Here is a 144179-nt window from a genome sequence, read left to right on the forward strand (position 1 = left end):
CCAAACCAGAGCAATCCAACCGAATCCAAATCCTATCAATATCACATGAACGTCATATAAACACCTTTTATAAACGCATTTTTCGGAAGGCGTTAAACCCCGTGCTTTTTTTATACCGCATAAAAAAATAATAACAAGCGAATCAGTTGAGAAAATCTTGAGGTGAGTTATGAACAGACGGTCGGCAGATATTTTCGGTGAAAACTTAATTGTGTTGCGTTTCTTTGTGCCCCTGAAACCAGATCATCGATGCTGTGCTCTTTTGTCGTTTTTAGATGGACGGGAGATTACAATCAAGGACTATAGAGTTTCTTTTTTTAAACGTATTCATTTCAACTGGTTTTGTTGCGAACTGATGTAGTTATGTGTTTTTTTATAATCATTTTGTGTCGTTCTATTTCCTAGTTGATATTATCGTACTTGAATTATTTAAATAACTGCTTCTTTTTCATTGGACATTTTTATGTTGAATTTTTTAAAATTAATTACATCTTACTTTTGACATGATACAGGTACAATCTTAATTTACAAATAAATTTATTACTACTGTTCTGTTGTATTTGCATTAATGCACAAGCAAGGCGAGTACGGGATTAATACAACGTGGGGTATAAGTTCCGTTACTATTGACGCAATTTCCGCTGGGTGGCAATACTGGAACGATTATTTTCAATAAATACTGTCACTATTTTTGCTCTTTCTTTTATCTAGTAAAAAGTTTTGGGGAAGTTTGGTTGGTTATGAACACTTTTCTTAATTTCCAGTTAGTATATTATTGGAACTTTTCAACATGACAATGGCAAAGCGAAAATGTATCGGAAGTTCTTTTTATGAACCTGTCTGTGATTGTGTGTGTGAACTCACATACTAATGGTATCACCGTTCAATCGTTACTCGTTCAACAACGAGTAAGTAAGTAATTATGTATATAAAATAATGTAATATTTTAAATTATATTATAATTTTCAAGGGAAAATATTTAAGATTAATTGTTGAATGTTAAGAATAAAGTAAAAAGTATAAAAACAATTTAATATAATTGCTCTTAATGTAGAAAATACTAAAATACTATTACAAGGATAAAATAAGTACTAAGCAATATACTAAAACAAGAAAACATTATATTTTTTATATATGTAGAATTTTTATTATATACTCATGTAATACCTAGTGATTTAAAAACTTTCTCTAATAATAACATTATTTTATATCTAGCCTAGATAATCCATAATTCAAAGTAACACGTATACGAGTATTAGCTATGGGGTTAGGTTTTTGAGGATATAAAAACTATTTAAACCTATTAATCTATTTACAATATTATTTTAACTACTACCAAATGATTACTTTGAAGTCGATGCCGAACTTAAACAATAAAAAAATAATAATATAATTTTGTGACATATACAGAAAATTTAATTATCAACAAAGCAAATCTAAATTAATATAACTATTGGGGTTCGGCACCGATTTCAAAGTGATTAGTTGAAGTTAAAATCTATTTACACATAGATGATACATATGATTTTAATTTCCCTAACATGATGCGTGTATAAATTTGACAGCTGTTGGATCATCAGTTTGTGAATTATAGCATTTTGAGTGAAACTTTTGTTATTGTGAAAAAATGGATAAAAAGGAATTTCGCGTGTTGATAAAATATAGCTTTTTGAAGAAAAAAAACACAGTTTAAGCAAAAAATTGGCTTGATATTGAGTTTCCGGACACTTCCCCAGGAAAATTAACTACCAAGGATTGGTATGCTAAGTTTAGACGTGATGAAATGAGCACCGAAGACGGTGAACGCAGTGGATGCCCAGAAGAGGTTGTTACCCACGAAAACATTAAAAAATTCACAAAATGATTTTGAATGACTGTAAATTGAAACTGAGTGAAATAGCAGATACTTTAAGGATATCAACTGAATGTATACATCATATCATTAACGACTAATTGGGTATGAGAAAGCTCTGTGCAAAGTGGGTGCCGCGCGAGCTCACTTTCGACCAAAAACAACGACGAGTTGAGAATTCGGAGCAGTGTTTGAAAATGATTAAGCGTAACAAACCCGATTTTTTACGTCGATATATGACAATGGATCAAACATGGCTCCATCATTTCACTCCGAAGTCCAATAGACAGTCATCCGAGCGCACTGCACACGATGAACCCGCTCCAAAACGTGGGAAAACGCAATAGTCGGCTGGCAAGGTTATAGCGCCTTTATTTTGTGATGCTCATGGAATAATTTTTATTGACTACCTTGAAAAAGGAAGGACCATCAACAGCGACAATTACATAACGTTATTGGACCGTTTGAAGGACAAAATTGCCGAAAAACGGCCGCATTTTAAAAAAAAGAATGTGCTGCTTCACCAAGACAATGCACCATGTTAAAAATCCATGAATTGGGATTTGAATTGCTTCCTCATCCACCGCATTCTCCGGATCTGGCCTCCAGCGACTATTTCCTCTTCTCAAATCTCAAAAGTATGCTCGCTGGGAAGAAATTTTCATCGAATGAAGAGGTGATCGACGAAATTGAGGTCTAGTTTGAAGCAAAGGACAAATCGTACTACAAAAATGGTATCGAAAAGTTGGAGGGTCGTTATAATCAGTGTGTGACCCTTGAAGGGAATTATGTTGAATAAAAACAAACTAATTTTGCTAAAAAAATGTGTTTTACTATGGTAGGCCGGGAACTTTTCAATTAACCTGTTAGTTATTACAACGATTATTGTGTACATATTTCATTTTAAAATGTTTTTTTTTTGTGTTAAAAATCTAAGTTTGATTATTTTTTAATTTTTAGTGAATTCCTGAGTTATTTTTTGAAGTCGGTTCAATTTCTTTGTAAAAAAAAATTACAATGCATTTCTTATTTGTTTCTATTTCTATGTTAAAGTGACACTAATTGGCACGGTAACTTGTACTATTTCATCATTTTTGTGTTGCCGAATAGTGTCTATGAATGTATGTTGATGTAGAATTTTCTGCGAATGATCATTTTAATCAATTAAAAGGTTATAGATTAGGGTTATATTATAAAATACATTGATATACCAAATATATAGAAAATCTGCGTCTATTCAAATGCAAATGTATTTATTTCAAAGAAACTAATGACTTGTAAGAAATAAATGTTTCGATGTTCTTTTTACGATAGCTTATTATCATTATACCTGATAATTTATTATTATAATCGTTCTATATACACGTCAGACAAAAAGGAAAGCATATCAGACTCAAAATAACTCTAATAGTTAGTCGACAGATATTCCCAACGTGACTTAGGATCAAAGAGTTTATCAGGTTGGTCTATCAGCCAATTATAAAGCTTATTTCGACTTATGGGGTGCAAATATGGGGTTGCACTAAGCCATTAAAACAACTAGCAATTCAGCGATGCCTAAACAAAGTTTTTAGAATAATTACCAATACTTATCCCTATGTTACTAACGAAGAACTCTATAATGTCCTCGAAATCAGTTATGATTGAAAATGAAAAACATGAAATAAAATTATTAAATCACAATGTGGAAGCAATAGAGCAACCAAGTAGAAGTACAATTTCTACTAATTTTTCATTGAAGGATTTGTAAAACTTTTGTACAAGTTGAATTTTATAATTTTTTCATTTAGCATTCATCTTTGTTAATATTTTTAACTGATTTGATATTTTTAACCGACTTTAAAAAATTATGAGGTTCTCTGTTCGAATAAAAAAGAATATATATACATATACATACATACATACATATATATATATATATATATATATATATATATATATATATATATATATATTCCTTTTTTACTCTAATATTATATATATAATTCTTTTTTTATTCGAAAGAGTGCCCTTGCAAGGTGGTCCCATTCGAACTAAGTTAGGGCTAGATTAGGGAAATTGAGGGAAAACCTCAAATTTCAAAGATACGTACAATGTTTTCATATATTTTTTATCTAAAATAATCAGATTTTTGTGTGTAATGCTATTGCTGAACTCATGTGATGAAAAGTAGAAAGTAGTTCCAAATGCCATTCTGTAAATGCCATTCAGTTTGCTTTTTAGGTACTAACCATATCATTTGAGAAATGAACTGTTGCTATGGCGTAATAGTTAGAGCGTTAAGCTCACACGCGGAGGTAGCGGGTTCGATTCCAAATAGAGCAGCAACTTTCTTTTCTCTAGTTTCTCCCTTTTTTCAATCATTGTTTCTTCATATTTTTATTCATATATATAAATTAAAAATATATAAATATATAAATATATAAATATTTTATTCATATTTATTCATATTTTTTCTCATACTATTACTTGGGCTATCCATTGTAATACTTAATAAAACAAATGCGTAATTTATTGTGTAAAATCTACACTAAAAAGAGAAAAATAAAATATTTTTATAAAAAAAAAATCGAACCGACTTCAAAAAATAAATAATTAACTCACTAAAATGTAAAATATAATCAAACTTAGACTTTCAGCATAAAAACAACCGTTTTAAAATAAAATATGTACGTAATAATCGTTGTAATAACTAAATAAAAATCAGTTGGAAGTCGGTGCCGAGCCTTCAAACAATACAAGAATTATAATATAATTTTATGTCATTAACACAAAATTAAAAAGGAATAAAACAAATATAATTTAATATAACTATTTGGGCACGGTACCGACTTCAAACTGATTTTTATTTAGTTATTACAAGGATTATTACGTACATATTTTGTTTTAAAACGTTTAAGTTTTAAGTTTGATAATTTTTTACATTTTAATGAGTTCCTTATTTGTATTTTGAGGTCTGTTAAATTTTTTTTGTAAAAATATTTTATTTAATTTTAGGTCGGTTTTGACAAGATTCTATCAAAACTATATATTGGGCTACATAATTTATGGTTTATTTTTTATTTTTTAAAATAAATGATTTGTACTAATCGATCGTTAAAGGTCACTGTCTATTTTACGATATGGAATAACGAGCTTTTTAGCGTTTTGTAAGAGTTTAAAGGATGTTTTCTCCGTAAATCTTTATCGTCGTTAATATCCAATTTTTCGCATGTGCTACTGAGACGAATGGTTAGCAGTGGCTAATAATGGCAGCACCAGTACCACCTCTCGTGCGGGACAAGGCTCGCACTGACCCCAATAAAACCATTAACGACGAAATTAGACACACAAAGCCTGAGACGAAAAAGACATCATCGTAAATTACTGTTACAAAGCGGTCAAATAATAAATGCCTTTATGGCCAGCTACATTACCAGAATTTGTGTAAATTGTTGACGTTTTTTGGCCAAGGAATGGTTTCGATTTTTCACGCTGTCGGTTTCCGAATCCCCGTTTTGCGCTGAAAGAGACTGTGGAACGGTACGACCTCGAAATAACACAGCGGAATCCGGTGTAAACCGTATAACATTTTCAATGTGTTCTAGTGGAGAATATAAACGGCTAACTGATTATAAAGAGTTAATTTATAAGTTGCCATGTTGTACAAAACTGTAATTTTTATTCATATGTCAGTAAAATTCTTGTCTGTTGTTTATAGAATTTGTTTGTAATACTTGAATTTCCAGATACTTTTGATTCAGCTCTTATTCGAAATTAGTATTTTCAAAAATTGTATTTGTTTAAGTGTAATGTGTAAAGTGTGTTAAGTGTGAGATATGTGGTTTTTCGTCGAGACGGGATTGAGACTTTTTCCACACTCAGCTGGTAGGCGCGGATGTCTCTCTGATTGTGGAAGATTATGGCGTGGGTTTTTTGGGGGTTGATTTGCAACCTCCATAAACTTTGGCATTAAATTTAATTGGAAGTTTTCTCTGAACGGCATCTACAGAACGAGGACTGGCAAAGAAAGCTGACAGCTGAATTCTGACATAAAGAGATTGAATAATACTGGGGCTAATGGGCAACCTCGGGGAACTCCTGCTTTGACTGATTTAGGACTGGAGAGTGTATTAACGATCTTTACTTGAAATGACCGTCCCGACAAAAAGGAACGCAGTAACATGATCGAACGCCATAGTTAGGTATAAAAAGACCGCGCAGGACTTGTGCTTTTCTTCTCTGAACTTGTGTTGTTCGTCTGGTATGATATGGTTCTGCTCAGTAAACCGGTTTAGTGCAAACAGTATCGCTTTTTCAGCAATCTTGGACATTGAACTAAGCAGGCTGATGGGCCTGTAGTCTGAAGGCGAAGAATCTGCTCCCTTTTTCGGAATCACGACTGTGTGTGCATGTTTCCAAATTTTTGGGAAATGTTGCAGCCGCATAATGGAATTTATGATGTAGGTTAATTGCGAGAGCTACTCGTGCTAGCTTTTTGAGTCGAAATACTGAAATTTCATCAAGCTTGGGTCTGTTACGGCAATTGCAAGCAAGGTTCACGCATTATTTAATCTAGGAGAACCATCTTCATTGACACCGAAGCGGAATATTCATACCTGCATGTGTATACTATATATAACTGCATTTTATATGAAAGTGTATTGCCATGAAAAGTGTAAACTGTCACTACAAATGTCTGCCGATGTCAACTGAACAATTTGAGCGACATGGTGTTGCAAAAAAAAAGAGCAGCGATAGCGAGTAGCCGACTTAAAGTTATTCTCTTGCATAACAACGCTGGGCCATACGTGGCCAAGAGTTGTAAAGGATATGCTGTTGCAGCTCGAATGAAAGGTTCTGCTGCACTCTCCGTACAGATATAACGTTTTCTGATTCCCACTTGTTTAGATCGATGCATGATGGCTGGCACGCAGTTTGGAAATATTAAATAACAGAGATTAAATATAGATTGATGATTGAATCTTTGATTAGTTGCAGAAAATGGTGAAAAATATTGTGAAAAATATATGTTGTATCCTATCCTAATCTTGTAAGGTATCCTTATTGTCAATTCATACGATTATAACACTAATTTCCAATTGTATTAATAAATATTTTCGAACTCTGATGCAAATTTCACTATATTTCTCCGTTTATCGAATGCATCTTAGCTGGTGGCCTAGCATATCGTTTCTGTTCCAGCCTTCTAGACGATATAATAACTATTTTAATATTATAAGTTGGTGGATTTAAACAGTATTTATGATGTTGCAGTGTGCTTTCAAAAAATATTTTTGTAAACTGTCAAAATATTATATATTACGATATATAAATGTTAAAAGATTCTCCATTTCCATTATTTATATTATTTAATAGATTATTATTTAATAGTGTTAGTTTTAGCGTAAACCTTATAAATCTAAACTTATTCTTCTAACGTTGTAGTAAATGTAAATATTAACGTTGAAAACTATCGACTGACAACGAATATCAACTGTTTAGTAATTGGTTACTTTTTAAAATCGACTGATTCCGTTGTTATTTTCGGTTAGAGTGATTTGACTATTTTTTACTATCGACTGTTTCAGTCGTGTACTTTTAGTTATTTTTTTTCGGATTTACTAGTTTCATTCGACTGTTTTTTTAATGTTCTGGCTGTGGCGTCTTAGCTGTGACTTTGAAAATAATGGGCCGAAGTTATGCTTACATATATTTATATATAAAATATGGTTCTATGAATAACAATATATTGTACATTAATATAGCAGCATTTTGGAACACTAATTTTCAAGATTATTTATTAAAATAAGAAGGTAAATAGAACAACATTTTGATTGATAATTTGTTTTATTAATCTCTTAGAATTCAACAATCCGTGGGCAATAAGCATTATTATATGATTTCCATTATAAAATATAACTGTACAGACATGTAAAAGATCGCTTCAGTAAGTGACCTGCTGTAGAAACTTATAATCCAAATCTTACTCTAGATACTATTCTAACTAATTCTAAAGAGTATTCTAACTTATTCTAGAGATTATTATATCTCACTCTATGTGTCTATTAATCAGCTCGTATGGTAGTTTACGTTTGAGCCTACACACTTCAATGTCATCGCACATATTCAACTATTTGGCGAATGCATTGGGAGGCGTTAACACTTCAAATCACACTCGTTATGGGTTCTAAGGGGATATCGCGCTGAATTATTTTGTTGGAGACTTAATATGGGGCATTGATGATGACTCGTAACACTTTATTATAGAACCTCTGAAGGATATCTTTGTTAGATTTGCTAGTAGTACCCACAGTTCAATATTATAGGTCCAAATTGGCCAAGTATTGACTTATACAGCAAAACATTTTTTCTTATCAAAGGATAATTTAAATTTACGCCCTATCAGCCAATATATTTGGTTTAGTTTAAGCCCAAGCTATTTGCGTTTTGTTACTAGATTGATAAATAGAAAAATAATTTTGACTGTATTTATCTTGGTTACTAATAAGTCTTTTTCGATTTTCTAAATCTCTTGATGTTTGTTCAAGCCTTTTTAATGTTAGAACTTCTTGCATGCAAGTTACAAAGAATAATAGTCTTAGAATATTCCTTATTAACTATAAATAAAAATATTATTGTATTTAGAAAGGGTGCGATGATATTATATTTAGTAATCGTTACTATTATTTTATTTACTAATATTCCTCTTTACAATCGAACCAGATATATGAATTATAAAAGAAAACCATTTAGAAATAAACTGTTATTTTGAAGTTATTAAATTACAGCCATTTTCTCTTTCCTTTTCTTTCCCAAAGACAGTTCGAAATGGAATATTTACATCACCGTAATACTTATGAAATTAGTAGCGGTTGAAAAAAAAATATAGAAAGAAAATGTTGAAATCAAATAGAAATAAGCCAATTACTTTTCTAATATTACGTCAATATTACTTTCCGCATATCCGTTTTTTACAGTGCCAATTGCCAATTTAAAATTTATTAAAATGAACTGATCTGTACAGCGCAGAAGATCAAATAATTATCTCCGCCCTTTCTCCCTCAAAATTAGTAGAGAAAGCAATTTGTAAATTTCCGTCTGTTATCACGATAACAGAAAAGCAGACAAAACCTGAATTTGGCTGAAAGAGTAATTGTTATTTTCAGTCGCTATTTTTTTGACTATCGACTATTTCGACTATTTTGCGACTATCGACTGTTTCGACTATTTTTAGTCGATAATTCCGAACGCTAGTAAATATCAACATTCCTTATTCAAGACTCTCTTATTTCAAGATTTACATCTTTGTTGTGCTGTTTATAACACTATTTATCAAATTTAACTAATTAGTGGGTAGTGTTTGAACACTAAGTGAAAATTTTGGCAAAATTACACTATCTTCCCCTGTACGAGGATACCGTGGTTGAAACGGGACGACGTTATTCGGAAAAGTCTGTTTTTTTGTCGGGAAGCCAATTTAAATTTGGCCTTTGGCCTTCAATTTGGCCAGAGCCGAGTATTTTGGTTCTCGATGGGAGATCGGGGGCGGTCGCCAGCTAGATACACATGTTCGAAAGCTATTAGTTATTAATTTAACACGCAACGCAGAATCGAGGATGATCGTCGAGAATATTAATCAGACCGAAAAGCGTTACTTCCTACGAACCTTTCGTTTTTGTTTCGGATCTTGTTTATTTTGACATTATATATTGATGCCTTGGCAACCCGTTTTTTTGCGGTTTGTATTTTTAATTTATGATGCATATTTAACATTGTGGAATATTTGTATTTATGGGTTTTACATTCGAATCAAACTAGGTCAATATCTTTTTTATTTATATACTATAACTTATACCTACAGGCATCAGAATATTTAATGTGATTTATAAGGTATGTGGAAAAATAATTTAGATTTTTAAACTTTTATGGGTATATTTTATCTGTTTATATATATGTTTGGAGTCTAAAAAAGTTTTTTCAATGTCTTTTTTATTACAATTGCTTACATTACTTTTTTTCACACTAGTATAGGTAATGTTCTAGGAGCGTTTTTTTGTAGTGGTATCCGCCGAGGGTCTAATCCACTTAATTAACATCTGTATATCTAGTTCTTGTTTCCTTCGATGCTACAATTCATTTTCACAAATAATAAAAATAATACTTAAAAGCCACATAATCAATATATGTCGGAGTAACTCTCCAAGAGTAAGAGAAAAAGTGTAATATATATATATATATATATATATATATATATATATATATATATATAATTTTATATTCATATATACATATATACATATATAATGGATGTCAAATATACAATTTTTAACATTCCAATCGTCAGTGTCACTAAATAACTATAGAATTTAACAGTTGTTTACATTTATACTTCACATTTTCACCAATAGATATCTCGGACTAAATACATGGAATTTACTATTATATTATTAATATTATTTTGTTAATATTATGTGTTAATAGTATTTAGAATTATATCCAACAATAACATCAAAAATTATTTCTAATAACTGTTTATAATTATTTCCTGTTTTAGCACTAGTTGAATAATGAATAATAATAATAATGATGGCTTTTTGAATCATCCTGTATATATAATCCAATTCAACCGGCAATCTGTGTAAAGCAATATCGAGTATTATGCTTGAAGAATTTATCTGAAATAGATATTAAAATATAGTCCTTTAATATATTAAAGTTTATTTAAATTTTATTTAATAAATTACTAGACAATAACCTATTATTATAAATCAATTCGATTTAATGTTAAAAATGTTCAAGCGGTTCCATGGTGTAATGGTTAGCACTCTGGACTTTGAATCCAGCGATCCGAGTTCAAATCTCGGTGGAACCTACGAAATATTTTTAGTTTTCAATAAAAACACCTGTAGCACCTACCTGGTTCATCCTAAGCCTTACTGCGAAGGTTCCATGGTGTAATGGTTAGCACTCTGGACTCTGAATCCAGCGATCCGAGTTCAAATCTCGGTGGAACCTGATGAATTTTTTAATAATTTTTTACAGTAAATTAAATTAAATAATAAAATATTTTAGATATTACTAATAGTTTTATTTATTTTTTAACTGCCTTTAGCAACGTACACTTAAAAGGTATGTTTTTCAAAGCCATATGAATGTTATTAATTTTTAACACTACATATTTTGTAAAAGTGAAATACATTTACTGAGAATGATTTTTCGTACTGTAATCACTACATAACCTATATATACCTTTAATTAATATTTTTGTTCAAAGCTACTACTGAGATAGGTGGGATTTTTTTGGGTCTACTCATGGAGTTTGAAAAATTAATTCTTGAACAAATATGTTTAAAAAATACATTAATACAAAATAAAATAATACATTTTGAAGATTAACGAGTTAAGACTGATTTTATAGATAAGATAGTATTTCATGATTGTTTTATTATATTCTTGATAGACCTTTAAGCTGTCTCTTTAACTCCTTGATTTTACTATAATAAGAGCACAGCAGTAATTCTGGTATATATCATACAATTTAACTTGCATCAATATATATATATATATATATATATATATATATATATATATATATATATATATATATATATATATATATATATATATATATATATATATATATATAATACTAGCGGCCCGCTCCGACTTTGCACGGGCATAAAATATATATGCCTATGTCACTCAATGAAAACATGATTAAAACCGATCCAGTATTTTTGGTTCATTCATTACTGCCCTTGGCCTGCACGCATTAAATTTGGAGTAAAACAATTCCTCTTCCCCTATACTTACTATGAAGATTTCCTGCTATCTTTGGAATATCCAAATTCATACAATTTTTATTACATTACACATTTTTAAACGCAAATTTTAAATTTGTAATATCTCCGAAAATATTTGTTTAATTTACATGCTGTAAGGAACCATATTGATCTATATTAATTAAACACTGTATTTAAGGTACTTAATTCGATAAGGATTAATGCCGTATTGCTTAAAATAGCTTCGTAAATAAGCCATTTTCTCACGTAAAAAGTAAACAATAAAAATGGTTAATGTGGGTTATCCCTAAAAGATAAACATATACCATCGCGGACTTTTTTGTAGACCTTTTTATGGTGTACAATACTGTAGTACATTAATTTGATCTAACTCGTAGGGTTAGGCAGCGTTTTTGCTAACTGCTAAATAAGCCTAAAAAAATAGGTTAATTTACGACATCACGTTAGAAACCTTTAAAATTAGCAATGTTGCCTTAGTATATTATGCATGTATTATACATACAAACCTTCCTCTTGAATCACTCTATCTATTGAAAAAAACCGCTTCAAAATCCGTTGCGTAGTTTTAAAGATTTAAGCGCACATAGGGATATAGGGATAGAAAAGGCGACTTTGTTTTATACTATGTAGTGATAACATATAGCCATAAGTAACATATAACATATAGTTATTTTTCTCTTTTTAGAAAATGACGGAGTTATTTTATTTAATATTAAAATGGGTAGGCCAAGTAAAGGTGCAACCCGTTTGAAGAAAAATAGGAATAAAGAAACAATGATTGAAAATAAGGAGCGCTGCAGGCTCCGGGGTCCGCTACTTAGCCTAGATGATTTGATGTCTGTTTGAACAACAACAAAAAGTTGTCCTCGTCGGGAATCGAACCCGCAATCTCCGTTTGGGAGCTAAACGCTTTCACCATTACACCATAGAAACAGTTGTCTACAATGTTTCTACGGGGTCTTATATGCAATAGTTCATGCTTAAAAAGCAAACTGAATGGCTTTTGCACTGAACGACTTCCGATTTTCCGTCACATCCACTCAGCAATAACATTATACCCAAATATCCGATTATTTTAGATAAAAAAATATGTGAAAACTTTGTACGTGCCTTTAAAATTTTAGCGTTTCCCTCGATTTCCCCCCTTTCCCCCACAGATCCTGATTTGGTTCCAATGGGACCACCTCGGAAGTGCACTATTTCGATTAAATAATATGTTTTGAAAATCGGCCCATAATTGATGGAGAATCGGGGAACATACATTAAAAAAATATATACAGCCGAACATAGAACCTCTTTCTTTTTCGAAGTCGGTTAAACATACCTACATTTGTAGGAAATGTAAATGTAACGTCAGCGCCGAGCAATTATCTTCAATGTTTAATACATTACACGTTCTGAGTACACTTTCATAATGGTAACCGCTAGATTTAATCAGTATTTAGCATTTTCAGTGTCGCAAAGACCGTAAAGATTTGACAACCAACAAAAATTGTGATCCTTTGTGACAACGAAACTTTTGATGACACTTGTGTAATGGTTAGCACTCTGGACTTTGAATCCAGCGATCCGAGTTCAAATCTCAGTGGAACCTACGAAATATTTTTAGTTTTCAATAAAAACACCTGTAGCACCTACCATGGTGTTCCATGGTGTAATGGTTAGCACTCTGGACTCTGAATCCAGCGATCCGAGTTCAAATGATGATGACACTTTGTGTGAGAAAACAAAATTGTAATTTTTACCATATTCTTAGCAGTTAGCTTTTTTTGTAAATATTTTAAGTCTCCTTTTTACCAACGAAAGTTTATCTGGATTTGACATACTGTTTCATCAAAGATCACTTTCCTTGTCGGATTTTACACTCTTGCCTACGACAATCACAAATATTAAACACAAACATAAATTTACGACCATGTCCCAGCAGGATTCGAACTCGCGACTAACGAAACACTAGTTATTATTAGCTAGAAATTTAGCGACAGTAACCACTTGCAATTCATTTATATCTATACGACATTACCTGATTAATACTAGAGAAATCATTAAAAATTTTACTTCATGTTTCAATAAAAGAAGTTACTGAATAAAAGTCACAAATATTTACCCATAGACTTCTAGCATTTATTCTTCTTTACATAAGTAATAAATAAACCTAGTAAATACGCATGATATTAAGTTATTGGAATATCAACGGAACTTGATCCCTATATGCTATTCATTATTCAATAAAAGTGAAGATTTTCGAAAAAAAAAACATCGAATATCGCACACATCTGCTCTTCAAATATCACGGCATTTCCGAAATTGCGCGTATAAAATTACACATTCGGCTGATTCTCAATCCTAATCTGATTTTGACAGAGGGTAATATGCAGAGATTGACAGCTCCCGGAATCAGGTATAACCAGGAAACGCTGGCCGATCTATTTTGCCGATTGCATGGTAATCTGGGTTTTAAATAATACCGGAACGTCTTGATTTTGATGTTTGAATGCGTCCCCCACCTACGATCTAATTTGCCTTTGTTGTTCGGCTTCTTTCGACGTTTTTCTGAACATTTTTTTTTCGCTTCGATGTTTACCTGAATAATTTCGGTTACCATTTCGGTATTTTTCCTCAGTCTTATTGTTTGTTGTTGTTTTCGTAGGCGTGGAGAATATACTGGTCAAATTGTACGGATATTTTGGGATATTTTCAGAATAAAAAATATTTCTTTGAATACATATAAGCATTTACTAGTATTAAATTATATATATATATATATATATATATATATATATATATATATATCCCTGAAGATCTGATCTTACTCAACCTGATCTCTGGCATGACTGGAATGGTTATTCCTTGTCGAATTTTCCACTGTTGCCCATAAAGACATTCACAATTACTATCAGAAACATAAGATACATCCATGCCCCGGTAGTATTCGAAGACGCGACAATCGCAACAGTACGAGGATCATCCTGTCGCTTTGATCATTGCCCCAAATCAAGCTGGCTCTTGATATTGTTTCGATAAAAACAGTACAGCGAAAGCTTCACAAGATATCCACCTTAATAACCGAAGCCAACACTAAATTAGCAGGTTTATGTATGGAGAACCCCAAAGAAAAGCTACATTTCTACATTACTAACTAACATATAGTCTAACCAAAGTTTTTTTCTAAATTCGTTTTAGAATCAGACAATATTTTCCTCAAATGAGACAATACTGTCTCATAAGTTGGGACGTGTAACCGAAATAGCGTGTCAAAGCCGTCCGGTTGTCAAACGTATGCAAAATTCTTCAAAACAAAACTGATAAGAAGTTATAAACCGGCAAACGGTATGTTAATGCTTTCCTTCTTTTGATAAGTTTCAAATCGCTGCTTATTATTACTCTGATTAAAAATTTCGAAGCCTCGCAGCACAGATGCGTCTCTAATCAGTTACTTTGAACAGGAACGAGATAATGGAAGCCCCCTCTTGACAGTAAAATTCGTCAGAGGTAAGCATTTTCACTGTTAAATATTAATTTTCTGCGGTTTTTATTGAAAATATTTTAGGGTGTTGCAGCTGCACTGAATATTAGTATGAACACGGTCACTGAAATATCTCAAAAACTGAAAAATACGATCTTGAATTCACCGACAAAAAACCGCCCTTATACGAAGCGGGGGACAAATAGAGATCAGCTTGGTGTTAGCTCTATCAGATACTAATTATATGAAATGTATGAAAACAGTAAATAGTTGTTCAATACAAACATAGTTTCATACAATTATTTCAAATGAAACTGTTAATCTGGAAAGTATCGAGGAGGTCAAATGGAACTTCCGGATAATAATTTTAAAAGAATAAAATTTTAAAAGCATATAATAAAATGGGACCAATATATTCAACGGTCAGTCATGGTAAGATGATAATAAAAATAGTGTTATGACAACAAAAATTGATAGAAAATGGTAAATGTTAGAATAACTATTGATTAGGTTTTATTAGTCATAACATTTATTAATAATTCTTTGCAGATATATTGTATTTCATGCTGGAAATAGGAATGATTAATAGCCCCTTCGTTTTGGATAAACTCGAACATACACATTGAAGAAGAAATTGATAAATGATAGAATTGTAAAAAAATGTTAGGTAGATTGTAAATTAAGAGCTTACTTATTCACTTGAATGAAACTTTCTGAATATGGTATGATTCACTGCTGCCAATTTCTAAAATAGGGCGATGAGTATGGAAACAAGTAAAGGTGAGCATATAATTAATATAAGCTAACAGTAGGAAATCTTACTGTAGAGTGTAAAAGACTTGTTTGAACAGATACGTGTGTAATTGTTCAGAATATACATGAACATTTAATTAAAATGTGTCAGGAGAGAAAGAAAAATAACTGTTTTGATTGTTAACAGTGAGTAAATCTAGTTTTATCAAGAAACATGTATACAGGTATTAACAAAGAAAACGAAGGAGAAATACAGTGATATAAAATTGTATTTATAAGTAAAGACTATACCGAAGAACACAAGAACTAAGCGTAAAAGGTAAATATGCTTTCTAGTGAAAGTAAAATGTATTACTTGGATATACAATTGTTAATTAGGTGAATGAACTTTAACTTATAGGTGGTATGTAGAGTAGATTCCCATCTCCACCATTACTTACGCAATTGGCGAATATTTTGAACAAGAATGAAAAGACATTTAATTGGAAACTATTCAGATACTCTACGAGGCTATTCCTCGTAGAACTACAGCTGGTTTAAAATCAAATGCTGTGATGCTGTGACTGGATTTTCATGGGATGCTAAGATTGCTGTATCGTCTGCATATGTTGCCACAGTAGTTATTTTTGTGGTGGGCAGATCAGCCGTATACAGAAGATACAGTACTGGACCCAGTACACTACCTTGCGGAACTCCTGAATATATGGGATTTAATTCGGTATGTTCATCGCCTTGATTTACAATAAAATGTCTGTCAGTGAGATACGATTTTAGTAGCTGATAGTCCGGATGAGGGAGAAGCTTCTTTAGTTTAACCTGCAAGCCCGTATGCCATACTTTGTCAAAAGCCTGAGATATGTCTAGGAAAGCAGCCGAACAATATCTTTTGGCATTTAGGTCAGCGTTTATTTGGTTTACAAGTCTATGCACTTGTTCTATAGTCCCATGCTTATTGCGAAAGCCAAACTGATGTTCTGGAATAATTTTTCTTTTTTCTATTATATAGTTTAGTTTTTTTTATGTATAATTTCTCGAAAACTTTCGAGATTATTGGTAATAAACTTATAGGTCGGTAGGAGGTCACATCTTCTGGTATTTTTCCTGGTTTAAGTATCATTAATATTTTAGCTACTTTCCAGATATTAGGGAAGTAATTAATTCGTAGCATAGCATTAAATATATATGTTAATAGTTTTATAGCCTTTTCTGATAGTTCTTTTAAAATTTTGCCAGTAATTAAGTCATAACCAGGAGCTTTTTTAATATTAATCTCTCTCATTATTATATGTTTAACTTTTTTGACCGTTAATTTCTCGTGCGGTAAATCCATTTGAAATAGCGAATCTAGAAAGCTAGTAATTTTATTTTCGTCATCTTTATGTAGCTGAGACTGGAAAGGTTTAAAAACATTTTTTAAGTGTTTTGAGAAAATGTCGGCCTTCTCTTTATTGCTTCTCGCCCAATTATTTTCGCTTGTTTTAATAGGTGGGTTATGCTGCTGGGATCTCCTAAGCTTTTTTGTTACTTTCCACAACGAATAGTCTGTAGCCTCAATTGATGTCAAGTTTTCTAGGTATTCTTGAATGCCTTGGTTTTGTTCAATTTGGATTAGATCTCTCAGCTCTTTTATGGCCCTATTAAATTTTCTTTTATTCTCTTCAGTCCTTTGCTGTTGCCAATTTCGTCGTAACTTTCTTTTTTATTTCTAGAACATATTGAACTACTAATAATACTAGGTTTTTTTCATATAATTTTATATTGTATTCATATTTTATATTTTATTTTTATATTGTTATTGGAATGGTGATTATTGTGTTGAACAAAGTTTATTTTAAAAAAATCTGAAATGTTTTTAAACGTTAAACTGTGCTCATATTTGTTATTTCTACTAATAGATGTTATTAAATTTGATATGTTGAATTGTTAATAAACTTTCTTTGTAACCGAAAACAGTTTAATTTCCTACATTATCTTCACCAATCTCCACCTGAACAATTTTAATTAAGCTCCTAAAACGAATTTCTATCTTAAATATCATACGACACATAGATAAGGTCCAATTTCAGTTCACCCTCTCCATCCACTTGTCTCTGGCACGGTCTATTAATTTGGCGAATAACTCTCCGTTCCGAAAGGGGCTATCGTAAGACATAGATTGCACTTCGTTTACGAAGGGACAACCCGGACTCCTTCCCCTCGCACGCCCTCATCGACGACATTCGCTTCTGGATAGCCTAAGGTGTCGATTAAGAAGGTCCGCGAGGGCCCTTATCTGCTAATAATACACGCTGGGGCCAACTTATAGCTTTGTTAAGCCTAATGAGACGTGTTATGGGGTTCTGGATTAAGGAAGTTTGATCTGGTGTCGAGGAAGTATAATTTTTTTTGTTCCCTGTTGCTCCGTCTTCTTACTCTCGCTTTGTTCATCTCTATTTAGCCATCGATGGTTGTTCCGATATGGACTAGTAGTTTAATGTGTATATTAAAGACGTAATTTAACAGAAATGAGATAGTTGAATGGTATTATGAATTAAATTAATTCGAAAATAATAGAATTAAATATCGCTAATATGCTACATGGCTAAATATAATCACATAAATATTGATTTATAATAATATACTATACACATATTAGTTAAAATACATTTATTTTAAGAAACACGATGTTGTTGAACAAATGCTGACGATACAGTGGTTTTAACATCACATGAGGATCCAATATCAGCCACCAGGAACTTCCAACTTCATCTTAACAAAGTCGAATTGTGGTTGAAAACGTGGCGTATAAAAGCAAGTGAGACAAAATCTACCCATGTGACATTCACCTTTTGTAGAAGAACATGTCCCTCAGTAAAGTTGAATAATCATGTACTTCCGCAAGCAGACAACGTTAAATACTTGGGAATGCATTTTGATCGACGTTTGACATGGAAAAACATATAGTGACAAAACACAAACAGCTTGGGGTTAAACTAAACTAAATATACTGGCTAGGACGTAAATCTAAATTATCATTAGATAACAAGATTTTGCTGTATTTGGCCCATTTGGACCTGCGGTATTGAATTGTGGGGTACTACTAGCAAATCTAACATAGATATCCTTCAGAAGTTTCAGAATAAAGTGTTGTGAGTCAGCGTCGATGCGCCATATTACGTGTCTAACAAACTGATTCAGCGCGATATCCCCATAAAACCCGTAACGAATGTGATTGGGACTGTTAGTGCGAAGTACTCTGAAAGACTATTAGGCATCCCAATGCACTTGCGATTTAACAGTTAAATGTGCGCGATAACAGTGTAGTGCGTAGGCTCATACGCAAACTACCATACGAACTGGTTAATAGATACATAGAGTGACATTTAATAATCTCTGTAATGAGCTAGTATAGTTTTTAGAATAATTAGGATAGACTTTAAAATAAGTTAGAGTAGTATTTAGAATAAGATTTAGATTATAAGTTTGTACAGCAGATCACTTACTGAAGCGATCTTCTACATGTCAGGATGGTTATGTTATATAACTGAAATCATATAATAATACTTATTGCCCACGGGCAGATTGTTGACGTTTTAGGAGATTAATTAAAAAAAAACATTTTAAAGACTTGAAGTGAGTGAGTATTCGAGATACACTAACCATGAAATGTGGTAGAATATTGAAGAACATTCTGTAAAAATACTGTCAGTGTAATAATCAAGCTCTTACACCAACATACTAAGAAAATTCATTAATGCGGATAATAACTTTAAAGAGTAGGTAGTAATAGCACAATCGTCATTTAGCAACTGTAATAATGACATTAATGAAATCAAATGTTCTATATTTGTTCAGACAAATCAAAATTGTTACGTTAACAAACCTATTGAAAAAAAAAATATTTCATGATAATTTGAAGATACATATGCAAATTTTTTTGACGAGGATATTAAAATATCCATTCCACATAGTTCTACATACAATATTATTAGGGACTCATATACGCAATATACAAAACAAATGAGGCCCAACCTCAAATGTTATGAACAGTGTTATTTGATTCAACACAAAAAATGGTTTAAGTTATATACATTTGATGATGCAGCTCTTTATTGTATTGATTGATTTTGCAAAATCTGTGCTTAGCTTCTTTTACTTTACTTGACTTCTGTCACCAAATATGGTTCATACATTGTCAGTACATTAGTATTGTTCAAAATGTTTGAAATTTCTATAACACATACCAAGATGTAATCTTGGGGTTTTTTAGCGACGTATAATTACATTAGGGGCCCTGACACCATCGATCCATCATAACATAACTATTTAGCGCACAAAATTATTAAAATAATGTATACATAGGACCTCTAACCCTATAAACCGCAGTTTTTGTCATAAAGGAGTATTTCAAAAATAGTCATCTAGCCTATTACTCAAGTTTACAAATTCTGGTCAATTTTTGGACCCGAGCAGATGAGAACGATTCCTAACATTATTTGATGCCCTGATGTCAGATTTTCAATCCGTCTGTCAAGATTACTTCTAGATTCAGAGTTCGCGTATGGTGGCAGCATTGGACTGTCAACTGACGACGTTGTAATAAACATAAATTAGGTCTTGTTTTTGTTGTTGTTCTGCGGAATGTGTGAAAATAGAGAGACAATATTGCAAAGCCGATTCAAATTGATTTTTATATTTGTGGATGTTATAACAGGTTAATTGAAAAGTTCCTGGCCTGACATATAGATGGCACTTCTAGAATTTAATTCATATAGTTTTTAGTTAGCTCTAAGCCTCAAAAGATACTTGTATAAATTTGATAGCTGACCGATCATTTGTTTGTGAATTGTAACATTTTGAGTGAAGCAACTTTTGTTATTGTAAAGAAAATGGATAAAAAGGAATTTCGCGTGTTGATAAAATATTGTTTTCAGAAGGGAAAAATACATTTGAAGCAAAAAACTTGACTTGATGGCGAGTTTCCGGATACTGCCCCAACAAAATTAACCAAGGATTGGTATGCAAAGTTTAGACGTGGTGAAATGAGCACCGAAGACGGTGAACGCAGTGGACTCCCAAAAGAGGGTGTTACTAACGAAAACATGTAAAAAATCCACAAAATGATTTCGAATGACCCTAATTAAAACTGAATTCAATAGCAGACACTATAAATATACCAACTGAACGTGTGAATCATATCATTCACGAATATTTGGATATGAGAAAGCTGGGTGCAAAGTGGGTGCCGCGCAAGCTCACTTTTGGCCAAAAACAACAACGAGTTGATGATTCGGAACAGTGTTTGAAGATGATCAAGTTATTGCATAGATATGTGACAAAGGATGTAACATGGCTCCATCATTTCACTCCGAAGTCCAATCGACAGTCATCCGAGTGGACTGCACACGATGAACTCGCTCCAAAGCGCGAGAAAACGCAACAGTTGGCTGGCAAGGTTATGGCGTCTGTATTTTGGGATACTTATGGAATAATTTTCATTGACTACCTTGAAAAAGGAAGGACCATCAACAGCGACTATTACATAGGGTTATTGGAATGTTTGAAGGACGAAATCGCCGAAAAACGGCCGCATTTGAAGAAAAAGAAAGTGCTGCTTCACCAAGACAATGCACCGTATCAAAAATCCATGAATTGGGTTTCGAATTGCTTCTTCATCCACCTTGTTCTCTAGGTCTGCTCCCCAGCAACTATTTCCTGTTCTCGGACCTCAAAAAAATGCTCGCTGGTAAGAGATTTTCGATCACCATTATCGATCACCTCTTCAGTCGACGAAACTGAGGCCTATTTTGAAGCATAGGACAAATCATAGTACAAAAATGACATCGAAAAGTTGAAGGGTCGCTATAAACAGTGTATCATCCTTGAAGGGAATTATATTGAATAAAAAAAGTAATTTTGCCATAAAAATGTGTTTTACTATGGTAGGCCTTCGAGTACTTTGGTTTTGCTGTAAGCACTGACAAGCCATGGATACAGAAATTGTTTTGTAACGCGTCCAGAGCAAAGCTGTCTAAGCAAATACTTGATAGTCGAAAAATAATTACTGACGCAAAATTTATAAAATGCTTAAGGCTTGATGAAGCAGCAGCATGGGCATCGCTCTAAAGGGTTGCTCGTAACTTTCACGATAACCACATATCACTGCCGATCACATTGCCGATGTATCGAGCTCGAATGTATTTCAAAATACATATTCTGTATTCTCACTTCTTGATATTTACCTACATAACTTGGGTGGCATAAGCGATGAGCAAGAAGAGCAGCTATACCAAGATATATTGAAAATCGAAAGGCGATACCAAAGATTTTTGGGACGCAAGATAAGCGATTATTGTTGAACCCTAATGCGTGAAGTGGATCCCAAGCAGTGTAAAAAGCTCAATTCTAGTTGTGCTTATTCTGATTTAAATTCTTTAATTCAATAAATGGCCGTTAATAGTCAAAAATAATAAAATAATGAATTTATTGAAGATTTCGAAATCTAGAACCAATTAAAAAAACAAGCTGCTGGTTTATCTTTAGTATTCCAATATACCTTATAAACAGCTTTTGATTGCTCATGTCCAAAACCGTATATACTTGTGTTATTAATAATAATAGAATAATAAAATATAGAAATAATAGGAAAATATAGAATAAAACCACTGTGAACTCATTTTGAAAGGTTTAATATATAGAATACAGCAATTAAAAGTATGAGTAAGAATAATCAATCTTGATCCTAGAAAAAATGCCTATCAGTACAGTGTATCTATTGATAAGCAATAGAAATCTATATCAGTCGTTACTAAACTAAACTGTCAAACGATTGACTGAACTAGACCAATGAAACCTTTGACAATGTCGTTTTGTCTTTTGCTCTTTTCCGTCCGGGACACGCCAAGACCTCATTAATATTTCCTCAAATCGTAAGTTTATCAATGGCCTGATCTTATCTGAAAGTGGACCGAACTTGTGGCTTTTTGCGACCAGAAAATGAGACGCATATATCACCGCCACCGGTTACAAACTCTGTCCGATGACGTGTCTGCAGATGGCGACAGATAATGGCCGTCTACAATGCCGACTGATCGGTAGGAAACTATTGTCAATCGTTATCTGTCGACCGGTGATTATTAGAGCTATTTGTTAGAACCGACTGAAAATGTTTAGCGAAATTCCATTGACGGTATTTTTTGGCTTAGTATTATTTTAGTTTCGTTCTCCTTAATCGGCTTAATTTACAAATTAATTTATACTACTGTTCTGTTATACTTACATAAATACACAAGCAAGTGTGTGGTTTGTGGTTTGTGTGGTTTGGTTCGCTTCACTATTCTGATTTCCTGCGTGTTGTCCAGTAGGTGTATTGCTTCCACTTCGCTGCGATTTAATAAACTTATTTCATGTTTTAAGGCGAAATCTTGGATCACTTGGTATATCTATTTGATTTCGAGGTTATCGTGCAATTATTCGTTGGTTATGTAGCGATAAGCATTGGTAATTAATAGTAGAACATATTTAGACCCCATTTGTCCAAATTGGCTTTATGATTGACTGATAAACTTTGATTTTAGATCAAGCTAAGAGTGTTGACTAACCACTACAATGGCTTGAGTTTGACTTTTAATGATCGGTACTCATTAAATTTGTTAAAAAACACTGTAGGTCGAAATTTAATATTTTTGAAACCGAAAAGTTTAATTAATACTAGTATGAAACATTGAAAAATATATTTGAGTGATTGAGTTATAAAATTAAGTTATTACAAACACATAGATACAATTTTTTCTTTAAAACAAAATCGAAAATCCCTTTAGATGAGAAGATAATAAAGCGATAGATAATAGAGGATATAGTAAAAGCAAGATATAAAATAAATAAAATATAATATTTATTTGAGTGTACATGAACTAAAATATATTTGTTCATAGAATATTATTAGGAGATTGCTTTATCAGTGATATCTGTTACACAAAATAATATTTTGCTAATTAGTGTTATCAAGTTCAGTGTAAAATGTATAATATTCAGTGTATAATTTCACACTCACCTGATTTTTGACACGGTATCGCTTCGTTGTCAGAGATTTGGGAAAAAGTTGTAGATAATGATGGAAAATATTTTATTTAATATATATCGGACCAATTTCTCTCAATAAATGGTTTTTAATGTTGTAATATGAACAGACTGCATGCAGTCATCTAAAATATTTTACATTATGGCATTTCCTATTGTGGAAATCTCATTAAGATTAATATTTGTCTTTATATTAGTTTTATTATTTTTTCATTGATTTCATTAGTTTTTCCTAGGTTTATTAAAGTTCCATTGAAAATTCCAGTAAAACCAATGATGGAAGTTACTATACATTTTAGCAATTTGAACACCAGTAGGTGCTGAAAAGTAACCATGATAGTAGATTTATTTTGTATAAAATCAAGAATGCTATGCTATTTACATACATGCCAAATAACAAGTGAGTTCTCCTCTGACCAATATTGTCTATAAAAGGGCTAGTACTTATTGACGATTCAAGATCACATAATATTAGCCTTATTTGAGATTAAATTTATGAAATCTACAAAACCAGTGAGTAGTTTATTTCATATAAATATTATTTGACACAATTAATTCATGTTAATTTCTTAGTCAGGGAAGTATCTATAGAAAACTTAGGGATATGCAACTGTTTGAGGCAAGTCATCCCGTTATACACTGTTAGGAAAAATAAGGTTTAAGTAATGTAAATATAACTCTCGAAGAGGTTTATTGGAACTTTAATAAAATGATTTTAAAAGAATATGATTTTAAAACCGTATAATAAATTGAAAGAAATTTCAATTTATGTATCTATATAAGATATGCATATTTTGAACAGTGGGCCACTTTTAGTAAATCGTTAACAGAGCGTATAAAGACAACAAAAGCTGATTACAAAACGTAGAAGTTAGATTAATATAGGTTAGACATTGTTTATAATGCTTTTTAATAGTTCATTGCAGATATGTGTTCAAGGTGGAAACAGGCATGGTTTTTTTCCTGGAGCTGAGTTAGTATTTGGTCACACGTTAAATGTAATCTAACTGTTTGTGTTTGTTTTTGGAAAAAAGCTTGAAAGATACACTGTAGAAACACATCACACATCAGATAGATAGAAAAATAAATTAATAGATGTTGGAATCGTGTTCGATAGATTAGAAATTAACAATAAGGTAATTAACTTGGATAGTGAATCGATAGTTAAAGAGACTGAATGAAACTTTATGTTGTGGACTTTTGGTCTAATGTTGGTTATTACCAAGACAGAGTGATAAGATCAGAAACAACTAAAGATTAGTACATAATTAATATAGGAAAATTGTAGAAAATCATATTGTGTGAAATATTTATGTGTATAGATATTAAAAATGGAGGAGATAATTAATACTAACTGTTTTGTAGATATGGCAAATTCATTGTTGATATTCACTGACGGTTATATTCTTCTGCGCATAGTGAATGTTACACGGGTAGATTTTGTTTTATTTGCTTTAATACGCCCTATCTTCAGCTATAATTGTATTTCATCGAGGTATGTTTGGAACAAAATATAAAAATAAATAAAGTGATGTTTACTATTAAACTGTAAGGAATCTTAATAATGAGCTCTAATAGACGCATTTATATTGTCTGAGATATTTAAACGCATTTCAATTAGTGCATTTCCCATAAAAGCCACTTAAATCACGCCGGTTTAAAAATATTACCTCGACAATAGCAAGACGTCCCACCGCACCGATAATAATTCGTAGCCGTTCACCAGCAGCATCATTCAATTGACGCCTTTTCGGCAGTATTTATAGAACATCTGAGGACGCTTTTAGCCTAATGACAATTCCTATGAAGATGTTAAGTAGAACATTTGTCACGTCAAAAAGGCAGCGGGTGGCACACGTTGCTCCTGATCACCTACGGAGCGGGTGAACTGTACAGCGGTCAACTCTGAGGATGCTCCTTTCCATGAAAACGTTCTAGTTTGGTTTCATTTTTTCGTCTGCCATTGATCGGTGACAACGGAAGTACAAGACAAATAGTTATTGTAGTTAAAAGTTCATTATTTAGAGTTTATATCTCATTCTATATCTCAAACATAAAATTTAAAGAAATTTAAACATTATTTAACAATAAAAATGATTATGAAACGTTAAATATAGTGTGAATTACTTTTGAAAGATTTAAAGTAGTTTCTTGTATATGCTATATTGTATAGAACACTTTTGTAAGAATACAATTTTTTACAGCTCACAAAATGTTATATTTTCAACTATTAAAATATGGTTTGTTATTTTAATTAATTAAATATTACATTAGATATGCTTATGTTATATTGCAGATATGTTCCGTTGTACTTGTATCAATATACATGGTACGGCATAAATACAACGTGAGGCAAAAGTTCCGCTACCATTTTGATTGCCTATAACTTTGCTGAAAGAAAAGATAATTCAGTTTGGTTTTCATAAATATTGTATTTGGTCTTTGCATTTTTTTTCGCTATGACTGAAAGATTATATCTGCTAAATGGTGACCGCGATTGCTATGCAACTTTCGGCCCTTCTTAATCCATTTTCATGACATCCTGCAACTTCTAGTGCTGAATTTTTTCGATTACGTGACGAATATTATCTTTAAGATGCTGAATAGTTTGGGGCTTGTTCACATAAACTTTTGATTTTAAAAAACCGTATAAGAAAAAGTCTGGTGTTGTTAAATCCGTAGATTTGGCTGGCCATGCTAAATCGCCACTTCGCGAAATTAGTCTTCGTGGAAAAACGTTATTCAATAAATTGTGACCCCCATCTTGCTGAAACCACATGTCCGCTAGTCCTTGCTCTTCCATTTCAGGCACAAGAAAATTTCAAATCATGTCCTGGTACGGTTCGGCAGTAACAGTAACTGCAACACCTTGGTAATTTTCAAAAAAATAGGGACCAATGATGTTTTCAGCATGTGGTTACAGTTATACATACAGTTATTTTAGTGGATGCAATGATGTTTCATAAATTAATTGAGGATTCTGTGTTCCGCAAAACCGACTGTTCTGTTTATTGACGTGTCTACTGAACAGAAAGAGGGCTTCATCGCGCAAGTTCGCGTGGTTTGATTCGGTTCAGTTCTCTGATTGCCTGCGTGTTTTCCATTAGCTGTATTGCTTCCATGTTGCTATGATTAAGTAACTTAATTTTTTTGTTTTAAGTCGAAATCTTGAATCACATCGTAAATACAATTGATTTCGAGGTTCTTCGTTGGTTACGTCAATTTTTTTATAACATCTTTATTAAATACGCTTAGTACAACATTAATTAAAAATTAATTTATTACTACTTTTCATTTGTACTTGGATTAATTCACAAGCAAGACGAATACGAGAAAATACATCAATATGTATTCCTCAATTATAAAATTATAATAACTTATATAGTTTAGTTTTAACTATAGTTCACACTAAAGGTATACACTTATATAAGTTCGTATGGTTTGGATCGCTTCAATCTCCTGACATCCTGCGCGCTGTCCAGCAATTATATTCCACGTTAGTATGATTTAGTAATTTTTTTTCGTGTTTCAAGGCGAAACGTCAATAATGCACGAATGTCTTTCAATTGAGGTTAAGTTGGGAGTATCTTCCGCCTAACCAGTACAGTTGCCTGATTTTGAATCTGATATACCCTGATTTTTGTCTAACAGGATGTTAAAATATTATTTCTGAGAATTTTCTCTCCAGTCTTGATATTTAGGCTTCAGTATGCAGATTATCGGTTGGAAACGGTACTGTGGTAGGGAACCTAAACGATGGGTTACATGAATTTGTGTTGAATTTCGGTATACTATTGCAATAAAGCAGAGTTAGTCGGAAGATTCTCTCAACTTTAACTAAAAGTAAAGAGATTGTTATATCAGTTTTCGATTTATGGAGTTGCATTAAAATAGCATACCAACTAGTAACTACACCAATGCTGCTAAGACAATGTTCTACGATTTATTACCTATGCTTTTCGCTATACGTTTATAGCGATGAAGAATTGCACGATGTCCTTGAAATCTAATTGATTTATCAAGTTATTATAGATTTCGCCTTAAAACTTCGGTTTGAAGAAATTGAAGCAAAACCAACTATCCAACTATCGTCCAATCAGCCTTCTGAACTCATTTTTGAAGAAATGAAGAGTATAATCATCTCTCCATACTCTATACATCAAAGGATTAGCGAAATAAACTGCACTCTTTATGACAAATATATTATGGAGGCTATTCTCTTGGACCTCATCAGGACCCCTGACAAATTGTGGTAAAATAACTTAATTTTCAAGGCATCTGATAGAATATGAAGGAAGTTTGATATATCCAGTGATCTTGTATGTTAAACTTGATACATTCATACTTGGAAAAACGATGACTACAGGTTAATAAATATTTTTTACGATTTTTAACCTCTGGTTTAGTATTTTGAAGAATTTTGCATACGTTTGACAACCGGACGAATTCGGCAGGCTAGTTCGGTTACACATTTGAACTTATCACACAACATTGGGTCTCTTTTTGACTAGAATAAAATGAGAAGGAAAATTTTGTCTGATTCTACAACGAATTTACAAAATGCGACAGCAGTTCATAGTAACTATACTATAGTTTTAAGTCACTGTAGGGTTGTAGGATTACAATTTGTAAATTAATCGGCAACAACTATTAATAAATAAAAAAGCTAGCAATAAAAATAACAAAGAAATATAAAATCCAATGATCTCTTTCCTTTGGAGCCTTTTTTGAAAGAATAAAAAATTAAATATGAAGAAATAACGTATAAATTCAAACAGGAAATTATTAATGATGTCACATTACTCCCTTGAAAGTTTTAACAGTTTTAGCAGTTAAACATTTTTAAAAGGAGATCTCATCTGAAACACAAACCAATAAATCGTTTTCCTTGTCGAATACGTATAACAAATAGTTTTGGTTTATTTAGTGTGACATTTCGAAGTATACATACTTAAAAAAAAGAACCCCACTACCATAATCAATTAATAACGATGTCACACTCGGGAACCGTCAAAAATAAATACCACCCTATGCCATGCCGCTAACACTTCGTTTTTTTTTTCGCCTCCTTCCTCGTAACTCCCAATAAGTCGAAAATGAAGCTCAAAGACTGACACGCGAGCGTTTCGTGACAATTGATTCGTAATTAGCGAAATCGTAAACCGTTCTTTTAGACTGTCGTTTTTTTGTGTGTTCGGAATGGTTTTTGATGAATGAAACGTCTGCATCACGTGCCGTACTGATTTAGTAGGTCGTCCACTGGGTCGCATCTATATTTTATCGAGCAAAAATTAATTGAAATTAACACGGAAATTGTGTAACATTTAAAAATATGAAAGAATGTTTGACAATCACTTTCAAAAATTGGATTTTTGGTCGAAATTTGATAGAAAATAGTTCAACGATTCTTCAAGAACCTGGAGAGCAACTCATATTACTACAATATCTTATCGAGGAATGACTCAAAATCAATTCGAATTAGAAATCTCTTTATTAAATTGAATAAAGTAGGAAAATTGGATAAAGCTTTTATTGAAGACAGTGACAATTGAACTTCTCTAAACGTACGTAAATGCTGGTACTACTTGTACTGTCATCAAAAAAAGAAAACCTCTTGAAACAATATACAAGACAAGGAAGAATTTAGAAGAATCTTACAAGACAATATACAGAGGGACTAATAAAAGAATCAAATAAGTAGAATAACATAGGCAATAGAATAGAAATCACTCGATCAAGAATCTCGAATCGAAGTTGTTAATAACATAGAAGTCGTGCTTTAGAGATTTCAACAAAAAATATTCAAAACATACGAAAGTCACGTACATGTAGAAAAAAACGTGCCTGGAAATCTACCTCATGGTAGGTATGGAGAAAAGTTCAAATTAAATATAAATATAATAAAGATGTAAATACAACGCAATAACTTGCTTTGTTTTTGGTAATAGTTGTTTTATTTTATAAAAAATGTATCTTTTGTATATTTTAAACTCTCCTTTTACCAACGAGGTTTTATCTGGGGTTATAGAGTGGATCTACTGTTTAACGTAGGCTCTGAACCACGGTCCTCGGCATTAAGCCTACCGTCTGGAGCTCGGTTACTAACATGACTCGGATCATATTCCTTGTCCGATCTTGCAGGCAAATTGTGATTGTCCATTTTAAACAATTACAAACATAAATTTACGACCATGCCCCAGCGGGATTCGAACTCGCGACTATCTCAACAGTATGTGAACCATCCTGTCGCCTTTACCACTGCGCCAATCAAGCTCGCAAAACATGCATTAGATATAAACACTATGTCAAAATAAATGATACTATTTCAAATCTTTGTTTTAAAATTTTATTTATATGATTTGTGTGTCTAATTGCATATTGCTTAGATTACTATTTCTTTGTTTACTTTATTCGATTTATTGCTATAAAATTTGTTAAATGATATTATAGTTCGATATTTCTACATTATTTATCTGCTCTAGCTAATTATATAAACCGAAATTATTTGTATTTGGCTAATTTACATAAATACATCTTATGTTTACATTATCCTGTAATTGTTTTTAAACATCTAGCTTTTGTTTCAATTAATGTCGGTAGATATATGCAGTAATAGTTTCATTCGGTTTTGGCTTGCTGACATCACCATATGCACAGCTCTCTAGCTATGAATATTCTGCTTCAGTGACCCTGGAATAAACCTAACCCTGTGTTATTTTGCTTTTAGCAGTATTGCACGGTCTATCTATAACAAAATTCTAAACCAAATAAAATAATTAAACAAAAATACTGGTATCAAATATAATTTATTTTAACATTATAGTAAATCTAATGCAGTTATTATGGAAGGACTTAAATTTCCATTTGTATTTCATTATATGTATTGATTATATTGAACTCTTTTCCATACCACCTATGAGTTAGAGTTCTAGACGCGTTTGTAGTTGTATACCTTGGAGGCCTAATCCACTTAATTAACAATTGCATATCCAAGTAATATATTTAACTTTCATTAGAGAGCATATTTAACTTTTACGCTTAGTTCTTGTGTCCTTCGGTACAGTGTTTCCTTGTAAAGACATTTTGATATCACTGTATTTCTCTTTCGCTTGTTCTGTTAATACCTGTATACATATTTCTTGATAAAACTAGATTTAATCACTGCATTCTCCTTAATGCATTTGCCATATCTGCACAGTTTACATATCTGTAACAGTTACAATTCTGTCTTTCCAGACACATTTTAATCAAATGCTCATGTATATTCTGAACAGTTACACACATATTTCTGCACAAAAATGTTTTACACTCCAAAATTACATTTCCTACAGTTATCATGTTTTAGTTATATACTCACCTTTACTTTTTTCCACTCTCATCACCCCATGTTAGAAATTGGCAGCATTTAATTTTCATTCAAGTGAATAACTAAGCTGTTAATTTTCAATTTATCTAACATTTTTTCACAATTCCATCTTTTCTCAATTTCTTCTTCAATGCGTTTGATCGAGTTCATTCAAACCGAAGGTGTTATTAAACATTCCTGTTTTCCGCATGATGTACAATATATCTGCAACGAATTATTAATAAATGTTATGACTAATAAAACCTAGTCAATTGTTGTTCCAACGTTTACCTTTGTCTATCAACTTTTGTTGTCATAACACTATTTTTATTAGTCATAACACTATTTTATATCTTGCCAGGAGTGACTATTGAGTATATTTGTCGCATTCCGAAATATCCATGTCTCCATCTAAATACATAAATTAAAATAATATCTCTTCCTTCATTTCATTATATTCTTTTAAAAATTGTATTATTTTAAAATCAATATCCGGAAGTTTCGTTAGACCTCTTTGGTACTTTTTAGATTAACAGTTTGCTCTGAAATAATTGTTTTAAATTATGTTTGTATTCAAACACTACTTACTGTTTTTTTATATTTCATATATTTAACCACTGATAGAGCTAACATCATATATTTTTTTTGAGATATTTTAGTGACCATATCCATACTAATATTCAGTGCAGTTGTATCACGCTAAAAGCATTATTAATAAAAATCGCAGCAAATTAATATTTAACAGTAGAAATGCTTACCTTTCTAACGAATTTTACTGTCAAGAGGGGGCCTCCATAATCTCATTCCTCTTCAAAGTAACTGGTTGGAGATGCAATTTTAATCTGGCTTCAACAGTTTCAACAAAAGTAATAATAAGCAGCGATTTTAAATTTATCAAAACAAGCAAAGCATTAAAATAACGTTTGTCGGTATATAACCTCTTATCACTATTCTTTTGAAGATACGTTCGTACTTATTAGACAGCATTGTGTCTCTTTTTAACTAGTACAAAATGAAAAGAAAAATATTGTCGTATTTACAAATTGCGGAAGGCATTAGATTAGAAATCTTGATGACGAATGTACAAAATAACTTTAAATAGACTATAGCTTTTGTATGATTTCAGTAAATTCGTGTAGTAGCCGTTTTCAGCTTCATCTTTAGGGTCCGTTAAATATTGTAATTCACTGTCTTCGAACTGGTCTTCTAGACCGCTTTTGTCAGAGACATCAAAGTCTCTTTCGAATCTTAGAAACCAAAAACCCATAATAGGGGTGATGGAGTAGCATCATAATTCTCTAAAATTATTAGATGGGCTTTGGCAGCAGATTTTTTGGATGCAGAAGGTATGATTGTGAAACTAAATAATTCAATTTTAGTAACAGGTAAACTGTTATTTTATATAGAGAAATGTCAAAATTATCAAATTTATTAGTAAATTATGTTTTTAATAGTTGTTACATTGATGCTTCGTAATCGCACCAAGAGGTATAAGATATTTTATATTGTAATTGTATAAAAAGGTAAAGAATTAATAAGACAAATAAGTTGGTGGTTGTATGGCAGGAGCATTGTTATTTTGGCCCACTGTCAAGTATTACAAAAGACACGTAACTAGCTAAAATTCGCTGGAAGTGAGACCATTTTGGCTTTTTAATGACCGACAGTTGGCTTCAGACAATAAGACAAAACCCAGTATGGTCCGTGTCCACTGTTACTTTTTTTGTGTTGTTTCTTTTGCCTTTATTGGTCAGATTCACATTGGTCAAGCTGCAAACTTGATTTTTGCGAAATTTAAAGTTAAAAATTACATTTTGCGTTGAAAATGTATTTACGAAATATTATTTTAAAATTTACTGGGTTGAAAATACAATCATTAAATAACTATATAAATAATAGTTTTTTATCTTTAGATTATATTTCTATTATATTACTTTATTTCTACATTTGTATTTCCCATTTACATTTTACTCTATGGTTATTACATGACCATTTATTATCAAACTTTGATAGAAATGAAGTTTTAAAAATAACTAAAATGATTGTATATGAGGTATATACGTGTTTAATATCTTGACCGTTGAGGAAGGTGCATCAGTTTTTGAGTTCTTATGGCAATGTTGTGTATCTTTTGTAGTTTCTACAGTTCTTTTTCCATATTACCCATTATAGAGGAACAATATTCAAATTGTTATGATTGTTTTATACACCAGACGTCTTGTGTATACTATTATATTAAATACTCCTGCTAAGAATTTCTTTGCTTTCTTTCTTTTGTTTTCTTTTTTTGTGCAACAAATCATCTATTGCACCATTTAATTTGTATTTTAATTTGTTCAGTATTGTTTCTAATATTATCTGTGTTTGTTGTTTTCATGACAACAAAAATATTATTTTTAAGTTGTTGGTTTGGATATGTAATTTTTATCTACTTTAGATTATACTCTGTAATTATTAGTTGATAATCGTTCTTATTTACAATATGGCTTTATAGTGTATTATCAAGTTTTGTGTGACTTGGTATTTCAATTGGCGAAGAAGGAGCCTCAGAAAAAAAGCATAACGTATCAACAACCTGGAATGTCATGGTGACAGCGTTTTCGGCAGTAACCTTCGATAAGGCGTTGTATCATGGTCTAACATTCAAGGCATTAAAACTTGTTATTCCTAGTGATCTTGTAAACCTGATGGACTCATATTTAAAAAACCAGTCATTCCAGTTCAAAGTCGATGGTCTTTCAACATCTCAACATCTCAAAATTTTTATCCAACGAGGAAGTAATATATTATTTTACGTCATACATGTATTTAATTATTATATATTGTTGTAAATATCATAAAGTAAATATTTCTGGATCATCATCAATATTTAGGACATTTTAAAAACTCTTATCGATACAGTTGAAAGTTGATTTCACATCTTTCATTGAATATTGATTTTTTTGTTTAATAAAATATATAGTAAAAACCCAAGAATTTTAACGCGGTGTATTGGATGCTACTCTATTTTATAGAAGTGTGTCGTACGATTACAAACAAATGTACAAATATAAATATAGGAAATTCAACGAACACATATTTTCGCTGCAAGACAAACAAAACAGAGAAAATCCGTGTGACAAGAACAACACTGTTTATTTTGGTTAGATCTCTAAGAAAATAGGTAGATACTGAAATAAGGGTATGTCCTATGGGTGGTCGACGGCAAATCAAAACGAACCCACACAAATTGGTCTGATTCGTATTTTCTTTGCACTATTTCATTTGGCCACATGACAAAACAACAGCCGGTTTATCACCGGAAGTTACGCCGAAACGGAAACTTCCTCCTTTACGTTCTTCCTTTCTTTTTCCACACATCATCTCATTTGCTTTTTATAAATATTTTATTCAAGGTCTGACTATTGTTATAGTAAATAAAGGTAACGTTCAGCCAAAAGCTTAATTTAAATATAAATTTTATAAACTATGTTTTGAAGTATTTATTAACTATTTTCAGTAATTAGGATGTATTTTTCTAAAACTACTTTTTTATAATTTAATGATTCTATTAGGGGATTTTTTATTATCTTCAGTGGTCTAACAATACGCCCATTGGGCAAAAAGTAATTCTCATGATAATAATTATTATAAACGTGATATGTAGAAAATCACTTCAGTAAGAATCTTTTGTGTAATACCTTGTGTAAAATACCTTAAAATATATACGTATGCTCAATAATCAGATCGAATGGTAGTTAACATTTTAGTCTGTACTTTGGCTGTTACCACGCACATTTAGGTGATTGACATTTAGGTCATCCGGGTGCAGTGAAACTCTTTGAAGTACTTAACATTCTAAGTATTAGTACGTAGCATCTATACTACATTACACATTGTGTACAAGAATATGTTTTTCTTTGATTATTAATATTTCTGGTCTCATAACAGAATTTTTTAAATTAATCTCTTAGAACGTCAACAATCTGTCCATGAGCAATAAGTATTATTATATGACTTCCGTTATACAATATAACTCTCCAGACATGTAGAAGATCGCTTAAGTAAGTGATCTGGTGTACAATTTATAATCTAAATCTTCTTCTAGATACCATTCTAACTTATTTTAAAGTCCATCCTAACTTATTATAAATACTATTCTAGCTCATTATAGAGATTTTTAAATCTCACTCTATGTGTCTATTATACAGTTTGTATTGTAGTTTGCGTTTCAGCCTATGCACTACACGGCCATTGCACACATTTACCTGCTTGACGAGTGCAATTGGATGCACCAATAGTCATTCAGAGTACATCGCACTAGCACTTTGAATCACACTTGTTATGGGTTCTGGAGGATAGCTATGTTACTTTACTATTTTGTAGATTCTAGATTTACTAATTGTACCCCACAGTTCAATAGCATAGATCCAAATGGGCCTAAGTATTGGCTTATATAGCAAAACCTGTGAGCCAATAAATATGGTTTAGTTTAAACCAAAGTGTTTTGTCATAATATGTTTTATTCCATGTCGAACGTTGATCAAAACGCATTCTCAGATATTTAACGTTGTCTGCTTGTGGAAGTTCATGATTATTCATTTTTACTGAGGGACAAGTACTTCTACAAAGGGTTAATGTCATATGGGTAGATTTTGTCTCATCTTCTTTGATGCGCCACGTTTTCAACCACAATTCGACTTTGTTAAGATGAAGTTGGAGGTTTCTTGTGGCTGATATTGGATCCAAGTGAAGTTGCAACAGTAGTGTTTGTTGAGGTCGGTAGGTCGGCTGTATACAACAGATATAACAATAGGCCAAGAACACGGTGTTGATCAGTGTATTCGTCACCCTGTTTGACAATAAAATGTCTGTCTGTGAGGTACGATTTCAGCACCTGAAAGTGCGTATGGGGCAAAGCCTTTTTCATTTTAACATGCAGTCCAGTGTGCCACACCTTGTCGAAAGCCTGAAATATATCGAGAAATACAGCGAAGCAATATTTTTTATCGTTTTAGTATTTGTAATTTGGTTGACTAAGTATTTGTTCTATTGTTGCGTGTTTATTACGGAAGCCAAATTGAGGGTCTGGAATAATATCTCTCTTTTCTGCGATTATTTTGAGTCTCTTAATATATAGTTTTTCAAAAAGTTTTGAAATCACTGGTAACAGGCTTATAGGACGATAAGAGGAGAGGTCTTCGGTTTTTTTCCAAGGTTTAAGAATTATAATGGTTTGAGCCAATTCCAAGTGCTAGGAAAGTAATTAAGTCTTAGCATGGCATTAAACATGAATGTTATTAATTTGATGAACTTTTCTGAGACCTCTTTTAAGATTCTTCCAGTAATTTTGTTAAAACCAGGAGCTTTTGCATCATTAATTTCTTTAACTATTGTCTGTTTTACTTCCTTGTCGGTAAATATCTCATGTGGCAGATCCATTTGAAATGAAGCGTTAAGAAAGTCAACTATGTTATTTTCTTCTGTTGCGAATATTTCAGACGGGTACGGATTAAATACTGTTTTTAAGTGTTTAGAGAAATGCTCCGCTTTTTCTTTAGCATTCCTAGCCCAGGTATTGTTGTCAATTTTAATGGGTGGATTATGTTGTTGAGGTTTTTAATCTTTTTTGTTCCTTTCCAGAGAGCTCTTTCAGCTCTTTTGTTACCTTGTTAAATTTTCTTTTGTTCTGTCTTCTGTTGTGATTTGTTACCAGATTTTTCGCAGTTTCCTCTTTTTAGCAATTTTTATAACAGAAAATGACAATTTGAGTTTTAGATTTATATGAATAAATAATACGTTTTTAATTTTTAATATACGGACAATATAAGATACTTTTAGTCACGTCAATTTGTAATTTCTAATGAAAAAATGATTTTGATACAATATTGATTATAATTAATACATTACAATTATATGACCAAGTTGGAATTAAAGGATAAAGCTTGTGGGGTAAATAAAAATGAAATTTTTGTACTGAATTGAAAGTGAATATCGAGAAATATGTCAATACCACAGAATGTGATTTCTAATACAAATACTCATTACATTACTAATGTAGATGTATATTAGTAATGCCAACCTCTTAAATTTTAGTGACTGACCAAGTTGGTGCCCATTCCAGGCGACTGGCGGGAATCAAGAGTCAGATTTTACACTTTGACCTATTAATAATTTTAAGTACAATCACAAATTTAAAGTACACTCTTGTCTTAGTAGGATCTGAACTCTCAATATCGATGCGGTGAACATTTAGGTTGTTTGTATATTTATTGCTGAACTGTTCAGTGTTGAGCTCAGTTCATCTAACCTGGAGTAAATGACAATAAAGCAAGACTTAATTTGACGTATGAGATTCCGCGGACACGTCGTCAAAATATTAATTTAATAATTAATAATTTTTCAGCACCAAACGCCTATGGAAGCCGGGATTACTACTGTAACATGTAGCGCCCGCTGAAATATCAGAAATACAAACCTTTTGTCTTTAACTAAACATTTATTCGTCAAATTTTTTAAAATTCTTTTATTATACTTATAGGCCTTTATAGATCACACATCTCTTGCTCAATAGGCAAGTTACGCAAATTGGTTAGGATTAAAGTAGTCATTGTTGATCTTAAATAATTTTTGATCAATTTAAATTTTCAGAAAACTTCTCTTATAGTTGGCATTGCTTATGTTAATTTTGAATAATATTCGGAGCATTATTATTTTCTTGGGTAATGTATCTTCCTGCTTGAATTTAGAAATACATTTTAATAATTCCCGAGAGTTTGCGATAGATCATTTATATTATTGAATCGTATATAATTTCGTCCAATAACTCCTGCAATACTACAATATTCAAAAGTTTTGAGCATACTAGAATTTTGTTTGCCTTGAACGCTTTAATCACCATATTTGAATTATTGAAACCACGTTTTATTTGTACTGAATGGTTGGAGAATGTTCACTGTGAGTCTTTATCAGTAAACGATGACTTATTTCAGCGTTTTTTTCTTCTCATGAAACAAGAATCGTAATACATGCGGCAAATTAATTTTTTCGTACACAAAAATCGACATTATAAATTATAAATGTACAAAGCTTTTATATTGGAAAAATATAACTTGTGTAGTTTGAGGTTAATGTCAGTAGAATCAAATGACATATATATCAAATCATAACATTTGCCTACTTATGGTTAGTGAAATCTGTTAGAGAAATCAGAGAGAGAGTGACTACGATATATTTTTGTAAGTCAAGTTTTTAATTCAAAACTCGTGAGAAGCTAATGTAAAAGTCAATGGAACCATAATGTCAGTCTTTTAACATGAATACGTAGAGTAATATATAGAGTGTTAACTTAATACGTTTAATTTCAGAATTGTTTTACTATTACAGGAATCTGCAAAGAAAATATTTTATTACGAAAATATTTCATTGGTTGAGGACTTCATACGCATCACGTGATCAACCTCTGACGTCACATTCTACTAACCAAGTAAATTTGAAATAAAACCTAAATGTAATTTTTTAAAACAATTTATTAAAATATAATTCTATATAAATACAAATAGTTAAATGTGAATATAAAAAAGGCTGGAATATAATTGAATACACAAAAACATATGTCCTGAAATATATAATCAAAATTGTATATAGTGTTTTTTCCCTTTTTCATATCTCTTTAGTGTTATCAATTTAAAAAAGATGTATTGAAGTTACTATCTCTTTCTTCCCTCATACTGAAAGCAGAGCGGTACAGATGAAAGTATGTGTCTGTTAATATATTACTTGCTTGTTCAAGACAAAAATGTATTGAGGCAAGTTATAATTATTTTTACAATGTTATTGTGAAAATTGTGGAATGGATAATTAAAACGGTTAAATTGTATGATATACGTCAGAATGGAGAAAACATACCAAAAAGTAATACTTTAAAGAACAACACCAAAAATTATTGCTGTGCTCTTATTATGGTAAAATCAAGGAGTTAAAAAGACGGCTTAAGGATCTATTAACAAAATAATGAAACAATTATGAGATAATCTCTTGTCACTAAAATAAAGCTCATCTTGGTCTACAAATTGTACTATTCTATTTTATATTAATGTATTTTTTAAAATCCTTGAAAAGGTTATCTCGGTTACTTAAGACTCCTTAATCTTAAGCCAGAATATTAATTATGATTATCTTAACCAATATAAATTTGTTTCAAGTAAATGAAACTCTTCAAAATAATTAAGTTTTTAATTGATGGCACTTTACAAACAACTTTTTACAGGGTAACAAACACTTTTCGTGTAGTATATTCGCATTTACCTTCAATATAATTTTGCTATCGCCCAGTGTGGGTAATATTTTCTGTTGTATTCCTGTAAATAGCCATATATATGAATACAAATTCTCTATATACATAATTACATACCAGGTAAAAATAATCTAGGTCACTTAAGTTGTTTCTTCGAAGGAAAACGACGTTTGGTTTTTATATTTCCGTACATACACTGGATACACAACACTTTTGAGAACCATAGTAACACCATATTTACCATAGTAACAAACAATCGGGTTATAGAAATTACCCAATCAAATGCTTGGAATGTATGGAAAAGTTAACCAATCAGAAAAGTGGTCTTAGAGTCAACATTAGTTGGATCACGCAAAACATTTCCTCGGTTAAGCCTATTTAAGTAAAACCTCTATATAAACTCTACGTATGAACAGCTTCACAAAATAACACATTACTGAAATAATATTCCATGTTGACAGTTGCATGTCTCATGTTTCATTGTAGTTGTGGCTACGTCGAGCTTTGTACAGAGTGACCTTAAGAACCGAAAAAAATGTAATCTCTGAAATCATAACATCTAAAACTAATCTTTAGATTTTAGTTAATGACGACGATGCTCGAAGTATACTTTTTAAAATTACCTTCATTTTTCCCAATAGATCGAAGTAAACGTACTGTATAATGTTTATTTTCAATTGGCCCGATCCTTTGGCATCATTTTTATGACATTCCGGTCAGAAAACTCTCCGGCTTATCGTGCCGCCGTCTCCCCCCGCCCCTCTCATTCTCTCTCACACACACAGCCCCGTCTCCCAAAAGTGACATTAAAGTTTCGGCCGGCGATGCTTATCCTCGATTTTATTTTGATTCTTATTTTATTCGGTGGAAAGAATACGATACGGGACGGCAGTAAAGGGGCCAAGGAAACGGCGGAATGTTCATGATATGGCCGCCATTAAATGACCATCAGGACCTAATCGTGTTATACGGTATTGTAGTTTTATTACGGCGACGGATGTCGAGAATGTTAACCTTGGTGGGGTCGGGGGTGGGCCGCAGGAACGGTCAGTGCGGTGATGGTAGCGGGGCGATAGGCTAATGGGGGAGTTAAGTTCGCTACGCGTGCTAGGGATGTAAATTGGTTATTTCTGTTTGGATTTTACTACCGACTTTGCTCCTTTTAGTTTTTAAATTTCGTTTTGTACTTCACGGAGTTGGAAGCTGGAGTTAAACCAGGAATAACTAAACAATTAATTTAAGCAAAGAAAATGGGAATTAAGGCTTTTTCTAAAACTAGCTCATCACCGAATAATTTTTATTACTTATCACTCCAGATTTGCTTAGTACAATCTTAATTTACAAATTAATTTGCTATTATTGTTTTGTTTATTGTTTGCTATTATTGTACGTATACATCTTGGAGTTGGAAGGAACTACGAATAACTAAGCAAGGGGTCTAAACAAGGAATATATGAATCAATACTCTATTAAAAAGAAGCTAGTCACCGAATTATTTTTATTCCATATTACCCTAGATATGCTTTATATAATCTTAATTTACAAATTAATTTGCTATTATTGTTTTGTTGTACTTGCATAAATACAAGGCGATGAGGGATAAATACATCAGTATGTATTTCCTAAATTAAAATTAATTTAGACTACTTGAACCAAAATTAAAAGTTACTCTAATACACTATACAAGTTCGTAGGATTTGGTTCGCTTCAATCTTCTGCTTTTCTACGAGTTATCCAGTATTTGTATTGTTACCAAATCTGTTTCTTTCAGTTTTTGAAATTTGGTTTTGAACTTCTTGGAGTTGGAAGGAACTACGAATAACTAAGCAAGGAGTCTAAACAAGGAATATATGAATCAATGCTCTATTAAAAATAGGCTAGTCACCGAATTCTTTTTATTCCATATTACTCTAGATATGCTTTATATAATCTTAATTTACAAATTAATTTGCTATTATTGTTTTGTTGTACCTGCATCAATACACAAGCAAGCCCATTGAGGGATAAATATATCAGTAAGTCTTTTCCAAATTAAAATTAACTTAGACTACTTGAACCAAAATTAAAAGTTACTCTAATACACTATACAAGTTCGTAGGATTTGGTTCGCCTCAATCTTCTGCTTTTCTACGAGTTATCCAGTATTTGTATTGCTACTGAATCTGTTCCTTTCAGTTTTTTAAATTTGGTTTTGAACTTCTTGGAGTTGGAAGGAACTACGAATAACTAAGCAAGGAGTCTAAACAAGGAATATATGAATCAATGCTCTATTAAAAAGAAGCTAGTCACCGAACTCTTTTTATTCCATATTATTCTAGATATGCTTTATATAATCTTAATTTACAAATTAATTTGCTATTATTGTTTTGTTGTACCTACATCAATACACAAGCACGGCGATTGAGGGATAAATATATCAATATATATTTTCCAAATTAAAATTAACTTAGACTACTTGAATCAAAATTAACAGTTAAGCTAATACACTATACAAGTTCGTAGAATTTGGTTCGCTTCAATCTTCTGCTTTTCTACGAGTTATCCAGTATTTGTATTGTTACTGAATCTGTTCCTTTCAGTTTTTGAAATTTGGTTTTGAACTTCTTGGAGTTGGATGGAACTACGAATAACTAAGCAAGGAGTCTAAACAAGGAATATATGAATCAATGCTCTATTAAAAAGCAGCTAGTCACCGAATTCTTTTTATTCCATATTACTCTAGATATGCTTTATATAATCTTAATTTACAAATTAATTGATTGATATTACCACCTATACCGGAAAGCCATTACTTTTAATTATTTTACTATTAGATTTGACACGATGAGCAGGCTCTAACGTTAAAAACATGTCTTACGTGGTTTCGAAAGTGGTGATTCCGATGTGCAAGACATTTATACCCAAAAATTTGTTTGGTATACCCAAAAAGTTTGAAGATGTGAACCTGCAAGAGTTATTGTATGAAGACCTAAACCAAACTCAAAAACAATTGGCAGAAGCGTTTAATGTGGCCCAAGAAACGACTTACGGGCAATGGGGAAGCTCCAAAATATGGGAGGATGGGTGCAAGATCAACTGAATGACAGCAAATCAAAAATCGAAATAATCGCCTGTGAAATTCTGCTTCAAAGATATGATCGGAAGTAATTTCTGTATAGTGACGAGTGATGAAAAGTGGATTTAGTTTGGAGTGCAAACAATAATAGTTATTACCTGATGAAACCTGCCGATCGACTTTAGGACCAAATCGTTTAGATAACCAGATAATGCTCTGTGTTTGGTGGAACCAGAGTGGCGTAGTGTTTTACTAGCTGTTTAAAACTAATAAAACAGTTAGTAATGATCGCTACTGACAACAAATGATCAATTTAAACCACGTATTGATCAAAAAACGTTTAGATTAAACTCGAAGATACGGGAAAGCGGTTTTACGGCACATTTCTCATAACACAAAAACTGGTCAAGGAAGTTTCTGGGTCTACGCATGGAGTCAGAAGGATTAATACTTTAACGAGTATGTTAAAAAATACATTAATACAAAATGAAATAATACAACTTGTAGACCAATAAGATGAGACTGATATTATAGACAAGATCGTATCCTATGATTGTTTTATAATATTGTTAATAAATTTCTAAGATATCTCTTTAACTCCTAGATTTTACCATAATAAGAACACAGCAGTTGTGATATATATCATACATTTTAGTGTTTTGTCGCTGTTCTTTAAAATATTACTTTTTGGTATGTCTCCTCCATTCTGACTTATCACACAATATAACCGTTTTAATTATCGGAAACACAGTTTTCGTAATAAAAATTTAAAAATAATTATAACTCAATACATTTTGTGTCGAATAAGTAAATAAAATATTAACAGACACATACTTAGTATAATTTCGGTAATAGTAGTAGTTCAATTATATATATATATATATATTAAACTAAAATTATATATATATATATATATATATATATATATATATATATATATATATATATATATATAATTTTAGTTTAATATTTTATAATATTTGTATTTATGTAGAATTTTATTTTAATCAATTTTTCTGACAAATTACATTTGAATTTTATTTCAAATTAAATTTTTTAGTAGAAAGAGACGTCAGGAGTTATCAACCAATGAAATGCAGTGAATTGGCGTTCTCAGCGCCTTCCTGCTAAGACCATTCAAAATAATTCTGAATCCATATGTCTTAATTAAGTCAACACTCTATATTTATATACTACTCTATATTATTCACTTCGATTCCGTTCATATTCATTTCGCCCTTCGCTTTGCTGATCAGTTTGACTTGCTCGTACTCATCTTGGACTTGCAGCATTGCGAGTTTTGCGAGCTAAGGTAGCACTTCTAATTGCTATTTGATGCAAATTAACTCCATTAATGTTTCGGTATAGCCATATACCATGGATAAAACTGTATAAACTTTCACATTAAATGGACTGTGCGCTAAATTAATAAATACAATTTTTGATCGATATGTCGATCGATACACCTGTTATACGAGATTTCTCAAACCGTCAGTGTCAAAGATCCAAACGCGTGAAGCTGTCTCATATTTTCCAATATTCCTGTTTTTTTTTATAAGAATTAAATTAGTAAAGTCGTTTTGAAGTTATGGCATTACCAAAGGGAAATAGAGATTCGTTTTAATATATATAGGTTTGTATAAGTTATAATGCTCTGAATTAAATGGACTGGGTAATACGAGTTAGATCACTATACAATAAATCACAATGATTAATAGTAATTTGGAATGATTTTCTTGATTTTTATTTTTTAGTCAAAAAACCCAGATGGTCGCACAGTTTATTCCAATCGTCCACAATACTGCTCCCCACCCCACTTAATTCCTCCGATTTTCAATCAGGACCGAGCTGTTCCAATCATAAACAAATTTCGAGCCGCCAAACGGCCACCCTTACGTCTCGTTCGTGCGCCCACCCCCCAATACCTCGTCACCGGCCACCCCCCACCCCTTTCCGCCGCGTCTCGTCACCGTCGTGTCGTCCAAAACATTTGTAGCAGCCGGACTAATCCGGATTCCGGAATCCGGTCACGGGTCGTAATTTGGCGATGAAGCGGCAAGGGAAATTGCCAGCGCGTCGTTTCCGCGACTTAATGAGAGGCATCGCCTTAGGGCCCCCAGGTCCGGATCGCACCTGACCCCCGCAGTGGCGAAGGAAAGGGCGGCCCTTATCAAACTGTTTAAGGCGACACAATGGAAACGAGGGGAGGCCGGCGGGATGGCAACTGGGGTCGAATTAGGAGCGGCTAATAGAGAGATTAGAGCTGACCGAAGGCTGTCCAGGATCTGGACGTATTTATGGGTCTGAATTATTTGTCGAAAGAAGGTAGACGTAACAGTTGGTGAGGATATATTTCGTGGATACTTGGTTGAATAGTTTCAATTTGAAATTATAACTTTTAGTCCGTTCAAAATAACTGTGAAATTACGTGATTATAACAGTTTGTAAATTCGCCTTAAAATCAGATTGCATTTTTCCATCTCATTTTATTCTAGGTAAAAATATATACTGATAGATGATAATTACAGCTTATAAACAGGCGAAGGTTGATATAGAACTTTGCTTGTTTTGATACATTTGAAATCGCTGCTCAATATTTTCGATTACTCTTATAGTAGTGCCAAAGCTACTAAATAATCAATGTCAGAAACAGATTGCGTCTCTAACCAGTTACTCCGAAGAGGAACGATATAATAGGGGTGTCTTTTGCCAGTAAAATAGCTTAGAGAGCCTATTTGTAGATCTTGTTGACCGCTACTTATACATACTCTATAGCCTTAGATAGAGATCTTTTGTCAGTATAATTGCGTCAGAAGACGTCTCTTCTTATCGTCCTATAAACCTGTTACCTGTGATTTCTAAACCTTTCGAAAAACTAAACATTAAGGGCTATCTATTTGGCTTCCGTAATAAACACGGAATAACAGAACAAATACATAGATTAGTCATCCAAATTAACAAAAACTTAAACAATAAAATATATTGCTTCCCTGAATTTCTCGATATTTCTCAGGTCTTCGACAAGGTGTGGCATACAGGACTGCATGTAAAAAGCTTTTGCCCCATATGCAATTTTAACTGCTGAAATCATACCTTACAGACAGATATTTCATTGCCAAACAAGGTGACGAATACACTGACCTACACCCAGTATATTTAGGTATTCCGCAGGGCAGTGTTCTTGGCCCATTGTTATATCTTATGTATACAGCTCACCTGCCGACCTCTAGAAATACTAATGCAACATATGCTGAGGATCCAATATTAGCCACAAGAAACCTCCAACTTCATCTTAACAATGTCGAATTGTGGTTGAAAACGTGATGTATCAAAGCAAATGAGACAAAATCTACCCATGTGATATTCACCCTTGATAGAAGGACATGTCCCTCAGTAAAATTGAGTAAAATTGAATAATCATTAACTTCCGCAGGTGGACAAAGTTAAATATCTGGGAATAAATTTTGATCGATGTTTGACATTGAAAAAGCATAAAAACATGTATAAGTCAATACTTAGGCCCATTTTTGAACTTAGGGTATTGAACTGTGGTGTACAACTAGCAAATATAACATAGATATCCTCCAGAAGTTTCAGAATAGAGGTCGATGGCCCATATTCAACAAACTGATTCAGCGCGATATCCATACCCTTAGAACCCATAACGAGTGTGAATCGAGGTGTGAGTACGAAGTACTCTGAAATACTATTAATGCATCCCAATGCAATCGTCAAACAGTTAAATGTGCGCGATAACAGTGTAGTGCATAGGCTCAAACGCAAACTACCATACGAACTAACACATAGTGAGATGTCCAGAATAAGTTAGAATAGCATGTAGAATAAGATTTAGATTATAAGTTGTACAGCATATCACATACTGAAATGGTTTTATACATGTCCGCATGGTTATATTATATAACTGAAATCATATAATAATACTTATTGCCCATGGGCAGATTGTTGACGTTCTAGGAGATTAATAAGAAAAATAACTGTATCGTCAGCAAATGTTCCAAGTTTTGTTTCTATTGTTGTCGGGATATCAGCAGTATAAAGCAGATATAAAAATGGTCCCAAGACACTACCTGGTGAAACTCCAGCCAAAATAGGTTCATGGATTGAGAATGCCCCTTCATGCGAGACTAAATTTTCTTTCAAAAAGATATGATTCCAGCAGTCCACAGTAATTCCAAATGCCACTCCCGGTCAAAATCTTGTGAGACATCTAGGAATATTGACAGGGCAGCATTTGTTTCTTCGAATTTTCAACAACCCCTGTTACACTGTGCACTGTGTACTTGGTCGATTGTCGAATGGCGTTTTCAAAATCCAAACTGGAAATCTGGTATTTCGATAAATGGTTTAAAGCGTTTTAACAGCAGTTTCTCAAATAATTTTGATATCGCAAGAATCACCAGTAATATCCAACTTGTTCTGCCGGTCTGTCAAGTTTTTGAGCGTAATTATTCGAACAACCTTAAGACATTCCGGAATGTTGTTCAGTCTCAAACAGGCAGTGAATATATATGTCAACATGATTATTGCTTTTAGTGGCAACTCTTAATAATCCAGGTAAAATATCATCAGTTCCAGGAGCCTCTTTGTTGGCAACTTCCATTGGAGAAATCAAGTTTACAGCTATGTTGGGCTGATAAACAGGATTTATATCTATTGTAGGTTCTATATTGTTCAGTTGAAATACGTTAGCTAAATGTTTTCCGAATAATGCATCGTTCCGTCGTTGCATCTTTTAATTCACCGAGTTGCTTTCACCACCGTAAATGGTTTCCAAAGTTGTTAAAGCGAGACGTTATTGTTAGATTGTCGATCGATATCAGTCGATGGTAACATTTTCATCGTACAGGTTCCCACACGAACCTTACATTCGACAGTATAATTGCTCCTTCGATCATTCTTATTATGACATATTTAATCCAACCCACAATTTCGATCTGGACGGTACCGAAGAAAAAAAAAACAGTATAAAAAAGAACCTAACTGACAATCTATTAGGGAAGTTTGTATGTCACAGGAAGCCTTAAATCCGCATTAAAGGCCCATTTGGGGACGACCGAAAGTCTCCGATCAAATGGCCATTTGTTCGCGGTTCTCCATGGTCGGGACCAGACGAGTACTCGGTCCAATTGCATAATGCGACCGGAAACCGAAGGTGGCTAAATAAAAGTGACGCTGAATAGGGTTTTGTGAACGCTAACGTGCGTAGAATTTATTAGTTTTTATTAATAAACGAGATGAATGAAGTCCGGCACGCAGAGGGATTGGGCCCTCTAAATTGGGATACAGATGGGGCGAGACAAATCGTTGCAAAGGTGTTTCTATTATGTTACTGATGAAATTAACAGTCTAACTAATTCTGTCAATATATATTAACAATAACGGATGTTTTCGCTGTTAATTTTTGCTCAAAATATAACATTATTTCTTGATATTTTTCATATATTTCAGAAAATTCTGATTTTTGTTAAAATACGTATATCTTTCATTATATATGCTTAGTACAAACTTATTTTAGAAATTATTATATTTATTACTATGGATATGTTTTACTGGCATCAATACGTAAGCAAGACAATTTTGGAGTTTCGTGTGGTTTTGCTGTCTAGTAACAGATCAATTGAAAAGTCCCCGGCCTGACACATAGATGGCGCTACTAGAATTAAATCCATATGTTTTTTAGTTAGACCTAACCCTCAAAAGATGCATGTATAAATTTGACAGCTGTCGGATCATCAGTTTGAGTGAAGCATTTTGAGTGAAGCAACTTTTGTTATTGTGAAAAAAATGGATAAAAAGGAATTTCGCGTGTTGATAAAATATAGTTTTTGGAAGGGAAAAAATACAATTGAAGTAAAAATTTGACTTAATGCCAAGGTTCCGGACACTGCCCCAGGAAAATCAACCATCAAGAATAGGTATGCTAAGTTTAGACGTGGTGAAATAAGAACGGAAGACGGTGAACGCAGTGGACGCCCAAAAGAGATTGTTACCGACGAAAACTTTTTAAAAATTTACAAAAATCCTCAAATAAACCCGAGATTTTGCATCGATATGTGACAATGGATGGAACATGGCTCTATCATTTCACTCCGAAGTCCAATCGATAGTCGTCCAAGTGGACTCTACACGATGAACTCGGTCCAAAGCGTGGGAAAATGCAACAGTCTGCTGGGAAGGTTCTGGCGTCGGTATTTTGGGATGCGCACGGAATAATTTTCATTGACTAGCTTGAAAAAGGAAGGACCATCAACAACGACTATAACATAGCGTTGGACAATTTCAAGAAAAAGAAAGTGCTGCTTCACCAAAACAATGCATCGTGTCACAAGTCAGTGAAAATCATGGCAAAAATCCATGAATTGGGCTTCGAATTGCTTCCTCATCCTCCGTATTCTCCAGATCCGATCCCCAAGCGACAATTTCCTGTTCTCAGATCTCAAAGGAATGCTCGCTGGGAAGATATTTTCGTCGAATGAAGAGGTGGTCGCCGAAACTGAGGCCTATTTTGAAACAAAGGACAAATCGTACTACAAAAATGATATCGAAAAGTTTGAGGGTCGCTATAATCAGTGTATCACCCTTGAAGTGGATTATGTTGAGTAAAAAAACTAATTTTGCCAAAAAAATGTGTTTTACTATGATAGGCCGGGGTCTTTTCAAGTGATCTGTTACTTGATTAGTGTTTACCTTAAAAGGACATTTATTGGACACTTTTCAAATACAAGTTATAGCCAAATGTTTGAACTGCATCGATCTGAACAGGTGCTATGTCTGCTGAGTGTGCTGGATGCAACAGAACTTTCAATCTGAACAGCATTAGTGCATCCTACATAACTGTAACAACATGGCTGAGGTCTTTATATACATACTTCTTTATATATTATGATAAGACTTTATAGCCATGGATATTCTGGTTTGTTGTCTGGATCTGGATGTCGTTGTACTAATCCATGATATTTTGTGCTTGAGACTCTCATATTAGGTCTACATTTCGTCGCCAGTCACACTACAAAATAGAAAACTCTTCTTGTGTTACTGACAAGCAATGAAACTGTGATGTTGAAATGATTCGAAATGGCAATTTATAGAATTGGTTTTTCCATTACATCTGGAAACAATATGGAAATAACTGTTAAGCTGAGCGAAAGCTTTTGGAGAAATTTCGCTGAGATTTATTCCAATAGATCTTGAAATGTATTACCTTTGTCACAAAAAATCACCACTTTCAAATTATTGAAATTAAAACAGACCATTGAATACAATGAAGCAGCATCACCATGCGTTTCTAAGAGAGTTTGATGGGCTTCAGTAGTAGATTTCTAAAAATAAAACAATAATAAAAGGAAAAATTGTTGAAAAGGCAATTTTGACCATTCCGCTATTCTCTATACATTGAACAACTTAATAATACTGAATGAGAAACTGCTATTTTATGTAGAGAAATGTAAAAGCCCTCAAATGTAACAATTATGATTTTTTAATTGTTATTTACATCGATATGTATCTCTTGAGGCTACCTACGAATCAACCTATTTTTGGTATGTTCATAGGAAGTAATGTGCTGCTCAGCCAGGTCATGACTTATATGTCGAAACAAGTCGTAATAAGAAGGAGTAAAGACTGGAGAATATGGCGGGTCGGGTAGCACTTCTCATTTTAACGTTTTCACCGGTTTTGCAACATGTGGTCGAGCGTTGTCATGCTGCAGGTTAATACTGTTTTGTCTTTGCTCGGATTCTGACTATTTCTTGCGCAGAGCTTGGCCCAAACATCAATTCGTAGTCAATATCGATCCCCATTGTTACTATTACATTAAGTTTCAGTAGCTCATAATATGTCACATGGACCTAATTCCACCAAATACAGAGTATTAGCTTGGAGTCATTAATATTCGGCTTTGCCACTGTTGTTGATAGATGACCAGATGGTTACCATACTTTTTTTCGTATTGTATTATTGTAATCTATCTATGTTTCATCACCAGTAACACTACGACGCAAACACATTTTTCTATTTTGCCGTTGAAGTAGTATATCACCAACTGAACGTTGAAGCAACATGACATGTTATAAGTACGTAATATCCAAGCTTTTGGTCCATTCCCAGGCTCTTCAAGTGATTATAAGTTGCTTCTTGGATCATTGTCGAGTGATGGATGCCTTTAAATCCTCGCTTTAGAAAAATAATTTCTATGATGGACCAGAACGAACTTTGCCTTCGGTGGTAAAACCACTACTTTTAAAACGCAGAAATCAGTATTCACATGAAATTGAATGAAAATCACTGGTGCATGGTTGTCGTAAGCTTCAGACAGTATTCGATGCAAACCTGATTTATTCGGTACAAACTCAGATATTTTCAACGCATTGAACTTTTTTTTGTTTACACTGCTAGGAAGTAATATATATGGAAATGTGAGGTTTCAACATGAAGTTAGTTACAAATGTACCCGATGTGATTTAATACATATAGTCCATTCAAAGTTATTTTGTACAAACGTCATCTAAATTTGTGACGTCAAAACGTCGCAATGTTGCCGCGTCAACTCTGAACTTTAGTTCAGTTTGGTTTTGACATATAACAAAATTCTAATCAAAATAAAATAATTGAACAAAAATGTTATCAAATATAATTTAACATTATAGTACATCTAAAAGCCACGGTTAATTATACAACCAAAATAGTTTATAGGTTAGAATTATAACCTCTTATCATTATTTCTTTCAAGAATTTTGCGTGCATGTGACAACCAGACGACTTTGACAAGCTCATTTGTTAACGAGTTCGAACTAATCAGACAGCGTTGTGTCTCTTTTTAACTAGAATAAAATGAGAAAGGAAATATTGTCTGATTGGAAAACGAATTTAGAAATTGTGGCAGGAAATAACTTAAACATGACATATGATGAGATATATACAAAAATACTTTGAATAGACTATAGTAACATCATCTATTGTAAATGTTTTAAAGTTAATGTATATTCCAATAACAAAATTTATTTCTTAACATCATCATGTACGTCAATGAACTTTGGATCTAAGCACGACAGTTCATATGCTCCAGATATTCCGATTTCTCGATGATCGTAACCTACTAAAATATTTAAGTGGATGCTATCAAAACCTGTTACGTAAGCAAACCAAACGGGGAATTACGGGGGCGAAAATGGAACTAAGCCGTCTTGTTTGCGCCTTGTCAAAATTCCCGAAAAGATTAAATTAATAAACTTTTCGAGCATGATTAAATTTGGCTGCATAATTTAGACGCCAACTTCATCGTTAATGCCCTTAAAATTCTGCGGTCGTCTTCCTTTTAATTGAATGTAGTGAAGAATGCATCATTGCCAAGTTGTTGAAATAACGCTGTGACTACAGATATTTTATAAATTTACTGAAAATAACTACCAAAATATAAAGAAAATCAGGTAATAATTATAAAGATAATTACTTGAATAATACTTACTATTAAAATTCTTGTATTTTTAATGTTGTTATGTTAGAAGAATAGATATGTTTACGGATCATCTTTTGGGTTGGTTTCAGCATATTTTTATATATTTTAAAAAAATTTTAAAATCTAGTGGGATCCACCGGTCTACACACATTATATTAATGGTTCGATTATTTTGAGTTTGTACCCTGTTTTAATGTTATTCAAGGTTTGCAGTGCCTTGATGTTAACATGAGGATGGAGTGTCTCCTCATATCACCTTACTACACTCTTGATTATATATACTACTATTGTATGTAGATGATCACTTCAGTAAATCTATTGTTATGTTTATATATGTCTATTAGTAAGATTGAATAGTAGTAAATGTTTTAGACTATGCACTTCGCTGTTATCACTCATATTTGAGTTGATTGACAAGTCCACTGGGGCGTCGTGACACTCTTTCGAAGTACATAAGGATAACACTGAATTATACTTATTCTGGGTTCTAAAAAGACGTCAAAATCTCATTAGAAACATAGTACATAACATCAACTATAGAACTCCACATTTTGCTTTAGATATGGAATAAGTCAACTCATTCAAATAGCTGGGAGTACAGTTTGATGGTGATGGAATCTAGGAAAAGGAAGTCGATGCTAGAATTCCAAAAGCTATGAATTATGAATTCATGAATAAAAAACTGTGAAAATTATCAAAAATGAAATATATACCAACATTAACGTTCAACTGTGATACATGGGTAATATTAAAACTAAGAAAAATAAAGTCGAAGAAACGGAAATGAAATATCTGAGAAGTGTGAGAATAGTGCTAAGGATGGATAGAAAAAAAAAGTTGAAATAAAAAAAAACTTAACATGGAACGAAAAAAAGGTAAACAATGAAGAAAATGTTCCATATAAGGAACATGTTACTTGTTTAGCTACCAATTTGCTTTTAAACAGCCTTTTCAAAATTATAAGCGTTTTTACCAACTGTGATAAAATCATTGCCTCTAAAGTAGTGCTTTACAACTTATTTTTGACGTTGAATTTTAAAAAATTATATAGCTATGGTTTATATTTTATTGTGGATATTCATTTCTCTGATGTATGTATGTTAGTCAATTTATTTAAATAATTATCTAATAATAATTAATAATTAATTATTAAACATTTCTTATTATTATAATATACTAGCGACCCGGCCCGGCTTCGCACGGGTGCAATGCTGATACTAAATTAAATACACTACAGAAAAAATATGAACGTTGTATATAAAAACATAGCGGCCCGCTCCGACTTTGCACGGGCATAAAATATATATGCCTATGTCACTCAATGAAAACATGATTAAAATCGATCCAGTATTTTTGGTTCATTCATTACTGCCCTTGGCCTGCACGCATTAAATTTGGAGTAAAACAATTCCTCTTCCCCTATACTTACTATGAAGATTTCCTGCTATCTTTGGAATATCTAAATTCATACAATTTTTATTACATTACACATTTTTAAACGCAAATTTTAAATTTGTAATATCTCCGAAAATATTTGTTTAATTTACATGCTGTAAGGAACCATATTGATCTATATTAATTGCACACGCAATTTTCTCACGTAAAAAGTAAACAATAAAAATGATTAATGTAGGTTATCCCTAAAAGATAAACATATACCATCGCGGACTTTTTTGTAGACCTTTTTATGGTGTACAATACTGTAGTACATTAATTTGATCTAACTCGTAGGGTTAGGCAGCGTTTTTGCTAATTGCTAAATAAGCCTAAAAAATAGGTTAATTTACGACATCACGTTAGAAACCTCTAAAATTAGCAATGTTGCCTTAGTATATTATGCATGTATTATACATATAAACCTTCCTCTTGAATCACTCTATCTACTGAAAAAAACCGCATCAAAATCCGTTGCGTAGTTTTAAAGATTTAAGCGCACATAGGGATATAGGGACAGAAAAGGCGACTTTGTTTTATACTATGTAGTGATGATACATGACACGTAGACAGTCACTTCATGAAGTGGTCTCCAATGTAAATTCTTATCTATTTTAAAAACTTTTTTATAAACGGCTGCCCACCTTATTATCATGTCGCGCATTTAGCTAATCAGCGTGCACTAACATTGTTTTAAGTTACTTAACACAAACAATTACACTCGTTATGGGTTCTAGAGGGATATCGCGTTGTATCTTTATTAGATACATAGTATGGATCATGCTAGCTGTAACTCATAGTTGGATTTCATATGACTAAATAGTCTTCAATGTCGATTCGTATAGCCAACTTATATGTTATCTTATAACAGCTTGGATTTTTTTCCATATATAGTTTAAGTCCAATTTGTGTTCGTTTAATTGGTATGTGCTTTTTCCAGGTTAAGCATCGATCTAGATACATAACAAGATATTTAGCATTCTCAGCTTGGGCAGTTGACAATTATCGATGTTCACTGATGGGTATGTTTTGCTATGCACGGTGTTACATGGGCAGGTTTTATTTCATTTGCATTAATACGCTATATCTTTAGCCACAGTTTTATTTTATCACAGCGTATTTGGAGGTTTTTTAATGCAGTTACTAGATATTCATGAGTAGCTACGATGGCTAAGATAGTCATTTTTGTGGCCGATAGATAGGCTGTAGATAGAAGATGCAGTATCGGACCCAGTACACGGCCTTGCGGAACTTCTGAATATATTGGATGTAATTCAGCGAGTTAATGGCCTTGTTTTATAGTGGAGTAAGTCTATCTATATATATATAGCTAAGATTTTAGTAAGTGAAATATGGATGAGGGAGGAATTTATTTAATTTTACCTGCAACCCTGTGAGCCATACTTTATCAAAAGCCTGATATATGTCCATTAATGCAGCCGAATAACAACTTTATCATTGGAAATTTATCTCTGGATAATATAAAATCTATTTTAACAAAAACAAAAATTTCTAAAAATATTCCAAATTTTAATTTTTATCTGCAAATGATAAATACAAACTTAAATATAAGATAAATAATATATAGTTGATATACAAATAATCAGTGACTTCAGATAAACGAGTACATTTGACAATACCGATGGCTAATGAAAAATCCGGAAAGAACGCGTTGAAAACGGAAGAAAAACGGCCTCGCTCAAGCCCGCCGTCTCTCGTCTCCGAGCAGCTAATTTGTAAAACAGCCGTCCTCATCCACTTATAAAGCCCGATTTATTGCCGACCGAGGCTTCGGAAGGTGCCGTCGGAGACATAACAAGCGAAAGAATAGCTTAAAAGATAATTGGGGGGACTAAAGAGGTGAGAGAGTCGCTATCAATTATAATCTTGCGCCGGGTTAAGACAGCACGAAGATGTAGCCTTAACATCGACTAAATCGTTACGTAAGGCCTTTTATTCTCGATACGAAAGTATTTCTTTTGATGCATGAGAACTTGGACATATGAGTTATAATATCAAATTTATAAAGCATTTATTAATATGGAATGTTATTTTCACATATCCTCAAACATTGACAATGATTCATATGACAACTCAGCTATCATCTATTATCAGGGGTGTGCAACCCCAATGGTAAGTAGTGGGGCAAATTTTTGCTTAGTTCAATCATTAGAGGCGCTGACAACGTGAATTTGATTGTATAGTTTAAAATAGTTATGTAGAAACCTGTAAGGAAAATACCTTGCTTTGATTGGTCTGCCATTTCGCCTGATTATTTTGTGACGTCACATTTATTGGACAATAGTATTTATATGACAATCAAATTTAATTTTTAAAATTAATTTATTAAAATAAAATTCTATACAAATATACATAAGTGTAAATAATATAAATATATATAAACAAAAAGCAAAAAAAAACAATTATGAACTCTATTCTAGGCAAAATCAAAATATCTATAATTCTTCTATAATGCCTTGCCATATTTGTTTAGTGCCATCAATTTTATGGGATCTATTAGAGTTCTAACTTATCTTGATATATTGAAGGTAAACTTTAAATACTTCCCTGTTGATATTGCATTAACTTCATTAAACCAAAAATACAATCACACTTCGTAATAACTTTTAAATTTGGTCTTGAAAATCATTATGGCTTGGACAGTTGAAACACTAAAAATTGATGTGTTTAAAGATATTTAAATTTTAGGGTATTTAATCTGTGGAACTACTTAATATAACTCCTTTTCAGAAGTTTTGTTAAATAGCCTAAAATAAGACTAAAATACAATATTAGACTCTTGTTTTCCTCAGAGCAAAGTTCTCTGGAACTGAAAATATAGACTCAACTGGTGATTTAACAACCTCAAGTGGTACTAGATCTCTCGTTAAAAAAGAATATAAGTTATCTAACATGTTCATCTTCTTCACAATTTTCTCCGGGAGAATGATGTGAAAGAATTGAAGTGATGATGAGCCCTTTTAAAGATTTCTCGAACATACTAGATGAAGGATGCTGTTTCTACCTTCATGACCTCTAATAGATACAAAAAAAATCTTTAAGCAATCTTAAAGTTAAGATTTGTTAAACAAATGTAGTTATTTGTAAATTTAGACACAATAGATTTCTTTAAGGTAATAAATCCCCTAAAAGTAGCAATTAAATTTTTAATTGATGGCACCGTAACAAATATTTTCTTAACAAGGCAATCAAATTTAAATATACAATAGCTCTACTATAAAATTATTGAACACTGATTGCTCTCAAAAAATTAAAGTATTAGAAATATTTTTGGGATATTTTACAATTAAAACTAGTAATTATTATTACTAATTATCCAGTTGTCTTAATTATCACCTTTTTGTAAGACTTCTTTATGTAGAGACATCACACTGACAGCATACGAACAACAGGGTAGATTAATTGAATTTTATAACCACTAATATCTTCATAAGTAGGTTTTGATTTTCTGTAAGCAAACAATATATAAACAGACATGTAGTAGATAGATAATTTTATATGTACCTGATAAAAACAATGTTGGATATGTATTTACCATAATATTTGTTCGTGAAGGAAGGGTCATTCTAAATTTTTCACTAAAACGTCCGTGACAGACACCATGACGTTGATATATTTTCATTGTGGTTTATCCAGATAACTTACTATTATTTACTTGATTAACCCAATTTTTGGTAAGGAGCGAGATCATTCTTTAGGAAACGATGTCTAATTTCCGTAGTAGATTTTTACCCCGGTACACTACATCTTTTACTACACTGACGCATTGTCATCAATTTTTATATTATCACTCCATAATAATTAAAGTAAAACAGAAAATATGCACAACGTCAATCGAAGATTTCTTGATCTAAACAAAAACCAAAACCTTCAAACAACAAACTTAAAAACGGACGCCCATAGAAAATGCTGACTTCACACAATTTGATCGACCAATCACGTTCCATGTATAGTGGCGGCACTAGGAATTTAAACTAGCCAATCACAATTTGCGATCGCAGCGCTACCGTTGATTGAACTAAACAAAACATTTCCCCAAGGTCGCCTATACGTGAAATTTCTATTTTTTCTATGTCTAGTATTCATTCATATGAAATAACAGCATAATTATATAATTTTATTAACAGTTTTTTTGTTATTAATTGATAATTACTTACATATTTTTCATTTTATTTAATATGTGGGCGACATCTTCTCAACGTACTTTAAAATATCTTTAATTAATTTCCCTCTGGGATATATAAAGAAGCTTCCTAAATTGTCATTTCAAGTTGATTTACGATGTAAAAAATTCACCGTCAAAGAAGTTCAGCAAATAATAACCAGAGGGAATAATTGTAAAAAACTTCTGATATGATCTAATAACCGTAACAATATTACAGGAACTATCAGAGAAGGGTGTAAATTTATTCACATTAATTTTCAATGCTAATTTGGTCATATGGAATGCGAATATGGGGAACCGCCAATATATGCCGTCTAATATATACATAATACAATGGTTCCCAAATCAAGTGTTGCCATCGTTGATGTTCCGTACTACTTTCAAATGAAGTGATACAACGCGATATGCCTCTAGAACCAATAACGTGTGTAATTCAATATATTTGTGTGAAGTACCTCGAAAGAGTGTCAGTGCTTCCCAATGTACTCGCTAATCAGTTAAATATGCGAAGATACAGTGAAGTGCGTAAACTAAAACGTCTAACACCGTCCAATTTTATTACTGGACTTACATAGACTTTGGAATAAGACTTAATTAGTCTAGTATAATTAAAATAAATAGTAATATTAAAATAGTATTTTGTAAAGGAGATCACTTAATGAAGTGATTTTCTACATGCCATGTGTATTATAAACATAACAAAAAGTTATTGCCCTATGGGCAGATTGTGGAAAAATGTCAGTGTTATATTACAATTTAATTATTTTCATAGCTTCTAGAAAGTAGCTGAAATAACAGTGATTCTCAAACCAGGGAAAACACCAGAAGATCTCACCTTCTACGGGCCTATAAGTTTATTGCCGATAATCTCGAAATTTTTTGAGAAACTGTACATAAAGAGGCCAACTTTTATAATAGAAAAAATTAAGATTATTCGAGAACACTCATTGGGGTTTTTCAATAAGCATGGGACAATAAAACAAGTGAATAGACTTGTAAACAAAATAAATATGGACTTAAACGCTAAAAGATAATGTTCAGCTGCATTTCTAGATATATCTCTGACAGTTGATAAAGTATCTTCTCCCTCATCCGGATTATGAGCTACTCAAATCTTAACTCACAGATCGTCATTTTAGTGTAAAACAAGACGATGAAGATAGTGTATTGAGTCCTGTATTATATCTTCTGTACAAACCCGATATACTTACAGCACAAATAATTACCATACGCAGACGACACAGCAGTTTTAGCCTCTCATGAAGACATGGCGTATTAAAGCCAACGAACAATATAAATATAACAAATACTTATTATTCTCTGGGCATATTGTGGAAGTAATTAAAGTAATTAAAAAAACTGATATGCTTTGAAGTTTTATGACTTAAATATTAGTTTAAAACATTGAATTCTATATGAAAACTGTTTTCCTAGACTATCTATTAATTTATTCATAATATATGAGAATTCTCATGCAGTATAGTTTATTCTTATGATAAGCTGTAGTTGCTTATTGTTTTGTTGTATTGTTGCTTGCTGTTTATTTTGCTTTATACCCGTTTTACTTGCGCATTATTCCACTGGTTCCCAAGGTTTGGGTCTTATAAGGCGATATCTTTTGAGAATGAGATTTCTGCCCAGCATTTTGCTAGCACACAGTAATTTTCACCAATTCCACTTACATTTTTGCTGTTATAGATGAGGTAGGGCAGTTTCTCTTTAAAAAAAACGGACAACTTACACGCTAAACTTAATTAGTTATATAAATTTAAACATATTTTTCATTTTAGCAGTACTTGGCAGTCCTTTTTGCATATCTCACTTACCAATATACGTAAAATTCCTCAGTGCTTTCATATTTTTTATTTAACATTAATAAACTTTTGTCTCTTAGCAATCCGCAAAATTAGTGTTACTGCTGCTGATTTTTTTTGTGAAGAAAAAAATTATTATATAAACTAATCCATGAATAATATAAACATAAAATTAACAAAAAAATACCACCAAACCATTACTCTCACAAATAATAGACCGTGGGCATTAGGCACTATAATGACATGCAGGAATACAGGAAATTTGGACATATTTGAGAATGCGTAAGAATATGGAATCGGTGAAGATTACTGTATGCTCATTTTGCTTCCGTGTTGTCAACAACTGTGTGTAAAAACAAATGTATCAAAATAATCGCAAAAAGAACGTAAGCCGGTTTATAACACCTAACTATTATTAATATTTTAAATAATTTTATAGACATGTGGCAAAGGTGTCCACCAAATGTTTGTACAAATACAAATAGAATTTTATAGACCGATTTAGTTACATGTTCGGACGCGTCAAACTTCATTCTGTCTTTTTCTAACTAGAGAAATTTTAATTAGTAAAATTAGAAGGAAGAATCCATTTCGAATTTAACACGAACTTTACGTTTTTACAAACTGAATTTGGCAACACATTCGACGACATTGATGACGTCCATTGGCTGTTTTATTGGAAGAACTATATATATCAATAACATATTTCTGAAGGTCGTTTGATATCAATAAGTAACTTAATTTATTTAGAATGAGATGTCAAAATCTCCCCATAATGAAAATCCCCAGTCTACAGGAGACTCCCTGTAGATTGGGGAATTTCCCACAAATTGGCAACACTGGATGTGTTGTCCATCTAGTAACGGAAACATGCCTGGTTGTCAAACGTAACCTGGTCTTGTATTATCCGATGTGGGGAATCTTGAGTCCCGATTCAGTCTTCAATGCATATGTACCAAGGTGTATTCACTGCCTTGTATTGTTCCGATATATATGAATTTTTTTTGTGTTGCTGTGCCTTAGATAACCTCACAATTTTATACAGTAAAATACTTGGTTTTAGTGTTTAACTGTAAATCATAATCTTATTACCAAAGAATATATGTTAATATAAATGTCTATATTTTAATTTCATATTATGTCATAAAAAATTGGGTGCTTAGAAATAAATAAATATTTTTCATTGTCCCGAAAGCTCTTGAGGAATTGAAACTCTTATTCGAGAACATTTAGACGTAGAGAAGCATGTCGTTAGTTTCAGCACTGATAAATAATATCACTAACATAGTTTTCCAGTTCTAAAGCTAAGCCAATCAAATATATCATATAATTTGAATTATATAAAATTCTTGTACTGAAAACCAATAATTATATTTGTAATGAGAGATACATTATTAATTTTCAAAATATATTGTAGGCTACAAACTTTTTCCAATATAGCATGTAATTAAATAACTAGACAAGAAAAAAATGTTGATGAAATTGTTGAAATAAAATTTATTCATTTGATTTAATTATGTAATGGATCAAAATTTATCATGCAGCTAATGTATTTTGTACATATAGGAAAGAAGCAAGACCGACTTTTTTATATATAAAAACAAATTAATATAATTGTATAGATATGAACATGTCGCTATATAAGTGCTATATTATTATATGGTCAATTTGAAATTAAGTATATTAATATTGTTTTAATAAAAGCAATCTGTTCTTCCACTAGCACCACAACCAAAACGTTATATATCGGTTCCATGGTGTAATGGTTAGCACTCTGGACTCTGAATCCAGCGATCCGAGTTCAAATCTCGGTGGAACCTACTAACTTTTTTTTTTAATTCTTAAATTAGTGATCGTTATGATATTAGTCAGTTGTTTGTTTTGAAACAGATTTTAGTGAAAATGAACTAAATTCTATTATATTATTGAAAGTGTAAAATTAATAAATATTATTTTTTATGTACAATTAGAAATAATTAATTTATTGTTATCAAGTATTAATATAATTTAAAATTATAATATAAATATATTTATAAAATATGACAAATTTATATAACAGGTTATCAAATAAATACATTTGTAAACAACAGGTTCCATGGTGTAATGGTTAGCACTCTGGACTTTGAATCCAGCGATCCGAGTTCAAATCTCGGTGGAACCTTCTTTTTTTTAATTTCTCCCATACATGATACAGTGAATATGTATTAATGAAGTCAATATAAAAATTAATTTATTAGTATTAATAATTTATGTAAACCTTCTAATATATTTATTTGCCACAAATATTCTTATATAAATTAAAAAATTTTATATAAATTTATTATATAAATTATAAATTAAAATATATTATTTGGCGTTAATGTCAATTATGCTAGATATAAAAAAGTTTAAAGTACATTAAGTTAGAACAATTTTGAAATGCATGTTTGACAAGTTATTCCAAAATAAGATAAGAGAAGAAAATGAGAAGAATTTTTTTATAGTTTTGTGTTTGTAGCGAGTAACACTAATTATCAATAACAAGAAATTATGGGCATCATAATGTTCAATGAGGATATGAAGAGGAAATTTCTGGCATAGAAAGGAAGAAACAGATTTAAGATCATAAAAATGACTTCATTATATTATTAATATAAAATGTCGCAACTTTAAATACTTATTCCAACTATTCTCGAATTTATGACCTTATTTATATAGTATTATGTTGCTTTCAAAGAATATTTTAGACAATTTGAACAAGATGATTTTTAAACAGATATAAACAAAACATAAATCTTGAACATCACTGAAAATTAAGAAAATTTGAAATTAGTGGATTTATAAACATGAATTTGTTTTCATGACCACATACGACACGTTCTTTCTATATTAATCGGCTTAGTGAAAAGTTTGCCTCCCTTTTTGAGGAAAATGGTGACACTGGAGGCGTCAAATTTGCACGGTTAAAGTTTTTTGGCTTAAAATTTTGATATAATATGAGCTACAAATAAGTAATAAATTGCAAAAAAACGAGAATTATTACGCTCAAATCAAGCAACCAGGAATAGCCGTCAGGTCGGTGACACATTTTTTATTAATCTTTGTGAGTCCACAATCTGCCCTATTGGCAATAAGTATTTCTTATGTCTATATTATATATACAAGGCATGTAGAAAATCACTTCATTAAGCAATCTTCTGTACAAAAAATATTATCTTAATTAATTAGTCTTATTCTAAAGCTTATTCTAAAGTCTACATATGTCCAGTAATCAGATCAGTTGGTTTTAAACGTTTTAGTCTACGCTCTTCACTATCACGTCGCATATTTAGCTGATTAGCGAGTACATTGTGATGCACTGACACTCTTTCGAAGTACTTCACACAAACACGTTGAATTACACTCGTTATAGGTTCTAGAGGAATATCGCGTTGTATCACTTTATTTGAAATATAGTACGGAGCATTAACAATGGCACGCAACACCTTATTTTGGAACCGTTGAATGATTGATATATTAGATTTGCTAGCGGTACCCCATAGTTGGATTCCATATGTCCAAATGGGGTTGAGTATAGACTCATACAACAATACCTTGTTATCTAATGATAACTTGGATTTGCGCCCGATGAGCCAATACATTTGGTATAATTTTAGTCCCAGTTGTTTCCGTTTAGAGAGTATGTGCTTCTTCCAGGTTAAGCGTTGATCTAAGTGCATACCAATATATTTAACATGCTCTGCTTGAGGGAGTTGACGATGATTGATATTCACTGGTGGATATGTTATTCTATGCAGGGTAAACGTTATATGCGTGGATTTTGTTTCATTGGCTTTAATGCGCCATGTCTTCAACCATAATTGTATTTGCTCCATGTGGGTTTGTAGGCTTATTGATGCTGTGACTGGATCTTCATGGGATGCTAGGATTACTGTATCGTCTGCATATGTTGCCACAGTAGTTATTTTTGTTGTGGGCAGATCAGCCGTATACAGAAGATACACTGCTGGACCCAGTACACTACCTTGCGGAACTCCTGAATATATGGGATTTAATTCGGTATGTTCATCGTCTTGATTTACAATAAAATGTCTGTCAGTGAGATACGATTTTAGTAACTGATGACAGAGTGAGGGTGACACAAAATAAATAAACAAATATTTTGTTTTCATTGACAAAATCATAAGTTTTATATTAGGAAGAATATTTAGACGTAAAGTGAATGTATTAAAACAATATTAGACGAGTTTATTTAATTTTTAGCAGTGTTGTTTAAGATTATGTGTTACTTTCGATTATTCCCGTATAGTTGGGACTAGTTTACAAAAATTGTTTAATTTTACATTTCTTGTAAAGAGAACAAGTCAATGTGTCTACTTTATCGGAAGGTATATACAGCTGTAAAAAAATCCAACATATGCGAAAATATCATGCTAACATAGATGCAACAAAATTCTGCTCCTTACATCATCTGTCTTCTTTATTTACAAAGTATTTAGATTTTTGCAAGCAGCTTTTGATTTAATTTGATATCTGGTAAAATAAACAATTATAAAAAAGCTTCGTACAATTTTCGTTCTTCATTTGTTGGCCAGTTTTTATTATTTTAATATACCTAGTATATTAAAAAAACAAAAAAAAAATATGTGATAATCTTTATTTTGGAAATAAAAGGAATTTTTCTTCTAAATCCAACGATATATAATGTTCGCAAAGATTTGATGACCTATATTTATCTCCAGAGATTTTTACTTGTGTATGTATCACGGTACATATTACAAAAAAGAGCTTTTTTTACTCCTCTAAGGTCAAACCAATATAATCTAAGTTTTGAAAAGTCAATAGTTCAATAATTGTAGATACATTTCCTTAATATACATTTTATATATACATCTTCTTATATATATATATATATATATATATATATATATATATATATATATATATATATATATATATATATATATATATATATATATTCTCTGTTTTAATATATAGTTTTAACATGTATTACATTCATTAATTACTCCATATTTATGTTTGTAACATAAAAGTTAAAGAAAAAACATGTATAAATATACATACTTATGTATATTTGAAGCTCAAGAGTTATTATGATTTTGTAATTATTTACTATACTTTTTTAAAATTATTCGGTGGTATAATAATTTAAACTTATCGGTGCTTTGTTTAAATCTAATTTAAAAAACGTTGACTCTTAATAATAATTTTAATATGCAGGCATACATTTAATATTATATATCAAATATATTTCTAATTTTATAGTGAACATATTGTCACATCTGCTTAGTAACTTACCATATTTAATGTTTCTCTTTACTCTGTTATGTGATATACATGATTAACTTAATCAATCTTGGTCGAATTTCGATCACTAGGTGGTCACTATATACTAGTCTACTTTATAATTCATAACTAATATTCACAATAATCGGTTTTTTAACTTTTGGTTATTAGCTGTATTCAGACGCCATATGATATCAACAAGTGTTTTGGCGTGAATCTAAATCTTAAAATAGAAAAATGCGTTTTCCTCATGATAACATTTATTTTATGTAGAAATATATTAAAAAATAGTAAATACATGGAAATATTCTTGAGTAGTTTTTGGCTCTACAGTAAATATTGCTCGACAAGGTGTTTCGGAATACTTACAGATGGAAATAAAAGAACTGTTAAAAGTTGCGTAATTAGGAATGAATGTTTATAGACATTTTATAAAGTATATTGAGAAAAAAAAATCCAAAATGGTAAAATATTTGGTAATGTTTATTTTGGCAAAAAAATGGCATCGTTCCTCGAAACCCAATAGTAAAGTGGTTCATAATTTTCGCAAAAATTTGCAGGCTGCAATATTTTAGAAAATACGGTAGTATTAATAAAAAAATTCGCAGATTAGTTCTGGCCGATATTTCTCTTTGGAATACCTGAATATGAATCACGGTACACATAACCAAACAAAGAGAGAAGCCAGCGAGTCATAAAAATCTGAATTATCTTAACGGTAAGCTACCAGCAAGATTAAGAACATATTTAACCCTTGTTATTATTCCACCAAATATTTTAGTATACTTTCTATTGGTCGTCCTTTTGTTCTTCTAAGCTCAAACCAATATAAACACGAAATTTTTATTATCAACTATTTCGGTTTTTTTTGCCAGTTCTTTGTCCGGCATTTTTTACTGTCGCTGGCACAAACCGTAAAAAACTACCGAACGTCAAAGAATAACAAAAAAAGTACGTTTTTTAAATACCCTTTAAAGTAATAAACCAATAAAGTCAATACTTTTTTCGCCATCCTTTCCTGATTTAAGGGTTACATTTTTAAGGGGTTAATTGAAGCCTTTCTTCTACAGGCGGTTTTCTTCTAACCGGGTACCGACTAAAAACAGACTCAGGTAGATGGTTAAAAAATGAGAAAAACTGTAAAAAGTCCCTCGGGTCGGTATTAAAAATGACCGAAATTAGGTTATAGTTGAGGTTTGTTAATATTTTTTATCATCCCAAAATAGAGTAGTGGGTATTGGGTAGTAAAAAGGTTGGGTTTATTCAGTCTTCAGTAGGTCAAGTAGAGTTTCACTTTTTTCCCAACAGATGGCTGTAAACATTAATAATTTCTTATATATATAATATATTCTTATATATTCTTGATAGAGATGCTATATATATATATATATATATATATATATATATATATATATATATATATATTAATATGTATTTATATTAATATATATATATGCCCGTAATGCTATAAAAATTATTGTTAAAATTATTAGATAATATAAAATGAGAGTTAAAATAGGTATTACGTTTCTATACGTAATATAGAATATAGGAGATTCTAATAGTCTAATATTCTAATATTCTAAGATACTAATATATAATTAGAATCTAAGAATATTAGAATCTCCTAATAGGAAAAATATGTGTGACCTAAAGAAAGACCTAAAGAAAGTGACCTGTTAATTAAATTATATCAATTACTAAGTAAATAAAATTGATCGAACCATCCAGAAATCTTATAAAATTCAATTATTTCTAAAATAAATGAAATAAATAAAATTCGGTGTCTAGTATAAAAATTAACACATCTTTAATTATTACTAAAAGAGTATAGCTACGAAATCAAATTGGAATATTCGTGACATAATTTGATATCTAACACTTACAAATGTGAGTGAAAATGCGACTATGCTAAAAATAACAACAAAAAATATTAGAGCCGGCTTGGTGGCGCAGTGGTAAAGCCAAGAGGACGGTCCTCCTACTGTTGGGATAGCCGCGGGTTCGAATCCTGCTGGGGCATGGTCGTAAATTTATGTTTGTGATTGTTTAATATTTGTGATTGTCCTAGGCAAGAGTGTAAAATCCGACAAGGTAAATGATCGCAGTCACGCCAGTAACCAGGCTGGGTAAGACCGGATGTCTTCTGGGATGATTTCTAAGTTGGTCACTCGCCAGTCGGTAGACATAATGCCGAGAACAGTGGTTCGGAGCCCACGTTAAATAGTAGGTTAAAATTCTTACAATTATTTATCTCCAATAGAAGTTTAATATACAAATTATATAGAAATTCAACACTATTAAAGTATATCAAAATAAGATGTAAGGACGATTAGAATGCCCCATAGTATGTCGGTATTAACCAAATACGCTACATCGAAAGACGGGGGTACCATTTGTATTTAAATTCTCAAAATCATTGACCGGGAAGATAATAAAAGGAACTATCATCAATAATATGTTAATTTATCCATTCCGATCATGTTAACCAAGGTTTTGAAGATATAAGATATATGATCTTAATGTAGTAAAGTCTTAGCTTTACATATTAATTATAAATCAAATACTAAAATAATTATACATAATGTTGTACTAATTCAGAATTTTATTACAACCAAAGTAATAAATTTAAACAATAATTATCTGTCTAATAAAACATTTGGCTTGTTATTTTTCATAATTATTAAACAATAAATTTTATATTAAATTTTGAGGATTGTGAGAATACTAAACACGAATAGTAAAGATAAATTTATGCGAATTTTGTTGGGAAAATACGGGTTCTTGGAATATAATTAAAATTGGCCAGTAAAATCAACATTTTTTCTATTGCGGTTTACTTTCTTAATATCCTTTTTACCGGTTTATAAATTTATTTGTTGGCATTTAATGACGACAACCATTGTTACCTTTTAATTATACTTTGAAATTTAGTAAGTTGTTTGGGCTCTCTTAATAGCCTTCTGAAACTGAACTATGTGTATAATTTATTGCAGTATTGTTATTGTTATTGATCTCTGGCATTTTTCATAACTTTATTGACCAAGTTATATTAGTTCAATGAGAAAATTAACGTTCTTGTGTCTATTTCACAATTAAGTTATAAAATAGTAATTATAAAATAGATCATAATTTTTAGGCATAAGTTACCTACGCTATAAATGGAAATAGCTTTCTTTTTGTTGCATAATCTGGAATATCGTTGCTATTTTTATTAGAGTAGGTCATATTTGCCCGTTTCAGTTAGTGTCAGTCAGTTTATTTAATTTTACAGTATTTCCCAATTCATAATTTAATTAGACTGTTTAAGGTATCCTTAAAAGTAATTCTTTTACATTATACTAGTTTGCTATTACTGCAGCAGTCCATAATAATTCTATTTGTATTACTGATATATTACATTTTAGATTATAATCAGCACTTAACTAATAACAAATAATAACTAATAGTAACTAATAATAATAAATAGTAACTAATAATAACTAATAGTAACTAATAATAACTAATAATAACTAATAATAACTAATAATAACTAATAATAACTAATAATAACTAATAATAACTAATAATAACTAATAATAACTCATGATAACTAATAATAACTCATAATAACTAATAATAACTCATGATAACTAATAATAACTAATAATATCTAACAATAACTAATAATAACTAATAATATCTAATAATAACTAATAATAACTAATAATAACTAATAATAACTAATAATAACTAATAATAACTAATAATAACTAATAATAACTAATAATAACTAATAATAACTAATAATAACTAATAATAAATAATATTAATAATAACAAATAATATCAACTAATAACCAATAATCTCGCTCTATTTATATTTCAATTTAACTGTTGAATATGGCTGATGTATTGATGTGTTAAGGACGTAAGTTAAGTAATGCGACATTGTTATTATTATTCACTTATGCAATATTTTGGCTTTTCTTTATGGGTCCTATTTTTATAATATGAAACGTTACTTGGGGTTAATTTGACACGCATATATTTCGGTAATATTTTTATTTATCTTTCAGTGGTTTTTTTTCATTGATGTGTATTTTAATAACCAAATAATGAAAAAATCATTACATAGATAAAATGGTAAACCGGCCGAATAAGTTGGATCTTATATGCCTATTTCGCTGCTACCTGCGATATCAAAATTATACAATGCCGGCTTGGTTGGCGCAGGGGTAAAGGCGACAGGACAATCCTCCTGCAGATGCTATAGTCGTAGGTTCAAATCCTGCTAAATTAGGGTCCTAAACTAGGGACATGGTCGTAAATTTATGTTTGTGATTGTTTAACATTTGCGATTGTGCTTAGGCAAGAGTGCATAATCGGGCAAGGAAAATGATCCAAGTAACGCCAGTAACCAGGCTGGACAAGACTGGATATCTTCTAAGATGATTTCTAAGTTGGTCAATAATATTTCACAGTCGGTAGGCCTAATGCCGAGGACCGTGATTCGAAGTCCACATAAACCCTCGTTATCGAAAAGGACACTTTTTAAAATATAAAATGTAGGTATTTATCTTCCAATTCAAAATTGCCTGTCGACATTTTGTGATACAAAGTTGCCAGCAGCAACGGCGAAGAATCTACTGTATAATTGTTAGAGCTGGCAGCGCATCGGTCGGAACTTAAAAGTATTTGTTCAAATATTTTGGGTCGCTGATCCGACGGCTATTCCTAGTTGCTTGATTTCGGCGTATTCCTTTTCATCTTTTCAATTCATTGAGAATTCATTCTCGCTATAAGCTTTAACTGTACCAAATTTGACGTCTCCAGATGCAATAAAATAATTACACTTAATACTGTACCAATTTAGAAATTTATTTGATCCTAAACCATTAAAGTTCAACAGAAATGACATAAAAATACGTCTAAAAAATATTTGATTTGTTAATTTTCTTTGCTTTTAAACAATAATATTTAAATAAATTACATAGATTATTGTTTTTTCAAGGAATTTTTTTTTGAGGATTAAATATTTTTAATTCTTTTTTTTGCAATACCAAACACGAATCACTACATAGTATAAAACAAAGTCGCCTTTTCTGTCCCTATATCCCTATGTGCGCTTAAATCTTTAAAACTACGCAACGGATTTTGATGCGGTTTTTTTCAATAGATAGAGTGATTCAAGAGGAAGGTTTATATGTATAATACATGCATAATATACTAAGGCAACATTGCTAATTTTAGAGGTTTCTAACGTGATGTCGTAAATTAACCTATTTTTTAGGCTTATTTAGCAATTAGCAAAAACGCTGCCTAACCCTACGAGTTAGATCAAATTAATGTATTACAGTATTGTACACCATAAAAAGGTCTACAAAAAAGTCCGCGATGGTATATGTTTATCTTTTAGGGATAACCCACATTAACCATTTTTATTGTTTACTTTTTACGTGAGAAAATGGCTTATTTACGAAGCTATTTTAAGCAATACGGCATTAATCCTTATCGAATTAAGTACCTTAAATACAGTGTGCAATTAATATAGATCAATATGGTTCCTTACAGCATGTAAATTAAACAAATATTTTCGGAGATATTACAAATTTAAAATTTGCGTTTAAAAATGTGTAATGCAATAAAAATTGTATGAATTTAGATATTCCAAAGATAGCAGGAAATCTTCATAGTAAGTATAGGGGAAGAGGAATTGTTTTACTCCAAATTTAATGCGTGCAGGCCAAGGGCAGTAATGAATGAACCAAAAATACTGGATCGATTTTAATCATGGTTTCATTGAGTGACATAGGCATATATATTTTATGCCCGTGCAAAGTCGGAGCGGGCCGCTATGTTTTTATATACAACGTTCATATTTTTTCTGTAGTGTATTTAATTTAGTATCAGCATTGCACCCGTGCGAAGCCGGGGCGGGTCGCTAGTTTTATAATATAATCAGTACTTATCCGTTTCAAGATTAAGATATTGTATAAACTATTATAAGAATTATCTTAAGTATTAAATTATTGTATTAGCGTTAGGTATAAGCATTAATAAATAATATATTAGAACACAGTAATAGCTTAAACAATAATACTTATTATATTACACTATGGTCTCAATTAATATTTAATTGGAGCTTGCTTATACAAACAGAATATTCTGTTTTCTCGGTGTAATTGTTGAGTAGCCAGAGAGACAGGTAGACAGATGCATTGATGTTTATTTGTTGAGCCAAGTTAGGTAATGCGACTTTGATCTTATTATTCCGTTGTGCAACATTGCGGCTTTACTTTATGGCCCCTATTCATTTTATAATATGAAGCATTACTTGGAGACTAATTCGCCACACTTCTATGTTATTATTCACTTCACTTCCATCTTTTATTTGTCTTTAGAGGGTTCTTGTTAACATTGATATGTATTTAAGTATTTAATAATTGAAATACATTAAATATATAGTTTATTTTTATATATTTTGTTAATATCTTAGAATTTCATGTAATTACTACTGGGAATTAAACTTTTCCAAATTCAATGTTATATTAGCTTATTTCATATTTTTCTTTTGATTAACTTTTATACTCCTCTTTATACTAATAATAGTTTATTTAGGGATTATAACAGACGACCCTCAGTAAAAGCTTGGTTAGCGACGTATTTGAATTAATTAGTTGGTTCGATGTTGTGTTGTTGGTACGATGGATATGAAGATGTAATTGGTTTAATTTGCTTATTCTACAACCTATTTTTATATTTAGTGAACAAATCACTACATAGTATAAAACAAAGTCGCCTTTTCTGTCCCTATATCTCTATGTGCGCTTAAATCTTTAAAACTACGCAACGGATTTTGATGCGGTTTTTTTCAATAGATAGAGCGATTCAAGAGAAGAAGAAGAAGGTTTATATGTATAATATATGCATAATATACTAAGGCAACATTGCTAATTTTAGAGGTTTCTAACGTGATGTCGTAAATTAACCTATTTTTTTAGGCTTATTTAGCAATTAGCAAAAACGCTGCCTAACCCTACGAGTTAGATCAAATTAATGTACTACAGTACTGTACACCATAAAAAGGTCTACAAAAAAGTCCGCGATGGTATATGTTTATCTTTTAGGGATAACCCACATTAACCATTTTTATTGTTTACTTTTTACGTGAGAAAATGGCTTATTTACGAAGCTATTTTAAGCAATACGGCATTAATCCTTATCGAATTAAGTACCTTAAATACAGTGTGCAATTAATATAGATCAATATGGTTCCTTATAGCATGTAAATTAAACAAATATTTTCGGAGATATTACAAATTTAAAATTTGCGTTTAAAAATGTGTAAAAATTGTATGAATTTAGATATTCCAAAGATAGCAGGAAATCTTCATAGTAAGTATAGGGGAAGAGGAATTGTTTTACTCCAAATTTAATGCGTGCAGACCAAGGGCAGTAATGAATGAACCAAAAATACTGGATCGATTTTAATCATGTTTTCATTGAGTGACATAGGCATATATATTTTATGCCCGTGCAAAGTCGGAGCGGGCCGCTATGTTTTTATATACAACGTTCATATTTTTTCTGTAGTGTATTTAATTTAGTATCAGCATTGCACCCATGCGAAGCCGGGGCGGGTCGCTAGTATTTCATATTTTTCTTTTGATTAACTTTTATACTCCTCTTTATACTAATAATAGTTTATTTAGGGATTATAACAGACGACCCTGAGTAAAAGCTTGGTTAGTGACGTATTTGAATTAATTAGTTGGTTCGATGTTGTGTTGTTGATACGATGGATATGAAGATGTAATTGGTTTAATTTGCTTATTCTACAACCTATTTTTATATTTAGTGAACAAATGATATTATAAAGCTACGCTAGGCTGTATTTATGTTTGATTATTGGTTAATGAATTTATATTAGGTGCTCGCGTGTATTTTGATCAGCGATATCTATTAGTAAATATGTGAAGTATCATAAACTAACTGTCCATTTAATATTATTGGGTTATATGGTGTATACAGATGGTTGTCATGAAACAATCAAAATAGCGTTTTTGACGTTAATTAATTTTGGCGTTTGATTTGTAGAAATCTATTGTCCAAGCTTATTAAACACATTTGGAACTTATGGTCTCTGTGTCAACGATGTAAATGTAGTGATTTTGATGTCATTGACAAATAATGGCTTGGAGGATAAAAGGAATTTGAAGCCAATGAACTGAAGGACGTATTAGATGAAGAGTCCCCATTTTTCACATAGCTTAGCAACTAATCAATGAACCAATTCGCGAACAAAACTTTTAGTTGACTTTAGTATCGTTCTATAAACGCAGTATCGTCATATTGCCAGAAAGTTATGGAAAAGTTAGAGAAAATGCACGAAAGCATTCTGTTTAACATATATTGTACTAATTTTTCTCAGTAAATACCTTTTTAAAGTGCCTTTTTTGATAAATTTAGCTGGCAACACAGTAATTTACTTTTCTGTGCTTTCTTGAAGTTTCAGCGTTTTAGCAACTCAATGCGTATAATATTCTGCGAAAATACCAGAGAAAGTTCCTACCACTATTATATCAAGTCATAAATTCTTATTGAAAAACCCTTTTTTTCTGAGTTTTTACAATCTTAGGTAAAAAACCGTAACTGTTGCCAAAAAATGAAGAAAACTGACGTAAAATTACCGTTGGTTCGCCAGTGGGTCAAAAAGCGCTTTACAGTTATAGCGGTTGGCTCTTTTTTATCGTTTTTTTTGCTCCGATATTTTTTTACGGCAGACTCGTCAATCTTAAGCAATTTTTTGTCACTGTACCCTCCATTTTTTTGGCACACAATGCGCTTTATGGAGATCCCAATAAAAAAACTAAAAGATTTATCGGAATCCGAAAAAAGTTTGCTAATTTTACGTCAGGTTAAAAAATGAAGACGTAACCAGACTCGGACACATTTCCTTTTATTTTCTCATCAAAATTACCACCAGTTATGGTTCATCAAAAATTCCTTTTTTGCTTTTTTGAAAAAAATGTTAACAAACCTCTACAATGTTTTTACTGGTTATGCATTTTTTTGTAGACTTTTCAACTAGACGGCCGTTGACTAAATTTTCATTTACGTTAGCATTTGTTCTGATGCAATTTGTAACATTAATTGAAACGGTTTTCAATTTTTAAAATATAACTTTATCATAGCATATTGTTCAAATGCAAACGAAATAAAAGCCTATAGACCTACATCACTGCTGCCAATAATAACTAAGGTTTTTGAAAACTCCTGTTGAAAAGAATAAAACCGATCATAGAGAGAAAAAACCTAATACGAATATACCAGTTTGGGTTTATTAACAAGCAGTCAACAATTGACCAGGTCCACAGAATAAGCCTACGAGAGTAAAAAAGTATGCTCAGCTATATTTTTCATGGCAAGCCTTCGATAAGGTTAGGTATGAAGGCCTTGTTCATACACCACAGAAAATGCTACCAAAACAACACACCGAACTATTAAAATCATACATTACAGCCAGAATGTTTAGAATCAAACAAGAAGAAGCTTTTACGATGTCTACAGTTGATTATGATACTGCGATTATAGCTGTCGGAGACAATAGTGAAAAAGTCTCACGAAAATTACAATAGGCAAACATTTTTATTATAAGTTAAGATTAAGACTAAGTTAAAACATAAGGATTTCTGTAGCTATATGGTACATTTAGTATTTAAGTTATTCAATAATTACCAGTAACAACGCACTAATAAAAAAACTTTTATTATTTGTGCTATTCAACAACAAACTAGCTAGTGAGGAAGTCTTATCCAGAGTGATTGCTAGCGTAATGAAATTATTTCTTGTTCAATTTTACGCTCTTTTTACATAGTTTTCATCAGCTTGTGTTTGTGTTTGCCTATTCTAATAAATTATAACCTGAAATATCTATTCCAAAGAATTACCAGAATAATGCGATTCTATAAACGACGACGACTTTAGGTAAAAAACTGTAACTGTTCGCAAAAAAATTGACGTAAAATTGTAATTGTTAGTATCTGAACCTAACGGTGATTTACAGCTATTACATCGTATTTTTTAACAGTTTTTATGATATTTTTTTGGGATAGCCGATACTCAATTTTAAGCAATTTTTTGTAAGAACACGCCTGGTTTTTTAAAACCGTATTTTTTTATTCAATAGACAACAATAAAAAAGAAACGCTCGCTCGCAAAGTTTGCCAATTTTGGGTCGGGTAATAAAACTTTTAAAAAACAAATTACGGGAACCATTTTTTTTAGGTAAAAGGGATATTTTTAACGGATAACCAGTAATGTCTAAAATATCGGACTAACCGATATTCTGATATATATATATATATATATATATATATATATATATATATAAATATATATATATATATATATTTCTGATCTATATATGAAATATTTAAAAATATATATATCTTTATATGTATATATTGAAGCCCTACTGAGCTATGTTACGACTCATATGTCAGAACAAGTAGTAATTTGAAAAAACAGAAGGTCTTGAGAACACTGCGAGTGCATTTCCCATTTTCATGTTTACTTGTAGTAATTTCACCCGTTTTGCAACGTGTGGTCGAGCGTTATCTTGCTGAAGAATAACATTGTGTTGTCTTTGCTCGTATTCCGGTTGTTTTTAGCGCACTGTTGATGCATGATCAGGTAATTTTATAGCTATGGATTTTGCTGTTGAAGAAACATTTTACCAAAAAATATTGGCGATTGGGAATGAATTTTTGTATTACTCTCAACAATTATCCATATTTCTTATGAATTTTGCACGGATATATCGTGGAGTACTAAATTCTCGTCTTAATTTTTTTTGCGGTCTAGATCGCTGTTCATCTTCGATGTCAAAATCGCCACTTTTAAAACATCTGTTCATCTATAAAAACTAGTATTCATATGTTGAAATCGATGTAGTTTGATGCACAAAGCGTTCGATGACCTTCAACCACCTTTTTCATAAAAAGGAAGTAAAAAGTAGAACTTCCAGCAAATGCGAATTACACGATATAAATTAAGATATTTTCAACGCACTAAAAACGTTTTTTGTTCAAATTTCGACGAAACATCATCATCATGTTAGACAAAAAGCAAATCACATTAGAACCAAAATAAAACAACTATACTGGTTAGTCTCAACTTGGTCTAAAATCAAAGAGGTTGATCTATAAGACAACTGTAACGCCAATTTGGAGCTATGGGGTGCAAATACGGGGTTGCACTAAAAATTTAAATCAACGCTGTCAAAACAAGATTCTTCGATTGATTACCAATGCTTATCGCTACGTAAACAACAAAGAACTGCACTATGGCCTGGAAATGAAATGGATTTGCGAAGTTATCCAAGATATTGTCTTGAAACACGAAAGAAGATTACTAAATCATGCTAACTTGGAAGCAATACAAGGACAACTGCTGGACAGCGCGCAGGATGTCAAGAGATTGAAGCGAACCAAACCATACGAACTTTTATAAAGTGTATACCTTTAGTGTAAACTGTAGTTATAAGTTATTATAATTTTTATTTAAGGCATACATATTGATGTTTTTTCTCTCACTCGTCTTGCTTGTAAATCAATCCAAGTAAAAATGAAATGTAGTAATAAATTAATTTATAATTAAGATTATACTAACCGTATTTAAGAAAGATGTAATAAAAAAAATCGATGAAATGACACATACTGAAAAGTGAAGCCTGAAGGTTTTAACATGAAGTTGGTTAAAAACGTAAACGTAAAAACGTTGGTATTCGATGCGATTTAATAAATAGTAACGTTATCTGTTGTAAATCATTTAAAGTTAATTTATAGGTGTCTACAATAATTAATAATATACGGTATCAAATTAGAGATAATACATTTTATTAATTAACAAAATGTTGATAAGTTTTAATGTTCTAAATGTTTTAAATTCATTTAGAAACAGGTTATATTTGAATTAAATAGGTCAAATCATTTCCTACTTACAATTAGATAAGTGTTTTATAACTATGAGTTCGTATTTGTGTAAAGATTTCAGAATAACACAATAATTATATTAGTTTATATAAGATGTCACATTCAATATAATTTCTCTATTAAATAGATTTGTTAGTGTATAAATACTCCTAAATCAATCTAAAAACCATTTAATATTAATTTGTTAAAAGAGAAGTAATTTTAAAATTTTGTTATTTCCAATTTATATATAATTCTTATTTTGGTCGGCAACGTTGGCGCAGTGGTAAAGGCGACAGAACGGTCCACCTGCGGTTACGAAAGTCGCGGGTTCAAATCCGGCTGCGGCATGGTCGTGTATTCATATTTGTGATTGTTTAATAATTGTGATTATCCTAGGTAAAAGTATAAAATCCGATAAGTAAAATGATCACAGTCACGCCAGTAACCAGGCTGGGTAAGACCGGATGTCTTCTGGGATGATTTCTAATTTAGCCACTCACCAGCCAGTAGGCTTAATGCCGAATACCGTGGTCGGTGCCCACGTTAAACAGTAGGTGCAATCCAGACCCTCACGGGTAAAGGGGGTCGTGGGTAAAAATATATACAAAAAACAATTATTATTTTCAAAATAGGTCAATTGGTAATTACGTTATATATTCTATGTCAATTACAACATCAAACAATATTAGTCTTTATTATAATATTAGTTTTTATTATCAATCATCACAATGGTTTGTAAGGTAGTTCCAATTATAAATAATTTTTAAGCACTGAGTTTAAAAGATTTCAAGCTTGCGGACATTTGACTGTAAAAGACTGGTGAGTGGAACTGAAGGAGTCCCACTGAAGGATTGCAACATGTGTTCGAAGGAGCCCCATTTGTGTCTTGATCATTCACGATTATTCTCTTCATTTTAATTTAAAAAATATGTAAGTGAATAAAGTTTAGAAGCAGAAAAAGATTATTTGCTATAGAAATCTACTCGAAGATTTAAAAGACCAATTATTCGAGTACCGTCAAATAAAAATGATCGAAATGTAGGTTCGATGCAACGATGAAAAAGCTGAATGGTTCGCCCAACACTTAGCTAACATATTTCGACCTAATCATATAGAATCTACCATGGATACATCTCCTGTTTATCAATCCGATATAGATCTAAATATAATTTCTCCATTGAAAGTTGCCACTGAAATTGATAACCTCAATCCTAAAAAGGCACCTGGTATAATAATATAATGACATTTCATCTGGATTATTGAAAGAACTGCCATGAAAAGTAATCACCATGTTGACAAATATATTTAATGCCTGTTTAAGGCTGAAGCATGTTCCGGAATGCTTTAAGGTGGCACAAATAATTATGCTCAAAAAACCTGACAAACTTACAGAACAAGTCGAATCTTACAGACCTATTTCGCTGCTACTTGCAATATCAAAATTATTTGAGAAACTAATATTTGAACGTGTTAAATATTTTGTAATAATATCAGATTTCCAGTTTGGTTTTGAAAATCACCGTTCAATAATCTATCAAGTGCACAGAGTAACCCTGCAATATTCCAGGATGTCTCACGAGCTTTTGATCGGGTTCGGCATTAGGGATTAATCTGTAAGATGAGCAAATTATTACTGCGAAATTATTGTCAATTGCTGGAGTGATATCTTTTCGGAAGAAAATTTATAGTATCGCATGAAATGGCGTTCTCGACATTTAAAATTATTTCGGCTGGAGTTCCACACGTCTTAGGACCTCTTCTATATCTGCTCTACACTGCTGACATTCCAACAACAAAAGAAACACTACTTGGAACGTTTGTTCACGACACAATTATTATGACAAACAATATATCTCTGCTTAGGAAAGTAGGAAATGTACAAGTGGCAGTCAATAAAATCTTCAAATGCACGAAAGATTGGAAAATTCAACTTAATATCTCCAAATCTATGCACGTTAATTTTTCAATTTAAATAATAAAAACAATAACTATATATATATATATATATATATATATATATATATATATATATATATATATATATTCATTTATTCAGGTTCATTTGAATTTGCCTACAAAGGCATTTGATTGGCTCATTTCTATAAAGCGATTGGGTGTTTCACTTTGTTCCTGAAGCCATTTTGGACATAAAGTACGATCAGGATTTTTGTGTCTTAATTATAATCACTATTATTTAATTATAATGTACCTTCATTCGTAAAGGTGTTGTGTATCCAGCATGCGTGCGGAAATAAAAAAAAAACAGACGTTGTTTTTCTTGGAAGAACTAACCCAAGTTAGCAGGATTTAGGATGTATTCTGACTTAGCATTGCTTTTACCTGGTATATATACAATTATTTATGTGGATCATTTGTGTGTATATTTATTGTTATATACAGGAATTTGACAAGAGGAATCATGAATATATTACCTATACTTTAAAACCAAAATGTGTCCAAATTGGGCGATAGCAAAATTACATTGAAGGTAAATGTGATAATATTACATGAAAAATTTTTGCTACCTTTTAGAAAGTTGTTTGAAAATTTAATATATAATAACATAATACAATTTGTAAACCAAAACCATGAGCTAGATTTTATAGACAAGATATTATCTCATATGATAGCTCTAAAGAATTATGAAAAAGGTAAAAAGGGCTATATGTCTATTTACATTATATATTTACATGTATATTTACATATATAATAGTTTTTTCATACAGAATAATGTTACGCAGATTTTAATAAATTGTTTTGAAAAATTACATTTGGGTTTTATTTCAAATTTAATTGATCAATAGAATGTAACGTTAGAGGTTGGTCACGTGATGCGTATGAAATCCTCAACCAATGAAATGCTTTCTTATATAAATAAAATATTTTCTAATATTAAACTAACCAATGAAAGGCAGATAATAATTTTAAAATTAAATGTATTAAGTTAACACTCTATATATTATTCTATGTTTTATCTCACCGAAAATTAAAATATACTTGTAGGTGATACGAACTTCAGCGACATGATCCAGAGGCAGAAATAAAGCAATTAAAGCTCAAAGGAGGTAAACAACCGTAAAAGTAAATATACTATATAATTTTATTCCAATTTTACGTCAACATCATATTTAATTACACCACATATTACAAAAAAAAAAATAGTAATTATTTAGGTTCCACCGAGATTTGAACTCGGATCGCTGGATTCAGAGTCCAGAGTGCTAACCATTACACCATGGAACCTGTTGTTTTTTTCAATAAATATAAGGTATTGTTATAATAATAATATGTAATCTTATTTAATTTAAAAACTAAAATGTTTTATTTTTGTACTATAAAAACAAATTATTATAGATCATATGGTATACGTATATTTAAATGCTAAAGATTTAAAGAGAAAGTGCAACATTGGCAGTAACGGTATTTATAAATGAGTCCTAAATGTTTAAAAACAAAAAATATTACAAAAACATGCTGGGGTCTACTAGTAATTGGGTGAAAGTAAACGCATAATATTACCCTAACATTTCACACCTCTACGGTTTACTCCTAACAAGAAAAAGTATCGACTTTCTTTTCTTAATAGTTTCCTCTTTGCATCTTATTTTTTTCATAATCGTAATATACTACCCCAGTTGGCCATGAATTGGACCAACGAAGTTTATAACCCAATTTATGTTTTATTACCAGTTTCTATTTATTTAAACTAAATTCAATAGATGCAGTTACATTTATTGTGATACTTGCTACTGTGATCAAAAAAACTCTTTCCTTTCTTTGTTTTATTTATTTCCTCAAATTGATATTCCTTGGATACAACACAATGCTTGCTTTAGTTTTCAAAACATCTCCTGAATCCGATTGTTAGAATGCTTTTTGAAATTAGTTTCCATTAAGTTGAATTATTCTTCATCTGCATATGAATCGTTGTTTGTTAGTTTCGATAAAACTCGAGAACGGCTGGGACAGACTTGAATAATTTTGATCTTGAATTATTTGTGAAAGTCCAGGGAAGGTTTAAAAGGTGAATAAACATGAAAATGCTCAAAATTAAATAAAAACAACAATTTTGTTACTTCTTTGATGTATCTCCGTCAGAAATCAAATAGAAAGAATAGTTTTAATTGAATAACTAATTAGAATTTTTATATCTGTATTTTCAGGAGGTAAAAAATAATCTTAATTTTAGCTATCTACAGTCGTAGAACTATTTGATTATTTTTATGTAGATTAACTACAGTTGTTAACTATGTATCATATTATTTTTAACTAGCGACCCGCCCCGGCTTCGCACGGGTGCAATGCTGATACTAAATTAAATACACTACAGAAAAAATATGAACGTTGTATATAAAAACATAGCGGCCCGCTCCGACTTTGCACGGGCATACAATATATATGCCTATGTCACTCAATGAAAACATGATTAAAATCGATCCAGTATTTTTGGTTCATCCATTACTGCCCTTGGCCTGCACGCATTAAATTTGGAGTAAAACAATTCCTCTTCCCCTATACTTACTATGAAGATTTCCTGCTATCTTTGGAATATCTAAATTCATACAATTTTTATTACATTACACATTTTTAAACGCAAATTTTAAATTTGTAATATCTCCGAAAATATTTGTTTAATTTACATGCTGTAAGGAACCATATTGATCTATATTAATTGCACACTGTATTTAAGGTACTTAATTCGATAAGGATTAATGACGTATTGCTTAAAATAGCTTCGTAAATAAGCCATTTTCTCACGTAAAAAGTAAACAATAAAAATGGTTAATGTGGATTATCCCTAAAAGATAAACATATACCATCGCGGACTTTTTTGTAGACCTTTTTATGGTGTACAATACTGTAGTACATTAATTTGATCTAACTCGTAGGGTTAGGCAGCGTTTTTGCTAATTGCTAAATAAGCCTAAAAAAATAGGTTAATTTACGACATCACGTTAGAAACCTCTAAAATTAGCAATGTTGCCTTAGTATATTATGCATGTATTATACATATAAACCTTCCTCTTGAATCACTCTATCTATTGAAAAAAACCGCATCAAAATCCGTTGCGTAGTTTTAAAGATTTAAGCGCACATAGGGATATAGGGACAGAAAAGGCGACTTTGTTTTATACTATGTAGTGAAGAGATTGATAAATCTTAAGTTTTGTCATAAATTAAATTTCTGAAAGCAACCATAATATTTGACATTTGACAACCAGCTAATATGTTTTTTGGTCACAAATTAAATTTCTAACCGCTACCATAATATTTGACATTTGAAAACCAACTAATATGTCGATCCATCTTCTATGTCGATCGATACCTCAGACAAAGTGTGCATCCTTTTATCTTTTTGAGTGACGATTACCGCTACGTGCGCGAGAACTTTCTTAACTTCGGTGATCGTTTGTGATAGTGACATTTCAAATTATGTGCTCCTTTTTTTGTTGATTTTTTGTGAAAGTGACACTTTACTGCTAAGTTTGCGAGAACTTTTGTCACTTTGATTAATTACAATTTACGATGCCGAGGAGAAGACGACCTGACTTAGGTCATCGCAGTCAATCAAATGTGCGAAGAGCAACCTCACGTGCTAACCGCACTGATTGCTATGTCAGAATTGCGTTCTTTGGAGAATGACAATGAAGTAGATACGCTTAGAATGCAAGGAGTTCGTGCACATCAAACACAACAACAGTGAGCACGACATAATAAAATTGAGCGATTTCGCAGACACAGTGCTCCTGTGATCCTGGAACTAGCTGCATTCCAGCCGACAAATCGATAATAATTGGGGAAATGAGTAAATCTACTGGATAATGTTGTGCTGGAGGCAAAATAAAATTGCCACAATTGGTCCCACCACCATATCCTTTACGCTCTTTAGTTTCTGGGATTAGAAATGATTCTAAGCACTTCTTGGCCAACATTCAGAAATATAACAGCTGTTTCCAGATGACATCATTTGGCGTTACACATATTATACAGGATAATTTCACGCCCACTTTCAAGATATATCATAACATTTTATCTTATTTACTGTGTAACTTCATATCTTTGTTACTTACTGATGTACAATGAAGTATTACAAACATTTTTTTATAATATTCAAGTTTGTATTAAAATATATATCAGAAATAATTATTGGACAAATCTTTTAAAATTGCAGATACAAGGACAAATTTATCACTTACTGGGGGCGCTTGATGCTCCCGTAGGAACCGGAAAAACGTTCTTAATTTCATTACTTTTGTCGAGCAAGAGATAGCGAAAAGGTGTCGCTCTAGCGTTGGCTTCGTCTGGAATAGCTGCGACTCTACTACAAGGTGGGCGAACTGCACATTCTGCCTTGAAATTGCCATTAAACATGCAAGTCAACGAAACACCAATTTGCAACATAGCCAAAAATAGCACAATGATCAATATCCTACGGGAAAGCAAATTGATTGTTTGGGATGAATACATAATGGACCATAAGAGGTCACTGGAGGCACTAGACAGAACGTTGAAAGATCTTCCTGATAAGTAAAATATTTTTGGTGGGGTCATGATTCTGTTGGTGATTTTCGTCAGACTCTTCCAATTGTTCCCGGATCAACTGCTGCTGATGAACTAAACACATGCCTAAAATCATCAAATTTGTGACGGTACGTAAAGACACTCCAATTAACAACTAACATGCGAGTATTTTTGTAACAACATGAAACTGCAAATGCGTTTGCGAAGCAGTTGTTAGACATTGGAAATAATAAAGACGCAGTGGACACCCCGATCGGATTCATCACATTACCCACAAATTTCTGTGACATCACAAACTCAAAAGAGGAGCTTATTCAGCATTTTTTCCCAGACATAGCGCAACAGTTCAATAACCATAATTGGCTGGGTGAACGAGCAATATTGGCGCCGAAAAATAAAAATGTCGAGGATCTCAATCAACCATTCAGAATTTTCTTCCGGGATAGTTGGTTTCCTTCAAACCAGTCGACATCGTTATAAACCAGGACGACGCAGTCAACTATCCCACGAGTTTTTAAATTCACCGAAATTGCCTGGATTACCACCTCACAATTTGCACTTATAAGTAGGATCAGTTGTCATCATGCTGCGTAACATTAACCAACCTCGACTGTGCAATAGAATAAAACTGGCTGTGAAAAAGATGATGAATAACGTCATTGAGTCAACAATCATAAAGGGAAAATACACAGGAGAGGATGTTTTGATCCCGCGTATACCAATGATTTACACGGATTTACCATTCGATTTTAAACCTTTATAATTTCCAGTACGTCTGGCCTTTGCGATGACCATAAAAATCTCAAGGCCAGTCGTTGGAACTTTGCGGAATCAACTTGGAGTTTCCCAGTGTCGCACATGGATAATTACAAGTCGCGTATTCGCGCGTCGGAAAACCGTCATCTTTGTTTACTCAGATACCACAAAACAAAACAAAAAATATAGTTTATCAGAAAGCTTTAAATTGATTAACAAACTGTATCATAACTGTGTGTGTGTCTGTAAATATCTAATTGAAACCTTATAAATAGCCAGAATTTCAGAAAAACTATGTTTTTTAAGTACGAAACATCATGTGTAATTAATCGAAAATAATAATCAAAATTCATTCATACCGAGCATTTTTTTTAATAATGTATATATAATATGTATTTAGCAAATCATACCATTCATATATCATAAATATGTTAAGAACATTAGAAATTAAAAAAAAGATACAAGGTTCCACCGAGATTTGAACTCGGATCGCTGGATTCAAAGTCCAGAGTGCTAACCATTACACCATGGAACCGCTGTTTTAAATTGTGATAACATAGGATTCGCTCTAAGATATATGTCTGTTTATCGTCATGCTACAATAACTTAAAAGATGATTAATTAATATGTAATTTATGTTGTTATGAAATGCATTCACATTTCTAATAACAGTAAGATTAGTTTTTATTTCGTTGTATCGGCTTAATTCATTTAGTTGTTGTTGAATAATATAATTTTGGTTAGAAAGAATATTTCCTGTTATTTGAGTTATAATAATAAACAATTCAGAATTAACAAGAGTTAAATGCTATGCGAATAACCAGACTGTGTAATCGAATAATAATATACCTTCGTAGATGGTTTTTGATGATGTCCATGTTATAGAGCTTTAGATCAAATAAAGCTTTGTTGGTAAAATGTACAGTAAAATACTATTACAAGACTTATAGTAAGTAATCAATCTTAGGTATTACATTTTCAATATAATAATAATTTGATATAAATATGATATAAGTTGTGTTAGTTATATTATGGTTGCCTATTAATTAGCCTTTAAACTAGCTTTTAATGATTTCTTAAAATTAATTTAACCCTTAAAAATATGTATTAACGTATTAATTAGTACTCCGCTATGATTTTTACAGTTGTAATACAGCAAAAACTGTTGACGAGACAAGAAATAAAAATATGGTTTGTTTAAGAATCACTAAATTTTTCCAATGACACTTAAAGTAATTATTCTCATAGTACGTAGGTCATTCCATGTTACTTTTTTGATCTTATATACCTTTATATTATATCTTTATATTACCTTTTACATAGCTATAAAATGATTTTGAAGTTCCTTAGAGATTTTGACATTTATACAACAAGAAATTATTATATAGTCAATTCAAAATAGTAGTGACACGAGTGTCAATATATGTCTGTCTAAAGTTCTAAATTCGTTTTACAATCAGACAAATCTTTGCCATTTTATTCTATTTAAAAAGAGATAGAATGCTGTTAGAGATGTTCGAACATATAACGGAATGAGCCTACAAAAGTTGTCCGTTTGCCAAACTTCTGAAAATTCTTCAAAATATTATAATTACGGGTTAGAAACTGGTAAACCTTGTTTTAACGCTTTGTTTTAATAAATTTGAAATCGCCGCGGTTTTTATTGAAAATATTTTTAACGCCTTGCAGCTGCACTTTATATTAGTACGGATACGGTTACTAAAATATTTCAAAAAATAAAAACAATATAACCTTAAATTCGCAGGAAAGAACCCGTGTTTATGCGAAATAGGTGACGAATCAAGATCAATCTTGGCGTTTCAGAGATCAAATATACGAAATGTATAAAACAGTAAGTAGTTTTTTCAATCGAAACATAATGTAATACAATTATTTCAGAGAAAATTGTTAGTTTGGAAACTATCCACAAAGATGCAAAATATATACAGCTATTTGAGAGATGTAGAATATCCGTTCATACATTGTTGGATAATTAGAAAATCCTGACAAGTTCATCAACAAAGGCTGTAAATAATTAATGGCTTAAAGTACATAAAATAAGTGTGGAGTAAATCATGCTAAAAAATGAACTATTTCAAATTATTATTACGTAAATATAAATGAAGTATTTAATTACATTTTATGTAATTTACATTTTTAGAAATAAGCCTGAGAAAAGATATATAGTAGATCAGATTAATGAATGTTATGGCCACAGAGTATTACATTTTCTTCCCTATCACTGCATTTTTAATCCAATTGATTTGATACAGAATAATATTGCAAAGAATTATTACAATAGATATTCAGGTTGAGGAGGATATTCAAACCAGAACTGTCTGGATTTATGGAAAGAGGCATTGGAAAAAGAGCACCTTCGGTTTGTGTGAGCTTGACCAGACACATTGAAGAAGAAATTGACAATGGTATAATCTTGAACAAGTTTTTGATAGATTGGAAATAAACAGCTTAGTTATTCACTTGATAAGTATTTCTGAAAGTGACAGTGATTGAATAAAACCTTATGAATGTTGGTTTATGATTCAATGCTGATGATTACCAAGACAGGGTGATGAAAGAGGAAACTACTAAAGGTCAATATACATTTAATATACTTTAGTTGTAGGGAATTGTATTATAGACTGTAAAAGCTTTATGAGCTGTAAATAATAACCTATAAATTATTGTGGCTGTTTAGTTAATTGTAGTTTTAAGTTCTTCGATAATATATGTATTTTATGTATTATAATTTTAAAATAAATTATATTTAATAGAATATTTGTTCAATTATTTTATTTATATTAAAATTTTGTAATATGTGAGAGCCAAAATGTACTAAAACTCAGAGTAGCTGCGGTAACATTGCGACATTTCCCATGTCATTGCTATTTTGAATTTACTATATATACCGTAACCTAAGATAATTTCATATAACAATCTCTCTGTACTATCTAGATAATCTGGATTCATTCTATCTTTCGTTATACTCATAGCAACAGAGACTTGTATCAATATTCATCCCAAGCTATTTAGCGTTCTTTGTTAATGAGTAATATTATATATAGTTTAGTTGGATATAAATTTAGTACGAACTCATTTACTTACTTTTAATGAGGTTTCTGTTTGCTTTTTCGCTAGTATCTACAAAAGTATAGAATATATAATAATTTACAATCTTAGGATACTTGGATTGATAAAGGAATGGTTCCAATACACTGGTTGTTGACGTCACTATCAAAGATGGTAATCCTTTAATTGATACTAAGTCAGAGCATATTTGACATAAGTTTCCCTAAGAATTATTTTCTCAAGCAGTTTTTCTCAACAGATTTTCAGTTAGCTGCCCAAAAAGGAAAATGAAAAGGCTGGAGGATATTAAAATTACCTTATTTAAATAAAACATATGTCATGTCAAAAGCGACAAAAAGGTTTTTATTAAATGTTCCTTTATACTTGGTTTAATTCACAAGCTGGACGAGTTTCTGTGATTTAGTAAACCTTCTTTCATATTTTACCACGAATTCTTGGACAACTTGGATAACTATGTGATGGTGATGGTGAAGTTGATTAGGTAGCGAGTAACATACGTAATTAGTCAAAGAACTTTATTTTGACGTTGAATAATTAATCGACTTGATAACTTAGCGCATCCCATAGCCATTACATAATGCATATTTGCATTCCATTAATACAAATAAGCTTTACTATTGCCTGATAAATCAAAATCTTAGGTCAAATTGGAAATATCTTCCAACTAACTATACAATACAATTGTTTAGTTATAAGTCTGATTTGTTCATTAATTTTTTAACATGATATTTCCAATTTAATCTATCATAAAAATTCTGTTTGATAACTAGGTTTATGTTTTCTTGCCGCAGTCCATAATTGACATGTACACTTGTAGTCATTCTATAGTTCTAGGCACAGATATACTTCACCATAAAGATTGCCGTGGGAAATAAAACTATAAACACTTTTTTGAAATTAGTTATACGATTTAAACGTAATTAGTTTATATATGTTTAGATGTTACATAAAAGAAATAAATATAAATAATTTTTTTAATATATTTGTTAAGTTCTTTAATTATTAAGCAAATATAGAAAGGGTTACATTTTAATCAACTTTTATTCTTAATCTGTATATAGAACTCTAGGGTAGTTAGGTGTTAATTTGGAGAAGCTATTATAGACTTCTGAAGTCAGAGGTTCCATGGTGTAATGGTTAGCACTCTGGACTTTGAATCCAGCGATCCGAGTTCAAATCTCGGTGGAACCTAATTTTTTATTTTTGTGTAGTCACCTAAAATTGTTTCGCTAAAAGCATTTCGGTAAAAATTGATAATTTGTGTGATTGAATATTTATAGTCATATATAATATATATTTATAACTATTATGTACATAAACAAGTATCTCTCGTTTGAAACAATTTGCCATCAAGTTGCAAGTTATGTTAAAAATTCCTCATATAATCTTTTACTAAGAATGGACATTTACGGCTGATTTACGTAGGACGGCTTAGTATCCTCATCATGTATTTGTTCTTTTCCTATTTCAATGTTGAGCCAAGAAATCTGTATGCGCGATACATTGGATGCTTTCAGAGGCATATAGCTGACTGAAGCGAATGTGAAACGTCAAATCAAACGAAATCATCATTGAGGAATAAAAAAAATGTCCTTCAAACAATAAAAAAAAACTGTGGCTGTATAAGTATTAAGTCATTGCATGTATTCTGATCATATTTTAACTTCAAGGGATTAATCTAGTCAAAAAATTTAAAAAACGAATAAATGACAAAACTTAGTTGTTTTTTTATATTTTCAAAGCTTAACCCCTTAAGATATAGCGATTTTTGTATAAAAATGTCAAAACATGTATGTTTTTTTCGAACATCCATAATTTAACAAACAAATTTTGCTGAATTATATTTTTGCTACTTTTTTTTACTGCCGTAGGTTCTTTGATATCAAATAACTAAAGTAATAATCGTCGGGAATTTTGGGCCCTATGTGAATGGTGCCTATATACACTGAATAATTCAATAATAGTAAATTGAAAACCCTATGAAGGATCATATCATCAAATTTAATAGATATATTCTATACGAAATAGCTTTGTACGTAGATCATCAAGATGTTTAATGTATTGCCCACAGCAAATTCTAAATTCGCTTTGGAATCAGACAATATATTCCTTGTGATTTTAGTCTGTTTAAAAAGGGACACAATAATAAGTTCGCACATTTAACCACCATATTAGCTGCCATTTAGCCTGTGAAAGTCGTTCGGTTGATAAAAGTATGCAACATTTTTCAAAACAACAGAGATAAGGGGTTATAAACCCGCGATGTTGAAAATGTTGTGACATTGAAAACTCCGAAACCAGAGATAATAGATTTGGTCTCTAATCAGTTACTTTGAACATTTTTTTATTATTATTTCCGTCTAACCTACAATTTGTCTTTATGCTAACTTAAATCTAGGTATATAACTAGGAGGACCCATCGGCCCTGACTCAGTCTCTGGTGAAATAATGTTTATACATGTCACTGCTGAAATTTTTAAAATATACGGCTCACTACACAACACTACATAAGATCAGATTAGATCAATATTTCAATATTTGTATGAGAATGGAATCCTTCCTCATTCCCCCTTGCAATTCTCTTAATTTCTGGACTAACTGTGGGTATCTGAAGGTCTCGATGTAGGTAATCAGTCCTGTAGTATTTGGGTGCACCCACAATACCTCTCAGGACTTAAATTTGTATTTTATTTATGTTATTCTTTGCAGAACGTCCCCATAATTGAACTCCGTATGTCCATTTAGGTTTCAATATTTGCTTATATAATAGCAATTTATTATGTACTGATAATTGTGATTTCCTTCCAATTAGCCAGTACATTTTCCTATATTTCAATTCCAGTTCTTTTCGTCTTTATATGATCCTTCCAGCGAAGTTTTGCATCGAGATTCATTCCGAGATATTTAGTTCTTGTTATATGGAATGATAGTGTTATTTATTGTTATTGGTGGTGGTACGGTCTGTTTATAGGTGAACTGCACATGTACAGATTTACTTTCATTAATTCTTATTTTCCTAGCTTGTTTCAAATTATTTATATTGTCACTTGCCTGTTGTAATTTTCGTGAGGCTTCTTCACTATTGTCTCCGACAGCTACAATCGCAGTATCATCAAAAAATGAGAAATATAATCTTCAATTTACCGAAAAAAACAGGTTCTCATACAAATCAAGATAAGCTTGATATTAACTCTATCAAAGATTAAATATTTGAAATGTATAAAAACAATTAGTAGTTTTTCAATACAAACATAATTTAGTACAATTATTTTAAAGGAAACTGTTAGTCTGAAAATTATCGAGGAGGTCTAATGACACTTCCAGATATTGCTTTTAAAAAAATATAATTTTTAAAAGCATATAATAATATGAAGGAAGAACTTATTATTTCTATTTATGTATTCAGATGAGACATGGATATTTCAGAATGGGACCAATATATCCAATGGCCACCCATTGGCAAGATGATAATAAAAATGTGGTTATGGCAACAAAAGGTGACGGAAAAAGGTCAACGTTGGAATAACAATTGATTAGGTTTTATTAGTCATAACATTTATGAACAATTCATTGCAGATATATTTCGCTTCATGCTAGAAACAGGAATATTTTATAACTCCTTCAGTTTGGATGAACTTGATAAGGCACATTGAAGAAGAAATTGACTTATTATGGAATTGTGATCAAATGTTAGATATATTGGAAATTAACAGTTTAGTTGTTCACTTGAATGAAATTTTTGAATATGATATGATGCAATGCTACCAATTTCTAAGACAGGTAAACTCATCACAGTTTAAATATATAATAACTTGTGAATAATCACAATGAATTGATACAATTAATTATTATGTTACCCTTTTCTATAGCCTTTAACAGACTCTAAGATTTCTGTCAAAAAAACTTATAATAAAACGATTATAATCAAGAAATCACTAAACAAATTTAAAAGTTATTTAAAATGATACTAACAGCATACCGAAGTTAAAATAATATTTAACTTATGACATGAAAAGATTAACGGTTCCTTCATTCTAATATTCGGTGGTAAGCATTGAGTAATTTGACCAATATTTACTTAATATTTCTACGAGGAAAGATTACCAAGATTTGTGTAAATATCGTCATAAAATGATTTAGTTATAAAAACTAACGGTTCTTTAAACAGTTTCATATTTAGCATTGGTGAAATGCGGTCTGTCGACTTTCACCCCCCATAAACATCACAATGAAAAAAGTCGGTTTTTACTGTGATCAGGTAACGGTTGGAGGCCACAAATTAGAACCAACATCGTCGTGATTTGGTTGTTATAAAAGGTGAAAAGGGAAATAGTTTTCTGTATATGGCCGTCAATAAAACGAGTCTAACTTTGGGCCTTCTTTGGTTAAAGGCCCATGAAACTGCTATTTTTCTGTTGCTACTGTTTAGTGACAAAAAACAACTCGTTTTTATTTTTTTTTACTATGCCGGTGACGAGATTAAACGGGGATACAGGCAGCGATCAGTAATAAACCTTCTGAATGAACTTTAAAGTATTAAAACCACATAATTAACTGAACATTCACTGTTACAGTTAATATCTATTAAAAAATGAATTAATATTTAGAAAAATAATTTAATGCGGACTAAAACAAATAAAAGTGGATGATTGAGGAAATTATTATGAACCACATAGGGAAATGTTGTTCAGGTTTATTACTAGACGTGGTCAAGCCTTTGATAAAGTATGGCATGAGGACATCGAGCAGAAGTTGGCAAACAAACTCAAGTTCTTTCAAGCCAAATGAGCCAAATCTCACATTATTTTCTAATCATCGGTTCTGAATAAGATATGGCTAGGAATATTACAATTATACAACAGGATAGCAAGCACTATACCAAATTTGCAAGGAATCTTTGTGAACGTAAATCAATCATTTACTGATGATACTACCTTAATCGCACAAAATTCAAACAAGCGCAGAGAATATACTTGCCAAAGATAATTCTTTTTATTTCGAAGTAGTTAGTATTTCGGTATACGAACACGGCAAAATACTTCAGCATAACAGTGGATGTCAAGCCCAAGTGAAAAGATTGTGTTGAAAAGAGAAGAGCATAAGTTTGTATAAGGCTCAAAACCGAAAATCTGAATTTAATCGCTCTACAAAGAATTGTTATTACATAAAAATATTTTGCAGGCAGCATAGACACACGGTGCGCAAGTACAGGATTGATGAAAATGAATTTTTTGTATCAGTTATTCCGCACGAGACAAGCAAGAGCGTATACCGGCGGTATTTTTTAATAAACCAATATATGCGTTGATGGTATATGTTTAGCAGGTCCTTCAAATACCATTAAATGTTTATTGGTCTTATTGAAAATAAATGTAATGATGCTGAGGTGAACCCAAATTAATATTTTCCGTATCGTATAAACAGTCAACTATATAGAAATAATTGAAGACTCTATTATAGTGAAAACAACATGTCTCAACGATATAACTCACACGCTTTTCTACTTATCAGAAAATAATTAAAAATAATAAGGTCCCACAGAAACTTGAACCTGGATCGTTGGATTCACCGCAACAAATTAGATTTATTTTGTTCGTAATATAATTTTGTGTATATGTAATAAAATAATATTATTATTTTTCTATTATTTAGGCTCGGCACCTGCTTCAAACTGATCTGTTCGTAGTAGTTAAAATAATATTGTAAATAGATAAATATATTTAGGTAGGTATTATAGTAGAATATAAAATACGTGAAGTGAATAGGTTAAATACGTTTTTTGTTTATTTTTATTTAGTTATTACAACGACTAGTATGCACAAATTTTATTTTAAAACCTTTTATTTTTTTAAACATTTGAGTTTGATTATTGTTTACTTTTTAGTGAGTTTTCGAATAAAAAAAGACTTCTAAAAAGATCTATTCTCTGTCTATTAATCAAGTCGAATGGTAGTAAATATTTTAGCCTACGCACTTCACACACATAGGATGCACTGATACAAACAAATACTTTTAAAATAATTACTACTACACTACTACTTTGGAGTACACTCGTTATGGGTTTGAGGATATAACGCAGATACTTAGGGATGTAATACATAATGGACATCGACTATGGCACGCGCGTTATAATATACGAATCGAGCTTTTTTTAAATCCAAGAAAATATATACATAGAAAAGTTCCACTGGAAAATTATATGGCCTCCGCCATAAATTGGTGCTTATGATTATTCTATATTTTGGTCGATGGCCCATGGCGTGTTTAAGCAATATTTCACACCATATAATTATACCAAAAATTATCTATGTTCCTACATAGCCTGTTAACAAAAAGATGGAAAGAATGACTAGCGATAAAGAATATATTGGAAGTGAAGACCAATTTTTCTTCTTCAAAGCAGGACAAGAAAAAGCTGCTTCCAGAGGCAATTTACTTAGAAATCTGCATATGCATTTGATGATATACGTCTAGAATGGGTTTCGAACAGAGTGATATGTGTATTGATCTTTATGAAAAATAATTATAATGATGCGGGGATGAAATCCAAATTAATATATTGGATATTATAATGTTAATACTAGAGCGTAAAATAAACTTACTAACATGTTTAACGATGTAACTCACATGTTTTCCTAATAATCAAGAAATAATGTTAAGGTCCCACCGAGATTTGAACTCGGATCGCTGGATTCAAAGTCCAGAGTGCTAACCATTACACCATGGAACCTGTAATTCTGGTGAAAAGCAGTTAAATCTTAATGCCAGTCGACTGTAGGAGTAGTAGAAAATGTGATAATATTTATAACTAATAATTACATATCTTGGTAATTATCAATGATTACTAACAAAGTATTAGCTTTTTATCGAGTGTAGGTGTTGAATCTTTTTTTAGATATATAAATGAATAATTAAACTGTATAATGATGCTTTAAAAACGTTAATATAAAGATAATAAAATGGTAACAAATTATGAAGTTGAATGTTCTTTCAAATACAATTTGTTTTAGTATTTAGTTTTATATTTAAACCATTAAGAATAATTTCGTCATCAAAAGAAAATCATATTAAAAGTTGCACCGAGATTTGAACTCGGGTCGTTGGATTTGGAGTCCAGAGTGGTGACCAATACACTATGGAACCTAGAATTTAGCATAAAAGTATTAGATTACGTGTCTATAGTCAAAAAAATGAGACTTTGAGATAAATTAACTTCGGGCGTTTTTTCGTTAATGGTCCAAGAAATTGCTATTTGTCTATTACTACTGTGGCAAATTAATATTACTATTAGTGGCAAAAAACAACTCACTTTCAGTCTTTTTTCTTTACCATGATGGTGATAATGTTAATATTGATGCAGACAGGTATATTTTAGTTCCATCACCAATAAACTTGAATGAATTTTAGTTTATTAAAACCGCCTAATTAACAGTCTTAGTTAATTTATGTAAAAAATAAATCGAAAAATAAATATTTATAATTTTAAATAAATATTCAATGGATGATTGAGGAAATTACTATGATTAATAACCATGTAAATCACCCAACGATAAAATATTATATCGACAACTACTAACACTTGTGCAACTACTACAACAGACTTGCTGGAAGATTGAAGGAACAAAAATCCCTTAAATTAGTAAGCGCTATGTAAAAAGTACGCCATATTTTAGACGCATGTAGAACGCACCATCAAACATTGATTAAGTTTGGATTTGAAATCTTAGATATACAATTTAAGAACTATATTAAGATCGTCTCAGTAAGTAATCTCCTGTACAAACGTACAAACCAGAACTTAATTTAATTATTATTCTATGTTTTTCTAAAAACAATTCTAGGTGTTTTTTAATTAGGTCGGATGACAGTAGACGTTTTAGCCTACTCACTTCATTGCCCTAGGATAAACTGATATTCTTTCAGAATGTTTACTGCTAGACTTTGAAGCACATTCATTATGGGTTTGAAGATATAGCGCAGTTAGTTAGATACGTAATACTGGATGTCAAATATAGCACACATAATGTAATATGAGAATCGAGATGTTATAAAATCCAAGAAAATATATTTGCAAAAGTTTCATTGGAAAATGATATGGCGCCCGTCATAAATTAATGCCGGTGGTTATTACTTATTTTGATCGATGACCCATGATCTGCCTGAGCAGTATTTCACATTATAAGAATATACAAAAAATTATCTGTAATCGTACATAGCTTTTAAATACGAAATATTTTTCCTATGGAATCAAAAAGATGAGAAAAAATAACTAACGATGAGTAATATAATGGAAATGAAGATTATTTGTTCTTGCGCACAATAAGCAGAAGAAAGAATGTCTAACAACGGTTTTGTCTAAATTTTTTGAGAAATCAACATATTCATTTGATGGTGTATGTTTAGAAGGTACTTCAAATAATTAAATGGTTATTAATCTTCTTGGACCACAATTGTAACGATGCTGGGACGAAAAATAAATTAATATCATCCGTATCATATAAACAGTCAATTATATGAATATAATATATAATAAATAATCTTACTAACAGGGTATTAACGAGATAACTCACATGCTTTTTGAATTATTAAAAAATAGTTTTAAGGTCCCACCGAGATTTGAACTCAGATCGCTGGATTCAAAGTCCACAGTGCTAACCATTACACTATGGAACCAGTGGTACCTGTAATGAAATAAAATAACAGACAAAACAGGCTAATCTAAATTACTAGCAGTAATTAGAGCTATATTAAATATTACTATATTTTTTATTATTTCTACAGTCCAGCGGCACTACCCTGATTTAATTGCTTTTCACTAGAATGACTGGTTCCATGGTGTAATGGTTAGCACTCTGGACTTTGAATCCAGCGATCCGAGTTCAAATCTCGGTGGAACCTATAATTATTTTTTTGTAATCATATTCTTTATTAAACATAATTGGATTTGAAACGTTTTGTACATATCATAAGACAATTTTTCTTTTATTTATATATTCGTAGTCTACCCGAACGTAAGTTAAAAAGTAACTAGATAATTAATCATTTGTTTATTTTTTATCAAAGCTTTTAAACAATCAGTAATTACTATAAAATTGATAAAATATATGAATATAATAACTATATAATACAAAAAATTCAATACTTAAATAAAATGCTCATGAATTTGTCGGTAAACAATCAAAATTATCTAGATATGAAATTATTAGTTATAAATATTACTGTATTTTCTATTATTTCTAGAGTCCACCGGCACTACCCTGATTTAATTGCTTTTCACACAAATGACTGGTTCCATGGTGTAATGGTTAGCACTCTGGACTTTGAATCCAGCGATCCGAGTTCAAATCTCGGTGGAACCTATGATTATTTTTTTGTAATCATATTCTTTATTAAACATAATTGGATTTGAAACGTTTTGTACATATCATAAGACAATTTTTCTTTTATTTATATATTCGTAGTCTATCCGAACGTCAGTTAAAAAGTAACTAGATAATTAATCATTTGTTTATTTTTTTATCAAAGCTTTTAAACAATCAGTAATTACTATAAAATTGATAAAATATATGAATATAATAACTATATAATACAAAAAATTCAATACTTAAATAAAATGCTCATGAATTTGTCGGTAAACAATCAAAATTATCTTGATATGAAATTATTAGTTATAAATATTACTATATTTTCTATTATTTCTAGAGTCCACCGGCACTACCCTGATTTAATTGCTTTTCACACAAATGACTGGTTCCATGGTGTAATGGTTAGCACTCTGGACTTTGAATCCAGCGATCCGAGTTCAAATCTCGGTGGAACCTATGATTATTTTTTTGTAATCATATTCTTTATTAAACATAATTGGATTTGAAACGTTTTGTACATATCATAAGACAATTTTTCTTTTATTTATATATTCGTAGTCTATCCGAACGTCAGTTAAAAAGTAACTAGATAATTAATCATTTGTTTATTTTTTTATCAAACCTTTTAAACAATCAGTAATTACTATAAAATTGATAAAATATATGAATATAATAACTATATAATACAAAAAATTCAATACTTAAATAAAATGCTCATGAATTTGTCGGTAAACAATCAAAATTATCTAGATATGAAATTATTAGTTATAAATATTACTATATTTTCTATTATTTCTAGAGTCCACCGGCACTACCCTGATTTAATTGCTTTTCACACAAATGACTGGTTCCATGGTGTAATGGTTAGCACTCTGGACTTTGAATCCAGCGATCCGAGTTCAAATCTCGGTGGAACCTATGATTATTTTTTTGTAATCATATTCTTTATTAAACATAATTGGATTTGAAACGTTTTGTACATATCATAAGACAATTTTTCTTTTATTTATATATTCGTAGTCTACCCGAACGTCAGTTAAAAAGTAACTAGATAATTAATCATTTGTTTATTTTTTTATCAAAGCTTTTAAACAATCAGTAATTACTATAAAATTGATAAAATATATGAATATAATAACTATATAATACAAAAAATTCAATACTTAAATAAAATGCTCATGAATTTGTCGGTAAACATTCAAAATTATCTAGATATGAAATTATTAGTTATAAATATTACTATATTTTCTATTATTTCTAGAGTCCACCGGCACTACCCTGATTTAATTGCTTTTCACACAAATGACCGGTTCCATGGTGTAATGGTTAGCACTCTGGACTTTGAATCCAGCGATCCGAGTTCAAATCTCGGTGGAACCTATAATTTTTTTTAATCATATTCTTTATTAATCATAATTGGATTTGAAACGTTTTTTGCATATTGTAAGACAATTTTTCTTTTATTTATATATTCGTAGTCTAACTGAACGTCAGTTATAAAGTAATTTGATAATTAATCATTTGTGTATTATTATATCAAAGCTTTTAAACAATCAGTAATTACTATAAAATGTATAAAATATATGAATATAATAACTATATAACAAAAAAAGTTCAATACTCAAATGAAATGCCAATGAATTTGTCGGTAAACATTCAAAATTATCTAGATATGAAATTATTAGTTATAAATATTACTATATTTTCTATTATTTCTATAGTCCACCAGCACTACCCTGACCTAATTGCTTTTCACGAGAATGACTGGTTCCATGGTGTAATGGTTAGCACTCTGGACTTTGAATCCAGCGACCCGAGTTCAAATCTCGGTGGAACCTATGATTATTTTTAATCATATTCTTTATTAATCATAATTGGATTTGAAACGTTTTGTACATATCGTAAGACAATTTTTCTTTTATTTATATATTCGCAGTCTACCCGAACGCCAGTTATAAAGTAATTTGATAATTAATCATTTGTTTATTTTTTATCAAAGCTTTTAAACAATCAGTAATTACTATAAAATTGATAAAATATATGAATATAATAACTATATAATACAAAAAATTCAATACTTAAATAAAAAGCTCATGAATTTGTCGGTAAACATTCAAAATTATCTAGATATGAAATTATTAGTTATAAATATTACTATATTTTCTATTATTTCTAGAGTCCACCGGCACTACCCTGATTTAATTGCTTTTCACTCAAATGACTGGTTCCATGGTGTAATGGTTAGCACTCTGGACTTTGAATCCAGCGATCCGAGTTCAAATCTCGGTGGAACCTATGATTATTTTTTTTGTAATCATATTCTTTATTAATCATAATTGGATTTAAAACGTTTTGTACATATCGTAAGACAATTTTTCTTTTATTTATATATTCGCACTCTACCCGAACGCCAGTTATAAAGTAATTTGATAATTAATCATTTGTTTATTTTTTTATCAAAGCTTTTAAACAATCAGTAATTACTATAAAATTGATAAAATATATGAATATAATAACTATATTATACAAAAAATTAAATACTTAAATAAAAAGCTCATGAATTTGTCGGTAAACATTCAAAATTATCTAGATATGAAATTATTAGTTATAAATATTACTATATTTTCTATTATTTCTATAGTCCACCAGCACTACCCTGATTTAATTGCTTTTCACTAGAATGACTGGTTCCATGGTGTAATGGTTAGCACTCTGGACTTTGAATCCAGCGATCCGAGTTCAAATCTCGGTGGAACCTATAATTATTTTTAATCATAGTCTTTATTAATCATAATTGGATTTGAAACGTTTTGTACATGTCGTAAGACAATTTTTCTTTTATTTATACATTCGTAGTCTACGCGAACGCTAGCTAAATAAAAAGCTAATGAATTTGTTGGTAATCATTAAAAATTATCTAGATATGAAATTATTAATTAAAAATATTACTATATTTTTATTATTTCTACAGGCCACCGGCACTACCCTGATTTAGTTAAAACTTTTAGTTTTGGACTTTGAATCCAGCGTTCCGAGTTCAAATCTTGGTGGGACATTAAAATTATTTTTCGACAATTCGAAAAGCATATGAGTTATCTTTGTAATACCTTGTTATTGAGATTATCTTATACTTTGGTGTTAACGTTATAGTGCTCATTTATTTCACATGATTAAGTCTTTAAATGATACGGGTAATACTAATTTGTATTTGGTCTCTTTGGTTTGCATTGTGTTTGAAGCACCTCTTAAACATATATAATACAGTTCATATTTTGATTTATCAAAAAACTATTTTTTGTTCGCCTTGTGTATGAGAACTCATCTTCACATCTACTATATTGTTTATCGCTGGTCTACATCTGTTTTCTAGAATCTGCTGTTATATAACAGCAGTTAAAGGGCCATTTCTCCAGTTTGACTATTTCTCTAACCACTGCTAGTGGATTAGTTCAATCTATTTTGTTGTATACTATTGTATTTCATTACAAGTACCATGGTGTAATGGTTAGCACTCTGGACTTTGAATCAAGCGATCCGGTGGCACCTTCAACTATTTTAAGATGAGCTTTCTATTAACATAATGAATTTTTATATCGGGAGATAAACAATGTGATACATAGTTGATAAATAGTTGTAATCCTAAGAAATTAAATATTTAAAAACCAATTAATAGGGATTGAGGTACGAGTATTTTGATATTTGCCTTCATCAATAGTTTATTTTCATAGTATTTTTTATTTTAAATTTATTTAAATTTCGATACTGTTTATTTCTCTTTCTTTTTTTTGTTGCTTATTTGATATAGCAAACAACACAACAAATTACTACAGCCCTTCCTTAGTTTTTGTGTATATAGATTTTTACTATTATTTACATCAATAACTATTTATTATACATTATATTAATTAAATGTTAGAGAATCGAATGAGCTATAACAGCCGTAAGTAAGGCAGTATATAGGTTCCATGGTGTAATGGTTAGCACTCTGGACTTTGAATCAAGCGATCCGGTGGAACCTTCAACTATTTTAAGAGGAGCTTTCTATTAACATAATGAATTTTTATATCGGGAGATAAACAATGTGATACATAGTTGATAAATAGTTGTAATCCTAAGAAATTAAATATTTAAAAACCAATTAATAGGGATTGAGGTACGAGTATTGCGATATTTGCCTTCATCAATAGTTTATTTTCATAGTATTTTTTATTTTAAATTTATTTAAATTTCGATACTGTTTATTTCTCTTTCTTTTTTTTGTTGCTTATTTGATATAGCAAACAACACAACAAATTACTACAGCCTTTCCTTAGTTCTTGTGTATATAGATTTTTACTATTATTTACATCAAGAACTATTTATTATACATTATATTAATTACATGTTAGAGAATCGAAAGAGCTATAACAGCGGTAAGTAAGGCAGTATATAGGTTCCATGGTGTAATGGTTAACACTCTGGACCTTGAATCAAGAGATCCGGCGGAACCTTCAACTATTTTAAGAGGAGCTTTCTATTAACATAATGAATTTTTATATCGGGAGATAAACAATGTGATACATAGTTGATAAATAGTTGTAATCCTAAGAAATTAAATATTTGAAAACCAATTAATAGGGATTGAGGTACGAGTATTGTGATATTTGCCTCCATCAATAGTTTATTTTCATAGTATTTTTTATTTTAAATTTGTTTAAATTTCGATACTGTTTATTTGCCTTTTTTTTTGTTGTTGCTTATTTGATATAGCAAATAACACAACAAATTACTACAGCCTTTCCTTAGTTTTTGTGTATATAGATTTTTACTATTATTTACATCAAGAACTATTTATTATACATTATATTAATTAAATGTTAGAGAATCGAAAGAGCTATAACAGCCGTAAGTAAGGCAGTATATAGGTTCCATGGTGTAATGGTTAACACTCTGGACCTTGAATCAAGCGATCCGGCGGAACCTTCAACTATTTTAAGAGGAGCTTTCTTTTAACATAATGAATTTTTATATCGGGAGATAAACGTTGTGATACATAGTTGATAAATAGTTGTAATCCTAAGAAATTAATTATTTAAAAACCAATTAATGGGGATTGAGGTACGAGTATTGTGATATTTGCCTTCATCAATAGTTTATTTTCATAGTATTTTTTATTTTAAATTTGTTTAAATTTCGATACTGTTTATTTCCCTTTCTTTTTTTTGTTGCTTATTTGATATAGCAAACAACACAACAAATTACTACAGCCCTTCCTTAGTTTTTGTGTATATAGATTTTTACTATTATTTACATCAATAACTATTTATTATACATTATATTAATTAAATGTTAGAGAATCGAATGAGCTATAACAGCCGTAAGTAAGGCAGTATATAGGTTCCATGGTGTAATGGTTAGCACTCTGGACTTTGAATCAAGCGATCCGGTGGAACCTTCAACTATTTTAAGAGGAGCTTTCTATTAACATAATGAATTTTTATATCGGGAGATAAACAATGTGATACATAGTTGATAAATAGTTGTAATCCTAAGAAATTAAATATTTAAAAACCAATTAATAGGGATTGAGGTACGAGTATTGCGATATTTGCCTTCATCAATAGTTTATTTTCATAGTATTTTTTATTTTAAATTTATTTAAATTTCGATACTGTTTATTTCTCTTTCTTTTTTTTGTTGCTTATTTGATATAGCAAACAACACAACAAATGACTACAGCCTTTCCTTAGTTTTTGTGTATCTACATTTTTACTATTATTTACATCAAGAACTATTTATTATACATTATATTAATTAAATGTTAGAGAATCGAAAGAGCTATAACAGCCGTAAGGAAGGCGGTATATAGGTTCCATGGTGTAATGGTTAGCACTCTGGACTCTGAATCCAGCGATCCGAGTTCAAATCTCGGTGGAACCTAAAGACTATTTTTAATCCAAATTGTAGCGAGTTTTAACTTATATATAAATTCAATTGTCATTATTAGATCTAAGTGTTTAATGAGCTATATTTAATGTTAATTAAACACTTTAACAATTTCATCTTTACGTTTATAATTACATTTTTATCTCAAAAAGTATAGCGAAAGAATAGAAAAATCCTTATTAAATTTTATTATAATTTCTAGTTACCTGAAATACCTGTTTCATTGTACAATCTAAAACTGAAGGTTGTATACAAATATATATAACTATATATAACTTTTGTGATTTTCATTAATTTGCGTTTATTTAAAGAAAATGATAGCAAACAACTATAAAATAGCAAAAACTCACAAATGTTGATGGCCTTTTGGTAAAAGGTCATGTTTTAGGTAAAGCAAAAAAAAATTAAAAATTTTCAATACACTTGTAAATAAAATTACAAAGTGGCAAATTGAGTTTTAAAAATCAACTTTCTATAATAGTATAAGTCGGAATATTGCAAGGTGACCCGTCGGTTCCATGGTGTAATGGTTAGCACTCTGGACTTTGAATCCAGCGATCCGAGTTCAAATCTCGGTGGAACCTTGATATTATATTTTTAAATGGTCTTTATTTTGAAATAGTTGATATTTGCATCTGGTTGATACAAATTAGGTACATGACTTATGGTAGATAGTTGTATTTATAAACTAAATATGTATAAACGTATCAACAGTGTTTGAAGGTATTTGTTTCATCAAAAGTTTATTTACATGGATTCGATTCATTATTTTCGAAGCATATTAAGTTGAGTTAAGAATGCAGTCCATTCATGTTTATGCTTTATTATATTTGTGACTATATTTTTGCTATAATAAATTACATCAACATCTTAATAACTGTAATATAGATTCATATTATTCAGTATTACCCAATAGCGAATGTCATAACAGCTATTGGTGGCATAAATATAATGCAGAGGTTCCATGGTGTAATGGTTAGCACTCTGGACTCTGAATCCAGCGATCCGAGTTCAAATCTCGGTGGAACCTTAACCTTTTTTAATCAGTTTATATACCTTTAAATTTTAATATTAAATAGCTTTTTATTTCTATAAAATAATAGTATAATCATATATATCATAATATATATTATAATAATTGATTATTATATTTATTATAATATTTTTCTTGGCCTTATGTGGAAAGATAAGACTTCTAGTAATGGATTATTTTTTCTAACCGAAAAATTTTTGATTTTTATAATTTTTGGTTTTATTCATGTCATTTAGACATTTCTTGTAGTATAGAAAGTTATGACTTTATTGAGTGATGATTCGGAATGGTTTCAACAGGTTCATCAGATACGAATATAGATTAGTAGCTGTTAGGAGATAAATAACAATTATCATTACAGAATAAATTGTTATTATACAAGAAACTATTGAAATCTATAAGTTTTTCAGGACAAAGTTCTGAGAAATATTGTAGGTGCACTTAGATACTACAGGATTATGTACTTACACTGAGACCTTCTGATACCTACTGTCACTCAAATCAATTGAACGAGAATTGCGAGGAGACATGGGGACAGATAACTTCAGAATATGACACAGATTTAAAAGAATCAAACCATTTGATCTTGTGTAGTGTAATATAATAAATAAATAACTAGATATTTAAGTTATTGTAAAGAGAAATTGTAGGTTAGTCGATAATGAATATGGAATATAGAATCTTAATTTTATCAACTAGAGGACTGTGACTACTGTTTAACTTGGGTTAAGAACTGTGAACTTCAGTGTTAACCTTACCTATTGGAAGACTATTCCAGGAGATATTCAACTTGGGTTTCGAGCTGGTTGGATTCTACACTCTTTATTATTACTTCGTATTATAGTGAACGTCTCAAAAGAGTTGATTTATCAGCGATAAGTATGTCTCAAAACTGATTGATTGTTGAGTTTACCTTTCACCCAATAAACTTTACAATTTATTGTTTTGTTTGATTCGTTCTCCACAACGTTCTTTTTCATTGACATCAGAATCACCTTCTATAAATTGACAAAACTGATAATTGGAATATGATGGATTAGCATTACAATAAGTTTATAAAAGTGTTTGGCGGTCTTCGAAGAAGATAGATTTAACAGAAGTAATTAAGGTTCTATGATCAATGCGGGTATATAGTGAATAACCCAATAATATGAAAAGAATACTGTAATTTTTGCATTTAATAAGAGCAATTTACTGTTAAGGAAAAAAAGCAAATAATAGTTCGAGCGAATAGTTAAGAAATCAATGAGAAAAAATTAGAAGAGCGTCCTTTTATCGTCCTATAAGCTTCTTACCTGTGATCTCTATAATATTTTAAAAACTATACATTAAGAGACTCAAAATAATCATAGAAGAACGAAATGTTATTCCAGGCCATCATTTGGTTTCCGTAATAAACAAGGATCAAATACATAGATTAGTCTACAAAATTAATAAAAACCTAAATGATAGAAAATATTGCTCCGCTGCATTTCTCGATATATCTCAAGCCTTCAACAAGATGTGACACACAGGACTGTATGTTAAATTGAAAAAGCTTGTGTCCCTTAGGCACTTCCAACTGCTCAAATCATTCCTCACAGATAGACATTTTATTGTGAAACAGGGTGACCAATATACTGGCTTCCATCTAATATATTCAAGTCTTCCGCAGGGCAGTGTTTTTGGTTCACTATCATATCTATTGTATACAGCTGACCTACTGACCTAAAAACATCTACTGTTTTGTTCTGTTGCTACATATGCTGACGATACAGCGGTGTTATCATCACACAAGGATCCAATATCAGCAAAAAGAAACATCCAATTTCATCTTAACAAAGTAAAATTGTAGTTGCAAACATGGCGTATCAGAGCAAAAGAGACAAAATCTTCCCATGTCATATTCACCCTTTGTAGAAGAACTTGTCCCTTAGTAAAAATAAATAATTATAAACTCCCGCAAGCAGGCAACGTTAAATATATGGAAAGGTATTTTTATCGTCGTGTAACATGGAAAAACCCATAGTAACAAAATGCAAGTAGCTTGGGCTTAAAATGAATCAAATGTATTGGCTGATAATTTGGACCTATGGTATTGAACTGTGGGGTACTGATTGATGACAGTGAAGTGCGTAGGCTCAAACGTAAACTATCATACCAACTGATTAACATACACATATAGTGAGATATAATAATCTTTAGAATAAATTAGGATATTCCTTAGAATAAGTTAGTATAAGTTTAAAATAAGATCTAGAATAAGATTTAGTTTATAAGTTTGTACAGCAGATGCGATCTTCTACATGTCAGTAGAGTTATTTTGTATAACGGAAATTCTAAGAAGTTCTAAGAGATTAATTTAGAAAATGTACATGGATATTAAAACTATTAAATTTAAGAGTTGAGTTGGATTGTTTTTAATGAGACTCTACATTTTCACTAATAGATAATTTTTTTATAACATCTTTATTAGATACGCTTAGTGCAATCTTAATTTACACTTAATTTATTACTACTTTTCCTATGTACTTGGATTAATTAACAAGCAAGACGAGTGCGAGAAAATACATCAGTATGTATTCCTCAATTATAAAATTATAATTATTTATTTATTACTAACTTATAGCTATAGTTTACACTAAATGTATACAATTTATATAAGTTCGTATGGTTTTGTTCGTTTCAATCCCCTGACATCCTGCGCGTTGTCCGGCAGTTGTATTGCTTCCACGTTAGTATGATTTAGTAATCTTCTTTCGTGTTTCAAGGCGAAATCTTGGATAACTTCGCAAATCCATTTGATTGCCAGGTTATCGTGCAGTTCTTCATTAGTTACATAGCGATAGGCATTGGTAATCAATCGAAGAACCTTGTTTTGACAGCGTTGTATGACTAGTTGATTTGAATTTTTAGTGCAACCCCATATTTGCACCCTATAGGTCCAAATTGGCCTTATAATTGTATTATAGATCAACCTCTTTGATTTTAGATCAAATTGAGAGTATTTTCCAACTAACCAGTATAGTTGTTTTATTTTGGTTATAATGTGTTTGTTTAATGTGATGCTACCAACAGATAATGCGGATCAAAACACGCATAAGCATGTTTTACAAATTTCATGAAGGTAATCTTAAGTTTATTCAATAGGTTTACAGAAAATTGGGACTGTTTTTTTTGTCAGACATAACACAAGATGAACAAAAAATCCTTGTATAACATCATAGAAGTTTTTTAAGGCGGAAGTAGCAGTCCTAAATAGTGTAGGACAAACTCTACTCGATCATTATCCTTTTAAAATAACTTGGCGCATTATTACGGTACTGTACACTTCCATCAAGGGGAAGATTCTCGACATAATACCGTGAAGATAAAATCTAATTATCTCCCACTTGGGGCTATTTTTCCCGTCTTTTTAACCAGTGCTAAGCCGCACAGACACCTTTTATCGTGATCTTTGGGAGACAGTCGCTGTGAATTCGCACCATTACGCTTTAAGATTCAAGCCATCTCGGTAGATTCTTCTCGCAATTCCGACCATATACCGACACTTTCTCAAACGCGATGGTTTCTATTGAAGTAACTGATAACACGAGATGACGTCGGGGATATCAGTAGAATTTTAATTTATCGCCAAAGAAACAGAAAATCAAAGGACATTTTAACGAAATGCCGAAAGAGAATAATTATTTGACTATTTTGAATATATTTGTGTCATAATATACGGTTCTCTTTAGCAATATGCATAAAATGGACGTTGTCAAACACATTTTGATTTTTTTTTAAATAAAACTAACTTAAATTTAACTAATTTTTGATTCTTTTATATTTTTTTATTATTATATTTGGGGGAATACTAGTTCTTTTTATTGATATAACAAGAGTAGTAAGAGACGAAAAATGGAAATATAATAAATTTTTTCCAATTCCTTTCAGACTTTTAAATTGTTCTTTTATTTTCCATTTATTTATAGATGATTTTTTTACTATGAAATTAAAAATTTAAAATAGGTGCTGAACTGAAGGATCAAGAATAAACTATAACTTTTATTTCTTAACAAAATACATTTATTTCTCTAATATATCACTACATAGTATAAAACAAAGTCGCCTTTTCTGTCCCTATATCCCTATGTGCGCTTAAATCTTTAAAACTACGCAACGGATTTTGATGCGGTTTTTTTTCAATAGATAGAGTGATTCAAGAGGAAGGTTTATATGTATAATACATGCATAATATACTAAGGCAACATTGCTAATTTTAGAGGTTTCTAACGTGATGTCGTAAATTAACCTATTTTTTTAGGCTTATTTAGCAATTAGCAAAAACGCTGCCTAACCCTACGAGTTAGATCAAATTAATGTACTACAGTACTGTACACCATAAAAAGGTCTACAAAAAAGTCAGCGATGGTATATGTTTATCTTTTAGGGATAACCCACATTAACCATTTTTATTGTTTACTTTTTACGTGAGAAAATGGCTTATTTACGAAGCTATTTTAAGCAATACGGCATTAATCCTTATCGAATTAATACAGTGTGCAATTAATATAGATCAATATGGTTCCTTACAGCATGTAAATTAAACAAATATTTTCGGAGATATTACAAATTTAAAATTTGCGTTTAAAAATGTGTAATGTAATAAAAATTGTATGAATTTAGATATTCCAAAGATAGCAGGAAATCTTCATAGTAAGTATAGGGGAAGAGGAATTGTTTTACTCCAAATTTAATGCGTGCAGGCCAAGGGCAGTAATGAATGAACCAAAAATACTGGATCGATTTTAATCATGTTTTCATTGAGTGACATAGGCATATATATTTTATGCCCGTGCAAAGTCGGAGCGGGCCGCTATGTTTATATACAACCTTCATATTTTTTCTGTAGTGTATTTAATTTAGTATCAGCATTGCACCCGTGCGAAGCCGGGGCGGGTCGCTAGTTAATAATAATCACTGACCTGTATCTTGGATTATTACGACAAAAGTTCCAATGATAAAATTAATTAAAAATAATCCATTAGTTAAAATTATAACTAACTATTTCGTTAATTTACCAACATCTAGAAATATTTCTACTGTATGAAATTCTGGAAGACTCTTAGGTTTATATTTATTAATTCAAATTCTTATTGGGATTTTTTTAGTAATACATTATTGCCCTAATACAGAAATAGTTTTTAATAGTATAGCCCATATATGCCGAGATGTACATTATGGATGATTAAATCGCACTCTACACGCAAATAGAGTTTCCTATTTCTTTATTTGTCTTTATACTCATGTTGGACGATTAATTTTTTATTCAAGATTTACTTTAAAAGAAACTTGATTAACTGTTGTAGCTATTTTTTTCCTAGTTATTGGAACTGCCTTTTTAGGTTATGTCCTCTCATGAGGACTAATATCATTTTGAGGGGTTATGGTAATTACTAATTTTGTATCCGCAATTCCATATGTAGGAAATCTTGTGGTTCGATGAATTTGAGAAGGCATTGCAATTGATAATGCTACCTTAACTCGATTTTTTACATTTAATTTCTTATTTCCTTCTATTATTGCAGCTTTAGATGTGGAGTTTTAGCTCTTGTTATATCTATTAATATTTTATATGCTCTTCCAATAGCAAAAACTAATAAATTTCGTAGATGCCAATTTTACCCTATTAATAAGCTTTTATTTTGTTCTTTTTTCTCCATTATTATTTAATTTATTATTTATTTATTTTATTTATTTTCTTACTCTACCATTAAAAATTCTTAATAAAAATTTCAGAATTTTTACATATTCTATATAAAGTTATTTGATGTTATTACATTTTATACATTTTCTTATTTGCAATTGAATCTAGTTATATTTACAAAAAATTATAAAATATTAACCGTTTGTATTTTTAGTGGTATATTGAGAAAAACATAAGAAAGTATAAGCTAATGTATAATAAAATTAATTTAAAATTTAATTATTTTGTGTACTCTATACTACACTATCTTGTCTACTACTAATAATATACATTTGTATTGTCAGTTATACCTAAATAATTTTTTAGAATACTGTAACTTGGTAGAGTTATTAGTGTTAACATTAATCTCTAATATTATATTTAATATTGAAGAAAATGTAATTTCAGTTTTACGTAATATATGACTTTACAGTTACATATTTCTGATAAAGAATTAATATATAATAATGAAGCTTACTACACAACGTTTGAATGATTATAGTTTATAGAATATTCTAGATATAAATGTAGCATCATTAGTTAACTTAACCAAACATTGTTGCTCTTTAATGTTTTCGTAATATATTGTAATTACCAGGGTTTTCTGATATATTTCTTCTAAAGATATGTTCACAAAATAAAACATAGATCATAAAATAGTTTTGATCATTTTATTAAGAGTGAATAGAGTAAGAGGCTCTCCACTTGGGTTCTACATAAATTAACAATGTACATTTGAAAAGACTCAATTTCTTCATCTGAATAGTTGCTAGATTAAAACGAAATCGAACAATTTTTGAAACAAATGAAGTGAAAATTGAGTGAGTTTAAACATGATTAAACGAGGAGACGATTTCTTTTAAGCACTGTTATTTTTGACTATTATTAGAAACTTTAAAGAGTTATAAGTTAAATTAAATTACAAATTAAATTATCCACTTTATCGGAAGACATAGAGCTGTAAAGGAAAATCCCTTCCGTCTTCTTTGTTTAAAGGTTATTTAGATTTTCCAAATCAACTTTGGATTTGATATCTGGTGAATAGATAACAGCTAAGAAAAACTGTTCTTTTTAAGAACTGTAACTGTAAGAGTAATTGATATTGTTCTGGGGACATAGTATATCATTGTACTAGAGGTAATTCTAAAAAAAAGTAAAGTAAATGCAAAGGTAAGGTAAAGGTTATTAGGATTTTTCTGTAAATTTTAGTTATATTAAATTCTGAGTCATTTCAGGATTCATTAGCAAATTCATTTCGTAACAAGGCACTCACCGAATATTGTAGGTAAAAAATACTTTAACTTGTGCATCAAAAATTAAATTGCATATTACAGAGAATATTACCAATTATAAAATAGTGTCATAAAATTTTAATTCCTCAATTGTTAGTGAGTTGTTAGTTTATGTGGAATATAAGACAGAGTAGAAAACAGTACATAAGCGAAAGCTATAGAAATCAAAATAAAAATGGGCTCTCTACAAGGGTGAGATCGAAGAGTGGAATTAATAAGAAAATAACGATGCAATTTTATTTTAAAATTTAGAAATTAAGAAATTAATTTAATCAGCCTAGTAGATTTATGTTTTTTTGCAATATACATTTTACGTGAGAAATTTGGATATAAGATAAAGACTATATGAATATATAAATGAAATAATGAATATAGGCAGCATTTAAAATGAAATTAACCACATAATTTACGTAAATGGAACACATGGGATAAATAGAAGAAATTACGAATTATTAACAGTAAATTTGTAAATAAGTTAAAGCATTGATATATATATATATATATATATATATATATATATATATATATATATATATATATATATATATATATATATATATATATATCAATATTGTTGCTGAGGGACAAGTTCTTCTACAAAGGTTGAATATCATATTGGTAGATTTTGTATCATTTGTTCTGATACGCCATGTTTTCAAACACAATTGGATTTTGTTAAGATGAAGCTAGAGGTGTCTTGTGGCAAATATTTCATCCTTGTGTGATGATAAAACTACTGTGTCCGTCAGCATATTTTACAACAGTAGTATTTTTTGAGGTCCGTAGGTCAGCTATATACAATAGATATAACAGTGGGCGTGAGTCTGTGAGGTATAATTTGAGTAGTTTTAATGTATTGTTTTCAAAAATGTTAGAGATCACGTGTAAGAGGCTTATAAGACGATAAGAGGAGAAGTTATTAATTTCATGCACTTTTCTGAGAGCTCTTTTAGGATTCTTGCAGTAATTATATCCAGGGACTTTTTGCATTGATTTCTTTAAATATTGTTTGTTTTGTTTTCCTTAGCATTAAATTTGTCATGTGCAAAGTCATTTAAAACGGGGTGTTAAGAAAATTAAATATGTTTTTTTTTCTGTTGCGGATATTTCAGATGGGTACGGATTAAATACTTTTGTTTAACTGTTTAGAGAAAACTTCCGCTTTATATTTATCATTCCCAGCCCAGATATTATTATTAATTTTAATGGGTGGATTATGTTGCTGATGTTTTTAATTTTTTTGTTTCTTTCCAAAGAGAATATTCCGTTGCATCAGTTGGCGTGAAGTTTGCTAAATATTTTTGAATTCTATTATTTTGTTCTTCATCTATTAGCTTTTTCAGCTCTTTTGTTGTCTTGTTGAATTTTCTATTGATTCATTGTGCTCTTATTTGTTGCTATGTCTTTTGCAATTTTCTCTTTACTGCAATTTTTTGTTCAATTGTAGATGATATATAATTAAACTTTTGATATGTCGCAGTATTAGAAGTTGCCTACCATGCTGTCTTGAATATTTTTTGTTATATTTATTGCTGCTATTTCTGTAGCTCTTTTAGTTTTGAGAGGTAAATTTAGGAATATTAGGCTGTTTAGTTTCTAGTGTTAGTTCTTGAGATAGTTATTTTAATATGTTGTAATATACATTCATCATTTTAATTAATTTTATACATCAAATACATTCCTGATATTGAAATTACTGTAAATGCAATTTTTATTAACATATACTTTTTTAATTATTCCTTTTACTGTGTTACGAGAGAAACGTAAATAGCTTAATAAGCTGTAGTCGAATTTTGACCGATTATCTATTTTCGGCGATTACGAGTATGAGTAAATTATCTTTGAATAACTTGAATAATATATCACCTACAACGATGTTATTCTATAAAATTTTAGTGCTATTTAACAGTAGCAAGATCATAAAACAATTTCGTAAACATAGATAGATAGAGATAGATACTGTTGGACTAATAATACAAAAGTTTTATTATTTCATCGAATTTAAAATAGCGTATTCTTGCACAAATCAAGAACTTTTTGGGTTGTGCATTTTGGCCAATCCATTGTTGCTTTCATGTTGTGAATTATCATCAGAAACTAATGGTTTGCACCTCCCAATAAATTAAGACGTTTTACGACTTCCCGGCCTACCCGCACAAATCCGGACAATCGCTTGCGAATTGTAAAATTGCGATTTTGTACGGACCCAAAGGCTAACCAGAAAAGAGTACAATAACGTCGGGTCGGCCTCCCAAATCAGGCGATGTATTATTGAAAGGGGTCAGTAAATTGTGCCATGCAAATTACGGCTGAAGGGTTGAGTGACAAACGATTGCACTGGCAACGGGCGTTGGCCACGGGTAGGTTAATTGTGTCTTGCGAAACGATTATTTCGCTACAGATATTCGGTCGCCTTTTGGAAGGCTTCCACGACCTGTCACGAAACATGACAAATTACTTAAGGATGGTCAGTTTATGAATACAGTTTTGAGTAATATGCAAATTGATCGGTTATAAAAATATACGAGGGTACATGCAAAAATAAATTTTATTTTTTTAATTATTTTATAATATCGATCACAGAGAGAAAAAAAAACCTAATACCAACACGCCAGTTTGGGTTTATTAACAAGCATTCAACAATTGACCAGGTCCACAGAATAACAGATGTTGTTAAAAAAGCCTACGAAAGTAAAAAGTATGCTCAGCTATATTCTTAGATGTAGCACAAGCCTTTGATAAGGTTTAGCATGAAGGCCTTGTTCACAAACTACAGAAAATGTTACCAAAATAACACACCGAACTATTAAAGTCGTACATTACAACCAGAATGTTTGGAGTTAAACAAGAAGAACCTTACTCTACAATAAAAGAAGCTAAAGCAGGTGTACCACAAGGAAGTGTACTGGAACCAATGCTTTATCTAATACTCTACACTTGTGATATGCCACAAATGGGGAATATTAAGATGGTTACATTTGTTGATGATACTGCGATTAAAGCTGTCGGAGACAATAATGAAGAAGCCTCACGAAAATTATAACAGGCAAGTGACAATGTAAATAATTGAACACAAGCTTGGAAAATAAGAATGCGCAGTTCACTTATAAACACATCGTACAACCACCAATAATATTAAATAATACTATCATTCCATATAGCATCAGAAAATCACAGTTATCAGTTCATAATAAATTGCTATTATATAAGCAAATACTGAAACCTATATGGACATAAAGAGTTCAATTATGGGGATGTTCTGCAAAGAGTAACATAAATAAAATACAAATTTTTGAGAATAAAGTCCTGAGAGGTATTGTGGGCGCACCCAAATACTACAAGACTGATTACCTACATCGAGACCTTCATATACCCACAGTCAGTCAAAAAATCAAGAGAATTGCAAGGGGGCATGAGGAAAGACTCCATTCTCATGAGACTATTGAAGTAATGCAGCTTTTGGGTACCACCAAAAAAGGACACAGACTCAAAAGAATCAAACCATCTGATCTTGTGTAGTGTTGTGTAGTGAGGTGCATATAATAAAAAATACAGCAGAGACATGTATAAACATTATTTCACCAGAAACTGAGATAGGGCCGATGGATCCTCCTAGTTATATATCTAGATTTATGTTATCATAAAGACTAATTGTAGGTTGGACGGGAACGACTAGTAACAATGTAATAATTGAATAATAATAATAAAAATAATAGTAATTTTTTTAATAATATATAAGCTCTCCAGATTATGGGGTTTATGTCCTGCCAGGGCCACGAATATTCACCTCGAACCGGAATAAATAATAAAGATATATTTCAAAAGCCTGCGTTAATTATAATCAGTTATCGCCCTATGGCCGAGATTCCACCAGAATTTAGTAAATTAATCATGTTCCTTCATAATAGAGTAAAAGGACTAATTTAAAAATGATGTTAATTATGTTTACTAAATCTCAGTATTTTCTTCTTTCTCAATTTTCACAGTATTTTCAATATAAGATCTAACATATATTTGATACATAACATTTTTATTAACTCTAAATAATCAACGAAGTATTAAAAGTGTAAATTACTACGCCATTACTACTGAACGTTACAACAGAGTATCACAAGTAATAGTACACTATACACAGCAATATACTAGTATAACTAGGTGTGATCTTTATTTACTTTTATGTTGTAAACATAAGGAATGTTAATAATTCATAATTTCCTCTATTTGTCATATGCCCGAGATGGAACATCTATGCAAACTATGTAGATAGTTTAATTTTAAATCCTGCATATTTTCATTACTATATTAATATTGTTCTATAGTCCTTATCTCTTATCCGTAATTTTCACCTAAAATATATTACTATAAAGATAAATACACAAGGCTGATTAAAAGAATATTTTTTTACCTAAATTTTCAAATAAAATTGCATTGTTCTCTTCTTATTTTCTTCACTCTTTGATCTCGCCCTTGAAGCTAGCTCATCTTTAGTTTGTCTTGTGTGGCCTTCTTTTATCTATTTCTTTCTATTTTGTCTTATCTGTCCCAATGAAAATTCTATGAAACAGTTTTATAACTGTTAACATTCTATACAACAATTATTTTAACCCTTGATACACAAATTAACGTATTTATTACCTGCAATATTCGGTTAGTGCTTTGTTATGAAATGTATTTACTAATGAAGCCTGAATTTAATCAGAAGTAAATACCACTCATTTTGACAATCTTTAGAATTATCCATAGAATTAATCATACCAGTTAATAACAGTCCTTAAGCAAGAACAATTTTTCTTTTTCTTCACTGGACATCAAATTAAATCAATATTGCGATTTCAAAAATCGAAATATCTTGTAATCAAAGAAAACAGACGTTTCTTGTTATTTTTAAATTTTGTTAATCTATGGTGGGATAAAATTCATTCTTTTTTCCGGTTTATTCTTTCACAGCTGCATATAAGTAGCTACATTAATTTGTTTTCTCTGCAAAAAATGTAAAATATAACTTTACGTGACCATGATGTCCTTATTCGATTTTAATCCAAAGTTGTCATAACTTTTGTTGTTGTGTAATTGTTTAGAAAACCCAAAATACAAGTACAAATAACAAACTTACTTCCTTCTTCATTGATGAATTATACATTTTAATATTTTATTTCAAGTAACTTTTATTTTTATTTATTTTAAGCACCTTGACATATATCTCGATGGTAGGTTAAATTGGACATGCTATGATAGACAAAAAGCAGAGCAGATTAGACTTAAGTCAAGAAACTGGACTGGTTAGTCAGAAGATACCTTCATCGTGACCTAATATCAAAGAGATTGGTTTATCAACCAATCATCAAGTCAATTTGGACATTATACACTAAAATATCAAATCAACTAGTAATCCAACAGAGCCAAAACAAACTTTACTACGGTTAATTACCAATGCTTATTGCTACGTAACCAACCAACGGCGGCACGATGACCTCGAAATCAAATGCATACACGAAGTGATCCAAAATGTCGCATAAAAACATGAAATAAGGTCCCTCAATAATAGCAATGTGGAAGCAATATACATATACAACATACAACACGTAGGAAATCGGAAGATTGAAGTGAACCCAACCCACATGAACTTTTTTATTGTATAGGTGTATTCTTACTTAACTTTAGCTTAAGTAGTTTAGTTTTATGCGTGTATTAATACAAGTACAAAAGAACAGTAGTGATAAATTAATTTGTAAATTAAGATTGTATTAAGCATATCGAATGTAACATGTCATTATTAAAAAATAATAATAAAGAATATAGAACCTTAATAATCTTAATATTTTTGTTATGCTACTAAATTGACTAGATAATATTTTTGTTATTCAGTCTTAATAAAATTTCAGATTTTCCATAAATATACATCAGTCAACATAACTTTCGATAGTACCCTCGTATACTGGACGTTCTGTGCAAATTGAGATCGAAGGGTTAAATAACAAGACGGTCTTGTCAAGTAATTGACTCCGGCTGTGTTAATGTTGGTTGACTTTTGCCATTCAACTATTTTGTACCGTTCCGCTTGATTTTTGAAAGACCTTCAGGTTTAAAATAAGTTATTCAAATATATATCTTTGATCACTATTTGTCCAAATATAGTGCACTTAAAGTTATAGCTATTTTATTCATTTTATGTTATTTATTGGTTACATCTAACATTTTGTGTGATATTATAATGTTATTTTTAACTACTAAAAATTATCAAAAAGAAATATTAGATTTTGATTGAAGAAATAATGTTAAAATAATGTATGGGCTTCAAAGTTGTTATTATATAGAGTTGTTCAAGTTCTATCGAGTAATAGACTGAGTAACTAATAAATAATAATAATACGCATTGTCCAATAATATTAAAAAACATTTTGTATGTATTTCAAAGTAGCTTCATAGACACAATGATTTATATCCAGATGTTCACAAAACATAGCGTAATAAGAAGCAGTAGGAAATGTTATAAACATCTATCGCTAGTGTATTAGAGTTGAACATAACTTTACAAAATAGTGTTTGAATGTTGTTAGTCGAGTAAATAATATAGGAAGATATTTTGAATATCATCAAGATAATCTTAAGTGACTCTAAATTGAAGGTACAGATAAATACATTTTAGTTTAGAGCTCTAAAATATATCATCTAATTGGTCATGACTTATTTTAAAATTTATATATGAATTTGTTTATAGTGATCCAAAATTTACACATTAATTAATTACTATAGTTTGCAGTTGCATAAATACACAAGCAAAATGTGTGCAAATGTTTTGTGGTTTGGTTCGCTTCAATCTTCTGATTTCCTGAAAGCGAAATTGCAGTTTTTCGTTAGTTAATTAATTTTGTTTTTTTTTTATTTCGTCAGCATTAGTTTACTAGTTATGCACCCCAGGTCTAATTGATTGATAATCCAATTTTATTGTAGGCCAAGTTTGGAATATCTTCCGACTAAGCAGAGCAGTTTTTGAGTTTCTGCTTCTTGTTGAATTTGACGTTAAACTGGCATTTCACTCATATACCTTAAAATAATTAGTAATTTCTGTGTTATTATGTAGCAGTGTTAAACTACAGTGCAGTTAAAATGTTACATGAGAAAACACGATAGTTGTAAAGTTATTTTACTATTTTCAAATAATATTTTGAAGACAGTAGTTATATTACGTAAGTATCTGTTTAAAATAAAATAAAAAGAAAGTTGCTTAATAATACCTACATTACGTACCTTCATTCAAATACTCTATTAAATAATGGCTAATCTGGTTATTAGTAGATTATAGTATAGAGTAGATTTTTCAAAATAGAGTAAGAAATTGAAAACATTGTCATTTATCTTAAAACATAATACTTCTAATACATATATTTCTTGTAAATTTAAGATAGTAGTAGTTCAGACAAAAAAATAGTTACAGAAATCATTCAGAAATATTTATATTTTATTAAAATATACTTAAACTGTCCTTCTATTAGTCTTTCTATAAAAAGTATTTAGAGAGTAATTATCATGTTAAAGAAAAAATATATTACTGAGTACTTTTTGCATGATAAGAATCATAATCAAGATAGTTATTTATTGTTTGATTTTTACAAAATGCTATAATTAGTAGTAAATATGCTTTAACATTTCTAATAGTTTCTAATCTACATTCGCACAGGAAGGTCCAGTTCTGAAGCTGCCGCGTTCAGATAAATCAAAGCTCGAAATGGGGGGTATGACCCTAAATATTCCCAGCCCCGTAATAATACTAAAGCTCGAATTTGAATAGTATACCATCGAGGGTACATCAGCTGGATGCCCCTTCCGTATTATTTAGTTGTAGCTTGGTTTTGATGTTATATATTGATAAAATGATATATATTATAAATAGTTTTTAATAGTTATAATTAGTTTTAAGAGGATATATATTTTTGTCTTTATCAATATATTTATTTAAAATAACAATAATATCTTTATGCGGGTTTCTAATGGATTTTGTTTAATTTTGAATTTTTATAATTAATAATAAATTGACCATATAAAAAAGAAAAGAGAACTACTCGAATCTAAGAAGGATAGCCCTGAAAAATATTGTGGAAACAGCCAGATATTATAGGAAAAATGACTTATGCCGAAACCTTCGGATTCTGCAAAGAGAATATTAAGACATTCGTAAAAAGACATGGGGAAAAACTTTACTGCCATACAAACACAAAAGTGCTGGAATTACTGGATATTACTGAACTAGGACGCACACTCAATAGTACCAAACCTTTTGATTTTGTGTAGTTTTGTAGTGAACTTTACTAAATGGTAGAAACACTAATAACTGCTACTAACATTTATTTTATTAAATACTAAGGGCCAATGAGATCTCATAGATAAAGTACCTAGTTTTACGTCACTCTTTTAGTCGTCAACAATTTGTAGTAGTAGTTATATATTAATAAAATGAATTAGTAATAAATATTAATAAACAATAAAAGATGTGAATTTATATCTTTTGCCATATTTCCTTGTTATGTGTCTTAAATTATTACATCAATTTCGATAATTTAATATATATATATATATACATATATATATATATATATATATATATATATATATATATATATATATATATATATATATATATATATATATATATATTGATAAAATATTGATATATTGCCTCAAATATCGATGATCTCAAAACATTTCAAGAAAGGTTTTAAAATATTTAAGAAAAATCTTTTGAAAAAATATCGATTGGTTGGTCAAAATATCTAAAAATATCTATATATTAATATATCGATATTTTTCGACATCCCTATCTTAAACTTCTTATATGAGAGGAAATAATAGGGAAGTAAATTATTTTCTGTTATTTTTATATATGTGCCTTTCTTCGTACAGCAGTTATTATTGGGTTCTATTTGTAATTTAATTTATGAAATATTTATAACTTGACGGTTTTAAACATCTTAGTTTAATAATATCATTGATTGATCAATTGAAATCAAGACTGAAATAAATTAAAATCAAACGTCGAAAGATAATCCGCGATCCAACCGATATCACGTCGATGGTTTCGCGATCTCTCCTGGCTGTCGAGGTCCTGGCCAGGGTGGTTGCTCAGTGGGAACGTTGCGGCCTGCCCCGAGGCGAGTCCACGCGTCCCGGCTCTCACGAGGTGAGTCATGTGGTAGCGCGATCCCGAGGGGAAGCCCGGCCCGATCATCGGCGGCATTAGGGCGAGGGGGTGGCTTTGTTAAAAAACTGATTCGGATTTGTTTTTGTTCGGACGGACGGGAGGCGACGGTGGACCAGATGCGGCGTGCGGGGCGCGAGGGAGGGGGGACGCGCCGATCAAAGAGGGGGTGGTCAGGGACGGAGGCGGTATGATTTCTGCTCTATGATACGATATCGAGAAAATGGTTTAAAATAGTTTGAAGTTTCAACTTGCGCCTATGTGACCATTTTCACGACTATGTAACAGGTCAATTGAAAAGTCCCCGGCCTGACATATAGATGGCGCTACTAGAATTAAATCCGTATGTTTTATAGTTAGCCTCAAAAACCTAACCCTCAGAAGATGTGTATATAAATTTCACAGCTGTTGGATCATTAGTTTGTGAATTATAGCATTTTGAGTGAAGCAACTTTTGTTATTATGAAAAAAATGGCTAAAAAGGAATTTCGCGTGTTGATAAAATATTGCTTCTTGAAACATATGAAAAATCCGCAAAATTATATAATATATAATAATGAGCCATAAATTGAAATTGAATTAAATATCAGATACTCTAAAGATATCAACTGAACGTGTACATCATATCATTCACGAATATTTGGATATGAGAAAGCTCTATGTAAAGTGGGTGCCGCGCGAGCTCACTATTGACCAAAAACAACGACGAGTTGATGATTCGGAGTAGTGTTTGAAGATGATGAAGCATAATAAACCCGGGATTTTGAATCGACATGTGACAATGGATGAAACGTGGCTCCATCATTTCACTCCTAAGTCCAATCGACAGTCATACGAGTGGACTGCACACGATGAACCCGCTCTAAAGCGTGGGACAACGGTTATGGTGTCTGTATTTTGAGATGCGCATGGAATAATTTCCATTGACTATCTTGGAAAAGGAAGGACTATTACATAGTGTTATTGGACTGTTTGAAGGACTAAATCGTCGAAAAACGGCCGAATTTGAAGAAAAAGAAAGTGTTGTGTTACCAAGACAATGCACTGTGTCAAAAATCCATGAATTGAACGCCCCATTCTCCAGATCTAGCCCCTAGGGCTATTTGCTGTTCTCAGATCTCAAAAGAATGCTCACTGGAAAGAAATTTTAGTCGAATGAAGAGGTAATCGCCGAAACTGGGGCCTATTTTGAAGCAAAGGACAAATCGTAGTCCAAAAAATGACACCGAAAAGTTGGAGGGTCGCTATAATCAGTGTCTCACCCTGGGGATTATGTTGAATAAAAAAAGTAATTTTTCCAAAAATTGTGTTTTACTATGGTAGGCCGGGAACTTTTCTATTGACCTGTGTAAATTGAAATAAAACGAAATGAGGCCATATTGAGCATCCGCGTATAGGTGTCAGTTCGGTGACACAAAATATTAAAACAAATATTTTAGGCTCTATATTTACTGTACTGGGTCGACGCGTTGTCAACTTTAACTCTTATACAGTAGACTATTCGCGGAGTTATGAAGATGATAAAAAACGATTAAGAACAGTATCGTCATATAAAGTTACATTTTATATTTTTTGTAGGGACTTGACTTTGTAGGGTAATGGGTCCGCTTTATTAGAAGATATATTCAGCTGTATAAGAAAAATACATATGTGAAAATGTAATTCTAATTAATATAGATTAACAAATTTCGGGAATAACAAGAACCGTATGTCCATTTTGTTTATAAAGTATTTAGATTTTCGCAACCTGATATTTCAGATCCATGATATAAATATTTATCAGTCCATTTTAAATTTTACATTTTTTTAATTACTTTGGTCGTGCTTTTTTTTATCGTAATCGTTTAAGAACTAATATTAATTGATATGGTTCTGGTGCCATATTATACTATTGTAGCAGAGGATATTATAAAAGTAATTAAGATTTTTCTCTCAATTTTATTGGTGTTAACTCAAAATCCATTTGAGGTTCCATTAATAAATTAATTTCTTAATAAAGCACTAACTGAATATTGCTGGTAATAAATAGACTAATTTGTGCATCAAGAGTACTGGAAAGAATATTAACACCTATTACATCTATAGCTTGATAAAATTACTTATTTGTTAGATTAGGACACAACATAAAGTAAAAATCAGTAGATTAAAGACATCCCAATTAATGAATGAAAATGAATCTGTATTGGTGTTTTGTAAATTGGATTCTTGTTTTATTTGTATATTTTAAGAACCATCGCAAACCGCTAGTTTACAGAAATATTCCTTCTTGAAATATTTAATTAATTTTAATAATTAATTTGAATACATTCCTCTTGAAAAAAATAATCCGTTCTTTTTAGAGAATGCATCAAGTCATAAGGCGTTAAAACCATTTATTCATTTATTATTTTTCGTAAATTGCGACAGAGCGCAGAACTTGTAACAGAACAAAACGACAAAGATCGTAGGTAGCGCGTTGATGGAAATAAAAATTTGCCCATCCTCTCGATTAATCCCCATTTTACAATCCCATCCTGGCCAACCCTCTCGTTTCCATTTGAAAAGCTAATCCAATTCGCTGTTTTGCGACTTTCATAAATAAGTAAAATATTTTCCTAGCGGCTTAGCCTGTAATCCCTCTGTCGACCGGGACGCGGCAAAAACCCGAAATTGTGCCCGTTTACGTGGATTTTGAACTGATCGCTAGAAATTTACGAACAGTTGACTCGACGGCCCTTAATAGTTGGCGATTTATAAAGCGCCGATAGTGTTTTTCACCATACCGCAAAGTCTAAGCTCTCTTTGATGCATTCGATATGGTTTTTTATGGAAACTGCAAAAAATAAATGACGAGAGTAAATTAATTAGACATTATTTTGTTACATTATTAGTATTGCAGTGCAAATAAGTAATTTATGTCTATTTTTATTGTTTTAATATTATTATTCTCTTAGTATTCCACAGTCTGCCCAACGGGCAATAAATATTTGGTCAATTTTATGTTACACAGTGACATGTAGACGGTCGCTTCAATTAGTGATCTCTAGTACTAATTACTATAAATCTCCTGTATTACTTATTATTCTATGTTATTATAAATTCCACCTATAAAAGACCTATGTGGGAATTGGGCTTGTGACAATCACCAAAAGTCAGAAGCATTTGTTGAATATCTGGAAAAAAACACCTTTCAAACCAAACAAAACTAATAGTGAATTTAATTTTCCGGATATAGAAGCTGAAAATTCGATGAGTGAATTAGTCACGCCGAAAGAGTTAACCAAAGTTATTAAAACTGATATTAACCCCAGGAAATCACCACGCTACGATTTAATAACAGGAGAATTACTGCAAAAACTACCAAGAAAGGGAATTATAAAACTCACCAACTTGATCAATATATCATTTAGATTAAAACATGTCCCAGGCATTAATACTAACACACCAGTTTGGGATTATTAACAAGCATTGAACAATTGACCAGGTTCACAGAATAACAGACGTTATTGAAAAAGCCTACGAAAGTAAAAAAGTATGCTCAGCCATGTCTCTAGATATAGCACAAGACTTCGATAAGGTTTGGCATGAAGCCTTGTTAATAAACTACAGAAAATGTTAGTAAAACAACACACCGAACTATTAAAATCATAGATTAGAACCAAAATGTTTAGAGTGAAACAAGAACAAGCTTGCACTACAATAAAAGAAACTAACACAGGTGTACCACAAGGAAGTGTACTGTCGATTATAGCTGTATGCCGATTATAGCTGTCGGAGAAAATAGTGAAGAAGCCTCACGAAACAACAGGCAAGTGACAATATAAATAATTGGACACAAGCTTGGAAAATAAAAATTAACTATAGTAAATATGTGCATGTGCAGTTCACCTACAATCAGACCGTACAAGCACCAATTACATTAAATAATAACATACTATCATTCTATATAGCAACAGCTCTAAATATCTTGGAATAAATCTTGATGCAAAATTTCGCTGGAAGGAACATATAAAGAAGAAAAGATAAGAACTGGAATTGTAATATAGGAAAATGTATTAGCTAATTGGAGGAAAATCACAATTATCAGTACATAATAAATTGCTATTATATAAGCAAATACTGAAACCTATATGGAGTTCAATTATGGGGATTTTCTGCAAAGAGTAACATAAACAGATTACACATTTTTCAGAATAAAGTCCTGAGAAGTATTGTGGGCGCACCCAAATACTACAAGACTGACTACCCACATCAAGACCTTCAGATATCCACAGTAATCAAGAGAATTGCAAGGGGGCATAAGGAAAAATTCCATTCTCATGAGAATATTGAAGTATTACAACTTTTGGATACCACTAAAGCAGGACACATATACTTTTACACTTTTATACCTAGATTTAAGTTACCATAAAGACAAATTGTAGGTTAGTCGGAAACAATGTAATAATTAAATAATAAAAAAAAATTATAAAACGGGTCTATTAATTAGGTTGGGTAGTACAGATATCGCGCACATTTAACCGTTTGCGAGTGCATTTGTACTGACAATGTTGTAACACGTAGTGAGTATTATACTGACAATCTTTCAGAGTACTTTACACTGAAACTTCATCAGATAACACTCATTATGGTTTTCAGGACGATATCGCGCTGACTCAGGTTGTTACTGGCATAATATGGGCCGTCGACGATGGCACCTAGCATTTTATTTTGGAGTCTCTGAAAGATGTTTATGTTGTATTTGCTAGTTATTACAGGAGTTCATGATTATGAACATTTACCGGAGGGTGAACGTCAGGTAAGTTGATTTTGTCCGTATAGTTTAGTTTTAGTTCATATTAGGTCCCCGTGAGATGATAATACATTAAAAGAAATATGTACAGCCGAACTTAGCCAGCCTTTTTAGAAGTCGGTTCAAAAGGTCTTAAATTACAGTTAGTTATACAGCCACAACAGCTTGTAGGTTAGAGTTGTTTCATTATATTTACATTGTACTCTTTTCTACACCACCTCTGGGGTAATTTATATTAAAGTCGTATATTTTACTTTCAATAAAGAGCATGTTTGCTATTTCACGTTTAGTTCTTATTGTTTTTAAGTCAATCACCTGTGTACATTTTCTTTTCTGAAATTAGATGTAATCATTGCATCTATTCCCTAATCTCTAATGCATTTATCGTATCTGCAATACATAGTAATTTAATGATTACATAATCATATTACAACAAAATCACATAAAAATTTGAAAAAATATATAATTTATTTATTAAAAAAATGCCAATATAAATATTGGTAAAATATTCAAAAACCGAAAAATAATATTTCCATAATAATTTATTGCATACAATAAAATAGACATTTTATATTCAAAATAGCATGTTCCAGTAAATTTTTTAGGGCTTTTTAAATATTGGGGCCCAGCTTACGGGACTTTCTTCTTTGTATTTTCTAAATTTCGGTCAAACTGTAGATATTGGATAAAGCAATTTTTGTGCAATTTTTGGCGTATTGCCATAAAATTTATGGCTCCTCTGTAAGAACAGGTATATTGGCCAACTTTGTACAAGGTTACGCAATCTTGGTAATACTTTATTAGCGTGCGAAACATTTTAAGTGCCGGATATAATTTTTAGGCAGAATTTTTACCGCTAGCCATAGAAAAAAATGCATATTGTAAAAAGCGCAAAATCATACCAAAAAAGAAAACGCCAATTTCCATAGCTAGTCCGGTAGATTTAACCGATTTTTTGGTTGAATTTTTATTAGGTTATAAAAATGTTACGTTTCGACATAATTTTTCTGAAAAAAAGGGATGATGTTGACAGCATTTCCCAGTATTGTGGTAAATCTTCCAATCACAATATCTTATAGTTCACTTGCAATCTATACAACACGTAAGAAACAGCGAAACTCGTGCTATTTTTTAAATAATAATTCCAGTAATAACAGCAAATATTTATTTTAATAAGTTATTTTTCAAAATAATTCAGCCTCATAAATCATGGACACACAAAATATTGCAATATTCTTTTGAAAATCATTTGTTTTTCCATAGTTAACTAGATTATTATTGTCGGCAATTTTAATTTGATTTTTGTTTAAATATTGCTTTTATGATTTGTCATTATGATTCTATTTGAAAGTATATTCGATTATATTCTATATTGTTAATTAGAATTCTTGATTCATTTTGTTCAGAATATAGTTACTTATACTGTGATTCTAGTACTATGTGGATGTATCTATTGAAAATTTGGTACTGGAATTATTTGTTATTAAGGTATGTGTGTGTTTAAAAGATTGTACTATTTTATTGAGATATATATATATATATATATATATATATATATATATATATATATATATAATATATATATAATATATAATATAAGAGAGAGATAAGAGAGAAAGGGGGGGCGATTTCTACTTATTCTATTTCTACTTAGATAATTTTAACTTTCATTCTTCGCACATTCTTAATTTATAAAATTAATTTATTACCATTGCTCTGATGTTAGATATCAATATAACAGCAGGTCTAATGTGGAATAAAAGCATCAATACGAATTTCTTAAACTAAAATTAAATTAGACTACTTAAGCTCAAGTTCAGATTAAATGCTTAAACGCTTTTAAATTATGTGCTTTCTTGGGTATTTTCCAGTAACTGTCCTTCTACTACTTTGCTGTGATTTAGTTACCTTATTTCATGTTTCAAGGCGAAATCATTGACGACTTTGTAAATCAATCTAGTGTCGAAGTCATCGTGTAGTTCTTCGTTGGTTATATCTTATCATCAGTAAGAAAAGAAAGAAATTGAATTCTTCAACTGTTTTTTTTTCAATAGTTCAAGTATTCAAGTTCAAGATATTTCGAATAATATTAAAAAATAAAGCTTGCTTGTGCCTAAAATCATTTTATGGCTATATTACTTGGTATTTTATTCATAAATTTATGCTTAATAATTTTGTAAGAAAAAACTGTGTCTTTTCTAGAGAATTTAAACATCGAAAAAGAGCTCCTGTCGAGCGGAGAGTCGCTACATTGGGGGCTTAACAATTCCCGACTCACTTTTCCAAATGGGACCGCATAAAAGCATATAATCAAAAGTAAAACTGTGAAGAATCAATTATCTGGAGGCTGACCGTTTCGACGCTCATCAGGTACACAACTTTAACCCAGTTTTGAGCGGACCATTACATTTTTAGCCAATGTGTTCCAAATTTCGGTTTATGGTTGACCCACTAAGGCATAATAAGAATTTATGAGGCATCCCGTTGCCGTCGATTGCGTTTGTACCCGTAAAGGACTCCGCAGAGTTGTTCTTGGTCCGAAGCTTCACAGAAATAAAGGCTGGTGCTCGGTTAGCATCACGGAAGCGTGTTGAGTAATAAATAGTCAGTAGGCGAAAAGAAGAGCAATAAAATTTTATTATGCATATTGGTGTACGAATGAAATTTTATATTTTTCGCAAAATCCATTGGTTTATCGTTGGAAAGATTTTTGTGTGGTACCCGATAACTTTTAACGCAAAATCGCGGCTAAAGGATTACAAGCCCAAACATTGGTCGCTATAAAACGTTATTGGTGTCATTGTGTATTTTACGCTTTGGGTAAATGGTTATTTATTATACGATATCGCTGTAATTGAAAGAAAAAGGTATTTCCATATTTTGTTTATTCGGAATTATATAAGTTTCAAGCGGTTTAGATCAAAGATCATAAAAAAAATTAAAAAACCCAAAAGAAGCATAAAATTCCAACCGAAGGTTAACGGTTTTTTTTAAGGGGAATGTTTTATTGTGACTTTACTTTTTAGTGACTGAACCTACCGCCTAACACAAGCTGTACATTTTTGGTGGCGGTTTCTAATTACAGACATACATTACTATCGGGTAATACTATCACTATATTAAATTTTAGCAATTTATGTTATGCATCGTAATGACTGGCTGGTCTCTTCTGATGGTGTTGAAATATCTGATGAGTGATGAAAACGACCGAATCAGTGTTCTTGAAGGAGATATAGTTTCTTTACTTTCCAACATAGCAATGATAAGAAAAGTATTAACGCAATATGATTGACATTCTTGATCGAAAATATTCGCTGATATACAAGTCAAGGGTTCGAGATGTAGGAGTTCATAGGATACATAATGATGATGTTCACGAGGTTGAAGTTCTGCTGCTCCAACCATATCAATATATTTCTTTCGACGAGATGCAGCGATGTTGCCAGAAATATGTGAAATATTTGTAGAAAATGTTGGATACATTTTTGGTTTACAATTATTGTACCAATTCTTTTCAATACAAACCTTTTTGAGATGACACAATGATCGTAGCACAAGAAATCATCTAATATTTCATTATATCTAATTCTTAGTTTCAACAAATCTGCCGTCGGTATCTGTGATCATATTTATTGAACCATTTTGTTCACTCCTTGTTTATTTATTAATTATATCATAAGTCATAGCTCGTATTAACATGACATGAGTAGATAATAACTCATTTTGTGGTAATTTTGTATTGTTGTTCTGCAACTTTGTTTTATCATTATCATTGTGTCCGCATCACGTTAGACAAGAAGCAGAGCAGACTCAAAATCAACCAATTAGCCTGGTGATTCGGAAGATGCTCTCAACTTGACTTAAAATAATAGAGGTTTGTTTTAGTCACTCATGGTCATCAAGTCAATATGGGATTACACTAAAACATTAAACGAACTCGTAATCCAACTTTGTAACTATAGGTTAAGTAGAACTACATCATAAGACTTGATGAAAAATGTAAATTTAAGAGACTAGGTTGCAAATACACGTGTAACTAAAAGTTGAAAGCAACCTCATGAATATCTCCAGCTGATAGATTAAGTCATGTACACATGCACCACATCGTCATCGACAATATGAACAAAAAAAGTAAACTTTGTCACATCTCAATAGAAATTGTTTGTGCGTGAAATTTTTAAATTCAGTTCTTATTTCCAATTGATATCATTTGGAGCAACAAAAATCGTTTGGAATGAGGATGGTGGTAATTTTGTATCATCATCATGTGGTTCTTTGTTTTCAATGATTGGTTGAGATCCAATTTTTTATAAATCTGTTTTGTAAGTGATGAGGAACAAACTCTGAAACACGCTTTCTGTACAAACACATCGAGCAGATGGAGGAGAGATACAAAATCATAATCAATAAGGCCAGTTGTCCTACGATATTATTATTATTAAACCAGAAGTACTATTAAGGTACTATATTGAGAGCACGTCATTGATAAGACTTAATTTACTCGGAATAACACCAGATATGTTGCTATTTAAGATTAGTTCAACAATAATTTTGCTTCGAAATTTGAATTCACTGAAGTTATGAGGTAGCACGTAATTGGTTATAAAAAGAATCATGACTATGTTCTTGAAGTTATTATTTTAAACGGCATGTTGCAGGTTGAAGTTGTCTTACTTTGGTTTTTGATGATCTCTTTACATATATTTTTACAAAACGGTCCAAACAATTACAATCTGCTTAATTAAAATGTATTTTGTAACTTTATTATTTTTAGAATCAATCAATTAATTGTTAAATTGACCAAATATATGTTGATATAAATTTTAATTAGTTGTTTATTAATTAGCAATTATTCAAATGATAGGCATGTTTATTATAATGTTCAGTCAAGCGTTTGTAATAAATAATATCGTCGAAATATATTATACGTGTATTATTATTATTTTATTGTTATAAAGATAATTTAGATAAAATATCTATAATTTAATATTACTAGTTACTTACTATAATTTGAATTAACATCGAGTAAAAAAGAAAAAAAATTGTAGGTTCCACCGAGATTTGAACTCGGATCGCTGGATTCAAAGTCCAGAGTGCTAACCATTACACCATGGAACCTGAATGTCCTTAAATTTAGAGATATTAAATTGAAATATCTCCAAGTTCTTAAAAATATTCTTTTTCCAATTCCTTATTCCGGTTCGATGTTTGCTGAAAATGTTTGTTGACGAATTACGTGCGCTACGGTTGAAACAAAGACCGTCGGGGACTCGCTCACGAAACTATAGAATTACCAAAAAGAAGAGCATCGGGCAACTAATAACAAACATCAAAGGGATCGAGATCCTGCGATTAATAATGCAGGGCGGCATCGACTTCGGCGTTCCGGCAACAGTTCCTGCTGCAACCCTCAGCGTCTGCTTATGCACGGGGCAGGGGTGTCGTTGCATTATCAAGACCGTCAGGGGATATTAGAGGGTGCGTTATGATTGGGGTGGGGGACGATCGCGACCCTTTCCGAATCAAACGGAGACCTCCAGGGTCAACCGAAGCCGGAACAAGCTGACGCGTGGTTGGGGTTCTTTTGGGTTTAGTACGTGAGCAAATGGTAATTGGATGAATAGGTTTAGGCAGTATTTATTTCTGGTTAATCTGTCGCTGATTTTGCATAACCATTTTTTCCATCAACCTTTAGAGTTTAGTGAGTCGTTATCTATGATTTTATCCAGTGTAAATACATTTGTTTTCGAAGTTATCGTGCAGTTTACTACTTGGTTTGAGATTTTTAGGGCAACCCCATATTTGCGTCCCATCCAAATTGGATTTATGATAAACTAATTCCTTTAATTTTATATCAAGTTGAGTGTATCTTCCGATTAACTAGTACAATTGCTTGTCTTTGAGTCTAATCTGGTCTGCTTGTTGTCAAACATGATATTTCCAATTTAACTTACCATGGAGATCGGCATCGGTCAAGTGCCGCCTATTAAAAATGATCGAAATGTATGGGTTCGAGGCAATGATTGAAAAGTTTAATTATTCATATATTAACGTATTCCAACCGAATGATATAGAATCTAGTATGTTTATCAACCCGATGTAGCTATATATCTGAATTCTCCAATGAAAGTTATAACACTTATTACACTTAAACATTTTTCGAAACAACTGTTTTATTTTATTTATACTTCTGAGTCTGTTCCATACTCTTCTAGCTTTTCGTCTTATTATAATCCCATATTTTAATAAAATTCGTTAAAGAAGAGTATGTATACGTGATTTGTTCTAAGAAATAGTTCTAGTTTCCAGACACGTTGTTAAACCGATTTGAGGTCAACGTTAATTTTATTAATGATCAACATCTCTTTTAGATTCATTCAGTTCGTAAACAATGCCTATTTATCAACTAATAATTGTTGATGATCGTCCATTACTGTTTCGTCTTCGAATATTATTGCCCATTTATTAGATCACCCTGTGGATGAAGATATATGCTTTGTAGGTTATAGGTGATTGATTTATGCACTTATATTATGTGATATTTTTATTAAAATTATTTTTGTAAAGTGGAAATATAAAAGTTATGCAGTAATGCATTAACCAATAAATATTTATTTTTATTATTTAATTAATACATTGTTACCGTCTAACCTATAATTTGTCTATATGATAACTTAAATCTAGGTATATAACTAGGAGGACCCATAGGCCCTATCTCAGTTCTGGTGAAATAATGTTTATACATGTCACCGTTGAATTTTTTAATATATGCAACTCACTACACAACACTACACAAGATCAGATGGTTTGATTCTTTTGAGTCTGTGTCCTGTTCTAGTGGTAGCCAAAAGTTGCAATATTTCAATATTCGTATGAAAATGGAGTCGTTCTTCATGTCCCCTTGCAATTCTCCTGATTTCTTGACTGACTGTGGATATTTGAAGGTCTCGATGTAGGTAATCAGTCCTATAGTATTTGGGTGCACCCACACTCTTTGCAGAACCTACCCATAATTGAACTCCGTATGTCCATATCGGTTTCAATATTTGCTTATATAATAGCAATTTATTATGTACTGATAATTGTGAATTTTCTTCCAATTAGCCAGTACATTTTCCTATATTTCAATTCCAGTTCTTGTCTTGTCTTCTTTATATGTTCCTTACAGCGAAGTTTTGCATCGAGATTCATTTATTTATTCATATTTAGTCCGTTCTTGCTATACAGAATAATATGGATTCATTAATTCTTATTTTCCAAGCTTGTGTCCAATTATTTATATTGTCATTTGCCTGTTGTAATTTTCGTGAGGCTTGTTCACTATTGTTTCCAACAGCTATAATCGCAGTATCATCAGCAAATGTAGCCATCGTAATATTTTCTGTTTGTGGTATATCACAAGTATAGAGTAGATAAAGCATTGGTTCCAGTGCACTTCCTTGTGGTACACCTGCTTTAGCGTCTTTTATTGTAGAGTAAGCTTCTTGTTGTTTGACTCTAAACATTCTGGTTGTAATGAAATAAATAAATTGAATGGGATAAAGAAGATGAGAATACACAGAGAAAATGTATAGATAATAATAGAGAGGAAAAAATAGTAAGCCTAGGTGAGATGATCTGCAGAAATTCAAATTTCTTAGCTCCCATTATGATTCGCTATGTTAATGACGTAATCAGCAACGACAAACAGATATTCGTAAAATAATTGTAACAAAAAAAATTATTTGTTTTGTTTAATAAATTAAAAATTTTATTTATTTTACTAACTAAAAATTTCAAAAAATTAATAGTAACTCACTAAAAGGTAAATAATAATTGAACTTTTGATTGTAATAACTAAATAAAAATAATAAAAACTTATTTAACCTACCTGCTACACGTATTTTATATTCTACTATATATATTCAATTTACCTTAATATCTACCTAAACCTAATTACCTAATTACATTATTATTTCATCAACTACTTCCAACTAACCTCTTTGAAGTCGGTACCGAACCCTTATCCTTTATTTATTTTTTAAAGACGGTTCAATTTTTCTGTTAAAATATTTTATTATTCTTTTTTTAACGTTAGATAGTTACTCAATAAATTTCGCAGTTATTTTATTTAATATTGGGTAGGCCTAGTGAAGGTGCAGTCGGTATGAGGAAAAATAGGAATAAAGAAGCAATGACTGAAAATAAGAAGCGCTTCGGGCGCCGAGGTTCGCTACCTAGCCTAAGTGATTTGACAAATGTCCTAACTAAACAACAAAAGCTTACTGTCACTGCTGGAAATCGAACCTGCGACCTTCATTTGGGAGCTAGATGCTTTAACCATTATATTAAAAAGCAAACTGAACGGTCAGATTGGCTCAGCAATAATGCTATACACAAATATCTGATTATTTTAAACAAAAAATATGATAACTTTGTGCGTTGAAATTTGAACGTTTCCCTCGATTTCTTCCCTTCGCCCCAGAAGATCCTGATTTGGTTCTAATGGATCCACCACCAGTTTCTTTTGAATTTCTAAAAACATATAGTAATGATATTTTGTGGAAGAGAATGCGGATAATACTTGCACATTGCTGATTGGACTCTTGTTTTCCATCAGGGTCATGATGGTAATTCGAAGTCTCATACAAAATGATGAACGCATAAAATCGTTTGTAAATAAATATTTTAAAAGCGTTACTTGAATGTATAAAATGATTATTGTATAAACTTAATTTACTCAACGTATTTTGGACACGTCGTTGTAAAATTTTAAAATAGATTATAGGTAAATGGGTAAAAGATGCAAAATCTTGCTGATGATTAAGGTGATAGAGGAGGAAGTACAGCATTTACTATTTCCATTTTATAAAATAACAATTTAAAATACAATATGTATCGTATCTCTAGCACTCGCCCTCGGACTAAACCAAAAAGTTATATTTTAAGGGTTGCAAATCCACAGCCAAAATTTAGTGTGGAGCCGCGTGTGTGCCAAATGCGGAATTTATTTTGAATAATGGTGTGTCAGGGGCGAGCAGTAATTAAATCTACATCGAAAAAAATATTATGTAAAGCAACAGGAAACAATGTTCAAAGTCGATGGGTTCGCACATTTGATACTCTGGTGCTTTGTCATAGACACTACATTTTGTGAGATTTCATTAAAGATGATTAATTATCTTGAGTATTTTAAAATATATTAATTTACACGCATTTAGACAATAAAACTGATAATTTGGATAATGATTCAAGAAAATTTTGCACAATTATTCGTTGTTTATCTGGAACTTGATACTTTTGTATTATTAATTTTATTTTCTATTAAAATCATTTCTATCTTAACATTTTTTCTATTTAACTTATTGACATATTGGGGAATATTTATTTGCCATATGCTATAAAAGTATCTTTGATTCTTTGGGAAATATATGTAATATATTCTGCATCATTGGGCTCATATTTCAATTACATATTCCTGCTGGAATATGTTTTGTTTTAGTATGTTATCTTAATATTACTATTATATATATACCCTCAATTATGCTTATAATAAAACCTTAAGAAGTTATACGAACCACAATTTCCTAGATAAAATAACTAAAAGAAAATTAAAGATATAAATAAAAATATGTGATAGGCAAAATAAAAAATTAATGATAAAAAAATTTTCCTTAAAATTTTAAATATTCTTTATAATATTGGATTCTTGGTAACTGGAAATTATTGTCTGAACTTTTCAATCAAAAGTTACACATTTAATGAGAAACTAACTTCATGTTAGACACAAAGCAAAGCTGATTTACACAATTATCCATGCTACTAAATGATAGCATCGTAAAAGCAATACAGGAAATCAGAAGTCCTAAGCGCAAAAAACCGAATGCTACTTTCAACTTTAGTTTATTTATTTAGTCTAACTTAATTCTATTTTGGTCAATTTGTACTAATTTATTTATCCAAAACTCGCCCTGCTTGTATATTGACGCAACAATATACTAATAAAATTATTCCAGTCACGCCAGTAACCAGGCTGGGTAAGACCGGATGTCTTCTGGGATGATTTCTAAAGTTGGTCACTCGCCAATCGGTAGGCTTAATGCCGAGGACCGTGGTTCGGAGAATACGTTAAAGTGTGGGTCTAGTCCAGTTGGCAAAAAGGAGAGTTTAAAATATAAAAAAAAGATTTGTTCAAAATATTATCTGGTTACTAGTTTTTCCACTGTTCTGCATTATATTCATTGTTCTTAAACTATTGTTTATTCATAATATCTTTAATTTGATGTCAGACTTACCATATACATCTTTAAGTAATTCATGCTTATCAACTTTGTATATATTAATTCTTGAAATTAAAGAAAAATATTTTCAAATAATGTTTATACAAATAAAGACAATATATGGTAATACATATTAGCCAATATGTAAAACTGACATCGGACAATTTTAGTAATTTATTGGTATGTTTATTGATATGTGCTTTTACTGAATGATAGAAACTTATAACATACATCTGGTAATTATGACTGAAAAATAATGATGGCATAATAAATTTTAATAGAAAATAAAAAAATGGTTTTGATCAAATTTTAGAATTTGAGTTCTCTATAATCAAAATTAAACTAAAATTATAATAAAAGTGTAATTTTTGTATATGTTTGGTATTTTCTGCTAACCATAAATGTTATATATTTACTACAATAATTAGATATGTTTTAAAAATTAAATCACTTAAACAATGTATCTACCAACAATTTGTTTAATGATTTTACTTTTTTGATAAAAATATCAATATCTCACATCATCTCGGTGTATCAAACAGTTTGATTTTTAACGTGTTTAGTAGATTAAGGAGGTGTTCTTTTTTATATATTATTTAAAGCCTTCTTTTTAACAACGAGAGTTTATCTGGACTGGATTTACTGTCAAATGTTGACTCCTAATCACGGCCCTCGGCATTTAGCCTAGTGACTAACTTAGATACCATTCCAGAAGACATCCGGTCTTAGCAAGACTGGTTACTAGCGTGACTGAGATGGTTATTCCTTGGATTTTCCACTGTTTCCTCAAGAGACATTTACAATTACAATCACAAAAATAAAGTACATACATGCCCCATCAGGATTTGAGCCCACGACTATCACAACGGTAGGAGTCAGTAAGGGGGTATGAACTCATTAAAAATATGCCCTTAGGAGGATTTTTCCAAATTCAAATAATATTCTCCGTTCATGATATCTAGAAGTTCTATTGAATCTATTTACTTTTACCTTATTTATTTTTTAATTAATTTACTTTTGAACCGTTTTTACGAAATATAAAGTTACTACATTTGGAATTTTACTATTTAAAAAAATCGGAAATGTTAATAACACATTTTATCGTTTTTTAACAGCTGTAAATTGGCAAAAAATATGTTTAAAGTTTATTTTTAGATGCCTCGGTTTAGCGCGTCACTAAAACAGCTAAATTTCCTAAAACAATTTGAAATTTTTAAAAATTGTCTTACAGGCATATTTTTAAAGAATTAAGCTGTGAATATCTGCAAAACCCGTTTTTTTTAGAATTTCTACATTGGAATACCCCCTTAAATTTAGAAAAAAATTGTAGGCATATTAAGAACATTGCCTTTGTAATAATTTCGATTTTGTTCTCTTTTAACAGTAATAAATAAAGCGTTGATACTATTAGTTATGTGTGTGCGTCTAATAGATTATTATAATCCATGACCAGACCTGACCGAATGAACGGGTTAGCTTCGAGACCTGACTTGCAAAAAAACAGGGAGGCTCACGATATTATCGGGAATATTAGGCAGCGAGGGTTGGGACCGTTTAAAAAAAAACTGATTTGTATGTGTTTCGGAAGGTCGCCACTCTGGGGGTTGATTTTGGAGATTAATGCGATGACAAATGGCGAGGGGGTGAGCTTTTTAAACATATCATTGGTGTAGTTATGAGTAAAATATGACAATACAGGGTGTTTACATGCGGTGTGGTTTAAACATTTGTCTGGATTAATGTAAAATTTTTACAACTTGTTTATAATAGGATTTTGTTTGTCTCATTCAACCCTTCAATTCTTCAATAATTAAAATTTACGATGTTATTTCTTTTTCTAATCTTTCGTTAAATAAAATTATTCAATTAATATATTATTATTGAAACAGTGAAGTTTTCTTTTTACAAATTGTACTGCATCTACTACTTAACTTGGGTTCCAAACAAGGTCTTTTGCATTGTCGAAGGTCCAACCAATTGGCAAGTGACCAACTTTGATTCAGGTTTGTTTGGTCATATTTTCCTTTGCCTACAGGATAATTATAGCAACTATATAAGCATACATTTATAACCATGTCCATGAATATAGCAGCAGTAGGGAGACTCACTTTTTTATAAAGAATCACAAAACACTTGTTTTTATTGTTAAGAGAACAATTTTTTTTATTATTTATTAATTACATCTTACATTTGATATGAGTTTTACAATTTTAAAAATTAATTGTTATTAGTGTTCTGTTGTATTTGAATACACAATCAAGTCTAGTATGGCATTAATACATCACTATAGTCTATTCAAGGTTTTTTGCACGTACGTCATCAATATGTTTAATGTATTGCCTGTCGCAATTAATAAATTCGTTTTAGAACCAGAGAATATATTTTATTCTAATTAAAAAGAGACAAAATGCTGTCTTAATGGTTTGAACGCGCAAACGAATGAGCCTGTCGACAAAATCAAAGTATGTATGCAAAATTCGTGAAAGTAATGTGATAAGAGGCTATAACTCTAACATATTTACCAATTTGGCTGCATAATTAACTGTAGTTTCTAGGCGTACTATAATATTAAAATAAATTATCTTTAATAATATTTTTGTTCAATTATTTGATTTAGATTAAAATTTTGTTGTATGGCAAAGGCTAACTGAACTAAAACGCAGAGTTGATGCGGAAACATTGCGACGTTTTGATGTCACTAATTTAGATGACGTACGTACAAAATAACTTTGAACTGACTATATGTATTTTTTATATTAACATAAAGCTAATCTACTTAAGATAAAGTTAAGAATACACTTAAACTAAACAAGTTCGTGCGGTTTGGTACGCTTCAATGTTCTGATTTCCTGCATGTTGTCGAAGAGCTGTATTGCTTCCATGTTGATGTGATTTAGCATCCATATTTCATTTTTTAAGCCCAAATCTTCGTGTATCTATTTGTTTCCGAGGTCATCGTGCAGCTCGTCGTTTATTACATGGAGACAAGCATAAGTAATTAATCGCTGAACGTTGTTTTGGGTGCGTTGGATTACTAGTTGGTTTGATGTTTTAGTGCAACCCCATATTTGAACCCCATAGGCTCAGATTGCCTTTATGGCTGACTGATAAACCAGTCTCTTTGATTTTAGGTCTAATTGAGAATGTCTTCCGGCTAACTAGTACAGTTGCTTGATTTCGAGACTAGTTTTCTGTCTAACATGATGTTTCCTATTTAACCTACCACCGAGATATTTTCCGAGGTATTTACCTGATTCTGACTGAGGAATCGGACATCCGTCAAGTGAAGAAATGAAAGAATTATAGGAAAACTGAATTGAGTTTATGACTATATATTAATGGCAATAAGTTTCTGTTAGTATATATTACTAAAATAAAATTAGAAGTAACATTAAAATATGATTTTTTATGAACTACATCTTACATTGTATATGCTTAGTACAATCTTAAATAACAAATTAAATGATCACTGCTGTTCTATTGTGCTTGCATTAATACATAAGCAAGACGGTACGGTAATTGCCTAATTAAAAAAAAACTACTTAAGATTAAGTTAGGATCAATATTTATACAATATGCAAGATTCTGTGGTTTGGTTCACTTCATTCTTCCCATAAATCCAATAACCTTATTTCCTGTTTTAAGGCAAACTCTTGGATAATGTCGTAAATCCATTTGATTTCGAGGTCATCGTGCAGTTCTTCATTGGCTAAATAGCGATAAGCCTTGGTAATTACTACAGGAACTTTTTTGGCAGTGTTGAAAAATATGAATAAAATTTATAATTATTTATATTATAAGTACTCTAGATGTGACGAAATCAAGAAAACTGCATGAGCAATTATTAAGACATGATGACTTGCATAAGCCATTATAACTATAACTAGTTGTCTAAAACTATTTGGTGAGATATATCAATAATGGCGTTATTGTTCATACTGGTTGTTAAAAAATGTTATGTACATATGATAAGGATATATAGAGAATGGGTATTGATACTGTTTCAGGTAATACTGGATGCTGCATCTTGGTTTTGGCGTGTGTTTGTTTTGACTGTATATCTAAACAAAAATTTTGAACGCTCTAATGGCAGATTTTTAAGTTTAATACAGTGGTATAAAAACTATATTCTCAGATAGTTTGTTCTCCATATAACGTAAATATGATTTTGCAGTACAGTTTAATTAGGAGTTTATTACTAAACATTTTCACTGCAAATGATGCCTCCAATTTTTATTTTAAATCTTATTCTTATGTCAACTTCTGACATACAGCGCAGCCATATTTGGCGTAATACAAGGTTAATCCAACATTTGGGTGGTAGTAAATAGTTAATTACTTTGTACAAAGTTAATAATTCATTAAAAATATTAATTATAAATGAAAAATTGTAACTAAGAACAAAATTTCATTATATATAAATTATATTATATTTAATTATATTATTTCTAAAAAGAATAATTATTTCATAATACTTTTTTATTGTATAAATAGTAACTTTTAAGTATATCTTAATTACAATCTATTCCTTTCCGTTTTATTTCTAAAGAAAATACGCTATTTACCATGGATACTTGAAATGTATTTATTCAAAATATTGGTACATTGTTTTTATACATTTTAGCATCTTCGAAATCAATTAAGTACTGGTCTTTAAGCGCGTGTCACATAGAAGCGAAAAGATGCTGGTGGGATGAAGAATAAGATGCGAATAAGGCGGGTGCGATTAAACTTCCCATCCCAATGATATCAACATTTCTTTGATGGTGTTTCGGCTTAATTTTGACGTTTTTCGGCCAATGTACTGTTTAAGTTGATTTTTTGTAATCGACAGCGAACAATATCAACTGTTTTTCCTAATTTCAACTAGTTCCCACCAGAATAATGGTCTTTTTTCGCTTGGGATTTTCGAAATAAATCAATTTTTCACCACCAGTAACCTTTCGATGCAGAAATGACTTCTTTTCATACATTGGAAGCAGCATTTTACTGGTGATTTTTAGATATTCTAATTCCCTAATGTTCAATTCAGGTGGCACCTATCTTCCCATCCTTTGGAGCTTAGAAACTATAATTCCCATGTTCTTATGGTTGTAGCATACTTACCGTCTAGCAACAAATGATGACCTTCAGCGTCTTTTTGTTAGGATGGAAGGAAAAAAAGTGGGTGCCGCAAATGGAGGTTTTACTTATAAAATTATCAATTATATATATATATATATATATATATATATATATATATATATATATATATATTTATATATATATATATATATATATATATATATATATATATATATATATATATATATATATATATATATATATATATATATATTTAATGTATGTTCGCCGATTTCTTCGTCAACTGAGGACCGATTTTGAAATTTTTTTTATTCAGAAGAGTGCACTCCCGAGGTGTACCCACTGGCACCAAGTCAGGTTCTGTTGGGGAGCAGAGGGAGAAATCCAGGGAAATGCTCAAAATTCAAAGGCATGTACAAAGTTTTCTCATATTTTCTATATAAAACACTGAGCTGATACCGCGGAAAATTGGGAGCAGTTCACTGCAAAAGCCATTTAGTTTGTTTTTAGGCTAGATAGCGGAAGAATAAAGAAGGAATCTAACTAACTTAGTAAAAATTAAAAAATTAATAGAACTTAAATTTTTAACACAAAAAAATCTTTTTATAGTAATATATGTACATAATAATCATAGAGAAATAGAGATTTAACTTCCTAGGAATTTTTGGCGAAATGTTTCGCGAGGTCCAACATGTAGACGTCTCTACCTTTAACATATTACTTGTTTTATTTGCTATGCTAAGATCCGCGACGGGATTGGTTCATTTCGCTCTAATGTTTGTTTATTTTGTACGCCATTTTCATATTGCTATATGGAGAACAGTATGGTTAGATTTTTATAACGTATATATTATTAAATAATTATTATATGAAATATTTATTATTTTATTTTATTGGTATATGCCGTATAAGTCCGCAGTTGAAATGCATTCTCGTTCTAGAAGTGTTGTATGCACAGTGATAGTGAGGAAATGCAGCATCGTCTTCCATTTAAAGAGTACCCGACGATCTTTAAGAAATGAGTAGAAAACACTAAAAATCCTAAACCGGTTCGGTTAAACATGAAACAAATTTGTGATCATTACCATGTCAAACATTTTTATGATACATTTAAACTTTCCTTTAAGTACTTATAAACAAGTTAGTTATGATGAAAATAATACCACAAGCCCATAATATGTACAAATGCAAGTGGATCAAAATCAAAATGACATAGAAGGTAAATTGTGAAGGAGTTAGTCACATTTCTGTTCATAATTGTTACCTTTAATTTAAAAAAATGTCTTACTTTATTTGTAGTGCCTATTTCCATCGTTTCAGGCCTACAACCAGGGTGTTCGAAGCAAGTATCATCGACATTTGAACAAACTCCCGAAGGTAATGGTAATGTTTGTATTCATTCAGCCAGTATCCCCCTTTCTGCTCATTCTTACCGCTAATTACTTAACTATAACTTCAGTCCACATGTTCCAATAAGAGCAAGCAAAGTTTTAGGTGGTACTGTAGTGTACATCTCAGGTTATTTAGTAAAACTTTTGAAAAAAGAAATTATATGTTACATAGAATTATGAATGAATCAGTAAACCCATAAAGTGAGACTGATTCGATAGAGGCAAAACAATATCTCGTGCCCCAGACTCCAACAAAGTTGTTTTATTATACTGTCAGTAGGTCTTTGAGTTATGGCTTATGTTATTCAACGATTTTGCCACATCGATAATATAATATATATAATATATATATATATATATATATATATATATATATATATATATATGTATATAAATATATAAATATATGTATATAAATATATAAATATATGTATATAAATATATAAATATATGTATATAATATTTATATTTTACAGATATAATTATTTTTATATTATATTTATATTTTTTGCATAAATTTACATTACATATTTATATTTATTTATTTTTAAATATTACGTTTATATTTAATTGAATTTTATTTAATAAATTTATTTCCGAAAAAAATTGGTTTTTTTATTTAAATTTCATTGGTCAATTAAACATGACGTCAAGGCTGTCACGTGCCAAACATTATTAATGAGCCAATCAAATGTTTTCACAGTACAATATTTTTCTTACAGATGCCTATAATGGAGATTTAAATTGACCAATCAAATTACTTGAATGGCCCATTATGGCGCCAGCCAAAAAGTTTTTTCTTGTTTTAAAAATCTAAGTTTGATTATTTTTTAATTTTTAGTGAGTTCCTTATAAAATTTTTGAAGTCGGTTCAATATTTTTGTTAAAAATATTTCTTATCTTATTTGGCTGTCCTAATATTTTTATATTAATAACGAAATATTTGAACGGCGGATGGTTGTATATAAAAACTGAATAAATATTATGAATAATTGATAATATCAAGACATTTACTTACTAATGTATTCTAATGTAGCTTTGTCTCCCCTCCGAACATCAAAGAGCAGCGCCACTCTGAAAACAGTTCCCATCAGTAAATTCTCATATTTCCACTTATTCCGATCCAAACCGGTAGCTTTCCGCTCCTTACCGACGCTGCGGCGGCTCCTGCCGACAGCCGAACACCGTCAATATGGAAATGGATAAGGCAAATTAAATAAAGTCTCACCACTTCAGAAAATTGGCACTCTTCCTCCGGTCGCCGCTAATAAAGGCACTTCGCGACTGCGGCCTCATAAATAAAATTTCGAATCGTTCAATCGGCCGCCTTCCTGCCGAACGTGAGCCGAATCCTTTTCGGTTTCTTTTTACTTGCGAAATTATAATTGCAGGTTTTATATTTTGGGGTTGCGGTTTTGCTTTTAAAGAAATAATCCACATTAATAAACATTGAATTGAATATAATTTTTATTGCAAAAACTAATATTCCAAATTTTATTTATTATAAAGTGAGTCCGTTGAATTAATAAATAATTAAAATAGGATTTTATAAATATTTGGATTGCGTAGTACCTCGGTTCGAAAACATTCTCACAATGAGTAAAAAGAGCTATTATTATTGGCCTATAATTAGTTTTAAAGGTTTTTGTTTAATTGAAGCTTTATTGTGAAAAATCGGTACAGTGTACCGGTAAGTACTACCCATCGATGGCCTCTTTTTTTAGGGTATCTACAATCTATTTTTTAGTATTTTCGTAAGAAGTGAATCGCTGCTCAGATAGGTGACGACTTATACATCGAAACAAGTAGTAATCAGAACGGACAAGGTCTGGAGAATACGGCGGGTGGGTTAGCACTTCCCATTTTAATATTTCCAAATATGTTTTCACCGGCTTCTCAGCATGTGGTTAAACTTTGTTATGCTGAAGAATAACACTATTGTACTTTTGCTCGTATTTCGACCGTTATTCACGTAGTGCTCGCTTCAAGCGCATTAATTGTAGTCGAAGTTATCACTAAAGAACGCCAAAAGCACTATTCACTTATTAAAATTGATGAAACCATGTTGCCACAAGCTTCGCACAGCATTCGATTGATCTTCAGTAGCCTTGTTCTTTAAATTGGAGTAGGAAAGTAAAACTTCCCGCAAATGTGATTTACTTGGTACAAGTTCAGATATTTCCAACGGACTGAAAACAGTTTTCGTTCACACTTCGAGAAAATGACACACATTGAAAAGTGAAGCCTGTCGGGGAGGCTTCAACATGAATTTGTATATATATATATATATATATATATATATATATATATATATATATATATATTGCCGTCTGGAAAATATTAGTACTGTCGAAGCAGCGATACCTTCAAACGGATAATGACCCAACAATATTCAAATTTGCAGTAGTGAACGTCCAGGCAACACATACACAAATAAAAGGCTCAAAAGATGAAGCCTTATGCGTAAATAAAATAAAAGAAAAAGAAAAAAATTATCTATAAAGATCAGATTAAAATGGAATTAGAGAATTTTTTTTTGATAGATGGATTTATAGATAAGATACCTATTCTATATTCTGAAAAATATGGATGTTCTTATGAATTTATAGATATTATCCCAATTTTTTCAACAAGCTTAAGAAATCTAAAGAAAATGAAAAAAAAAGTAAGTGCTAAGAAGACGAATATGATTAGAATAAATGATCTTTATTGATTATAAAAAACATTATTGGGTAATATTAACGATTATTGGTTAGTTTACAAACCTTTTTAAAAATATTTTTTCATTTTCCTGATTTTTACATAGACTCACACATAGTAACTTTTCTATTCATTCTAAACTTTCATTATTTTCAAGTATTTGAATCAGAAATATTTTATTAATACTTATTACTTGTAAAATCTAGTAAGATTAGTTCAGTTACTGTGCTTTTTCTTTATATCTCTGTACAGGTAAAAGTTAAATGTTTTGGTGTATTAGATGACGCAGTCTTTAAATTAAAATTACTATTTTGACCTAAATGTTATTAAATATTTTAAATAGAACA

General features: G+C 31.0%; 1 protein-coding gene and 21 non-coding genes across 22 annotated transcripts; 17 read left to right on the plus strand and 5 right to left on the minus strand.

Moving 5' to 3' along the window:
* Positions 1–10634: 10634 nt before the first annotated feature.
* Positions 10635–10706, plus strand: TRNAQ-UUG (transfer RNA glutamine (anticodon UUG)). The gene has a single exon. It is a non-coding gene; the product is annotated as a tRNA-Gln (tRNA).
* A 71-nt stretch (positions 10707–10777) lies between these two features.
* On the plus strand, positions 10778–10849 carry TRNAQ-CUG (transfer RNA glutamine (anticodon CUG)). The gene has a single exon. It is a non-coding gene; the product is annotated as a tRNA-Gln (tRNA).
* A 50397-nt stretch (positions 10850–61246) lies between these two features.
* On the plus strand, positions 61247–61318 carry TRNAQ-CUG (transfer RNA glutamine (anticodon CUG)). The gene has a single exon. It is a non-coding gene; the product is annotated as a tRNA-Gln (tRNA).
* Positions 61319–61587: 269 nt separating this feature from the next.
* Positions 61588–61659, plus strand: TRNAQ-UUG (transfer RNA glutamine (anticodon UUG)). Its single transcript has one exon. It is a non-coding gene; the product is annotated as a tRNA-Gln (tRNA).
* An 18255-nt stretch (positions 61660–79914) lies between these two features.
* TRNAQ-CUG (transfer RNA glutamine (anticodon CUG)) lies at positions 79915–79986 on the minus strand. The gene has a single exon. It is a non-coding gene; the product is annotated as a tRNA-Gln (tRNA).
* A 4498-nt stretch (positions 79987–84484) lies between these two features.
* Positions 84485–84556, minus strand: TRNAQ-UUG (transfer RNA glutamine (anticodon UUG)). The gene has a single exon. It is a non-coding gene; the product is annotated as a tRNA-Gln (tRNA).
* A 3674-nt stretch (positions 84557–88230) lies between these two features.
* TRNAQ-UUG (transfer RNA glutamine (anticodon UUG)) lies at positions 88231–88302 on the plus strand. The gene has a single exon. It is a non-coding gene; the product is annotated as a tRNA-Gln (tRNA).
* Positions 88303–93769: 5467 nt separating this feature from the next.
* On the minus strand, positions 93770–93841 carry TRNAQ-UUG (transfer RNA glutamine (anticodon UUG)). Its single transcript has one exon. It is a non-coding gene; the product is annotated as a tRNA-Gln (tRNA).
* A 1871-nt stretch (positions 93842–95712) lies between these two features.
* On the minus strand, positions 95713–95784 carry TRNAQ-UUG (transfer RNA glutamine (anticodon UUG)). Its single transcript has one exon. It is a non-coding gene; the product is annotated as a tRNA-Gln (tRNA).
* Positions 95785–95937: 153 nt separating this feature from the next.
* TRNAQ-UUG (transfer RNA glutamine (anticodon UUG)) lies at positions 95938–96009 on the plus strand. Its single transcript has one exon. It is a non-coding gene; the product is annotated as a tRNA-Gln (tRNA).
* Positions 96010–96398: 389 nt separating this feature from the next.
* On the plus strand, positions 96399–96470 carry TRNAQ-UUG (transfer RNA glutamine (anticodon UUG)). The gene has a single exon. It is a non-coding gene; the product is annotated as a tRNA-Gln (tRNA).
* Positions 96471–96860: 390 nt separating this feature from the next.
* On the plus strand, positions 96861–96932 carry TRNAQ-UUG (transfer RNA glutamine (anticodon UUG)). The gene has a single exon. It is a non-coding gene; the product is annotated as a tRNA-Gln (tRNA).
* Positions 96933–97322: 390 nt separating this feature from the next.
* Positions 97323–97394, plus strand: TRNAQ-UUG (transfer RNA glutamine (anticodon UUG)). Its single transcript has one exon. It is a non-coding gene; the product is annotated as a tRNA-Gln (tRNA).
* Positions 97395–97784: 390 nt separating this feature from the next.
* On the plus strand, positions 97785–97856 carry TRNAQ-UUG (transfer RNA glutamine (anticodon UUG)). Its single transcript has one exon. It is a non-coding gene; the product is annotated as a tRNA-Gln (tRNA).
* A 386-nt stretch (positions 97857–98242) lies between these two features.
* Positions 98243–98314, plus strand: TRNAQ-UUG (transfer RNA glutamine (anticodon UUG)). The gene has a single exon. It is a non-coding gene; the product is annotated as a tRNA-Gln (tRNA).
* A 385-nt stretch (positions 98315–98699) lies between these two features.
* TRNAQ-UUG (transfer RNA glutamine (anticodon UUG)) lies at positions 98700–98771 on the plus strand. Its single transcript has one exon. It is a non-coding gene; the product is annotated as a tRNA-Gln (tRNA).
* A 391-nt stretch (positions 98772–99162) lies between these two features.
* Positions 99163–99234, plus strand: TRNAQ-UUG (transfer RNA glutamine (anticodon UUG)). The gene has a single exon. It is a non-coding gene; the product is annotated as a tRNA-Gln (tRNA).
* A 3089-nt stretch (positions 99235–102323) lies between these two features.
* On the plus strand, positions 102324–102395 carry TRNAQ-CUG (transfer RNA glutamine (anticodon CUG)). Its single transcript has one exon. It is a non-coding gene; the product is annotated as a tRNA-Gln (tRNA).
* Positions 102396–102913: 518 nt separating this feature from the next.
* On the plus strand, positions 102914–102985 carry TRNAQ-UUG (transfer RNA glutamine (anticodon UUG)). Its single transcript has one exon. It is a non-coding gene; the product is annotated as a tRNA-Gln (tRNA).
* A 374-nt stretch (positions 102986–103359) lies between these two features.
* Positions 103360–103431, plus strand: TRNAQ-CUG (transfer RNA glutamine (anticodon CUG)). The gene has a single exon. It is a non-coding gene; the product is annotated as a tRNA-Gln (tRNA).
* A 4981-nt stretch (positions 103432–108412) lies between these two features.
* LOC143202053 (cytochrome b) lies at positions 108413–111718 on the plus strand. Its single transcript, XM_083059048.1, is given in 2 exon segments — positions 108413–108989; positions 111654–111718. Coding segments are annotated over 2 exon segments (642 nt in total).
* A 17725-nt stretch (positions 111719–129443) lies between these two features.
* Positions 129444–129515, minus strand: TRNAQ-UUG (transfer RNA glutamine (anticodon UUG)). Its single transcript has one exon. It is a non-coding gene; the product is annotated as a tRNA-Gln (tRNA).
* Between the last annotated feature and the right edge of the window lie 14664 nt (positions 129516–144179).

The sequence above is a fragment of the Rhynchophorus ferrugineus genome, unplaced genomic scaffold (genome assembly GCF_030347505.1).
Source record: "Rhynchophorus ferrugineus isolate W39M unplaced genomic scaffold, kcgeb_rfMv2 rfM1, whole genome shotgun sequence".
NCBI lineage: Eukaryota > Metazoa > Arthropoda > Insecta > Coleoptera > Curculionidae > Rhynchophorus > Rhynchophorus ferrugineus.